The 139,323-nt window shown below is 56.1% G+C and overlaps 5 protein-coding genes across 8 annotated transcripts; all 5 read right to left on the bottom strand.

Annotated features, from left to right (window-relative positions):
* Positions 1-311: 311 nt before the first annotated feature.
* On the bottom strand, positions 312-4,291 carry LOC122173425 (T-cell-interacting, activating receptor on myeloid cells protein 1-like). Its single transcript, XM_065571712.1, has 3 exons — positions 3,931-4,291; positions 2,578-2,699; positions 312-2,479 (listed from the first exon to the last, which is right to left on the bottom strand). Exons 1-2 carry the CDS (start codon positions 4,073-4,075, stop codon positions 2,578-2,580), a joined length of 267 nt encoding a protein of 88 aa, XP_065427784.1. The 5' UTR covers positions 4,076-4,291; the 3' UTR covers positions 312-2,479.
* A 14,367-nt stretch (positions 4,292-18,658) lies between these two features.
* Positions 18,659-20,286, bottom strand: LOC135976377 (T-cell-interacting, activating receptor on myeloid cells protein 1-like). The gene is made up of 3 exons (XM_065571711.1): positions 20,084-20,286; positions 19,945-19,980; positions 18,659-19,093 (listed from the first exon to the last, which is right to left on the bottom strand). The coding sequence occupies exons 1-3, from the start codon at positions 20,109-20,111 to the stop codon at positions 18,684-18,686; spliced, it is 474 nt and encodes a 157-aa protein (XP_065427783.1). The 5' UTR covers positions 20,112-20,286; the 3' UTR covers positions 18,659-18,683.
* Positions 20,287-51,017: 30,731 nt separating this feature from the next.
* On the bottom strand, positions 51,018-90,092 carry LOC103307367 (immunoglobulin superfamily member 1-like). 4 transcript variants are annotated; one of them, XM_065571706.1, is made up of 8 exons: positions 89,867-90,092; positions 89,647-89,682; positions 88,037-88,321; positions 86,665-86,955; positions 85,697-85,981; positions 53,674-53,943; positions 52,331-52,452; positions 51,018-52,233 (listed from the first exon to the last, which is right to left on the bottom strand). In XM_065571706.1, exons 1-7 carry the CDS (start codon positions 89,895-89,897, stop codon positions 52,331-52,333), a joined length of 1,320 nt encoding a protein of 439 aa, XP_065427778.1. In that variant the 5' UTR covers positions 89,898-90,092; the 3' UTR covers positions 51,018-52,233. The 4 variants fall into 4 exon arrangements, with proteins under 4 accessions (XP_065427778.1, XP_065427781.1, XP_065427779.1 ...); XM_065571709.1 differs by lacking the exons at positions 85,697-85,981; positions 86,665-86,955; positions 88,037-88,321; positions 89,647-89,682; positions 89,867-90,092 and adding exons at positions 55,034-55,318; positions 57,244-57,534; positions 60,070-60,105; positions 60,283-61,645; XM_065571707.1 differs by lacking the exons at positions 51,018-52,233; positions 52,331-52,452; positions 53,674-53,943 and adding an exon at positions 83,364-84,601 and having other exon boundaries at positions 89,867-90,086.
* A 13,532-nt stretch (positions 90,093-103,624) lies between these two features.
* LOC135976376 (T-cell-interacting, activating receptor on myeloid cells protein 1-like) lies at positions 103,625-112,406 on the bottom strand. The gene is made up of 6 exons (XM_065571699.1): positions 111,992-112,406; positions 111,805-111,840; positions 107,312-107,596; positions 105,962-106,252; positions 104,669-104,790; positions 103,625-104,571 (listed from the first exon to the last, which is right to left on the bottom strand). The coding sequence occupies exons 1-5, from the start codon at positions 112,047-112,049 to the stop codon at positions 104,669-104,671; spliced, it is 792 nt and encodes a 263-aa protein (XP_065427771.1). The 5' UTR covers positions 112,050-112,406; the 3' UTR covers positions 103,625-104,571.
* A 9,340-nt stretch (positions 112,407-121,746) lies between these two features.
* Positions 121,747-127,069, bottom strand: LOC103307388 (T-cell-interacting, activating receptor on myeloid cells protein 1-like). Its single transcript, XM_065571705.1, has 4 exons — positions 126,194-127,069; positions 124,064-124,354; positions 122,763-122,872; positions 121,747-122,664 (listed from the first exon to the last, which is right to left on the bottom strand). Exons 1-3 carry the CDS (start codon positions 126,378-126,380, stop codon positions 122,763-122,765), a joined length of 588 nt encoding a protein of 195 aa, XP_065427777.1. The 5' UTR covers positions 126,381-127,069; the 3' UTR covers positions 121,747-122,664.
* Positions 127,070-139,323: the final 12,254 nt, after the last annotated feature.

The following is a 139,323-nucleotide window of genomic DNA, read 5'->3' as shown; positions in this document are numbered from 1 at the left end:
ATAGCCTCCTCACCCAGACGCCCAAGAACACAGTGCGGGGGGCCTCCGGCCACCCAGTCACTCCACCCCAGATGATCGCCCAAGCATCAGAAGGCTGGCCTTCAATAAGAGTTAAAGTTTTAAAATGCAGTGTGTCCTTTTCCATCCCTCCTCCCCCACCCATCCCAGGCTACCTTGGCAATTATCCCCCTACTTGTGTGAGGAATTAATAAAGAATGCATGAATGTGAAATAACAATGACTTTATTGCCTCTGCAAGCGGTGCTTGAAGTGGGGACGGAAGGGTGGGGTAGTTGGTTTACAGGGAAGTAGAATGAACCGGGTCGGGGGGGGGGGTTGGAGGGTTCATCAAGGAGAAACAAACAGAAGTTTCACACTGTAGCCTGGCCAGTCACAAAACTCATTTTCAAAGCTTCTCTGATGCGCACCACGCCCTGCTGTGCTCCTCTAACCGCCCTGGTGTCTGGCTGCGCGTAATCAGTGGCCAGGCGAGTTGCCTCAACCTTCCACCCCGCCATAAATGTCTCCCCCTTACTCTCACAGATATTGTGGAGCGCACAGCAAGCAGCAATAACAATGGGGATATTCTTTTTGCTGAGGTCTGAGCGAGTCAGTAAGCTGCGCCAGCGCGCTTTTAAACGTCCAAATGCACATTCCACCACCATTCGGCACTTGCTCAGCCTATAGTTGAACAGGTCCTGACTACTGTCCAGGCTGCCTGTGTACGGCTTCATGAGCCATGGCATTAAGGTGTAGGCTGGGTCCTCAAGGATCACGATAGGCATTTCAACATCCCCAACGGTTACTTTCTGGTCCGGGAAGAAAGTCCCTTCCTCCAGCTTTCGAAACAGACCAGAGTGCCTGAAGACGCGAGCATCATGTACCTTTCCCAGCCATCCCACGTTGATGTTGGTGAAACGTCCCTTGTGATCCACCAGGCTTGCAGCAGCATTGAAAAGTACCCCTTGCGGTTTATGTAATCGGTGGCTTGGTGCTCCGGTGCCAAGATAGGGATATGGGTTCCGTCTATGGCCCCACCACAGTTTGGGAATCCCATTTCAGCAAAACCATCCACTATTGCCTGCACGTTGCCCAGAGTCACTACCCTTGATATCACCAGGTCTTTCATTGCCCTGGCAACTTGGATCACAGCAGCCCCCACAGCAGATTTGCCCACTCCAAATTGATTCCCGACTGACCGGTAGCTGTCTGGCGTTGCAAGCTTCCACAGGGCTATCGCCACTCGCTTCTCAACTGTGAGGGCTGCTCTCATCCTGGTATTCTGGCGCTTCAGGGCAGGGGAAAGCAAGTCACAAAGTTCCATGAAAGTGCCCTTACACATGCGAAAGTTTCGCAGCCACTGGGAATCGTCCCACACCTGCAGCACGATGCGGTCCACCAGTCTGTGCTTGTTTCCCGGGCCCAGAATCGGCATTCCATGCCATGAACCTGCCCCAGTGACACCATGAATTCCACATTGCTGGGGCCTGTGCCTTGTGAGAGGTCTATGTCCATGTCAATTTCCTCATCACTCTCTTACAGTGACATGTGATCATGTCACCTGCACTGGAATCCATCTTAAACCTGGTGCTTTTCCATTGAGAGGGAGGGGTGGGAACCCAGAGAGAGAAAGGATTCCCGCCTTGTGCCAAAGCTATAAAAGGGGTGGAACAGAACAAAGGGGGCTGCCAGTCATGAGGAATCCCCTAGTTACCACCTGAGCTGGAAGTAACAAGGGCTGTACCAGGGAAAGGATTGGGCCCAGACTAGGAAGGAGTCTAGTCTGTGAAAGAAGCTTATTGGAACATCTCTGAGGGTGAGATTTACCTGTATTCAGTTTCTTAATGTATTAGGATTAGACTTGTGTGTTTTATTTTATTTTGCTTGGTAACTTACTTTGTTCTGTCTGTTATTACTTGAAACCACTTAAATCCTACTTTTTATACTTAATAAAATCACTTTTGTTCATTAATTAACCCAGAGTAAGTGATTAATACCTGGGGGAGCAAACAGCTGTGCATATCTCTCTATCAGTGCTATAGACGGCGGACATTTATGAGTTTACCCCGTATAAGCTTTATACATTGTTAAATGGATTTATATGGAGTTTGGATCCCATTGGGAACTGGGTGTCTGGGTGCTGAAGACAGGAGCACTTCTTAAGCTGTTTTCAGTTAAGTCTGCAGCTTTGGGGGCGTGGTTCAGACCCTGGGTCTGTGTTTGCAGCAGGCTAGCTCAACCGGGCAGGGTTCTGGACACCCAAACTGGCCGAGAAAAAGGGCTCGGGTAACAGTCCCAAGAGGAGGTCTCTGTGAACAAACCCGTCACACTGCTGTCAGGTTGGGAGCTGTTTATGGGGGAAATTCTCTGAGGCAGGGGTGTTTGGGAGCAGGGGGGGTTGTGGTGGTGTCTCAGCACCCCATGGGGAAGCCACTTGTCCCCCGGGGAGATTCTCTTCCCTGCATGGCTGGATCCAGGCTCTTGGGGGTGCAGAGAGACGGTGCGTTAGAGGGGCCCATGCTGCTCTGGGCCCAGCCCCTGGGGGGAGCAAGGGGCACAGAAAGGGGGTCCACCTCACCTAGGGTGCCCCCCTTGGGCGGCTGTAATAGGCCTCAGCCAGGATCAGCCCCAGGACGAGCAGGACTGCAGCACCCAGCCCCAGGCGGGCGACGTTGGCGTTGGTGAAATCCAGGGGGTCTACTGTGGGGGGAAGGGAAGAGTCACTTGGTGGCTCGGACGGGGAGATCAGGAGCTGGTGCTGTTCTGGAGTGGAGCCCCCAACCCCCCGTCCGGCAGATCCGGCCCAGCCCCCCTCTGGGGGTCTCCCAGGCATCGCGGCTCTGGGGCCTCCCTGGGGCCGGACCCCCTCAGGGGAGGCTGTGTCCTGCTGCCCCGGGGGGCTAAGGCTCAGCTTCCCCGGTGAAGGGGTCTCCCATGTGGACGAACTGCCCCCAAGAGACACGGCACACCAGGACTGGGCCAGGGGATGGGGACAATCAGAGCCTCAGGGTCTTAGCCCCCCAGAACAGAGAACCCCCCCAGCTCCCTGTCCCCATAGGATCCCTCTGTCCACCCCCACAGGTACCTCTGCCCCAGCCTGTCTGCTGTGCAGTGAGCCCAGCCCCGGGGTATCTCGGCTTCTGCCAACCACAGCCAGGCAGTGCGCGCTGGGGGAGGCTGGTACATCACCTGCTGCCCCCCACAGTCGGGCGTTTCCAGGGCCCTGGGGACCAGGGTGCAGCCAGAGGCAGCAGAACATCTATGTGGGGGAGGGTCAGGGGGTCCCCTGAGACTCCAGTGGGAGGAGGAGAAACAAGAACAAAGGGAATTCTGGGCAATGCTCACTCCTATTGCCAGGGGGATGCCATTTGGCCCAAGAAGGGGGGCGGGGGCGGTTATTGCCCCAGGACTTTGGCACCCAGCTGGGCCCAATTTCACAGCCCATCCTGCCAGATCCTGCCCCTCCCCTGATATCCTCCAGCAAATTCCAGGCAGCGACCTGCAGGGCAGGAGGCATCGGGGGAACTGGGGGTCTGGTGGTGAGTGAGGGGCAGGGGGCTGCCACTCCCCCTTATGGCTGGGCCCCACCCACCCAGAGTAACTGCCCCCATCCCCCACAACCAGCCCCAGCACCTGGGCACCACGACCCGTTCCACAGCTGGTTCAATGGCAGATTCCTCTCCCTACCCCCTCCCGGCCCAGGGGGCAGGAATCCCCCCCCCGTTCATCCCCGAATCTCCAGCTGCTGCTGCTCCCCACAGCTGGGGAACCCCCCAGTGACTCTGTCCCCGCTCCCGCGGCCAGTGTCCCCTCTGCTGGGCCCATGGCTCAGGGCAGAGCCTGGCTCTGAGCATCCCATCAGTGTAGAGACCCCCGGAGGATCCGGCTGGGTGTGGGGCTGGGAGCGGGGACACCGAGCGGGGCCCCTCACCTGCTACCACCAGCTGCACGGGGTCACTGGGCTCTGAGGAGACGAAGGGCTCTGATCGGAGCCGGTAGCTGCAGCTGTAGTTCCCTCCGTGCTGCTGGCCCACGGTGGGGATGTGGAACTCGGCCCCGTCCCCAGCAGGGTCCATGTATCGCGGCGGGTTCGGGTCTCCAGCCTTGTGCAGGAAGAACCTCACGTCCCAGCGCTGCCCCTGACACCGGATGGTGACGTCTGCCCCTGGGGCGGTGACCCCGGTGGGGGTCAGAGAGATGGAGGGTCTGGGTAAGCTGGGATCTGGGCACAGGAGACAGGCTGTGAGAGCCAGACCCGGGCACCCACCCAGACCCGGCCTCCCTGGCCGGTCCCAGCCATGGGCAGATCCAGGGGCCCCCGGGCAGAGATTCACTCCCAGATCCTAGAGTTCCCCCTGTGACAATGCGGTTCTGGCGGAACCCAACTGAGAGTGCCAACTCAGGACAAATTGCTAAAACAGGGCAGTTACAGCCCAAGGCTGGGGTTTTTTCACCTCTAAGGCAAACCAAACCAGCCAGACTAGGAGGACTTCGGTCTCATCCCACTGGCTAACCGCAAGTCTCACAAGCAATCTCCTTAGACACTCCAGTTTCCCAGTATAACCACCAGTACCACTCGTTATGGGGACAAATGGTTATGAAAACCAATACCCCAGTAAAAGAAAAAGGTTCTCCTGATCCCAAAGGACCAAGCCCCAGACCCAGGTCAATATACAAGTCAGATCTTACCCACAAATCACGCTGCTGCCAATCCTTTAGAATCTAAAATCTAAAGGTTTATTCAGAAAAGGAAAAAGATAGAGATGAGAGTTAGAATTGGTTAAATGGAATCAATTACATACAGTAATGGCAAAGTTCTTGGTTCAGGCTTGCAGCAGCGATGGAATAAACTGCAGGTTCAAATCAAGTCTCTGGAATACATCCCCAGCTGGGATGGGTCATTCAGTCCTTTGTTCAGAGCTTCAGTTTGTAGCAAAGTTCCTCCAGAGGTAAGAAGCAGGATTGAAGACAAGATGGAGATGAGGCATTAGCCTTATATAGTCTTTTCCAGGTTTAAGAACATCTCTTTGTTCTTATTGTGGAAAATTACAGCAAAATGGAGTCTGGAGTCACATGGGCCAGTCCCTGCATACTTTGCTGAGTTACAAGGCGTATCTGCCTTCTCTCAATGGGTCCATTGTATAGCTGATGGTCCTTATATAGCTGATGGTCCTTAACGGGAGCCGGTCCGGGGTTGCGGGGCCGGGCCACCGGGGGGTGCGCTGGGCCGCCGGGGGCCGGCAGTGCTGGGCGGGCCGGGGGTGGTCGGCCGGGGGCTGGGGCCGGCACCCCAGGGCCCGAGCCGACCCAGGCTGGAGCCGCCGGGGGGCCAGCCTGGGCCGCGCCTCCTCCCCCTACACCCCCCCTTACCTGCTTCAGGCTTCCTGCGAATTAAATGTTCGCGGGAAGCAGGGGAGGGGGCGGAGACTTTGGGGAGGGGGCGGAGTTGGGGCGGGGGCGGGGCTGGGGGCGGGGCCGGGGCCCCGTGGAGTGTCCTCCTTTCGGAGGCACAAAATATGGTAACCCTAGGGTATCACCCTGATCAGACAGAGTTGTTACACCCTTCTCCAACCACACATGAGCAACAGGCAAAATACAAGCACCAGAATTGTCTCGTCTCTGGGATTTTGCTAAGACACTAACTGGATGCAACCTAGTTACGGTGCCATTTTCCCCAGCAGATGCAAACTTAGGACCATTCCCTTCCTGAGCTTTAGTTGAATTCAGAACCAACTCTGAGACAACTAAATTACTCCTAACCATCACAGGCCGAAAGGCACCTTCTGTCTGCTTCACAGACAAAAAAGAGTTGGCGACGCATTTTCCTTTACTAGACATACAGTTTGGGATTTCATTTCCCTTGTCCCAGCACACCGGGCTGTTCACAGACAACTGCTTGGAGACTGGGGTAGCTTCCTCCATAGGCAAGTCAATACCCCTGACAGACACAGGCACATTTCCTTCATTGTCACTATTCTTCACACAGGAAACAGATAAGGTATAGGGACACTCATCTTCCACTCTCCTTGCCTTCCCAAACTGCTGACTAGATAAAGCCATCAGCTCGCAAGACTGCCTAGGCTCATCCAAAATCTCCTTGTTCTCCTCTCCCTTCGCTTGATCTAATTCCAGATTTACTTCTGAGACATTAGATAGACATTCAGAAACTTCCTTCACAGCCAAACAGCTACTTTCCAAAGACAAACTTTTGGAGAAACCCTCCATAGGCACAACCTTAGGATCAATCCTCTCTTGTGCCTGGTTTGTATTAACTTGATTGACCATAGCTTTAATATCATTTCCAATCATAATATCCTTAGGGATTATGTCTTTTACTCCCTGTGGTGGGGCGATTACCCCACACTTAGAGAGACTGGGCTGCGGCAGGCCTAGGCGCCTGCGTAGACGCGCGGCCAATCAGGAGAGGGCTTACTGGGAGCCAATAAGAAGGCAGATTGGAGCCAGCCAATCACGGCCCGGCTTAGCCATATAAAAGGCTGCCCAGAGCAGGAGCAGTCAGTCTGTCCTAGACCTTCAGAGGGGAAGGTCTATCTCCAGAGCTGGGAGGCCAGCACCACGGACAGCGCAGTGCAGGCCAGCCTGAGAGAGTGGGAGAAGGCCCTACTCCATAGCCTGCTAGGCGGCAGGCCTGGGAGGAGGAGGCCTAGCATAGCGAAGGGCTGTTGGGGAAGCGGTCCAGAGGGATAGTCAGAGGAGGAAGGAGAAGGAAGACAGTGAGACTGTCACCCGAGGGCCTCTGGACCGGGACTCAGAGTAGTGGGCGGGCCTGAGTCCCCCCCCCCTTTTTTCCCCCTTTGTTTGCTGTGCTACCCCACGCACAGCCACAGGCCACAGGGAGCGGCCGGTCAGAACCACACCAGATCCTAGACTGTGAGGATTGGACTTGAAGGTGTGGGGCTGTTGTTTACCCCCCGCCCGGAAGGGGTGTGATTGGACAAAGGGACACTGTCGGAGGGCAGTGCTCCGGAAGAGGACGCCGACGTCGGGAGCAACGCACGTCCGTGCACCCCACAGAGGCGAGACGACAGGCTGGACGCCACCCAAAGAGGACGCTCTACTGGCACAAAACTAATTCCCCGAAGCGGCCAGGAGGAGGCGCCACAGCGGTGAGCTACAGACCCTGTCACACGTGGTGGAGAATGCGGGCATAGCGGTCCGCCCCTGATACGAGGGGCCAGCGCCAAGACTGCGGACTATTGCCCAGAGCAGTGTCTTGCGCAGACAGACGGTCGACCCGGATTGTGGGTGCGGACCCGGACCCACCAAAGGGGTCCAGAGTGAGGGGATTGAACCGGGAGTAACCCGCTGAACCCCAACATGGAGGCTGAGAAGCTATTGAAATGGCTGCTAGAGAAGCAACAAGAGCAGTCGGCCCAGCAGCACCAGCAGCAGATGCAAATGCTGCAGCAGATGACCACTCAGCAGCAGCTGCTGATGACTCAGCACCAAGAGAATCAGCAGCAGCTCCTTCGAGAGTTGGCCACCCAGCAGCGGGTGCAGCAGGAACATTTGGTGCAACAGATGGCCGCACTGTTACGGCCGGCAGGAGGCACCCCTGCCGCCCCCATGGGAACCGGACTGGGGGATACCCCAGGGGCCCTACCGATACGCCTCACCAAGATGGGGCCCGAGGATGACCCAGAGGCCTATCTGGTCACATTTGAGCGGGTGGCGACTGCTGCCCGGTGGCCCTCAGAACATTGGGCCACGTTACTAGCCCCTTATTTGACGGGGCAGGCTCAGGCCGCATATCGGAGCCTCGACCCCCGGGAAGCACTCGAGTACGCCCGAGTCAAGGCGGCCATCCTAGACCATACCAGCATTAGCCCAGAGACCTACCGACAGCGTCTCCGTAAAGAAAAATATCCTCCGGGGGCCCGACCCCGCGCCGTGGCCCAACGCATCCGGGACCACTGCTGGAGATGGTTGGACCCAGAGGGCCTGACGGGACCCCAGGTGGCGGAGCTGGTAGCCTTAGAGCAGTTCACCCAGATCCTACCCCCGGGAGGGAGGGCCTGGGTGCAACGGCATCGACCGGCCACCCTCTCCGCAGCAGTGGCCTTAATGGAGGATTACTTGTCGGCAGAGGGGGCGGAGGCACCACCCCGAGCGGCTGGAAGCCTTGGTCGCAAGGGCGGCGCAGAGAAGGTAAACTCTCGTGGGGCGGGAGCCTCCGAACCACTGGCAGGCCACAGCCATGGGCGTCCGAGGCCTCCCAACCCTGAACCCCGACCCAAGTTACTACCGGGGATGACTCGGAGGGAGCGACAGCCCCCGGAGCGAACAGGCCCCCCCGGAGGAGGCACAAGCATGGCCGAGACCCGAGAGAGGTGCTGGGACTGCGGTCAAGAAGGACATTTCCGGCGAGATTGCCCTTTTATGGACTGCAGCTATGGGCAGGCCTGGATGGCCGGACAACGGGCCCGGAAGAACGGGGTAAGAAAGTTGATTGTCCCGGTCCAGGTTGAAGGGAATCCCACCAATGCCCTCGTAGATTCGGGGTGTAGTCAGACCCTCATACGAGAGGGGCTGGTCCCGAACCTCAATCTTTCGGGGCCCCCGATCTACCTGCAGTGTGTGCATGGAGATATCCGCCAGTATCCCACAGCCTGGGTCAAGATGGGAGTAGGCGGCCGAGAGGAGGGTCTCCGAGTAGGAGTGGCCCCTAGGCTGGCCTACCCGGTGGTGTTGGGACGAGATTGGCCCGGCTTCGGAGAGGTCCTCCTAAGATATCAGCCACCCAAGCCCCGACCAGACAGGGCTATAGCACCGGGAACGGGGCTGCTTGGGAGCAGGCTAAGGGATGACCCCGGTGAGGGGACCTCCTCGGCGGCGGAGACCCCTGCGAATTGTCCAGGAGACAGACCCCGTTCGGTGGAGGACGCCCAGGCAGAGTTAGAGCGTGACGGGGACTTCTTACGGGAGCAACGGGAAGACCCAACCCTAAGCCGAGCCTGGGAACAAGCTAACAACCCTGTCATGGAGGGGGACGGGACGCAACGGATTCCGCAGGGCCCCCGCTTTGAGGTATGGCAGGATCGCCTGTACCGAATAGCGCAAGAACCCCAGACCCGGGAGACGTTCCGTCAGCTGTTAGTCCCCCGGAGACTGCGAGCCGGCCTCCTCCACTTAGCCCACGCGAACCCTTGGGCTGGACACCTGGGACGCGAGAAGACCCTACAGAGGGTGGCCCGCCGGTTTTTCTGGCCAGGCATCCACCGGGAAGTGGCAGACTTTTGCGCCTCGTGCCCAGAATGCCAGCGAGCCGGACCGAAAGGGGTAGCTCCTGCACCCCTGGTACCCATGCCAGTCGTGGGGGTACCCTTTGAACGGATCGGGATGGACCTCGTCGGCCCCCTTGAGCGAAGCAAGACAGGGAACCGCTTTATACTAGTAGTCGTGGACTACGCCACACGCTATCCCGAAGCCGTTCCTCTAAAGACAGCGACGGCACCGACCATTGCGGGCGAACTGGTAAAGATTTTCGCCCGGGTTGGGATACCCGGTGAAATATTGACAGACCAGGGCACCAATGTGTCCTCCAGGTTAATAGCTGAGCTATGTCGCCTCCTCCACATCCGGACCCTCCGGACATCGGTGTACCACCCACAGACCGATGGCTTGGTAGAGCGGTTCAATGGTACACTAAAAGCCATGTTGCGGAAGTTTGTGGAGGAGGACCCCTCACATTGGGATACCTTGTTGCCAGCCCTGCTGTTTGCAATAAGAGAGGTACCACAGGCCTCGACGGGGTTCTCGCCCTTCGAGCTCCTATACGGCAGGCAGCCCAGAGGAATACTGGACCTCCTGAAAGAGGAGTGGGAAGCACAGGAAACACGGGTCCTTGGGACCACACACTATGTACTACAGCTCCGGGAGCGACTCCAAACGTTAGGGGCCTTCGCCCGTGAAAACCTGGAACGGGCCCAGGCAGGTCAGGAGCGCCTCTATAATCGAAGGGCCAGAGGGAGGAAGTTCGCCCCAGGCGATAGGGTGTTGCTGCTGCTGCCCTCGTCCGAGTCGAAGCTCCTGGCCAAATGGCAGGGTCCCTACGAAGTGATCCGACGAGTGGGACCAGTCGATTACGAGGTCAGACTACCTGGTCGACGCAAAGAGACCCGTATTTACCATATTAATCTCCTAAAGGCCTGGAAGGCCCGGGAAGCCATGTTCATCGGCCCGTCCACCCCAGAGTCGGAACTTGGACCCCTAGCAGGAGATCTTCCCGACCCCGGACCGGCTGTGGTGGGGTCAGGCCTCGACCCCAGACCGAGAGGGCAACTGCAACAGATGCTGGAGAAGTTTTCAGATGTCTTATCGGCCCGGGCCGGACGACCCTAATGAGTCATCATATTGCCACAGACCCCGGGAAGAGAGTGACGGACAACCATCGACCGTTACCCAAGAAAATGTGGGACACCGTCCGGCGGGAGGTGGAGACGATGTTGGAGATGGGAGTGGTAGAAGAATCGACGAGCGAGTGGCGAAGCCCTATCGTCTTAGTACCGAAGCCAGATGGGGCGACCCGGTTTTGCATCGACTTCAGAAAGGTCAACGCTATCTCTCGTTTTGATGCCTATCCAATGCCGAGAGTGGATGAACTGTTAGAGCGCCTCGGAGGAGCCAAGTACCTGTCAACTTTAGATCTGACTAAAGGATATTGGCAGATCCCACTGACGCCAAACTCCCGAGCGAAGACGGCCTTCCCTACACCTTTCGGCCTCTTCCAGTTCGTAACCATGCCGTTCGGCTTGCACGGAGCAGCAGCCACATTTCAGCGCCTGATGAACAAGGTCCTCCAGCCCCACGACCAATACGCGGCGGCGTACATAGATGATATCGTGGTTTATAGCCTTGACTGGGAGAGCCATTTACACCACCTGGCAGCAGTACTACAAGCCCTCAGAGCGGCCGGCCTAACAGCTAACCCGGCGAAATGTCATTTAGGCCAAGAAGAAGTGACCTATCTGGGATACACGGTAGGAGGGGGGAAACTAACACCCCTGATTAGCAAGGTACAAGCCCTCAGAGATGTACCCACCCCTACGACGAAGAAGCAAGTGCGTCAGTTTTTGGGATTAGCTGGGTACTATCGTCGTTTTGTACCGGACTTCGCATCTATAGCTGCCCCCCTGTCAGACCTAACGAAGAACTCCCAACCTCGACAGGTACAGTGGACTACGCAATGCGAGCGAGCCTTTAACACACTCAAAGAACGGCTCACTCAAGAACCAGTACTACGACATCCCGACTTCACGAAGGAGTTTATATTACAAACCGACGCTTCGGAAGTCGGCCTAGGCGCAGTACTCTCCCAGGAAGTAGACGGGGAGGAACACCCAGTACTGTATTTAAGTCGGAAGCTGTTCCCCCGAGAAAGACACTTCTCAACAATAGAGAAAGAGGCCCTGGCGGTACGGTGGGCTATCGACGCCCTCCGTTACTATCTGCTAGGGAATAGTTTTAAATTAATCACAGATCACGCCCCTTTGCGATGGATCCACAGCATGAAAGACACGAACGCGAGAATTATGCGGTGGTACCTTGCCCTCCAGCCTTACGACTTCCAGGTGCTCCACCGACCGGGTAAGGCCCATACTAACGCCGATTTCTTCTCCAGGCTAGGGGAGGAGGGTGAAGAATCGGGTCAAGGAGGGAGATCCTTAGCGCAGGGGGTGGTCTGCAAGGGGGCAGTCAAGCTCCCATCCAACTGCCGAGGCCCTAAACAGTTAGCCCTGACGGCAGAGGATTCGCCACGCTTGTACGGGGTGTGTCCCAAATGCACAGAGAGTGCGAGAGGAGGGAGCGTACCCCAGCCTAGACAGACGGCCGTGGGAGGAGAACCCTTGCGGGAAGCCCCGGTGGAGGACCAGCCCACACTCCTGGGACCGCCGAGGACTGCGATTTCTCCAGGTCGAGAGGGAGCCTCACTGTGGGAGGGACCAGCCGAGGCGGTGGACCACGAGACCCGTGGAGAATCAGGAGATCCGTGGGACACTCTGGCAGCGGAACCGATAGGAGGCAGCTTAAGGGAAGAGACGGACTGGTACGTCGGACCCGGTAAGCCTCAGCGTGTTTCGGTGGGACCCCCCCGCTGAGACGGTGGATAAGCCGGGTTACCCGTTGGCAAAGACTAATTTCCGGGACTTTGGGGCCAGTAGGCCATAGGGCCCAGTGACAAGGGCTAAGTTTCTAGACTCTGAGCCGGTAAGCCGAGCCACTGTAGGTCGCTTAGGCCGGTTAGGATACCCCCCCCCGGGAGGGTTCTTAAGGGGGAGGGTGTGTGGTGGGGCGATTACCCCACACTTAGAGAGACTGGGCTGCGGCAGGCCTAGGCGCCTGCGTAGACGCGCGGCCAATCAGGAGAGGGCTTACTGGGAGCCAATAAGAAGGCAGATTGGAGCCAGCCAATCACGGCCCGGCTTAGCCATATAAAAGGCTGCCCAGAGCAGGAGCAGTCAGTCTGTCCCAGACCTTCAGAGGGGAAGGTCTATCTCCAGAGCTGGGAGGCCAGCACCACGGACAGCGCAGTGCAGGCCAGCCTGAGAGAGTGGGAGAAGGCCCTACTCCATAGCCTGCTAGGCGGCAGGCCTGGGAGGAGGAGGCCTAGCATAGCGAAGGGCTGTTGGGGAAGCGGTCCAGAGGGATAGTCAGAGGAGGAAGGAGAAGGAAGACAGTGAGACTGTCACCCGAGGGCCTCTGGACCGGGACTCAGAGTAGTGGGCGGGCCTGAGTGTCCCCCCCCCCCCCCCTTTTTTCCCCCTTTGTTTGCTGTGCTACCCCACGCACAGCCACAGGCCGCAGGGAGCGGCCGGTCAGAACCACACCAGATCCTAGACTGTGAGGATTGGACTTGAAGGTGTGGGGCTGTTGTTTACCCCCCGCCCGGAAGGGGTGTGATTGGACAAAGGGACACTGTCGGAGGGCAGTGCTCCGGAAGAGGATGCCGACGTCGGGAGCAACGCACGTCCGTGCACCCCACAGAGGCGAGACGACAGGCTGGACGCCACCCAAAGAGGACGCTCTACTGGCACAAAACTAATTCCCCGAAGCGGCCAGGAGGAGGCGCCACAGCGGTGAGCTACAGACCCTGTCACACTCCCACAACCATGGTGCCCTCCAATCCCTTCCATTTCAGGTGGATTTTAGCCAAAGGCACCCTGACAAAATACTTAGATAAGGCTACAACAGTTACATCTTCACCTGGCAAATAATCTTCCTTCCTGACAAGACTTGCTTTAACCAGAGTAATATTTGCTGCGGTGTCCCTCCATGCCATACACCTCACTCCATTCACTTCTGCACTGCTAATAAACTCTGCGTTATTTCCCCCATATTTAGCTTTAATGTGAGTTTTAAGGTCAAATTCTTCCGAGACCACAGAAACAGCATTTGCACACAGGGCACCAATGCTGGGCTCTGTGTGGCTTGCCTGTGAGTTTACAACAACAGGGTTAGCATTGGCCGTGGCATTTGGGGTTGCTGGTTTTGGGCTGCCCTTCAGTGTCGGGCAGTCTGGTCTTATGTGGCCCAGGATACCACAGTGATAGCATGTAACCTGTTCCGTCCTGGGATGTGAGTTCCTACCCTCCGGGCCCCCTTGAACTCCTTTAGAAGAGTCAGGTTTATTTTTAAATCCTTCCCTCCTCTTGAACTGGGGAGACTGGTGATCAGTTTTCCCCAGGGTTTTACACCCTTCTCAAGCCCTGTTTTGGGTATGGGCATCCGCAATCTCTGCTGCCCCTAGGACTGACTCAGGGTCCCTGTCACACACAGCTGCTCTCACATGGTCAGGCACAATGTCTAAGAACTGTTCCAAAGTTATTAAATCCAGCAGTTTTTCAAAACTCCCATGCGCCTTGGCACCCATAGCCCACTTTTTGACAAAACCCATCAGCTTATGAGCACATTCTACAAAAGTACAATCCTTAGACATTTTAAACTCTCTAAACTTAACTCTGTAAGATTCAGGAGTAACCTTGAACCGTCTTAACACAGAATCCTTAAACCGCTCATAATCTAAGGCGTCTTGTTCCCCCAAGTCATTGAATACCTCCCTGGCTTTTCCAGTCAGTCTGGTCTGCAGGACAGGCATTCGCTGACCCTCAGGGATCTGGTACAGATTGCAGAGGCGTTCAAAGGTAGACAAAAACTCCTCTATATCCTCAGTATCATTGTAAATGGGACACATCCTTTCCCAGTTTTTCTCATGGCCGGGGGGAAGTGGAGCACCAGGTGGGGATGACTTTCTCCGCTCTTCCATTACTTGGAGCTGAAGTCTGGCCGTCTCCTGTTCCATCTTGCGAGTCTCCTGCTCAGCAGCGAGCAGCTCTAGACGCCCCTTACGAGCTCTCTCTTCTCTCTCATCAGCCTCCTTCTTTCTTTGATCGGCTTCTTTCGCTCTCTCAGCAGCTTCTTTCTCTCTCTCCAACTCTGCTATTTTTTGCTTCTCCAGCAATTGAATATCTGCTAGCTTCTGTTCATGCTCAAATTGCAGTTTACTTGTCACCCTTTGCATCCTAATTTTTTCTGCATCTTCTGCAGCCTCAGGTAAGGGCTGTGCTCTTGCCCCCTGATCACTGGCTATTAACAGATTTCTCAGTTCTTGATTTGTAGCTTTCTTTCTAAAGCTTATCCTCTTTTCTGAACACAAATTTTCCAGGGCTTTTTTGCCAAGTCCCTCATATGCTCTTTGCTCAGCCATTGCAGCAGCTCTTTAACCAACAAAACTCTCAATCCCAAAATTCAAATTTGGATAGCGTGGGGTTCTGACCCAAAGCTTCATTGACCTGGTTCTGTGGATCCAAGCCCAACTACGCCACTGTGACAGTGCGGTTCTGGCGGAACCCAACTGAGAGTGCCAACTCAGGACAAATTGCTAAAACAGGGCAGTTACAGCCCAAGGCTGGGGTTTTTCCACCTCTAAGGCAAACCAAACCAGCCAGACTAGGAGGACTTCGGTCTCATCCCACTGGCTAACCGCAAGTTTCACAAGCAATCTCCTTAGACACTCCAGTTTCCCAGTATTACCACCAGTGCCACACGTTATGGGGACAAATGGTTATAAAAACCAATACCCCAGTAAAAGAAAAAGGTTCTCCTGATCCCAAAGGACCAAGCCCCAGACCCAGGTCAATATACAAGTCAGATCTTACCCACAAATCACGCTGCTGCCAATCCTTTAGAATCTAAAATCTAAAGGTTTATTCAGAAAAGGAAAAAGATAGAGATGAGAGTTAGAATTGGTTAAATGGAATCAATTACATACAGTAATGGCAAAGTTCTTGGTTCAGGCTTGCAGCAGCGATAGAATAAACTGCAGGTTCAAATCAAGTCTCTGGAATACATCCCCCGCTGGGATGGGTCCTCAGTCCTTTGTTCAAAGCTTCAGCTTGTAGCAAAGTTCCTCCAGAGGTAAGAAGCAGGATTGAAGACAAGATGGAGATGAGGCATCAGCCTTATATAGTCTTTTCCAGGTGTAAGAACACCTCTTTGTTCTTACTGTGGAAAATTACAGCAAAACGGAGTCTGGAGTCACATGGGCCAGTCCCTGCATACTTTGCTGAGTTACAAGGCGTATCTGCCTTCTCTTAATGGGTCCATTGTATAGCTGATGGTCCTTAATGGGCCATCAAGCAGGCTAGGCAGAGCTAATCTCAGCTTGTCTGGGATGTCACCCAGAAGCATAGCATAAGTTTGCCATACAGACAGTATAGAGCCAATATTCATAACTTCGACTACAAAACTGATACACACATATAGACAGCATAATCATAACCAGTAAACCATAACCTTATCCTAGACACCCCATTTGACCCCCTTTATACAAGATTTGGGTGCCACTACAGGACCTTGGTTGCAACAATGATCTATACGGTCCCAGTTTATGTCAATAACGTCACACCCCCGACCCAGAATCCCGGCCCTGCGAGCTGGACTCCCAGCCCCACCGACACCGAGCTGCGGCTCCCTAGTGCTTGGGCTCCTCATATGCCCGTGTGTGGCCCCTGCCTCCTTCCCGGGGTCCAGCCTGCCCTGGGGGCACCTGGGCATAGCCAGGCTAACTGCAGCAGCACAGGCTGGCCGGCTGAGGACAAGTCTCCCAGGGCGCTGGGTGCACACGCGAGCGGCTAGTCCTGCCCGGCCACGGCTCCATTGTTATTTTCAGCTTCATCAGAGCTAGCCCAGGTGCCACACGCTGGCCCCCAGCTGCAGGGCAGACACCCGACAACAGCCCACAGCTCTGGGGGGACCCCGGGGTGATGGCTCCCTGCCTCCGTCCCAGCCACAATCAGGGTCAGGCTCGTCTGGGCAGGGGACAGAACTTCCTCTGGGGGCCAGGCCCAGGCTGCAGAACGAGCTCCCCCAGCAGCCAACAGCCCCGCAAACCTCCCGACCCCTTGCTCCAAGGCCTGCGCCCTGCCCCGACCGGCCTGCTCCAGCCTACTCCGTCAGGGCAGCGTGGCCTTTGACCCCCCAAACCGCCCCAGACCAGACCCTCTGCGGTGGGCACAGACCTCCCCCAGGGAGAGGACGAGAGACAACGACCCGACCGTGACAAACGGGGCCACGTCGCTTAATGCTCAACTGGCAGGCGCCCGACACCGCGGTGACCAGGGCAACGTCAGATCATGTGCAGGGTAGAAGGCTGCTCCCCCCTGGCTGGGACCCCCCCAGTGACTCTGTCCCCGCTCCCCGGCCGGGCGTCCCCTCTGTTGGGCCCAGGGCTCAGGGCAGAGCCTGACTCTGAGTGGCCCATCGGTGTGGAGCCCCCGGAGGATCTGGCTGGGTGTGGGGCTGGGAGCGGGGACATCGAGCCAGGACCCTCACCTGCTACTTCCAGCTGCACGGGGTCGCTGGGCTCTGAGGAGACGAAGGGCTCTGATCGGGGCCGGTAGCTGCAGCTGTAGTTCCCTCCGTGCTGCCAGCCCACGGTGGGGATGCGGAACTCGGCCCTGTCCCCAGCAGGGTCCATGTGTCGCTGTGGGTTCAGGTCTCCAGCCTTGTGCAGGAAGAACCTCACGTCCCGGCGCTGCCCCTGACACCGGATGGTGACGTCTGCCCCTGGGGCGGTGACCCCAGTGGGGCTCAGATAGATGGAGGGTCTGGGTAAGCTGGGATCTGCGCACAGGAGACAGGCTGTGAGAGCCAGACCTGGCCGGCCCCAGCCACAGGCAGATCCTGGGGGCGCCAGGCAGATTCTCTCCCAGATCCCAGAGTTCCCCCCACCCAGAAACCTGACCCTGCGAGCTGGGCTCCCAGCCCCACAGACACTGAGCTGCGGCTCCCTAGTGCTTGGGCTCCTCATATGCCCGTGTATGGCCCCTGCCCCATTCATGGGGTCCAGCCTGATCTGGGGACACGTGGGCATAGCCAGGCTAACTGCAGCAGCACAGGCTGGCCGGCTGAGGACAAGTCTCCCAGGGTGCTGGGTGCACACGCGAGCGGCTAGTCCTGCCCGGCCACGGCTCCATTGTTATTTTCAGCTCCATCAGAGCTAGCCCGGGTGCCGCATGCCGGCCCCCAGCTGCAGGGCAGACACCCGACAACAGCCCACAGCTCTGGGGGGACCCCGGGGTGACGGCTCCCTGCCTCCGGCCCGGCCACAATCAGGGTCAGGCTCATCTGGGCAGGGAACAGAACTTCCTCTGGGGCCAGGCCCAGGCTGCAGAACGAGCTCCCCAGCAGCCAACGGCCCCGCAAACCTCCCGACCTCTGGCCCCAAGGCCAGCGCCCTGCCCCGACCGGCCTGCTCCATTATTGACCCAGGGCAACGTGGCCATTGACCCCCCAAACCGCCCCAGACCAGACCCTCTGCGGTGGGCACAGACCTCCCCCAGGGAGAGGAAGAGAGAGAATGACCCGACCGTGACAGACGGGGCCACGTCGCTTAATGCTCGACTGGCAGGCGCCCGACACCGCTGTGACCAGGGCAGCGTCAGACCATGTGCAGGGTAGGAGGCTGCTCCCCCCTGGCTGGGACGCCCCAGTGACTCTGTCCCCGCTCCCCGGCCGGGCATCCCCTCTGTTGGGCCCAGGGCTCAGGGCAGAGCCTGACTCTGAGTGGCCCATCGGTGTGGAGCCCCCACGAGTGTCCAGCTGGGCCTGGGGCTAGAAGCAGAGACACCGAGCCGGGCCCCTCACCTGCTACCACCACCTCCACAGGGTCGCTGGGCTCCGACCAGGTGTGGGGATCCGAGTCGGGGGATAATAGCAGGTGTAGCTGCCTCCATCTGCCCGGCTCAATTTGGGGATGGGAAATTTGACCCCAGCCGAATCCCCGCCCTGCGCTGCTGCATTCCTGCCCCAGCCTTGTACAGAACAAACTCCAAACCCCGGCGCTGACCCCAACACCGGACGGTCGCGGCTCCCCCCAAAGCGACCCCCCCTGCAGGGGCTGAGGGAGATGGAGGGCTTGGGGGAGCTGAGTTCTGTGGTGGGAGGGAGACGGGGGTGAGAGAGACCCAGGCACGGCCACTGCGCCCTGTCCCCAGCGTGGAGTGTCAGCAACGGGTCACAAACAGGGTCAGGGTCTCCCCTGAGATCCAGGGCACCAAGGCACCAGCTCTGCAGTGGGAGGGAGATGGGATGTGAGACAGACCCCGGCACGGCCAGTGCGCCCCATCCCCATCGTGGAGCGTCAGCAACGGGGCACAAACAGGGTCAAGGTCTCCCCTGAGATCCAGGGCACCAAGGCAACAGCCCAAGATCTCCCCCACACACCCAACATTCACTGGCTGGGTGTGGGGCTGGGAGCCGAGGTGCTGGGCTGGGCCCCTCACCTGCTACAATGATCTGCACAGGGTCGCTGTACTCCGAGTAGTTAGCTGGTCCTGTTCTGTCGGCATAACGACAGGTGTAGCTGCCACCGTGTTCCCGTCTGGCGCTGGTGATGGGAAATTCAGCCTCAGAGCCAGCAGGGTCTGTGTAAGTCAGATAGTTCCCATCTCCAGCCTTGTAGAGGAGGAACCTCATGCCCTGGTGCTGATTCCGACACCGGATGGTGACGTTTCCCCCCACAGGGATCACCCCACCGGGGCTGACGGAGATGGAGGGTTTGGGGTAGGACCCCTCTGGATTCACAAACAAACAGGCAGTAAGTGGGGGTGACACATACTGCGTCCGTCTGACTCAATCCTCTGCCCATCTGTCGCTCCAGCGTTTTACCCCCCGCCCGTCCCTGGGGAGACGCAGCAGGGTGGAAAGGAGATTTCCAGTCTCTGTTTCCTTTAATTATGCAGGGTCAATTCCGCCCTGCCCCCGCTGCATTCAGGGGTGACTCCGGATTGACCCCAGGGGCTGAGACCAGAGTCACCCTCTTTCTTTTTTTGAACATTGTAGCCGAGCTGCAGCTCTGCTGGAGTTGGGCTGAACGTGGATTATTCTTTAAAATCTTCTAAAAACCACATTTACCCCAATTGTCCGGCAATGTGCTGTATGCACAGGAGTGCGGGGTGGGGTTCGCGGGACGAATCTGAGTCCTTTGAGCAAGAGGCTCCCAGGAGAGGGCCCCCCAAAAAAACATGTGTTTGCAAAATCCCCCAGTCGTTCTAACGTTTTCCTGCCCACCTCTGGGGCTCAAACTCTGGCTCTGCTCCACCCCAAACCGCTCTCAGCCGCTGGGGATTTAGCTCCGCTCTGCACGGTGCCGGCGGGCACAGTTCAGGGGCACTGCGGGGTGGCTGGTGCCTTCACTCTGTATTTCCTGCGGGTAGAGCTTTGAGTGCAGGTGAATTCAACCTGTGTGGTGCCCATCCCTGTAATGAGTGGGGCAAGGTCTCAGTCCCCACCTCTGGGTGTGGAGGGGAGCAGAGGTCTGACAGGATCATCCCTTTGGGGGATCTGCGCCCCTCACCCCGCACCCACATCCCTCATCCTTAATGTGGAAATTCCCCCAGCTGCCCCATTGCCCACAGATACTCACCTCCAAACACCCCGCTCTGCCCGGCCAGCCAGCAGCCTGGAAAGGAGACGCATTGTTAGAGACCAGATCCCAGAGCAACTGGATTCTACACCGTGGTCTCAGATCCCCCCAGTGGGCCCTGGCTGTCTCTGATACTCACCGAGGAGGACGGTGAGAGCAGACACCATGACGGGGCAGTTGGGCCCCTCAGCGCTGCCACCAACACCCCGGTCTCCAGCTCCACCCAGTCTGAGGCCCGAGTGTGAGCGGAATGAGGAACTGCGCCGGGGGCTGCAGTCCCAGGAAGCCCGTGATGCGCTCGGCCTCTTTCTTCCCCATCAGATGGTTTCTCTGCAATCTCCAGGCCAAATATAACACTGTCAGAGCAAAGACAGTGTTAGATTTAAACATGCCAACACTGGATGCAGATCCCTGCAATGCCCAGCAAACCACATCCCCTCCTGCAGCTGCCTGCTCCCCGCACCCCCGATCACCTCCCAGCCCCACATGGGAGCTGACCAGTCCGGAGACCAGCTGGGAATGGGGGAATCTCAGGAGGTATCCGAGCTGCCCAGGCTGCCCTGACCTTTTCCAACAAACTCACCTAGCATCCCTGGAGCTGCAGCTCAGAGCAGAGGAGGGCTCCCCCCCCCACACACACACACAGTGCTCCCCACAGATCGACCCTGGAGCGGGGCAGAGATTCCTTCCTGACCCAGCTGGGCTTAGCGCCCGCCCTGGAGCATGAGGGTGGAGGGACCTGGCCAACCTCCTTCCCAGGTAGTGTCACTGCAGATGGTGTTCTTAGCCAAGTGGCGTGAGACAGAGACGGGACAGAGGGGTGGGGGGCTGGGGGGTGGTTTCTGGCCCCTGTGAGGTGAGGAGAGGGGAGGGATAAATTTACATCCTAAATTGCTAAAGCAGCAGCCGAAAAATCCATGAGAAGGGGAAGTGTGTCCAGAGCCAGCGCTCGCTTCCTGTTTCTGCTACTGCCAGTGAAACTCAACGTAAACCTGATTCCCTGGCAGTGACCCTGTAATATATCCTGATTCTGCGAGGGGACTGGGGTGTAGTAGTTAGAGCAGGAGGGCCCACTGCCCCCTCCCCCCCAGGAGCAATCCCATCTCCCCCAGGTGTGACACACACTCCCAGCGCAGGGAGAGGGGGGCTGGGAGCTGCCCAGCGGGGCTGGTTTGTAGTTCTGTGTTTATTACAAATCTGGAGATTAACAGGATGTAAAATCACATAAAAGCTGCGTCAATGTGTCCCCTCCTGTGACGAACTGGGACTGTTCTTACTGTGGTCTGTGAATGCTGACAGGGGAGTGTGGCTGGGATAGTCTGCCCGAAGGCGAATACCTGAGCGTGTAACATGAGAACCCAGGAAGGGGTTGGAGGCCAGGTGACACCTTGGCCCGGGAAACTGAACAAAGTCTGTGGGAGGGGTCGCTGAAGGCAGAGTCTGGGAAGCTGGGTGGTGAGATGGTGGGGAGGCAGAGATTGCTCTGACCTCCCAAGGGGGGCTGGGATGCCCTGGGACCCCAAGATGGACCTAACTGAGGGGGTCCCTGTTGTCTGTGCCTGCAAGACCTGTCCTGGACTGTATTCCTGTCATCCAAATAAACCTTCTGCTTTACTGGCTGGCTGAGAGTCATGGTGAATCGCAGGAAGCCGGGGGTGCAGGGCCCTGAGTTCCCCAATACTCCGTGACAACTGGTGGCAGCGGTGGGATCTACTGCACCCCGCGGACGGCGCTTCCTGCAGTAAGTGATTGGGGAGCAGTAAAACGAAGGGGGATTGATGGGGACCAGGCGTGCTGAAGAGTGAGAGAGAGACGGTTATTACCCCTGGGAGTGTGTGACCAGCGAGAAGGACTTTTGCAGTAACAGGGTCCCCCGGGGGGATCGCAGCGAGTGGTCCCAGGGGCGGAGGAGTCTGCAGCTCGACCCTGGCAGAGAGGTGGTGACCTCGAGAAGGGCTGGCACACTAGGGGTCCCCCTGGGAACTGTGGGGAGCTGTGAGCACACAGGCCGGTGAGTGGCCAGCAGGAAGATGTATGCCAAGCGGCTTAAGAGCGACCTGGTGGAGCTGTGCAAGCAGAGGCGGCTGTGCATTGGGAGGCTCACCAAAGAACAGCTCATTGCCCGGCTGGAGGCGGAAGATCGCGCGAATGAACTGATCCCTGTGTCTCAGGGAAGCAGCCTGGCAAATGCAGCGCAGGCACCAGTGTCTGTCTCGGCTGGGAGTGGTCAGCCGGCTGCTGAGGGCTTCCCGAGACCCCTCCTTCCTATGCCTAGGGGAAGGGTGGGGAGGAGCCCAGCAAATACCGAGGGCGCCGTGACCCCCCCGGCCAGCAGGGGATCCTCCCGGCGAAGCTCACCGGCCAGCAGAGGATCCTCCCGGCGACGTTCAGCATCCGTGGAGCGGAATTGACTGGAATGGGAGAAAGAGCTAAAACTGAGAGAGCTGGAGGATCGTAAACAACAGAGACAACATGAAGAGAGACAGCATCAGCATGAAGAGAGACAGCGTCAGCATGAACGGGAGGAGAAAGAGAAACGGAGACAGCATGAAGAGAGACAGAGACAGCATGAAGAGAGACAGCGTCAGCATGAACGGGAGGAGAAAGAGAGACAGAGACAGCATGAACTGGAACTGGCGAGATTGAAGGGCAGCGAACCCCCGGCTGCGGTGAGTGAGGGGGGACCCAGGACTGCACGGAGCTTTGATAAGTGCATCCTGGCCCCACGCAAGGAGGGGGAGGACATGGATGACTTCCTGGAGGCCTTTGAGACGGCCTGCGAGCTGCACCGGGTTGATCCCGCGGACAGACTCCGGGTCCTTACCCCCTTACTGGACCCCAAAGCCGTGGCATTGTACCGCCAACTGGAAGAGGCAGAGAAAGGGGACTACGAGCTATTCAAAAAGGCCCTGCTACGTGAGTTTGGGCTGACTCCTGAGATGTACCGGGAAAGGTTCCGGAGTCAGGATAAAACCCCTGAGATCTCATATCTGCAACTAGCCGTCCGCATGGAAGGATACGCCAGCAAGTGGGCTGGTGGGGCCCAGACGAAGGAGGACCTGGTCAAACTGCTGGTACTGGAGCAACTGTATGAGCGGTGCCCATCCGACCTGAGGCTGTGGTTGGTGGACAGAAAGCCAGAGAACCTGCGACATGCAGGCCGGCTGGCCGATGAGTTTGTAAAGAGCCGGTCAGGAGATAAAAGGGAGGAGTCCCAAAGGAACAGTCCCACCACAACGCAGAGAGAGAGTCACCATGGGACCTCCCCGTGGGAAAATTCAGAAAAACCCCATCAAAGGGGAACATCCGGCGTCAGGACCATCCGACCCACTCAAGGGGACCCATGGGACATGGGCTGCTACCACTGTGGCCAAAAAGGCCACATACGGGCCCAGTGCCCCAGGCTCAGGGACAGGCTGAGCAGACCGAACCCACAGAGGGTTGACAGGGTAGAGACCCAGCCCGGTGAGAGGCAGCATTCCCAGGGAAGTGGGGCTGGCAGAGTACCACCTGCTAAGGGGGGAGGAGAGCTCCAGGCCAGCTCCTCTAGGGGGCTGGATGCTCCAGACTCAGGGTTTTGGGTTTATACGGTAGGCGCGGGGCTGTCCCTCCGGAGAGAATACCTTGTTCCCCTGGAGGTGGATGGGAGGAAGGTCAATGGATACTGGGATACGGGCGCAGAGGTGACGCTGGCCCGGCCCGAGGTGGTGGCCCCAGATCAGGTGGTGCCCAACACCTACCTGACCCTGACGGGGGTGGGCGGAACACCAGTCAAAGTGCCCATGGCAAGGGTACACCTGAAGTGGGGGGCCAAGGAGGGCCCCAAGGATGTGGGGGTACACCCGTATTTGCCCACTGAGGTATTGATGGCGGGGGACCTGGAGAACTGGCCAAGCAACCCCCAGAGGGCACTGGTTGTGACCCGCAGTCAGAGCCAGCGAGGGGCACTGTGCCCTGGCCTTGGGGGGGGTGCCTTGCCTGAGGCGCAGGACCCTAACCTGGTGGGGAGGGAACACCCAGGGACACGGCTCAGGCAGGCTGCAGCTTCAGACCCAGCGGGCGAGAAAGAGCAGGTGGCCATCCCTGTCCCAGCTGCTGAGTTCCGGGCCGAGTTACAGAGAGATCCCTCCTTGCGGAAGATAAGGGACCTGGCCGACCTCAATGCGGTACAGACCATGGGACGAGGTGGCCGGAAAAGGTTCCTGTGGGAGAAGGGGTTCCTGTACCGAGAATGGGCTCCCCCAGGGAAAATGGAGTCAGGGGGGATCAGGAGGCAGCTGGTGGTACCCCAGAAGTATCGCCGCCAGCTGCTGTGCCGGGCCCATGACATTCCCCTCTCAGGGCACCAGGGAACCCGGCGTACCCAGCAGAGGCTGCTACGGAGCTTTTACTGGCCTGGGGTCTTTGTTACTGTCCGACAGTACTGCGGATCCTGTGACCCCTGTCAGAGGGGGAGGAAGGCCTGGAACAAGGGGAAAACAGCTTTAGGACCCTTGCCCAGCATAAAGGATCCTTTCCGGAGGGTGGTCAAGGTTAAAAGGGCAGCTCTAAACCAAGAGAGCCCAAAGCACAGACCTCCAGACTGGAGCGCTGGGAGAAGACCACAACCCAGTTGGAACCCCAGAGGTATGGGGGTGGGAAAAGGGCACAGGCCGCATAAACCTTCCCACATGCGAACTGCGAGTGCCATCGAGCACCCCTGACCTAAGGGGGGGGCGTGAAACTGGAGGGGCCTGGTGTAATTCTCACCAAGGAATGGGAGGGATGCGGGGGCATCCATGGGAACGGGAGTAGGTTCGAACTTCCCCGGGTCACTGGCTAAAGTGACCCTGCTCAGTTCGGTCTCGAAGGGGGGAGATGTGACGAACTGGGACTGTTCTTACTGTGGTCTGTGAATGCTGACAGGGGAGTGTGGCTGGGATAGTCTGCCCGAAGGCGAATACCTGAGCGTGTAACATGAGAACCCAGGAAGGGGTTGGAGGCCAGGTGACACCTTGGCCCGGGAAACTGAACAAAGTCTGTGGGAGGGGTCGCTGAAGGCAGAGTCTGGGAAGCTGGGTGGTGAGATGGTGGGGAGGCAGAGATTGCTCTGACCTCCCAAGGGGGGCTGGGATGCCCTGGGACCCCAAGATGGACCTAACTGAGGGGGTCCCTGTTGTCTGTGCCTGCAAGACCTGTCCTGGACTGTATTCCTGTCATCCAAATAAACCTTCTGCTTTACTGGCTGGCTGAGAGTCATGGTGAATCGCAGGAAGCCGGGGGTGCAGGGCCCTGAGTTCCCCAATACTCCGTGACAACTGGTGGCAGCGGTGGGATCTACTGCACCCCGCGGACGGCGCTTCCTGCAGTAAGTGACTGGGGAGCAGTAAAACGAAGGGGGATTGACGGGGACCAGGCGTGCTGAAGAGTGAGAGAGAGACGGTTATTACCCCTGGGAGTGTGTGACCAGCGAGAAGGACTTTTGCAGTAACAGGGTCCCCCGGGGGGATCGCAGCGAGTGGTCCCAGGGGCGGAGGAGTCTGCAGCTCGACCCTGGCAGAGAGGTGGTGACCTCGAGAAGGGCTGGCACACTAGGGGGCCCCCTGGGAACTGTGGGGAGCTGTGAGCACACAGGCCGGTGAGTGGCCAGCAGGAAGATGTATGCCAAGCGGCTTAAGAGCGACCTGGTGGAGCTGTGCAAGCAGAGGCGGCTGTGCATTGGGAGGCTCACCAAAGAACAGCTCATTGCCCGGCTGGAGGCGGAAGATCGCGCGAATGAACTGATCCCTGTGTCTCAGGGAAGCAGCCTGGCAAATGCAGCGCAGGCACCAGTGTCTGTCTCGGCTGGGAGTGGTCAGCCGGCTGCTGAGGGCTTCCCGAGACCCCTCCTTCCTATGCCTAGGGGAAGGGTGGGGAGGAGCCCAGCAAATACCGAGGGCGCCGTGACCCCCCCGGCCAGCAGGGGATCCTCCCGGCGAAGCTCGCCGGCCAGCAGAGGATCCTCCCGGCGACGTTCAGCATCCGTGGAGCGGAATTGACTGGAATGGGAGAAAGAGCTAAAACTGAGAGAGCTGGAGGATCGTAAACAACAGAGACAACATGAAGAGAGACAGCATCAGCATGAAGAGAGACAGCGTCAGCATGAACGGGAGGAGAAAGAGAAACGGAGACAGCATGAAGAGAGACAGAGACAGCATGAAGAGAGACAGCGTCAGCATGAACGGGAGGAGAAAGAGAGACAGAGACAGCATGAACTGGAACTGGCGAGATTGAAGGGCAGCGAACCCCCGGCTGCGGTGAGTGAGGGGGGACCCAGGACTGCACGGAGCTTTGATAAGTGCATCCTGGCCCCACGCAAGGAGGGGGAGGACATGGATGACTTCCTGGAGGCCTTTGAGACGGCCTGCGAGCTGCACCGGGTTGATCCCGCGGACAGACTCCGGGTCCTTACCCCCTTACTGGACCCCAAAGCCGTGGCATTGTACCGCCAACTGGAAGAGGCAGAGAAAGGGGACTACGAGCTATTCAAAAAGGCCCTGCTACGTGAGTTTGGGCTGACTCCTGAGATGTACCGGGAAAGGTTCCGGAGTCAGGATAAAACCCCTGAGATCTCATATCTGCAACTAGCCGTCCGCATGGAAGGATACGCCAGCAAGTGGGCTGGTGGGGCCCAGACGAAGGAGGACCTGGTCAAACTGCTGGTACTGGAGCAACTGTATGAGCGGTGCCCATCCGACCTGAGGCTGTGGTTGGTGGACAGAAAGCCAGAGAACCTGCGACATGCAGGCCGGCTGGCCGATGAGTTTGTAAAGAGCCGGTCAGGAGATAAAAGGGAGGAGTCCCAAAGGAACAGTCCCACCACAACGCAGAGAGAGAGTCACCATGGGACCTCCCCGTGGGAAAATTCAGAAAAACCCCATCAAAGGGGAACATCCGGCGTCAGGACCATCCGACCCACTCAAGGGGACCCATGGGACATGGGCTGCTACCACTGTGGCCAAAAAGGCCACATACGGGCCCAGTGCCCCAGGCTCAGGGACAGGCTGAGCAGACCGAACCCACAGAGGGTTGACAGGGTAGAGACCCAGCCCGGTGAGAGGCAGCATTCCCAGGGAAGTGGGGCTGGCAGAGTACCACCTGCTAAGGGGGGAGGAGAGCTCCAGGCCAGCTCCTCTAGGGGGCTGGATGCTCCAGACTCAGGGTTTTGGGTTTATACGGTAGGCGCGGGGCTGTCCCTCCGGAGAGAATACCTTGTTCCCCTGGAGGTGGATGGGAGGAAGGTCAATGGATACTGGGATACGGGCGCAGAGGTGACGCTGGCCCGGCCCGAGGTGGTGGCCCCAGATCAGGTGGTGCCCAACACCTACCTGACCCTGACGGGGGTGGGCGGAACACCAGTCAAAGTGCCCATGGCAAGGGTACACCTGAAGTGGGGGGCCAAGGAGGGCCCCAAGGATGTGGGGGTACACCCGTATTTGCCCACTGAGGTATTGATGGCGGGGGACCTGGAGAACTGGCCAAGCAACCCCCAGAGGGCACTGGTTGTGACCCGCAGTCAGAGCCAGCGAGGGGCACTGTGCCCTGGCCTTGGGGGGGGTGCCTTGCCTGAGGCGCAGGACCCTAACCTGGTGGGGAGGGAACGCCCAGGGACACGGCTCAGGCAGGCTGCAGCTTCAGACCCAGCGGGCGAGAAAGAGCAGGTGGCCATCCCTGTCCCAGCTGCTGAGTTCCGGGCCGAGTTACAGAGAGATCCCTCCTTGCGGAAGATAAGGGACCTGGCCGACCTCAATGCGGTACAGACCATGGGACGAGGTGGCCGGAAAAGGTTCCTGTGGGAGAAGGGGTTCCTGTACCGAGAATGGGCTCCCCCAGGGAAAATGGAGTCAGGGGGGATCAGGAGGCAGCTGGTGGTACCCCAGAAGTATCGCCGCCAGCTGCTGTGCCGGGCCCATGACATTCCCCTCTCAGGGCACCAGGGAACCCGGCGTACCCAGCAGAGGCTGCTACGGAGCTTTTACTGGCCTGGGGTCTTTGTTACTGTCCGACAGTACTGCGGATCCTGTGACCCCTGTCAGAGGGGGAGGAAGGCCTGGGACAAGGGGAAAACAGCTTTAGGACCCTTGCCCAGCATAAAGGATCCTTTCCGGAGGGTGGTCAAGGTTAAAAGGGCGGCTCTAAACCAAGAGAGCCCAAAGCACAGACCTCCAGACTGGAGCGCTGGGAGAAGACCACAACCCAGTTGGAACCCCAGAGGTATGGGGGTGGGAAAAGGGCACAGGCCGCATAAACCTTCCCACATGCGAACTGCGAGTGCCATCGAGCACCCCTGACCTAAGGGGGGGGCGTGAAACTGGAGGGGCCTGGTGTAATTCTCACCAAGGAATGGGAGGGATGCGGGGGCATCCATGGGAACGGGAGTAGGTTCGAACTTCCCCGGGTCACTGGCTAAAGTGACCCTGCTCAGTTCGGTCTCGAAGGGGGGAGATGTGACGAACTGGGACTGTTCTTACTGTGGTCTGTGAATGCTGACAGGGGAGTGTGGCTGGGATAGTCTGCCCAAAGGCGAATACCTGAGCGTGTAACATGAGAACCCAGGAAGGGGTTGGAAGCCAGGTGACACCTTGGCCCGGGAAACTGAACAAAGTCTGTGGGAGGGGTCGCTGAAGGCAGAGTCTGGGAAGCTGGGTGGTGAGATGGTGGGGAGGCAGAGATTGCTCTGACCTCCCAAGGGGGGCTGGGATGCCCCGGGACCCCAAGATGGACCTAACTGAGGGGGTCCCTGTTGTCTGTGCCTGCAAGACCTGTCCTGGACTGTATTCCTGTCATCCAAATAAACCTTCTGCTTTACTGGCTGGCTGAGAGTCATGGTGAATCGCAGGAAGCCGGGGGTGCAGGGCCCTGAGTTCCCCAATATTCCGTGACACCTCCCCCTCCCGGTGATGAGCCCCCCGCAACTCCCCAAATGTTGGTGTGGGCGGGGCAGGGGGACAGCAGCTCGATGGGATGGGGCTGCAGCAGGGGCAGGGCAGCGTCCCCTCTAAATCTTCTGTAGAAGCAGAGTTCTCTGGGGCTGGCCCTGCAGGGGGGTGAGTCTGTCACCCCCTGGGGGCCGGTGCCCCGTGGCTGGGGGAGGCTCTCACTGCGGGGCCCCCCGGCTCATGTTGATCATGGCGTACACGCTGGGCTGGGCGGGCTCGGGGGCAGGGCCTGGGCCCCACCACTTGGCCTGCAGCGCCTGGTGGTCCAGCTCGGCGTAGGTGAGTCTGGTGCCGGGCTCCTGAGGGTAGGAGGGGAGAGAGTCACTGATGTGTGTGTGTGTGTGTGTGTGTGTGTGTGTGTGTGTGAATCCACCAACACCCCCCCCCGCCACCACAATCATAGAATCATAGAAGATTAAGGTTAGAAGGGACCTCAGGAGGTTCTAGTCCAACACCCTGCTCAAAGCAGGACCAACCCCAACTACATCATCCCAGCCAGGGCTTTGTCAAGCTGGGCCTTAAAAACCTCTAAGGATGGTGATTCCACCACCTCCCTAGGGAACCCATTCCAGTGCTTCACCACCCTCCTAGTGACATAGTTTTTCCTAATTGCCAACCTAAACCTCCCTCACTGCAACTTGAGACCATTACTCCTTGTTCTGTCATCTGCCACCACTGAGACCAGCCGAGCTCCATCCTCTTTGGAACCCCCTTCAGGTAGTTGAAGGCTGCTATCAAATCCCCCCTCACTCTTCTCTTCTGCCGACTAAACAAGCCCAGTTCCCTCAGCCAATCCTCATACGTCATGTGCCCCAGCCCCCTGATCATTTTCGTTGCCCTTCGCTGGACTCTGCAATCCCAGCTGGCGATCCCATAAGGCAAACTCCCTCCCGGCAGCCCCACCCCAAATCACTGCGTGTGCCAGGTAAAGGGGTGGGGTTTGATGTGAGGGGGCTGCTGGGGCCCATGTGTGTCAGGGTTCGGGGTCAGAGCCTGCGGGCGGACGGGGGACACTTACCAGGGTCTGTGGCTCTTTCCCTTCGCCGATGGAGGCGTCTGCGGAACAGAGACACCCGCTGAGCTGCACCCCCGGCCGGCCCAGAGCAGAACCCCACACCCAGCTCCAACCCCTTTGTCCAGCCAGGGGGTCAGAGCCTGACACAGCCACCCCTCCCCTGACACACAGGGTCATTAGCCCTGTGTTACAGGGAGGGAAGAAAACTGAGGCACAGAGATGGCAGCAGAGTCTGGGGGTTACGGCGGGAGGGGAGTTGGGAGCCAGGACTCCTGGGTTCTGACCCCGGCTCTGGGAGGGGAGGGGAGTCTAGTGGTTAGAGCAGGGGGCTGGGAGCCAGGAGTGGATGGGGATTCCCTGCAGGTCACTGTCTGGGAAGGTCTGATGGAGAACTGAAGGGGGGACACACAAAGCCCCAGGCCTGAGATGGGAGAATGGGGGGCCCCACAGAGGGAGACCCTGAACTAGAGGGGGAGGGAGGCAAGAAGCTCAGCTGACACTGGCTACCTTTGGGACCCTCTCCTTAGTCCCACCCAGCAGCTGTAAATCAGACCCTGCCCCATGTGGGTGGAGCCCCCACAAGCCCCTCCCCTCTCCAGGACTCCTGCCCCACCCTGGTACCCCCTTGGGTGTGTTACTCACAGACAGGGTCTTGCTGAGCTAGGGCCTCCAAAACCCCCAAAGGGCTGGTGCCAAAAGAGAGAAAATCCCCTTGTAAATGTCATATCCCCCCACCCGCAGGGAGATTCCCCAACACACCCAGAGAGTCCCTCATGCTGTACCCTAACCCCTTGCTGTAACCACTAGACCCCACTCCCCTCCCCGAGCTCGGAGAGAACCCAGGAGCCCTGTGACCCAGGCAGGTCGAGCGGGAGGGGGAGGAGCCGGGTTCCTACCTGCTCGGTCTCGGTGCTGCTCCTTTTCCTGCAGAGGGACACAAACCAGAATCCCCCATGAGCCGATCGGGATCCCCCGGTCCCAGCGCCCGGCCACTCACCCCCACAGGCATCAGGGATGGGGGTATTGGGGGGTCCCCTCTACTGCTGGTGCTGAGCCTGGATCCCTGCTGGGGTGGGACGGACCAGCAGGGGGCAGCACAACACCATAGCATGCACCGGTGGGAGGGGCAGATTAACTCAGGGGGGGGGCTTTTCCTATCCCCAATCCTCCCTCGTTAGTGACTCGTTATAACGAACCTCATCCACAGGCCAGTGGCTCCCCTGGCATCTCAGGTACCTGAGATGCACGGTGCCAGCGGTTCGTTATACAGGGACCCCTCGCCCGATACTGAGATGCGGCCACCTCTGGGGCAAGACAGCTGTGTGTACAGGGAATTCTATGGGGAGGGTTTCAGAAGGGCTCCAGGGCATCAAGTGGGGTAAGAGCAAGTAAGATTTGGGGGATTTGTAGCTCTAGGGGGTGCTGGGCTGTATGGTGGGGGGCTCAGTAGGGGGCGCTCTCCCCATCAATCAGGGTTGACCCCACTAGCGCAGCGCTAGGGGGCGCTGTCTGATCCAGCCTGACAGTCATTTCCAGCCCACACACATACACAGCAGTGCCATGGCACCAGCCAGGCCTGGCCACACCGCCTCAGACCAACGGGCCCATCTAGCCCGGTATCCCGCCTCCCATGCTGGCTGCTTCGCGGGGAGGGCACTGCTCCAGGGCACTGCCATGGCCACTGATGGGCCCAGCTGCCCCCAGAGGAAGCCTCCCGCTGCCCCGTTCAAGGTGGATTCGTGTCTGAGCAGGAGGCTTCACTCCCCTCCCAGATCTGTCGCTGGGGGAGATTGGCTGCATTGATCGGCAGGGTCATTTCCAGGGGGCGGGGGATGGATTTTCGTGGCTGGGGATGGTGCCAACTTGGCAGCCCCTAGGCCCCGACTCCTCCGTGTGTCCTCTGAGTGCGGGCAGCCCGGGGGAGCATCCCCCTGGGAAAAGCTCCCTGCTCTGCAACTCCACCCTGGGGGCAGGGATCCCCCCCTCCCTCTGCTCTGAATCTCCAGCGGCTGCTGCTCCCCCTGACTGGGGAACAAACGAACACCCCCAGTGACTCCGTCCCTGCTCCCCGGCTGGGCTTCCCTGTGACAGAGTGGGAATTTTCTGTAAAAACAACAAGGAGGCTGGAGGCACCTTAAAGACTAACATTTATTTGGGCATAAGCTTTCGTGGGTAAAAAACCCACTTCTTCAGATGCATGGAGTGAAAATTACAGATACAGGCATAAATATACTGACACATGAAGAGAAGGGAGTTACCTCACAAGTGGAGAACCAGTGTTGACAAGGCCAATTCAGTCAGGGTGGATGTGGTCCACTCCCAGTAATTGATGAGGAGGTGTCAATACCAAGAGAGTGAAAATTGCTTTTCTAGTGAGCCAGCCACTCCCAGTCCCTATTCAAGCCCAAATTGATGGTGTTAAATTTGCAAATGAATTGTAGCTCTGCAGTTTCTCTTTGAAGTCTGTTTTTGAAGTTTTTTTGTGGCAGGATGGCTATTTTTAAATCTGTAAAAAGCAACAGAGTCCTGTGGCACCGTATAGACCAGGGGTCGGCAACCTTTCAGAAGCGGTGCGCCGAGTCTTCATGTATTCACTCTAATTTAAGGTTTCGCGTGCCAGTCATACATTTTAACATTTGTAGGTCTCTTTCTATAAGCCTATAATATATAACTAAACTATTGTTGTATGTAAAGTAAATAAGGTTTTTAAAATGTTTAAGAAGCTTCATTTAAAATTAAATTAAAATGCAGAGCCCCCCGGACCGGTGGCCAGGACCCGGGCAGTGTGAGTGCCACTGAAAATCAGCTCGCGTGCCGCCTTTGGCACACGTTCCATAGGTTGCCTACTCCTGTTATAGATTAACAGAAGTATTTGTGACCCACCAAAGCTTACGCTCCAATACGTCTGTTAGCCTATAAGGTGCCACAGGACTCTGCCGCTTTTTACAGATCCAGACTAACACGGCTACCCCCTGATACTTTTAAATCTGTGATCGAATGTCCAGGGAGATTGGTTTCAGAGTAGCAGCCGTGTTAGTCTGTATCCGCAAAAAGAACAGGAGGACTTGTGGCACCTTAGAGACTAATACATTTATTAGAGCATAAGCTTTCGTGGGCTACAGCCCACTTCATGGGGTGCATAGAATGGAACATATATAATTAGCCTCTTATTGTTGGTAGGGCAACTCCCACCTTTTCATGTTCTTTGTATGTATATATATCTTCTTACTACTTCTTACACATTGGTAGAGGTGCAGGTGAATGAGCCCCGGATGGCGCGGCTCACGTGGTTGAGTCCTATGATGGTGTCAGGATAGCTCAGTGGTTTGAGCATTGGCCTGCTAAACCCAGGGTTGTGAGTTCAATCCTTGAGGGGGCCATTTAGGGAACTGGGATAAAAATCTGTCTGGGGATCGGTCCTGCTTTGAGCAGGGGGTTGGACTAGATGATCTCCTAAGGTCCCTTCCAACCCTGATGTTCTATGATTCTATGAGACTAGAGTAGATATGGGGACAGAGTAGGCAATGGGGTTTGTTACAGGGATTGTTTCCTGGGTTTGTGTTTCTGTGGTGTGGTGTGTAGTTGCTGCTAGTTGCTGGGACTGGGAGTGGCTGGCTCACTACAAAAGCAATTTTCCGTCTCTTGGTATTGACACCTCCTCATCAATTACTGGGAGTGGACCACATCCACCCTGACTGAATTGGCGTTGTCAACACTGGTTCTCCACTTGTGAGGTAACTCCCTTCTCTTCATGCGTCAGTATATTTATACCTGTATCTGTAATTTTCACTCCATGCATCTGAAGAAGTGGGTTTTTTACCCACGAAAGCTTATGCCCAAATAAATCTCTCAGTCTTTAAGGTGCCACCGGACTCCTCGTTGTTTTTGTGGTTACAAACTAACACGGCTACCCCTTGGAAATTTCTGTAAATATTTTGTACAAATACCATGTTTGCCTCAGTTTCTCCTCTATGTTGCATGGTTAACTAGGTCGTGAACAAAGGCTGTTTACTCCCGGCCAGGCCTCTACAAATGTCTGAACGGTGTCTCGGGTTTGGGGTCTTCAGGGCAAAGCCCATCTCTGGGACATTTGCTACCTGCCACCAACTAACCACCATGGATGGCCCAGCTCCCGCAGGAAGCCAGCCGGGTGTGACCGGCCGGACAGCCAAGGACTGAGGAGGAGCGGGAGGCCGGGGTTCGCCCGGGAAGCTGAACAAAGAGGGAGCCGAGGGACAGTTCAGGGGCTCATGGGGGCACCGCTTGGCAAGGGCTCTGGGGAGCCAGGCTGGACCCGGCTATAATGTTCTTCTCTCTGGGCAAACCCAGGACTTCCTGCACTGGGTGCAGTGGCCCCCTAGCCCCTCCTGTGTGCCCGCACAGCGGGGTGCCCTGCAGAGGCTGGAGTAGGGGCACGTTGCTCCCCAAGATTGTACCCAGCTCCCTCAGGATCTGCCTCAGTGGCACTCTCTGAACATCGCTCGTGACAGGAAGCCGGGGGGCAGCCGGCCCAGGGGTCCAGCCTAAGGAGGCGGGGGAGCCGCGGGGTTTGCCCTGAAGGAAGAGTGAGATCCCCCAGGGGGTCTGGCACATTGACGACGCTCCCAGAGGCTGCTCCAAAGCTGGGACCATAACCCCGATCCGGTGGATCTGTGACAGTTCCCTTTGCTGGGCCCAGGGCTCAGGGCAGAGCCTGGCTCCAAGTGTCCCATCACCGCGGAGCCCCCCTGTGTGGCTGGCTGGGTGTGGGGCTGGGAGCGGAGATGCCAAGCTGGACCCCTTACCTGCTACCACCAGCTGCACGGGGTCACTGGGCTCTGATCAGGTTTCCGGATCCGAGTCAGGGGGATAATAGCAGGTGTAGCTGCCTCCGTCTGCGTTCCTGGCCCCAGCCCTGTACAGAACAAACTCCAGCCCCCGGCGCTGAGCCCGAGACTGGACAGTCACGGCTTCCCCAAGGGCAACCCCCCCGCTGGGGCCCAGGGAGATGGAGGGTTTGGGGGAGCTGAGCTCTGCAGTGGGAGGGAGATGGGATGTGAGACAGACCCCGGCACGGCCAGTGCGCCCCATCCCCATCGTGGAGCGTCAGCAACAGGGCAGAGACAGGGTCAAGGTCTACCCTGCGATCCAGGGCACCAAGGCACCAGCCCAAGATCTCCTCCCTCCTCAGTTCACCTCCAGGGGGCTGAGATGTCTTCCACACCCAACCTTCACTGGCTGGATGTCCCATCTGCTTGGCACCAGGGCTCACGGAGACCCCCTGGGCACTGGCTGGGTGTGGGGCTGGGAGCTGAGGTGCTGGGCTGGGCCCCTCACCTGTTACAATGATCTGCACAGGGTCGCTGGGCTCCGAGTAGGTAGCTGGGTCTGTTCTGTCGCTATAGCGACAGGTGTAGTTTCCACTCTGTTCCCATCTGGCGCTGGTGGTGGGAAATTCAGCCTCAGAGCCAGCAGGGTCCGAAGACCAAGGACAGGGTAGGCCCACTGCTCAGTGAGGAGGGAGAAACAGTAACAGGAAACTGGGAAATGGCAGAGCTGCTCAATGACTTCTTTGTTTCGGTCTTCACCGAGTCGTCTGAAGGAATGCCTAACCTAGTGAATGCTAATGGGAAGGGGGTAGGTTTAGCAGATAAAATAAAACAAGAACAAGTTAAAAATCACTTAGAAAAGTTAGATGCCTGCAAGTCACCCGGGCCTGATGAAATGCATCCTAGAATACTCAAGGAGCTAATAGAGGAGGTATCTGAGCCTCTAGCTATTATCTTTGGAAAATCATGGGGGACGGGAGAGATTCCAGAAGACTGGAAAAGGGCAAATCTAGTGCCCATCTATAAAAAGGGAAATAAAAACAACCCAGGAAACTACAGACCAGTTAGTTTAACTTCTGTGCCAGGGAAGATAATGGAGCAAGTAATTAAGGAAATCATCTGCAAACACTTGGAAGGTGGTAAGGTGATAGGGAATAGCCAGCATGGATTTGTAAAGAACAAATCGTGTCAAACCAATTTGATAGCTTTCTTTGATAGGATAACGAGTCATGTGGATAAGGGAGAAGCGGTCTCTGACTCGCCACATGGGCACACGCCCTGGCTGTCTCTGATACTCACCGAGGAGGAGGGCGGTGAGAGCAGATGCCATGATGGGGCAGTGGGGGCCCCTCAGCGCTGCCACTGTAGAACTGATGAATGAAATTGTTTTTAATTGTTCACTTTATTAATGTAACTTCATCAGTAAAGTTTTATTAATTAAACAATATTCATTCATAAAACCGGTTACCCCAATAACTGGCTAATTAACAGTTAAGATGCTTGTTAAGAGCCATAGCTGTTCAGTCAGCTGCCTTTGTAAGTTTCACTATCAATCCAATTCCTGCTTAAATCACTGAGACTTGCACTGTTTCAGTATTGGAACTTCTGTTCACCATTTATTACACTTGCCTGCAGTGTAACTTCTCTTCACTGTTTGCCATCCATTGTACTTGTCTATACTGTAACTTCTGTTCACTGTTTGCCATATTGTAATGCAAACCCCATTTTACAACGCTTACTCCATTTTGTAAGGGCTTGCTGCAACCTTCATTTTTGCAAACCCTGCTGTAATCTTATTAGTTTAGTTTAGATGTGTGAATGAGGTGTTAGGTAAAAAAGCAAGTCCTCACTCACCTCTCCAGCACCCGAGTTCGTGCGGAGTTGGTATGGGCTCACAATCTGTCAGAGACCAGACACCAATTCGTTGATCAACGGGCTCACACTATCCTTAGCTTGAAAGGCTTCAGAGTAAGTGTGGCAAGTTTATTAGGGGTGAGCATCAATATTTATACACAGAAGTAAACAAAGTGATTAACAGATCATAATGGTCATGCATAATCAAACAAGATTTTACAGGATAAAACAGGTTAAAATGTACATTCAGAAAGAGATAAGGGGAGATGGCTACTTAAGGGGAGGGGGGGTGTCATGAGTAGTTCGCAGGTCAGAGCTTTGATTAAAAGTTCAGACAGAGACATCAAGTCTGGGTTAAGTTTAAGCTCATCAAAAGTTCAGACTCAACATTCCTCCATTTGTAGCTTTGGGATAACTATTTACCAAAAGCTACACCCCATTTTAAGGAGCCAAGGGCCGCTTGGCAATTTCAGCCTGGGCCAACTCGAAGAGAGTAAGGCCCTTGGCTGAAGTAGGAAAAGAATAAACTGACCCACATGAGTCTATGAGGGAGGGGACACACTGAATACAGCAACACAGTATTATAAGGATTACTATGGCCCCAACAATACCCACCAAGAGTTTTTTAACCCACCCAAATCCAGGCAGCCAATTCCATAAGGCTCCCCACCAATCATAAGGTGGCTGGCCAGAAGAGTAGTTCTTAGCTATTTCCCTTAGATGTTTGGTACGTTGAAAAGTGTCAGAGTAGGTGTCATTTACAAAAACACAGCATTCTTCATTTATGAGGGCGCAAGTTCCTCCCTGGGCTGCTAACATTATGTCTAAAGCCATTCGGTTTTGCAAAGCTAACTGGCGCAGCTGGGACATTTCCCCAGCCTGATTCTCAAATAGGGTCGCAGTTTCATTGGTTAAAGATTCTAGTAGTCCCTGTAGACGGATGACACCACCCCTCAAGCTAATGAGACCAGCCCACCGCTGCCACGACAAACCATCACGGATATTAATATCTCTGAAGGTTTCACGGATGTTACGAACGTGGGGAAAATGAGGGGGAGTGAGGGAGATGCGAGAAGGCGGTGTTAGCCATGCCAAATAACATGACCCTGCCCAATCAGGGGAGAGAAAGTAATAAGCTTTGGGCCCGCACACCCAGTATGTTCCATACAATGCGTTTCGGGTATTCCATTTCTCAAAGTAGGAGGTAACCCACCACCCATTAGACCACTGTTCCCCTGGTAATGCAGAGGGGTCGTTGTGCGAACTGCAGAGGCACAATTTGGTAGTGGTGTTTTCAAAGGGCAGTGTAGTACTGCTTGAGCAGTTGTAGAAGGCAATCGTACGTCCCTTAGCAATTAGTTGGACACCCTTGTGATCTGAGCAGGGCTTCTTAAAAGCTGACTCTGAAGGCCTGCCCACCCATGGAAAAGTTGGATTGGGGTGAGGGATCCACATGTGGGATAAGTGAGATGCGCAAGGCTTGAAGCCAAGATTTTTACTAAAGGCGGTGCCATTAAAATACATGTTGCATTTACTTGTTCCCACAAAAGTTGACCCCTTTTCTTTAACAAAACACAGTGATCCTGTCTGATTGGTTACCCTGAGATATCTGTTAATTGGCACTCCTGTTTTGTCCCATGTAAGATTGTGTTGGACTGGATCTTTTACTCTAGCCGGTGGCATCCAAGTCATATTAGCAGTGGTCAGGGGAATGGGTGTGAAGGGGAGTCCCTGTTCTGCATTTACTGGAAATTGAGTACATACCCAGCAATTACTTCTATTTCCTAAAATACGAGTTTTAACCTCGTGGGAATATCTAATAAAAGCATTATCTTCATAAGCAGAAAATAAACTAAAAAGGCATAATAAAAAACATACAGTTGTCAGAATAAAAGGTCCTCTCATTTTTTCCGAGTCAATTTAAGTCTGATGTCTGAAAGAGGTAAGCTGGTCCACTGGTCGGAGGCAGTGTCCTCAGTGGTGGCAAGAGCTGCTGGTCCGTTACTGTGGTCCACTACGGCTGGCTTGACGTGGGAGTGGTGGATCCAGGATTTGCGTCCTTCCAGGAACACTGCAGTCTGGGTTGTTAAAAGAACCTGGTGGGGTCCAGTAAACCTCGGCTGGAGGGTGTCGCCACGAATGAACTTTTTGGCCCAGACGAAGTCCCCTGGTTGGAACGGGTGGATCTGTTCTTCCAGCGGCACGGTCTGGGAAAACTGCGAGGCTTTCCAAAGGGTACGGAGGCGAGCCTGTAGGGAGAGAAACTGGCACGCGGTCATATGATCCCCTCCCAATAGTGAAACATCAGCACGTGGTAGCGCCCCGCCTTTGAAAGGGGGGTGTCCATAGAGCAGTTCAAAGGGGGATAATCCCAATACACGGGTTGGGCGAGTACGAAGGTGAAACAGGACCAAGGGAAGTACCTGAGGCCACTTTAATCCTGTTTCCTGACAGTATTTAGCCAATGTAAACTTAAGCTCCCTATTCATACGCTCAACTTTCCCGCTAGACTGAGGGTGGTAGGGTGTATGAAAGGAGTGTGAAATGCCCAGTCCTTGTTCTAAACGGCCAAGGACATGACCAGTAAAGTGAGGTCCGCGATCTGAGTCAAGCACGAGAGGGATGCCAAAACGGGGTACAATGTCTCTAAGGAGAATCTTCGCCACTGTGGCAGCAGTACAATTAGCAGTAGGAAAAGCTTCGACCCAGGAAGTCAGAGGGCAAACCAAAACAAGGAGGTGCTTTTTCCCAAAAGCCTTTGGCATATCTGCAAAGTCAATTTGAAGATGTTGAAATGGAGCAGCAGGCGGAGGTCTTCCACCCTTAATTTTTTTAAGAGGCGGAGCAGGTCCATTACGCTGACATGTGCTGCATGCTTTCACTATTGACAGGCAGTAGGGTTGAATGCCTGGAGCATACCAAAAGCGAGCAATGGTGTCCACAAGGGCGTGCGTGCCGTAGTGACCCCCCTTATCATGGTGCCAGCGAACTGCCACAGGGTATGTGGAGCGAGGGAGGCAGGCTCGGCCATCCGGCATAAGCCAGGTCCCTTTGACCAGAGTGGCTCCGAGGCTCTCCCACGACTGTAGTTCAGCAGCGGGTACTGGTACGGGGTACGGTGGAGTAAAGGAGGAGGCTGCAATAGCCAACATGGGCATGGCTAAAGGTAAGACGGCAGCCGTCTTGGCGGAGGCGTCAGCCAGGGCATTCCCACGGGTGACGGGGCTATCATCTTTAGTATGGGCCCGGCAGTGAACTACAGCCAGGACCGAGGGTTCCTGGAGGGCATCCAAAAGCTTGTGGATGAGGGGGAGGTGCTGAATGGGTTTACCGGCAGCTGTCTGGAAACCTCGAAACTTCCAGAGGTGGATGTGACAATGCACAACTCCAAAAGCATACTTGCTATCAGTAAAAATGGTAACGGTCTTACCAGCGGCCAACTGGCAAGCTCGGGCCAGGGCATAGAGTTCGGCGGCTTGGGCTCCCCAGTTGCCTGGCAGTGAGGCGGCCTCTTGAATGTCCCATTCAGAGGTGACTGCATAACCGGTGAAACGCTTGCCATCAACATAGAAGGAGCTTCCGTCCGAGAAGAGGATGCAATCAGGGTTGTCCAGTGGCACGTCAAACAGGTTGTCCCTTATCTGTAAGATGCTATAAACTACTTCCACACAGTCGTGCTGATCCTGGAGGACTGGCAGGTCAGGAAGCAAGGTAGCTGGATTAAGGGGCCCACACCTTTCAAAAATTAGGTTAGTGTCTTCCAAGAGTTCGGCCTCTAGCTGTTGCTGGCGATGGGCCGAAAAGACTTGGGTTGTGCCCCTACGCAGAAGGGCTGACAAGGCATGAGAGGTCCAAACTGTGGTAAAATGACCCAGGGTCAGGCTCTTTGCCTTTGTGATCAGCAGGGCAGCTGCTGCCAGAGTCCGGGTGCAGGATGGGGTTCCCTGAGCGACAGGGTCGATCTGCTGAGAGTAAAAAGCAAGCGGGAAATGGTGGGGCCCGCTCAGCTGGGTAAGGACGCCACTAGCAATTCCGCCCCTCTCGTGGACAAAAAGGTGAAAGGGTTTGCTGTAATTGGGGGGGCGGAGAGACATGGAGGAGGCCACACTGTCCTTGAGTAACTGAAAGGCTTGGATTGTGTCCGGGGACCACTGCAAAGGGTCAGGAGCAAGGTTAGCAGTGAGTCGGTGGAGCGGCTTGCTTAACTCCCCGCAGGACGGTAACCAGGGGCGACAGAAGCCAATTCATCCTAAGAAACCTCGAAGTTGTTTCTTGGTGTTTGGCAGAGGGCAGTTTTGGATAGTCTTTATGCGGACTGGGTCCATTTGTCTTCCCTCTGGGGTTAATAGGAAGCCCAGATATCGGACCTTCTGTGAGACCCACTGAATCTTGTTAGGGTCTACCTTGTGGCCTCTGGTGTGTAGGTATAATAAAAGTGCCTTACCATCGATGCGGAGGGCAGCTTCTTCGCGATTACCTAATAGGATGTCATCTACGTATAGGACTAACGTGGATCCCTGCGGACTGGTGAAGCCTTCCAAGTCGTGGCGGAGGCATTGGCTGAAAATCGTGGGGCTGTCTCTGTAGCCTTGAGGAAGTCGTTGCCAGACATAACTTTGTCCCTCCCAGGTGAAACCAAAGAGATACTGAGAGTCTGGGTGCACAGGAATGCTGAAAAAAGCTGATTTTAAGTCAATAACAGTGAACCACTCAGCATCCCAGGGGATTTGACTGATGATAGTAGCTGGATCAGGAACTACTGCATGAAGAGGGACCACATACTGATTAACAACCCGTAGATCCTGTACAAAGCGCCAACGAATAGGGTCTCCGTCCTTTTTAGGAGGCTTTTTGACAGGCAGTATAGGGGTGTTACAGGGAGTGCGCTGAGGGCGGACTAGCTTTTGTGCAATGAATCCCTCGATAATGGGGCGGATGCCCTCCCGGGCTTCCAACGACAGGGGGTATTGAGGGACTGACGGGGGGGTTAAGGAGGGCTTCACTTGAATCCTTACTGGCTCTGCTGAAAGGAGCAGGCCAACATCAGTGTCAGAAATTCCCCAGAGGGTTAAAGGCAAGTCAGTGAGGTCAGGGGAGAGAGAGGGGGGGGGGTTCCCAATTACCCTGAGTTGGGGCCGAATCTCCTAACACTGTCATCAATAATCCTACCCCTTCAGGAGTGCAGGTTAAAGTAGCCTCAAGCTTACAGAGTAAATCCCGGCCCATCAAAGGGATCGGACAAGCTGGGGAAAAAAGAAAACGGTGAGAAAAACATTTATCAGCATAAATAACATTTAGAGGCAAAGTGAGTCCCAGAGACTGTGGGTTGCCCTCCACCCCAGTTGCAGTTTTAACCTCAGAGGATAGCCAGGGAGAGGGGGCATGATTTAAAAGAGAGAAAGTAGCTCCAGTATCAATGAGGAAGGAGACAGGCAGTCCCTGGACTGAAAGGGTTAGACGAGGCTCTTTGCTGGGAGGGGAGAAAGTGAGGAAGGAGCCAGCTAAAGACATTAAGGAAATAAGACCATCACATTGTTTGCCTTCGCCCCCGGGGTACCGTCATTGAGGAGGCTGAGTTTGCTGCAGCTGCTGCTGTTGCCCGTAGTTGATCCAGGCCTGGGGAACGGGCTGAGCTGGTGGTGCAGGGGTGTATTCGTCCCTGGTGTAAGTATCTGCGGATGCAACCAGACCCTCTGGGCGTCCCCAGGGGCATTCACGTTTAAAGTGACCGGGCTGTCCGCACTGAAAACAATTTCCTGGTGGCTGGGGTTGCCAGGACCCTCTTCCCCGAGCACCCTGAAATCCCCTGCCACGGCCACGGCCTCTGCCTCGAACACCGCCGTGAAAAGCTAAAGCCATCAACTTATAGTCTTCCTTTTTCTCTTTCTTTTTACTACTTTCCCTTTCTTTTTCCCATGCAAAATCAGCTACGTCCAACACTGAAGTGACTGACTCACCTCCCCAACCAGGGCAAAACTTTAAGAAATAATCCCTTACAGGGGGCACTGACTGATTCACAAAAAACGAAATAAGAGTAGGGTGGTCTGCTTCTCTTTCAGGATCCATCTGAGTGAACATTCGGGCCCCCTCCAATAGCCTCGACCAGAACTTTCTGGGTGGCTCATCAGATTCCTGCCGAATCTGCATGAACTTAGCCTGATTAGGCGAGCGGCGAGCCATTTCTTTGAGTCTCTCTAACAATCGCTCTCGATCTGTTCGCAGCTGAGTCAGCCTTGGCTGACTCCAGTCTAGGGGATTCCAGCCAGCGGCTTGATCCCGCCTATCCATCCAAGTAATATTAACCACATCGCTATCCCCCCATGTCCTTTCTGCCATCCACAATCTACTACGTTCCTCTCCGGTCAAAACTCTACTTAACAACTGATCTACATCCATATAAGTAGGATTATGACTTGAAAACAATCTTTCTAAAAGTTCTGTGATCTTTCGGGGATTTTCCCCAAAGGACCCTGACAACCGTCCCCACTCTTTCAAGTCCCATTCTAGCCATCCTTTATATTCCACAATATTAGTATGTTGTAACTGGCCATTATTGCCCACAAAAGGTTGGTCGTGCACCTGTAAAGGCAGTACTCTACTTTCACCTTTATCACTCACAAAAGGTTTGGCAGAGGCAGCCTCTGGGCTATCCTCAGAGGAGGGGTATGCAACCTGCTGCATCTGCTTGATCATTTGCCTAGTAATTATTCCTCCCGAGGTGTGCCCTTCCATTTCCCCCTTATCCCTCTGCAGAGATTCCGACCTGGAGTCCTGCAGATTCCCCTCTGCGCCCTGGAGAGAGTCCCCCTGCGGAGGAATAGGGGCAGGGGCAGTGGGGACCAACTGACGAGTCAAAACACGCCGTGGTTTACACCCTTCATCGAAATAACATGGAGGGGGTTCACTCTCGGGAGAATACCTGACTGCCATAATTTTTAAAGATTTCCACAGCTCTGCTGCTGTGTCCCAACAAAACCAGTAACATAACTGTCCCGGATGGTCTTTTTCGATCTGGCTCCTTACTCCTCTTAAGGCAGCCTGTTCGAAAGAGCCATACGAAGGCCACCTCATCTCCGGGTCGGCCAATACTGCGGTATACCCAGTCCAATTCCTTACACACAGTGTGTACAACTTTCTCCTAGACATTCCTGTCTGTACTGGGAGTTTCCCTTCGTTCCATAACTTATTTACAATCCCCAACGGACTCTCAAGAGGCACGCTAGTCCCTTGACCCATGGTGTCTGACAGGAGCCCTCCAACTGGCGTTTACCCTGCTGTCCAGTACACGACCCCTCAATATTGAATTGGCTGGGAGAAATCTCCCGTGGCGCCTGCCAATTCGTATATGAGTGGTCTGACCACTGGACAGAGGCACCGCACCAGAAGGATATCCCGGACGAGCCCCCAAATTGTTAGGTAAAAAAGCAAGTCCTCACTCACCTCTCCAGCACCCGAGTTCGTGCGGAGTTGGTATGGGCTCACAATCTGTCAGAGACCAGACACCAATTCGTTGATCAACGGGCTCACACTATCCTTAGCTTGAAAGGCTTCAGAGTAAGTGTGGCAAGTTTATTAGGGGTGAGCATCAATATTTATACACAGAAGTAAACAAAGTGATTAACAGATCATAATGGTCATGCATAATCAAACAAGATTTTACAGGATAAAACAGGTTAAAATGTACATTCAGAAAGAGATAAGGGGAGATGGCTACTTAAGGGGAGGGGGGGTGTCATGAGTAGTTCGCAGGTCAGAGCTTTGATTAAAAGTTCAGACAGAGACATCAAGTCTGGGTTAAGTTTAAGCTCATCAAAAGTTCAGACTCAACAGAGGTATGTATGGATGATGGAATCAACCTCCAGCCGCCGCCTGTCCTGATGAAATAGCGTTCAAACACCAAGGGCTGAAGATGCAGACAAGAGCCCTAACAAAGTAAGAAGAATCCACCCTAAAAAGAAAAGGTACAATAGAAGGAAGATCAAAGCCCGGTCCGAGGCTGAAAGTCATGTCTGCAATTGACGGGTGATCAATCACCAAACCCAGAGGCAGCGTGACACAGCAAGACCTATAGACTCTGGATTCAAACTAAAGCCTACAAAAAGGATGGGTGAGATGGAAAACTTCGGAGGAGGGTAACATTCTGCTGCCAACATGGAAGGGCATCGGTGCATGCCCAACAGAGACCCAGCTCGTCCTTGTGCCCGGCTTTCCTGGCTAGTTACCGCCACAAGCTACGAACCCAAGCTGCAAACTCAAGCCACAGACTCAAGCAGGACTGGTAACTATGCAGCAGCTGCAGAACATCTGATGGATGTGTGTGTGTGTGTGTTTGTGTGTTAGTGTGTGTGTGGGTATTAGGTATAATGTGTGTGTATAAGGATTAAGATATTAGTTATTGGTCATAAATCAAATTGTTATCAAAATAAATGTGGCATCTTTATCATGTCCCCTTTAATAAGATCCTGCTAGTTTTTATTGGTATAACACCACCAAGGCCCCGGTGCCGAGCTCCTCCCAGCCTGAGGCCTGAGTGCGAGCGGAATGAGGAACTGTGCCGGGGGCTGCAGCCCCAGGAAGCCCGTGATGCACTCGGCCCCTTTCCTCCCCATCAGATGGTTTCTGTGCACTCTCCAGCCCAAATCTACCACAGTCAGAGCAAAGCCAGCTCCCTGCAACACCCAGCAAACTACATCCCCTCCTGCAGCTGCCCAGCCCCCTCCCACACACACATTACTTCCCAGTCCCACATGGGAGCTTTCCAGTCTAACCTCCTTAGAGCAGAAGCTCAGAGCAGAGGAGGGATCTCCCCTCCCACCCGCACAGTGTCCCACACGGAGCGATCCACTCCCATGGAGCAGGGCAGAGATTCCTTCCTGACCTGGCTGTGCCCAGCACCCACCCTGGAGAATGAGGGTGGAGGGACCTGGCCAACCTCCTTCCCAGGTTGTGTCTCTGCAGAATCTATTCTTAGCCAAGTGACATGGTACAGAGATGGGCTGGGGGGCTGGGAGGGGGGTTGTGGTTTCTGGTCCCCACGAGTGGGTGAGAGATGCATAAATTTAGATCCGGAGTTGTTGAAGGAACAGCCGTTAAATCTGTGAAAGGGGAAGTCTGCCCAGAGCCAGGGCTTGCTTCCTGTTTCTGCTACTGCCTGTGAAACTCTGTAAACTTGATGCCCGGCACCTACCCTGTTTATATACCCCAGTTCTGCGAGGGGTGTGGCGAAGTGGGGGATTTTCTTGTCTTTTCCAATGATTTGCATGCAGAGGGGGTGGGACTCAGTTTCCCTGGGTGTTACTGGTTTAACGAGGTGAGGGGAGAGGGAGTTTGTCGTTATAGAAGACCAGAGAGGGAACTTGGAACCCCAGCTAATGGCCTGGAGGATGGAGACCCCAGCAATGGGTGACCTGGTGACCCAGAGGCCCAGCTCAGGAGTCGCAGCCGGTTCTGGCCAGTGGGAGGACAATGGGCTGTGAAGAGAGGACCCCGGTGACCTGACCAGCTGGTTCCAGCCAGAGGGCCCAGAGGACGGAAGAGGGGAGTGGAGGCCCAGGTGACCCTGTTTTCCTGGAGAGAAGACAATGGACAGAGGTGGGACTTGGGGCCGGTGATCTCAGATGCCCAGCTGGGAAGCAGGGGGGCTCGGGGCTGGAGAGAGAGAGCAGGCAGAGCCCACCTGGATGCAGGGGAGACTTGGATATGCTGGGCTGAGGGAGGCCAGGTCTGAGGCCCTGAGAGTTTCCTGTGCTGGGTTCAGACACTCAATAAACCCTCCTGTTTTACGCTAGCTGAGAGACTCCTTGAGGGGGTCAACAGCAAGAGACAGAGGTGCTAAGGCTCAGAGAGGTGCGGCTCCAGGAGGTGGAGGGGCCTGACCCCGAGAGAGAGTGGACCCCTGAGAAAGGCTGTCGCTCTGAAGGGGGGTTTCCCCATGGACCGTACGGGGCCAAGAGTGGGCAGGATCTGTGAGTCCGTGACAACGGGAATGGGGTCTAGTGATTGGGGGGGAGGGACTGGGAACCAGGACTCCTGGGTTCTCTCCTTGGCTCTGGTTGGGGGTGGGGTCTGGTGCTTAGAGAAAAGGACACAGATCACAGCCAGCCCCCTAGAGGGGAAAGGCCCCGTGTCCCTTCCCCAGCCCATCCCCGGGGCAGTGGGTCTGTGCAGCTCAGGGCTCAGGGCAGAGCTCACAGGGGCCGGCGGCTGAGCCGAGCTTCCCTCTCCGACCTCAGGATGCTGCGAAAGGGACATGGGAGGGGGGAGCCGACCAGCCCCCCAGAAAGGGGAGGGGAGAAGATCACAGGGACAGAGCTTGAGAGAAACTGGCCCCCCAGCTCAATTGCCCTTCACCCCCCACCCCCGACGTTCACGCATTGGGCCCCTCAGCCCCCCATTCTGCCCCCAGCCCCTGCCCCCTCACGGCCCCCCACTAGCCATGGCCGCCATCTCCCATTGCTCCCCAAGGGAAGGAAGCCCCTGTTGCCCTCAGTTAACATGGCCGCCCCCTCACCCCCTGCAGTGCTTGCAGGGCAGCCATGCTGCCCCCTGGCTAAGATGGCCGACGCCGCAGCCTGGGGGGTGGACAAGCTTCCCCCCCCCGGACTGTCGGGGTGAGTCGATGGCTACTTTGGAAAGAGCCCACAGCCCCTCCCCTCCACGGTCCTTCCCCCATCAGCCCGTCTCCTCCAAAGCCCCCATCTCCCACCCAGCCTGTCCCCATCAGGGAGGGAGGCTGAGGGGACGTGTGGGTGTGGGGGCCATTATAGGACAGGCAGCGTGTGGGGCAGGGGGAGGAAGGAAAGAAGAATGTGGGGGGAGGGGAAGGGGCTGAGACTGAGGGGACAGGAGCTGAGAGGTGTCTGGGGCAGGACGGTGACAGAGAAGGGGGGATTTGGGGAGCAGAGTGTGGGGAGCAGAGAAGGGGGAGGTCAGGAAAGGGTATTGGGGTGCTGGAAATGTGGGTGGGGCAGGAGTATCTAGGGGTGGGGGGAGGGGAAGGGGAGGTATGGGGGGCCCTTATGGGGCAGGGAATGTGGGGCAGAGGAGGTTGGGGGGGCAGGAGAGCGAGGGGACAGAAAGTGACCCAGGACTGAGGGGGCAGGAGTAGGAGGGGGTCAGTGAGAGGGGAACCTGCTAAGGCATAGAAATTACAACTCCCTCCTGGGGGGCACCATCAGCCCCTCCCCCCCTCAAACAATCGTGCTGCCCGCCTCTGACCTTCTGGGGGGGAGCCTGTCTGATCTCAAACTCCTGTCTCACATCCCAGCCCCTGTCCACTCAGCCCCCCTCCCGACACCCTCAACCTACTTCCCCCAAACTGCCGGCTCCCCACAGCTGGCTCCCCCCAAACATCCGCTGTCATAAATGTAAAGGGAAGGGTAACAACCCTTATGTATGCAGTAACGTCAAATCCCTCCTGGCCAGAGGTACAGAATCACTTACCTGTAAGGGGTTAATCAGTTCAATTAACCTGGTTGGCACCTGACCAGAAGAACCAATGGAAAGAAGATATTATCAAATGGGGGTGTGGGGAAGGTTGTGTTTGTGCTTTTTGTTTTGTTCCCTCTTGGGACAAAGAGAGAGACCAAGCAGGTAACCCAGCTCCTACTGAAATGATACATCTAAAATTACAGAAATTGTAAGTAATAGCAAGGAAATGCATTAGATTATCTTTTGTTTTAGCTTGTGAATTCTCTTGCAGGAACTTAACTACTCTGCCCTCGGGCAGAGAAAAAAAAAACCCAACTGCTCTCAGCTAAAAAAAAAAGAAAAAAGAAAAGAAAAAAAAAGGGTCCTTTAAAAAATTAAACCTCCCTGGTTTTCAAGCCCAAAAGAAAAAAAGTATCCTTTTAATATCCTGCGGTCTGTGCTTCTGGTTCAAAATGATCCCAGCACTGCCACCAGGTCAGGGTTCCCTCCCCACTCTGAACTCTGGGGTACAGATGTGGGGACCCGCATGAAAGACTCCCTAAGTATATATACCACCAGCTTAGGTTAAGCTGTGTCCATTATTCTTTTGCATAGAGACTGTCCGATGTACATGGCAGAGGGGCATTGCTGGCACATGATGGCATGTATCACATTGGTAGATGTGCAGGTATAACGAGCCCCTGATGGAATGGCTGATGTGATTAGGTCCTATCATGGTGTCCCTTGAATAGATATGTGGACAGAGTTGGCACTGGGCTTTGTAGCAGGGTTTGGTTCCTGGGTTGGTGTTTTTGTTGTGTGGTGTGTAGTTGGTGGTGAGTATTTACTTCATGTTGGGGTGGGGGTGTCTGTAAGTGAGGACAGGTCTGTCTCCCAAAGTCTTTGAGAGTGAGGGATCGTCCTTCAGGATAGGTTCTAGATCCTTGATGATGCGCTGGAGAGGTTTTAGTTGGGGGCTGTAGGTGACGGCTAGTGGCGTTCTGTTACTTTCTTTGTTGGGCCTGTCTTGTAGTAGGTGACTTCTCGGTACCCTTCTGGCTCTGTCAATCTGTTTCTTCACTTCACCAGGTGGGTATTGCAGTTTTAAGGATGCTTGATAGAGATTCTGTAGGTGTTTGTCTCTGTCTGAGGGATCGGAGCAAATGCGTTTGTTTCTTAGGGCTTGGCTATAGACAATGGATCATGTGATGTGGTCTGGATGAAAGCTGGAGGCATGTAGGTGAGTACAGCGGTCAGTAGGTTTCTGGTATAGGGTGGTGGTTATGTTACCATCGCTTATTAGCACTGTAGTGTCTATGCAGTGTAGTGTCTGCCATGTGCATTGGCCAAACCGGACAGTCTCTATGCAAAAGAATAAATGGACACAAATTTGACATCAGGAATCATAACATTCAAAAACCAGTAGGAGAACACTTCAATCTCTCTGGTCACTCAACAACAGACCTAAAAGTGACAATTCTTCAACAAAAAAACTTCAAAAACAGACTCCAACGTGAAGCTGCAGAACTGGAATTAATTTGCAAACTGGACACCATCAGATTAGGCCTGAATAAAGACTGGGAGTGGTTGGGTCATTACAAAACCTAAACTTGATTTCCCCAATACTGATTTCTCCCTACTCTTACTCACACCTTCTTCTCAACTGTCTGTAATGGGCCACTCTCTTACCACTTCAAAAGTTATCTTTCCTCCCTTGGTATCCTGCTGTTAATTGATTTGTCTCATTAGACTGACCTCACACTTGGTAAGGCAACCCCCATCCTTTCATGTGTTTATACCTGCTCCTGTATTTTTCACTTCATGCATCTGATGAAGTGGGCTCTAGCCCACGAAAGCTTATGCACAAATAAATGTGTTAGTCTCTAAGGTGTCACAAGGACTCCACATTGTTTTTGCTGATACAGACTAACACAGCTACCCCTCTGAAACCCTTACAGGTAAGTGATTCTGTACCTCTGGCCAGGAGGAATTTGACGTTACTGCATACATAAGGGTTGTTACCCTTCCCTTTATATTTATGACACTCGCCATGGGGGGGCCCAGAAGCGCCGGTGGCTAAATCATTCTGGGCCCTGTTGTGTTCATAGAGACGCAATAAAGGGCCCAAGATGTGAACACACCCCAGCCCCTGCCCCACACTGAACAGGGTTAAACACGGGCTGGGGGTGGGATCCAGAGCCCGCAGCCTGCTCAGCCCCACGGCAAACCCCCCATTGACCCCTGGGACCGGCTGTTACAGACCCAGCAGAGCAGGAACCAGGGGAGCCGTGGCAGGCGCCGTGTGAAACGAGGGGTTTGTTCCAGCCCCGGCCCCAGCCCTGTTCATTGTCCCCACAATGTTTTATCCACCAAGGCTTTGTTTCCGACACCCCAATTTTGGGTCACAGATTTCTGCTCCCCCACTTCTCCCGTGTCCCAGGTGGGCCCCAGCCCGGACCGTGGGTTCTGTCCAGCAGCCGCTCGGGTTGGACTAATCCTGTCTTTCTGTCTCGCCAACTTTCCCCCAGTGTTCATTTGTCCAGGTTCTCTTGACGCTGCCTGAACTTCTCACTCACCTTCGTCGGCTGAACCCCCCACGAGGGGACATTTGGAGGCTCCGGTATCACAGCCGATCCCTGGGGTGGGGAGATTTGGGGAGCATGGGAGAAGGAAGCTCTGGGGGTTTGTACAACAGAAATACAAGGCGGGGGAGGTCTAGGGAGAAAGGGGGAGAGAAAAGGTGCTGGGGGACCCCGCTGCAGAGAGAGGAGGGGGACAGACACCTGGGGGGCAGTAAGTGCCATTATTCTAGTGCTGGGGCCAGACGCAGCGCCCCACACACAGGGGCTGAGGGCTCTGTCTCAGGGCGCTGGGCTGTTTGCGATTCTGCGGGATGGCAGGGGACCGGCTTGGGGCTGGGTGATGAGCCCTGGTGATCCTGGGAGATTTAATGATGCAGCTGCCTGTTGGGAAAGCGCTAGGGCCAAACACACCCTGCCCAGTGTGGCCCTGGATGGACGGGGGACGATGTAACTGGAATATGCTTTATGCAAATGGTCTCTTGTAAGGTGTCATTACAAAGCTTATGATCTACTGAGTGTGTTCATCCCATTTGTTTGCATGTATTATTTCTATGTCTGGAATTAGGCGAGTAAGATATAAACTTGTATTACTAATGTAAACATGTTAAGTGGAAGCCGTTACGGGTGCTTCAGAATCAATGTGAACTGTGAATGGGTTTGTTTACCTGCAAACCTTCCTATGTACCTGTCTTCCAGCTACTAGGCTACGAAGAAGGAGGTGTTACAGTGACATGTGATCATGTCACCTGAACTGGAATCCATCTTAAACCTGGTGCTTTTCCATTGAGAGGGAGGGGTGGGAACCCAGCGAGACAAAGGATTCCCGCCTTGTGCCAAAGATATAAAAGGGGTGGAACAGAACAAAGGGGGCTGCCAGTCATGAGGAATCCCCTAGTTACCACCTGAGCTGGAAGTAACAAGGGCTGTACCAGGGAAAGGATTGGGCCCAGACTAGGAAGGAGTCTAGTCTGTGAAAGAAGCTTATTGGAACATCTCTGAGGGTGGGATTTATCTGTATTCAGTTTCTTAATGTATTAGGCTTAGACTTGCATGTTTTGTTTTATTATGCTTGGTAACTTACTTTGTTCTGTCTGTTATTACTTGAAACCACTTAAATCCTGCTTTTTATACTTAATAAAATCACTTTGTTCATTAATTAACCCAGAGTAAGTGATTAATACCTGGGGGAGCAAACAGCTGTGCATATCTCTCTATCAGTGCTATAGACGGCGGACATTTATGAGTTTACCCCGCATAAGCTTTATACCGAGTTAAATGGATTTATATGGTGGTTGGATCCCATTGGGAACTGGGTGTCTGGGTGCTGAAGACAGGAGCACTTCTTAAGCTGTTTTCAGTTAAGTCTGCAGCTTTCGGGGCGTGGTTCAGACCCTGGGTCTGTGTTTGCAGCAGGCTAGCTCAACAAGGCAGGGTTCTGGACACCCAAACTGGCAGAGAAAAAGGGCTCGGTTAACAGTCCCAAGGGGGGTCTCTGTGAACGAACCCGTCACACTGCTGTCAGGTTGGGAGCTGTTTATGGGGGAAATTCTCTGAGGCAGGGGTGTTTGGGAGCAGGGGGGTTTGTGCCGGTGTCTCAGCACCCCATGGGGAAGCCACTTGTCCCCCGGGGAGATTCTCTTCCCTGCATGGCTGGATCCAGGCTCCTGGGGGTGCAGAGAGACGGTGCGTTAGAGGGGGCCCATGCTGCCTTGGGCCCAGCCCCTGGGGGGAGCAAGGGGCACAGAAGGGGGGCCACCTCACCTAGGGTGCCCCCCTTGGGCGGCTGTAATAGGCCTCAGCCAGGATCAGCCCCAGGACGAGCAGGACCGCAGCACCCAGCCCCAGGCGGGCGACGTTGGCGTTGGTGAAATCCAGGGGGGCTACTGTGGGGGGAAGGGAAGAGTCACTTGGTGGCTCGGACGGGGAGATCAGCAGCTGGTGCTGCTCTGGAGTGGAGCCCCCACCCCCGATCCGGCCTAGCCCCCCTCTGGGGTCTCCCAGATGCTGCGGCTTTAGGCCTCCCTGGGGCCGGACTCCTCAGGGGAGGCTGCATCCTGCTGCCCCGGTGGCTGAACCTCAGCTTCCCCGGTGAAGGGGGGTCCCAGGTGGACAAACTGCCCCCGAGACACCCGGCACCTCAGCACCAGGCCATGTGATGGGGACAATCAGAGCCGCAGGGTCTTAGCCCCCCAGAACAGGGAACCACCCCAGCTCCCTGTCCCCATAGGATCCCTCTGTCCACCCCCACAGGTACCTCTGCCCTGCCCTGTCTGCTGTGCAGTGAGCCCAGCCCCGGGGTATCTCGGCTTCTGCCAACCACAGCCAGGCAGTGCGCAGTGGGGGAGGCTGGTACATCACCTGCTGCCCCCCACAGTCGGGCGTTTCCAGGGCCCTGGGGACCAGGGTGCAGCCAGAGGCAGCAGAACATCTATTTGGGGGAGGGTCAGGGGGTCCCCTGAGACTCCAGTGGGAGGAAGAGAAACAAGAACAAAGCGAATTCTGGGCAATGCTCACTCCTATTGCCAGGGGGATGCCATTTGGCCCAAGAAGGGGGAGGGGGCGGTTATTGCCCCAGGACTTTGGCACCCAGCTGGGCCCAATTTCACAGCCCATCTTGCCCGATCCTGCCCCTCCCCTGACATCCTCCTGCAAATTCCAGGCAGCGACCTGCAGGGCAGGAGGCATTGGGGGAACTGGGGGTCTGGTGGTGAGTGAGGGGCAGGGGGCTGCCACTCCCCCTGATATCTGGGCCCCACCCACCCAGAGTAACTGCCCCCATCCCCCACAACCAGCCCCAGCCCCGGGGCACCACGACCCGTTTCCACAGCTGGTTCAATGGCAGATTCCACTCCCTACCCCCGCCCGGCCCAGGGGCCAGGAATCCCCCCTCCCCCCGTTCATCCCCGAATCTCCAGCTGCTGCTGCTTCCCGCAGCTCGGGAACCCCCCAGTGACTCTGTCCCCGCTCCCCGGCCAGTGTCCCCTCTGCTGGGCCCAGGGCTCAGGGCAGAGCCTGGCTCTGAGCATCCCATCAGTGCAAAGACCCCCGGAGGATCCGGCTGGGTGTGGGGCTGGGCGCCGGGACACCGAGCCAGGACCCCTCACCTGCTACCACCAGCTGCACGGGGTCGCTGGGCTCTGAGGAGACGAAGGGCTCTGATTGGGGCCGGTAGCTGCAGCTGTAGTTCCCTCTGTGCTGCCGGCCCACGGTGGGGATGTGGAACTCGGCCCCGTCCCCAGCAGGGTCCAAGTGTCGCTGTGGGTTCAGGTCTCCAGCCTTGTGCAGGAAGAACCTCACGTCCCGGCGATGCCCCTGACACCGGATGGTGTCCCCAGTGAGGCTCAGCGAGATGGAGGGTCTGGGTAAGCTGGGATCTGCGCACAGGAGACAGGCTGTGAGAGCCAGACCCAGGTACCCACCCAGCCCCGGCCTTCCCGGTCAGTCCCAGCCATGGGCAGATCCAGGGGCCCCCAGGCAGAGATTCACTCCCAGATCCTAGAGTTCCACCCACCCAGAATCCCGGCCCTGCGAGCTGGTCTCCCAGCCCCACAGACACCGAGCCGCAGCTCCCTAGTTCTTGGGTCCTCATCCGCCCGTGTGTGGCCCCTGCCTCGTTCACTGCATCCAGCCCTCCCCGCGCCCGAGCAGAGAGCAACTCACAGGCTGGTCTCTGGCGCCCGGCACCGCAGGAGACGAGCTCTACAAAGGAAGGGAGTCAGCCCCCTGGGAGGCAGAGAGGGGTCTTTATCTCCATTCTACACAGAGGGAAACTGAGGCACAGACAGATTCACTTTCCTGAGTGAGCTCCCAGGGGCCGGGACTGTCTCTTCACTCTGTGTTTATGCAGCGCCTGGCACAATGGGGCCCTGATCATGGCGGGGGCCCTACATGCTCCCACAACGAAAGAGATCCAGCGCTATTGAGGCCAGTGTTTGCAGAGATCTCTGCTAACTGTGGGCGTCTCGGTTTGTGGGCGCTCGGCCTGAGATCCCCCAAGATTGAGGCCTCCCCACAATTAAAGACACTTTTGGCAACTGTGATGTGCACCCATCACACAGAGTCTGTGGCCACACCAGGGGCTGGGCCAGATCTCCTGGGTCCCAGCCCAGCACTGTGTCCACCAAGCCACCGCTTCTCCTGCAGCACCTGCCTCATTCAGCTCCGGCCGGGGCCCTGCCTGGGGCAGAGCCTAGAGAACAGAGGGGAGGGGATCACGGGATTAAATAGCGACTCTCGGTTCGTATGCACAAGGGGCAGCGTTAAAGTAGCCTCCCTGCTCCGAGTCTCCAGGGGCTGCTGCTCCTGGCTGGGGAACCCCCCAGTGATTCTGTCCCCGCTTCCCTGCCGGGTGTCCCCTCTGCTGCGTCAGGGCTCTGGCTCTGAGCATCCCATTGGCACTGAGCCCCCGTGAGGGTCTGGCTGGGGGTGGGGCTGGGAACGGGGACGCCGAGCCGGGCCCCTCACCTCTCAGCACCAGCTCCACGGGGTCGCTGGGGTACGACACGGTGATTGGCTCCGATCTGCTGTGATAGGAGCAGCTGTAGCTCCCACCGTGCTCCCGGCTCACGTTGCTGATGGGAAACACAGCCTCATTGTCGTCCGAATCCACAGGTGGGAAATGGCGTCCCTCTCTATTCAGGACGAACCGCACGCCCCAGCGCTGCCCCCGACACCAGATGCTCACGGCTCCCCCCAGGGAGACCCCCCCGCTGGAGCTCAGGGAGATGCTGGGTTTGGGGTAGCTGGGCTCTGCAGTGGGAAGCAGACAGGCCGTGAGACGCAGGCCCCGTCACTCACTCCTGGGGCCCATCCTCACCACACGGCATCAGTGGTGGGTCAGACCCGGCGGCCCTGGGGACGGGCTCCTGGATGCCTTTCCACAGGGGCCAGAGTTTCCTCTGAGCCCTGGGCTAACATAGGGTTACCATATTTCAGCAAGCAAAAAAGAGGACGGGAGGAGCCCCGCCCTAGCCCCGCCCCTGCCCCTCCCACTTCCCGCCCCCCCAGAACCCCCAACCCTCCCCCCGTTCCTTGTCCCCTGACTGCCCCCTCCTGGGACCCCTGCCCCTAACTGCCCCCCAGGACTCCACTCCCTATCTAAGCCTCCCTGCCTCTTGTCCCCTGACTGCCCCAACCCTTATCCACACCCCCACCCCCAGACAGACCCCTGGGACTCCCACGCCCCATCCAACCACTCCCCACCCCCTGACAGCCCCCCCCAGAACTCCCAACCCATCTAAACCCCTCTGCTCCCTGTCCCCTGACTGCTCCGATCCCTCTCCGCACTCCTGCCCCCTGACAGCCCCCCCCTCCAGAACTCGCAACCCATCTAAACCCCTCTGCTCCCTGTCCCCTGACTGCTCCGATCCCTCTCCCCACTCCTGCCCCCTGACAGCTCCCCCCCAGAACTCCCAACCCATCTAAACCCCTCTGCTCCCTGTCCCCTGACTGCTCCGATCCCTCTCCCCACTCCTGCCCCCTCACAGCTCCCCCCCAGAACTCCCAGCCCCCCACCCCCCGCTCCTTGTCCCCTGACTGCCCCCTCCTGGGACCCCTGCTCCTAACTGCCCTCCAGAACCCCACCCCCTACCTAAGCTTCCCTGTTCCTTGTCCCCTAACTGCCCCCTCCTAAGACCCCCCCAACTGCCCCCCAGGACCCTACCCCCTACCTGTACCCTGACTGCCCAAAACTTTCTCCACTCCCCTCCAAAAGCCCCCCCCCGTTTCTTGACTGCCCCCTCCAGAACCTCCCTGCCCCTTCTCCTGCCCCCTGGCCCCCTTACCCTGCTGCTCAGAACAGGGTGTTGGGCTCTGTGTGAGCCGGACATGTGGCTGCGCTCCCCAGCACAACAAAACCCGGTCCCTGGCCCTGCACAGTGCTGCCGGACCGGGCTGCAGGGGAGAGCTGCCGGCTCAGAATGCAGGGCGGATCCGGCTCCTCTACAGCTGCTCCGGAGTCCAGCCCGGGACTTCCCTGCAGCCCTCCCAGCCGCTCGCTCTGCTCTGCCGGGGGAGGGGGGAAATCCCGGACATTGTGAGTGCTTTACAAATTCCCCCCGGACGCTATTTTTAGAACAAAAAGGAGGACATGTCCGGGTAAATCCGGACGAATGGTAACCCTAGCTAACAGCATGAGACACGGAGCAACCCCAGCCCCTGGGGGCCCAGAGCTCTGCTCACTAGTGGGTGACAGGCCAGTCCAGTCTCCAGGGTCCCTTCACTCCCTGGCTTCTCTGCTGGGAGGGCTGGGAGCCAGGACTCCTGGGTCCTATCCCCGACTCTGAGGGGGGAGCAGGGAGGATTGGGGCCAGGACTCCTGGGTTCTGTGCACAGCACAACCACTGACTTGAAGGGGACTGTGCAAGTCTCTACTATACACTGAGGTTTATAACCTTCAGCTCTTCCCATCGCCTTGGAAAAGCCCCCCTGCTCTGCAGCTCCCCTTTGGGGACGGTTCCCCCCTTCCTCTGCACCAAATCTCCAGTGGCTGCTGCTCCCACCTGGCTTGGGTACCCCTCAGTGACTCCTTCCCCGCTCCCCGTCCGGGCGTCCCCTCTCCTGGGCCCAGGGCTCAGGGCAGAGCCTGGCTCTGAGCAACCCATCGGTGCAGAGACCCCCTGAGTGTCCAGCTGGGTGTGGGGCTGGGAGCCGGGACACTGAGCCAGGCCCCTCACCTGCTACAATGATCTCGATGGGGTCACTGGGATGTGACCAGCGACTCTGATCCGTTATGGAGCGATAGTCGCAGGTGTAGCTCCCTCCATCTTCCCGCCCGACACTGGCGATGGGAAATTCAGCCACGGTCCCATCAGGCACCGACTGCGCCTGCCGGTTCGGGTGTCCAGCTTTACGCAGAAAGAACTCCATGCCCGGGTACCGACCCGCACAGCGGATGGTGACGCTTCCCCCGAGCGCCACCACCCTGCTGGGGCTCACCCAGATGGTGGGTTTGAGAAATTCACGCCCTGCTTTCAACAAGAGACAGGAGTTAAACAGGGGAAACACAGTCCCCGATATGTCCCCTCCCTGCCCCAATTCAGTCCATCCATCATTCGGCCTCTCTGGGAGTCTGTCCCTTACCCGGGTTGGCACTGCTGCCCATGGGGCTTGGGGCAGGGGGTTCACCCAGACGTAGCTCAGGTTCCGGCTGCATGACAGATCACTGGGCCCGCCCTGGCCCCACCTGAGGCCAGCCAAGGAGCCTGACCACTGGCCCCCTGCAGCTCTGCCCCCGACCCTGGGATTGGAAATAGAGTCTGTGACCAGTGGGAGTCGCACAAGACCCACCTTTCCCCAGGCCTTGGGAACGGGGCAGCTGTGAGTGCAGGGGAGGGGACAGTAGGAGGGTGGGTCTGGGAGCAGGGGTGCCTCTGGGGAGTTCTCACCACGGCTGCACTGACCGTGAACGTTTCGGTTCCCTGATGGGAACTAGAGCCCATGGACGGGCCCTGTTAGCATTTGTATGAGCTGAAATAAATCCACGTGCTGCCCCCACCCCCAATCCTCACAGCCTGCTGTAGATCAATCTCTGATAATTTTCATGTATCAGGGGGTAGCCGTGTTAGTCTGTATCTAAAAAAACAACAAAGAGTCTGGTGGCACCTTAAAGACTAACAGATTTAAAGTTAAAGATTCTGGTGGCACCTTAAAGACTAACAGATTTAAAGATGTGAAGTGAGGTTTTTACTCACGAAAGCTTATGCCCAAATAAATCTGTTAGTCTTTAAGGTGCCACCAGACTCTTTGTTGTTTTTGATCATTTTCATATAACTTTACATTGTGCCTCTTCATATAACCTTGTGGTGGGTCTACCCACGTGTGACCTCTGTATCCTGGGACTTTGTATCAAAGCCTCATTTAGAAACTTTGCATTGCCCTTGGTATAATATTATAGCCCCTAAGGATAGAATAAGGTAGAAGAAAAATTTCTTTTTGCTAGCAGTAGAACAAGAGCTCTCCCCCCCCCCACTCTTAATCAATTGCCCTGTTGAATGAATGAGGTGTGGATGAGCAAGGCATGAAAGGCAGCACCTCCAGACAGCCTCAACTGTTGGAGAGGGGCTGGGAGCCAGACCCAAGAAAAATAAAACGTGTCAAGTGGGCTCATTAAAGACAAGCAGACATACTGATGGCCTCGGGGGTTAGAAGCAAGCACCTTCTTTTGGAAACACCATCTTTGCAGCATTGGAACAACACTCAAAAGAAAGCAGCACAAAGGACCAATGGACACAGACACTAGGGTTACCATACGTCCGGATTTTCCCGGACATGTCCGGCTTTTGGGGGCTCAAATCCCCGTCCGGGGGGAAATCCCCAAAAGCCGGGCATGTCCGGGAAAATCGGGAGGCTCGGCCGGGGCCTCTTTGTGCGGGGCCGGGGTCGCGGGGCCGGGGGCATGGTGCGGGGCCGGGAGCCGGGCCGGGCGCGCGGTGCTGGGCCGGGGGCCAGGCCGGGCCAGGGTCGTAGTGCCGGGCCGGTCCCGCGGGGCCGGGGGCGCGGGGCCGGTCCGGGCCCGCGGGGCCGGGGAGCCGGGCCGGGGTCAGGGAGCCGGGCCGGGGTCGGGGAGCCGGGCCGGGGTCGGGGAGCCGGGCTGGGAGCCGGGCCGGGACCGCGGAGCTGGGAGCCGGGCTGGGAGCCGGGCCAGGGTCGGGGAGCCGGGGTCGGGGAGCCGGGCCGGGGTCGCGGGGCTGGGAGCCGGGCCCGCGGGGCTGGGAGCCGGGGGTGGTCGGCCGGGGCCGCGCCTCCTCTCCCCCACACCCCCCTCCCTTACCTGCTTCAGGCTTCCCGCGAATTAAATGTTCGCGGGAAGCAGGGGAGGGGGTGGAGACTTTGGGAGGGGGCGGAGTTGGGGCGGGGGCGGGGCTGGGGGGCGGGGCCGGGGCCCCCGGGAGTGTCCTCCATTAGGAGGCACAAAATATGGTAACCCTAACAGACACAAAGTTTGAATCTGGTATAGATTTGCATAAGAGGAAAGCTGCTATAAAACTGAGGTGTCTTGCAGAGGACCCCGGATCTCGTCTTGTCAACATGGGAGCATCGATCCGGATCGGCAGAAGCCCGGCTCCACCCCCTCCCCCATCTAACTCACCTGGCCAGTGAAGTTAAGGGGAGCAACTAATTGGTAACAACAAGACGGAGTGTGTTTGTGTGTGTGTGTGAGTGTAAGTGTAATATATTATATGCATATAATACAGTGTTAGTGAATACATGTATCACTAATAAATGTGGCGTTTTGTCTTATTCCCCCTGAAAAGATCCTGTGCAGTACTTTAAGTACAACACTGCGGGGGGGCAGGACATTGAACCAGGAGACGGTTCCCATCTGCTTCGTCAGACCCCAGGAGCCAGATTCGACTCCTAGTTACTCTATGGGGTGTGGGGGGGCACAGAAGAATGGGGATGACAGGGGGAGTTTGGGTTGAGTTTTGGGGAAGGTTCAGGGCTCAGTTCCTCTTTTCCCCGCACCATATATCCCCTCCCCCATCATTGATGTTACTCACCTCCCCAGACCCCGCTGTGCCCGGCCAGCCAGCAGCCTGGAAAGGAAACCAGTGTTAGGGGCTAGATCCCAGAGCAAGTGGATCCTACACCCTGGTCCCAGATCCCCCACATGGGCACACGCCCTGGTCTCAGATCCCGTCCCCTCTTGGACACACACTCTGGTCTCAGATCCCCCCCTATGGGCACACGCCCTGGCTATCTCCGATACTCACCGAGGAGGACGGTGAGAGCAGATGACATGACGGGGCAGTGGGGACCCCTCAGTGCTGCCACCAACACCCTGATGTCCAGCTCCGCCGAGCCTGAGGCCCGAGTGCGAGCGGAATGAGGAACTGCGCCGGGGGCTGCAGCCCCAGGAAGCCCATGATGCACTCGGCCCCTTTCTTCCCCAACAGATGGTTTCTCTGCAATCTCCAGGCCAAATCTACTGTGGTCAGAGCAAAGCCAGATCGTTGCAACGCCCAGCAAACCACATCCCCTCCTGCAGTTGCCCAGTCCGCCCTCCCATCACCTCCCAGCCCCGCATGGGAGCTGCCCCATCCGGGAACCAGCTGCGAATGGGGCAATCTCAGGAGGCCTCAAGAGGTGCCCAGGCTCAGACTGCCCTGACATTTTCCAACAGGCCTGTCTAGCCTCCCTGGAGCAGCAGCTCAGAGCAGAGGAGGACTCGGCCCCCCGACCCACACAGTGCCCCACATGGAGTGACCCTTTCCCATGGAGCAGGGCAGAGATTCCTTCCTGACCCGGCTGGGCCCCGCACCCGCCCTGGAGCATGAGGGTGGAGAGACCTGGCCAACCTCCTTCTCAGGTAGTGTCACTGCAGATGCTGTTCTTAGCACAGTGGTGTGAGGCAGAGACAGAGACGGGACATAGGGGCCGTGGTTTCTGGCGCCTGTGAGGTGGGGAGGGAGGGAGGGAGGGATACATTTAGATCCTAAGTTGCTAAATCAGCAGCCAAAAAATCCGTAAACAGGGGAAGTGCGTCCGGAGCTGGTGCTCACTTTCTGTTTCTGTTACGGCCAGTGAAACTCAGCGTAAACCTGACTCCCCGGCAGCGAGCCTGTAATATACCCCAGCTATGGGAGGGGACTGGGGTCTAGTGGTTAGAGCAGGAGGGCCCACTGCCCCCTGCCCCCCAGGAGCAATCCCATCTCCCCCAGGTGTGACACACACTCCCAGCGCAGGGAGAGGGGGGCTGGGAGCTGCCCAGCGGGGCTGGTTTGTAGTTCTGTGTTTATTACAAATCTGGAGATTAACAGGATGCAAAATCACATAAAAGCTACCTCAATGTGTCCCCTCCCCCTCCCGGTGCTGAGCTCCTCCCGGCCCCCCACATGTGGGGCTTGGCGGGGCAGGGGGACAGCAGCTCGATGGGATGGGGCTGCAGTGGGGGGAGGGCAGCATCCCCCCTAAATCTTCCCTAGAAGCAGAGTTCTCTGGGGCTGGCACTGCAGGGGGGTGAGTCTGTTGCCCCCTGGATGCCAGCGCCCCATGGCTGCGGGGGGCTCTCACTGCGGGGCCCCCCGGCTCACGTTGATCACGACGTACACGCTGGGGTGGGTGGGCTCAGGGGCAGGGGATGGCAGGAGCGCTGCCAGCTTTTCTGCTGCCCTACGCGGCGGAAGGTCCCACCCCAAAATGCCGCCCCCCACAGAGGCGGTGGAAGGTCCCGCCCCCGAAATACCGTCGCGGTCACCACCCTGCAAATTGTAGCACCCTGGGTGACCGCCTAGGTCGCCTAATGAGTTGCGCCGGCCCTGGGGAACGGACCCCCCCACTTAGCCTGCAGCATCTGGCACTGGTGTCGGGCTCCTGGGGCTGGGAGGGGAGTCATTGAGGTAGGTGTGTGTGTGTGTGTGTGTGTGTGTGTGTGTGTGTGTGCACCAGGACCCCCCCACCCCAAACACACACTCCCACACAGACAGACACCCTGCAATCCCAGCTGGTGATCCCATAAGCCTAATCCCCTCCCAGCAGCCCCACCCCACATCACTGAGTGTGCCAGGTGAAGAAGGGGTGGGGGTTCGACGTGAGGGGGCTCCCAGGGCCCATGTGGGTCAGGGTTGGGGGTCAGGCCCTATGGGGGAACCGGGGACACTTACCAGGGTCGGCGGTTGTTTCCCTTTGTCGATGGAGGCGTCTACGGAACAGAGACACCCGCTGAGCTGCACCCCCGGCCGGCCCAGAGCAGAACCCCACACCCAGCTCTGACCCCCCCCATCCATCCTGCGGGCTCAGAGACCAGCACAGCCAGTCCCCCCGCTCCACCCCACAGCATGGGCCAGGATCATTAACCCTGAGGGAAGAAAACTGAGGCACAGAGACGGCGGCAGAGTCTAGGGGGTTATGGCGGGGCAGGGGGGCTGGGAGTCAGAATGTCTGGGTTCTTACCCCGGTTCTGGGAGGGGAGTGGGGTCTAATGATTAGAGCAGGGGGCTGGGAGGCAGGAGTGGATGGGGATTCCCCACAGGTCACTGGCTGGGAAGGTCCGATGGAGAAGTGAAGGGGGGACATACAAAGCCCCAGGCCTGTGGCGGAGAATGGGGAATACACAGAGGGAATCCCCGAACTAGAGGGGGAGGGAAGGGTGACCCCCAAGGAGTTGGTGGGGAGGGAGGCAAGAAACTCAGCTGACACCAGCTACCTCTGGGGCCTTCTCCTTAGTCCCGCCCAGCAGCAGCTGTAAATCAGGCTCTGCCCCATGTGGGTGGAGCCCCCACAAGCTCTACCCCTCTCCAGGGCTCCTGCCCCATCCTGGTACCCCCTTGGGTGCATTACTTACAGACAGGGTCTTGCTGAGCTGCGGCCTTCAACACCCCCAAAAAGCTGGTGTCAAAAGAGAGAAAATCCCCTTGTAAATGTCATAGCCCCCCACTCGCAGGGAGATTCTCCATCACACCCAGAGAGCCCCCCCATCCTCCCTCATGCTGTACCCTAAACCCCTGCTCTAACCACTAGACCCCACTGCCCTCCCCAAGCTGGGACAGAACCCAGGAGCCCTGTGACCCAGGCAGTTCCATTGGGAGGGGGAGGAGCCTGGGTTCCTAACTGCTCGGTCTCTGTGCGGCTCCTTTTCCTGCCTCTGCAGGACACTGATGCTCTGTCCCTCGGGGGAACACCCAGCACCTCATGTTCATCTTTATAAAATGATTGTGTGGCATCCAATGCAAAGTTTGGCATGTTGGGTGTCTTCGGAAGGCTCATAATGCACTGAGCATGGTTGTTATAGGGATGTTATAGTAATGGTTACAGTGATGTTATTGTAAGGTATAATTTCATGTATATAGTTATGAGGCTGAAAATGTATCCTCGTGGCTTAAAGCAAGCCCAGGCAAAAACTCTCCCAAAGCAGAGGGGCAGTTCACACCTCATCAGGGCATGTGTGAGCCAAACCCAGCCCAGCCTCACAGGAACAAAGGACGTCGGCCTAGGCAGTAACAAAGAATCTCTTAGATCCTCAAGGGAATCACCCCCCTTCCTTTGGTCAGTTTGAAACTGTGATGAGGTAATACTCACCTGACTCTGAAGCGGGGAGCAAAACCTGGAGGAAAGAAAGCACATGACAAAAGGGAGAAACATTTTGCCATACTCTCTCTCTTCCACCTACATCTACAGACACCACCACCAAGCGACTGAAGCGCTGATCACAGGGGAGAGCCTGGCTGTAGAGCACCCAGCCAGCCTGTGGTGAGAAACATCTACGTTTGTCAGGACGTTGACAGTGTTAAGATCAGCTTAGAAGGCGTTTTGCTTTTATTTCATTTGACTAAATCTGACTTGTTGTGCTTTGACTTATAATCACTTAAATCTACCTTCATAGTTAATAAATCTGTTTGTTTGTTCTACCTGAAGCAGCGCGTTTGGTTTGAAGCGTGTCAGAGACTCCCCTTGGGATAACAAGCCGGGTACCTATCAATTTCTTTGTTAAATTGACGAACTCATATAAACTTGCAGTGTCCAGTGGGCAGAACTGGACACTGGTTGCATCTGGGACTGGAGATATTGGCTAGTGTCATTCGTTTGCAAGTAGCTGGGAGCTTTGTTCCATGCTCAAATGCGGCGACTCCTAACACGATTTTCTTAACCGTCTGTTTTATTCCAGTATGTAGACGACCTATGCTTAGCAGCTCGCACCAAGGAGGAGCGTTTCGCAAAGCTGGACGAGCTCCCGCAAATTCTTAAGGAAGCAGGATTAAAGTGCAACCTTGCCAAGGCGCGATTAATGAAAACCCATTGTCTCTATCTTAGGTCTGACTCTAACAAAATGGGGTCCAACTCCCTCACAGCAAAAGGCGGAGGCAGTCCAAAAGTTGTCGATACCGGAGGACCTAACGGCATTAAGATCCTTTTTAGGCTTAACTGGGTTCCACCGGGATTTCATTCCTAACTTTGCTTCCATTGCAGGTCCTTTGTACCAACGGCTAAAGAAGGGTGTTCAATGGGAATGGACTGAACAACACACGGAAGCAGTGTCCCGGCTGAAACAAGCCCTTGGCAAGGCTCCGGTGTTGATCATTCCAAATCCCGAGATACCTTATCACTGGGAGGTGGCGGTGAGTGTTAATGTATTAGCGGCTGTTGCTTCCCAAGAGAGACATGGGAAATTCAGACCCGTGGCCTATGCCTCACGTTCAATGTCTCCAGTAGAACTTAAATACGACAACGGTGAGAAGTACTTTGTGGCCACTAGTTGGGCCATACAACATTTTGCTTTCCTAATTGGCCTCAGCCCGATCATATGACACTCATCGTACACACCCCTTCAGTTTCTGTTATCTAATCGCATTAAAGATGGGCATGTTTCCAACACCCACATAGCCCATTGGGCTTTATTGTTACAGGGGAAGGATATTGCAGTAAAACCTGTTAGGATGCCATCTTTGCTGCCCACAGCCTTACTATATCAAGGAGAGCCCCATGACGGTCCAGACACAAATGAACAGAGTCCAGAGGGAATGGTAGAAAGAGTCTTCTTCCTACCTCTAATCCAAGAAAAAGGTTCCTTTAAAGGGCACCACTTCTTTGTGGAAGGATCAAGCGATCATGATCCTCAAGGGAATTCATGCACTGGCTTTGGGATTTATGTCATTCCTCCCAAAGGAGAGCCTTGGGGAAAAGCATACTCATGTACCCCTCATTCGGCCAGGGTATTGGTCTGTTTTCAGACTCCATCTGGGTGAGCAGTTCTGTCACTGAGTTACTGCCCTGTTGGGAAACAAACGGGTTCACGTCCTCTGATGGGTCCCCAATCAAGTATGCATCACTGTTAAAGTACATCCGTGACCTGGCATTAGAAATCACTATCTCAGGATGGCCATTCATGGTAAAGAAGGTCAAAGCCCATTCCAAATCAGAACCCTATGCGATCGAAAATGGAAAGGCTGATAAACTAGACAGAGAAGGAACTCAATCAGGGGAACCTTGGAAAGAAAAGAACTTAGAACAGTCCTTCATAACCCTTGGTTCTAAATATTCAGTTGCTGCTGCCAAGATGGTAGAGACTAATATTCCAGAAATGCAAGCATCAGATAAAGATATAGTGGAGATAATTCGAGAACTCTCCAAGACAGAAGGAGAATGGTCATCTCTGTTGAACCCTGTTTATGGGCGGTATAGACAACATCTACAGGTGGTGGATAAAATCCTCATGTATACAGGAGGCCTTTTTCCAGTGTGGGTGGTTCTGACCTCCCTAAGAAGGGAAATGATATACATGGTCCATGATACTCCAACAGGGGGACATCAGGGGGTAGACAAAACAGTTCAACGTCTCTTAACCATGGGTTGGTGGCCTCTTCTTAAATTAGATGTACAGCAGTACTGTGACAACTGTTTGACTTGTGCTCAAGTCAACCCAACTCCTTCTAAGCATAATGCACCATTACAATCTCAAGTGTATGAAGGTTCATGGATGGCTTTGCAGATTGATTTCATAGGCCCTCTACTGCATACCCAAAGAGGCAATCAATACCTCTTGGTGGTTGTCGAACCTTTCTCAAAACGGGTGTAGTCTTTTCCTTTGAAGACCAATACTGCAAAGGCCACAGCCAAGGTTCTGGTAGAACAAGTCTTCTCTCGTTGGGGGATCCCTGTGAAAGTGGAAGCAGACCAGGGATCACATTTCACAGGGCAGTTCTTCAAAGACTGTCTTAAACTAATGGGAGTCCCGCAGAGACTACACATCCCATACAGACCACAGTCATCTGGGATGGTGGAATGTACAAATCGGACCATGAAAATAATGTTGAGGAAACTGGTGGATGCCAATGGACGCAACTGGGATTCCCTCATGCTGCTAATTCTCATGGCATTAAGGGCAACTCCTGCTGCGTCTACCGATAAGACATCCTTTGAAGTAATGAGAGGCCGAAGTATGAGGCTACCAGAACACCTAATTTGGCACACCAGTGGTACTCAATTGGAGGGAATCAAAATGGATACCTACCTGCAACATCTGCAGGAACATTTAAATCAGATCCGCTGGAAAACTGGGGAAATCAAAACGCAAGGCTAAGGCCTACTTCGATAAAACCCAAAGAGAGACTACTTGGGAGGTTGGTGAGCTAGTAATGCTGTTATCCTACAAAGCATCAGAGCATAGACTGTGTAATCGGTGGATCAGACCTTTCCGAATCATCGGTAAACTCAGTTCAGCAGTGTATAAGATTAGAGTAACAGGAGGCAAGTGTACTAAAGATAAAATCTACCCTGCTAATCAGTTAAAGCTGTATCAATCATCCAGGTCCCTGGAACAGTTTGCTTCCCAGAAGCTAGCTGAATTGTCTCCTAAAAACCCACCATAATCGGAGTTCAAAGGATTGCATCATGTAATGGACATTGAGATTTCTGACCTGCTACTCCTTCATCGTTGCCCTGACTCCTGAGGGTAGGACTAGGCCAAAATCAAGACTTTGGGGCTAAACTCCTGTATAAAGTACACCAAGCTGCCCAGCACCACAATACCCAACGACGCCTCCACACTCAGGTGTTTGACCATTTGAAACGTATCGCGCCGCCAACGGAGATTGAACAAACCCTTATCACCAATCAAGGCAATGAACTTACTTTAAAGCTATATGCCAATTTGCTGGCAAATGACTCTACAGACTCATTCCCACATCTTGTAAACATCTTAAGTGTTGATGCGAGGGTGAATATTGTTTGGGGTTGGAAAGAGGAGACTTAGGGCTGGTCTACACTAGGGAGGGGGTGTGACGATGCGGTTCTGGCGGGACCCAACTGAGAGTGCCAATTCTGGACAAACTGCTAAAACAGGGCTTTCACAGCCCAAGGCTGGGGTTTCTCCACCTCTAAGGCAAACCAAACCAGCCAGACAAAGAGGACTTCGGTCTCACCCCACTGGCTAACCACAAGTCTCACAAGCAATTCCCTTAGACACTCCAGTTTCCCAGTATCACCACCAGTGCCACTCGTTATGGAGACAAATGGTTATGAAAAACAATATCCCAATATACACAAAAAAGGTTCTCTTGATCCCAAAGGACCAAGCCCCAGACCCAGGTCAATATACAAATCAGATCTTACCCACAAATCACACTGTTGCCAATCCTTTAGAATCTAAAATCTAAAGGTTTATTCATAAAAGGAAAAAGATAGAGATGAGAGTTAGAATTGGTTAAATGGGATCAATTACATACAGTAATGGCAAAGTTCTTGGTTCAGGCTTGCAGCAGCGATAGAATAAACTGCAGGTTCAAATCAAGTCTCTGGAATACATCCCCAGCTGGGATGGGTCATCAATCCTTTGTTCAAAGCTTCAGCTTGTAGCAAAGTTCTTCCAGAGGTAAGAAGCAGGATTGAAGACCAAATGGAGATGAGGCATCAGCCTTTTTATAGTTTTTTCCAGGTGTAAGAACACCTCTTTGTTCTTACTGTGGAAAATTACAGCAAAATGGAGTCTGGAGTCACATGGGCAAGTTCCTGCATACTTTGCTGAGTTACAAGGCGTCTCTCCATGGGTCAGTTGTATAGCTGATGGCCCATTAAGGACCATCAAGCAGGCTAGGCAGAGCTAACACCCACCTGTCTGGGAGGTTTCCCAGAAGCACAGCATAAGTTTGAAATACAGACAGTACAGAGCCAATATTTATAACTTCAACTACAAAAATGATACACACGTATAGACAGCATAATCATAACCAGCAAACCATAACCTTGTCTTAGACACCTCATTTGACCCCCCTTTATACAAGATTTGGTGCCACTACAGGACTTTGGTTGCAACCATGTTCTATATGGTCCCAGATTATATCAATAACGTCACAGGGGGTCGATGTAAGATACGCAACTTCAGCTACAGGAATAGCGTAGCTGAAGTCGACATATCTTATTTCGACTTACCTCCCGTCCTCACGGCGCAGGATCGACGGCCGCAGCTCCCCCGTCGACTCCGCTACCGCCACTCGCCCTGGTGGAGTTCCGGAGTTGACGGGAGCGCATTCGGGGATCGATATATGGCGTCTAGATGAGACACAATATATCGATCCCCGATAGATCGATCGTTAACCGCTGATCCGGCGGTAATCTGGACGTACCCTAAATCTTCACCTTCACATGATTCAAAGTCAAAAGGATATGAGGTAATCATAAGTTGGCAATTTAAATAAAATCAGGGAAAATTGATCACCGCGATAAAACGGCGGACCAAACTACCCGCCTCGACTAATGATACAATATTAAAATACACAATATACCCACATATATGTCCGGCAGATACAGAGCAGGAATTTGTACAATTCTCCAACCATTACCTAATAATTGCGTTTGGTGGAGCCATACTAAATTAACTGTTCAACCTCCTAACGTAAATAAGTTTCCAGAAATTTTAAATTTGGATCCCCATCCTGAATTCATCAACCATCTAATCCAACATGTTACAGGAATTAGTGGGGAAGAAGTCACCTTTAAGTATCAATTAACAGGTGTGACATCACTGCCATCAAGTGGTTGGAAAAGAATTCAGCCATTAGATGAGGATTCAGAAGAGGGAGGATGTAACACCTATATCTTCACATTAACCAATTCCACATCCCTCGGACATGGAATTCCCCATGGGAATTGGAAACACAAGGCTAATTATGAAAACTCTGACACAAATCTGACATCAGGAATCATAATACTCAAAAACCAGTGGGAGAACCCTTTAACCTGTCTGGTCATTCAATGACAGACCTGCGGGTGACTATTTTACAACAGAAAAGCTTCAAAAACAGACTCCAACGAGAAACGACTGAACTCGAATTGATATGCAAATTAGACACAGTCAATTTAGGTTTGAATAAAGACTGGGAATGGCTGAGCCATTACAAACATTGAATCTATCTCCCCGTGTAAGTACTCTCACGCTTCTTATCAACCTGTCTGTTGATAAGCTTGATTATCACTTCAAAAGTTTTTTCTTTCTTACTTAATTGGCCTCTCAGAGTTGGTAAGACAACTCCCACCTGTTCATGCTCTCTGTATGTGTGTATATATCTCCTCAATATATGTTCCATTCTATGCATCCGAAGAAGTGGGCTGTAGCCCACGAAAGCTTATGCTCAAATAAATTTGTTAGTCTCTAAGGTGCCACAAGTCCTCCTGTTCTTTTTGCAGATACAGACTAACATGGCTGCTTCTCTGAAACCTATGAAAACTTTGTAACCGGAGGAAGTCTAACCTTATACAAAGTAGAACATGAAGATGAAGGGCTATATGAAATCTGTCTCATAGTTACCTTTCAAACTAAATTGGGAGATAAGAAATATATATTGAATATGACTTTTGAACTTAAGGTTCACAGCCCAATAATTGATTATGACTATGACAACACCACTGATGATGTATTGATTTGTCCAGTAACAAACCCCAGGCCAGCCAGTGGTCTCACCACAACACCCATATTTGGTGTATTAATCAATCAAGTTCAATTTATGCATATTCCTGTGGTGTTAAACTTATCCAACTGGCATTTAGGGGGAATTTGAATATTGCAAACATACCAAAGTAGCTTCCTTTTTCTCAGTGGATAAGCTTGTAACCTATCAGCAACAAGTTCGAGATGTATCAATGTTGGGGGTAGATAACAAAACAAAATCATATACCTCCAGGCAAAAATGTAGCTTAAACCCACTGGGAGTTCTGGGGTCCATTTCAGGACTATTTGGTTCAGGGATGTCAATGTGGAATCGTATAGATGTTTGGAAAATTCATAAGCACATAAATTATACGTTACAAGAGGAGGCTGATCAAGTGATGAATCCAATGTTGCAAGGCATAAAAGGGCTATCACAAGAGGAACGTTTTACTATTTATAACATGCATGACATAGCATGACTATTCAATGACACTCTGTGATGCAACAGGGAGCAGGGCAGATTTGACCTGGGAATGTTGCAGGGGAGTTACATTGGGGATGGGGGACTTCCCTTGAAGGAAGATACCTGAGCTGTAACCTGAGCCAGGAGGGGGGGTTGGGAGAAGTGACACCTTCTGGACGGGAGACTGGACAAAGGAGAGGAGGAGCTGGGGGGAGGGGGGAAGAGAGATGCTGGAGGAGTTTTTTGGTTTCAGTTTTGTGCTGGGTGGTGGAATGCAGGGAACCCCAAAGCTGGGGTCTAAGCTCCCTGCCCCCCAGAAGGACTTGACAGAGGGGTCCTGGTTGTACCTACAAGCTCTGTTTTAGACTGCGTTCCTATTGTCCAATAAACCTTCCATTTTACTGGCTGGCTGAGAGTCACGGTGAATCCCAGGAAGAGGAGTGCAGGGCCCTGACTCCCTCACATTCTGTGACACATTCAATCCAAAAATAACCAGCTAATTGCTCAGAATAATGATTCCCCCTCTAGGATTACAATTAAAACAATTGGTATCCTGAAAGGAAACCCACCTTATCCAAATAACAAATGACGTGGATAAGGCTAAACAAGCAATTGTCCAGTTATTAGATGGGGAAGGCCAAGAAGTAGATTCTCCCTGGGAGGAAATTGGATTGAAAGGATGGATTATCATCCAAGGTATTGCAACTGGAATTGTTTTCATCACTTTAGGATGTACACAATGTAAAATCAATAAGTTACAAAAACAAACACCTCTGATACAACCAACTAATTATGCCTCCATAATGCCTACGTTGGAGATATATCAAGAAATAGAGCCTGTTCCCACACCTGAACTACCTGTTCCTTGGTCAGTGTGGTTCTGTAGCAATCACCCCATCAAAGGGGGGATTTGTAGCCCATAGAATTATTTTGCTAGTTATTATATCCTATTAATCCAGCCAGCCGTATTAATTAATATGTTTCTTTTCCTGAAATGAATCCATTTTATTCTTATATTTTATTAGTTTTAATTTCTTGGAATTTAGGATGTGTTGAGCAGGGCCGACGCAACCCATCAGGCGACCTAGGCGGTCGCCTAGGGTGCTACAATTTGGGGGGCAGCGACCGCGGCGGTATTTTGGCAGCGGGACCTTCCACCGCCTCTGGGGGGGCGGCATTTTGGGGCGGGACCTTCCGCCGCCTAGGGCGGCAGAAAAGCTGGCGGCGCTCCTGGTGTTGAGACATGTTTTCAAATAATACGTTTTGCTGAAATGCTGAAATGCAAGAAGCCTACCGGCCTGTAGGATCCGGTAAGAGTTGCTATATAGCAAAAAGTAGAATTCATTATAAATATGTCAGCATAAAAGTTGGCAACCTATGGCTAGATAATAATGGTCCCTGAACTTTGGGGAACCAAGGGGAGGAACTATCCAGATCACATCACAGGTTTATCTGGCTCCTACAACCGGTTGGTAACCGCAGGATACACCACAACTCGAGGTCATCAAGAGAGCCTAGGTTGGCAGTTTTGGAGTGAGATAATTCTTAGGCCTTGGCTACACTTGCAGCTGTACAGCGCAGTGAGGTAAACCTGTCTTCGTACAGCTGAGTAGGGAAAGCGCTGCAGTCTGTCCACACTGACAGCTGCCGGCGCAGTGGTGTGGCCACACTTGTAACATTTGCAGCGGTGTTGGGAGCGGTGCATTATGGGCAGCTATCCCAGCATTCATGTGGCTGCAACGTGCTTTTCAAAACAGTGGGGTGGATTGTGACAGGGAGTGTGGGGGGAGAGAGAGTGCTTTTTGGAGCATGTCAGCTCTCTATTTTGCAAGTTCCGAACTCCCAGCCCCCTGCTCATTCATTTACTCACTCAAAGCAAGCTGTTTGATTTTCTCTGTGGTACGAGCTTTGAAACCGACACTTCCGCATTCCTGCAGCCGGTCACAACAATGGAGAGGATTGGCCACTTGACAAGGTGATTAGTACAGCACTCCAAGCGTTTACACTCACACCTGTGAGTTGTAGCCACTCCGCTGCAGCTGTTATTCCTCTCGGAGATGTGGAGTACCTGCAGCGGTGTACCCCGGGAGATACAGCGCTGCAAGTGCCCTGCCAGTGTGGACGGGGAGTGAGTTACAGCGCTGGGGGAGGCTTTACAGCGCTGTAACTTGCAAGTGTAGCCAAGGCCTTAATATATTTAGAAAGTAAGTGTCATAATCCACTAACCTATATGTGACGAACTGGGACTGTTCTTACTGTGGTCTGTGAATGCTGACAGGGGAGTGTGACTAGGATAGTCTGCATTGGGGGATGGGAGTCTGCCCGAAGGCGAATACCTGAGAGTGTAACATTAGAACCCAGGAAGGGGTTGGAGGCCAGGTGACTCCTTGGCCCGGGAAACTGAACAAAGGCTGTGGGAGGGGTCGCTGAAGGCAGAGTCCTGGAAGCTGGGTGGTGAGATGGTGGGGAGGCAGAGATTGCTCTGACCTCCCAAGGGGGGCTGGGATGCCCCGGGACCCCAAGATGGACCTAACTGAGGGGTTCCCTGTTGTCTGTGCCTGCAAGACCTGTCTTGGACTGTATTCCTGTCATCCAAATAAACCTTCTGCTTTACTGGCTGGCTGAGAGTCATGGTGAATCGCAGGAAGCCGGGGGTGCAGGGCCCTGAGTTCCCCAATACTCCGTGACACTATAGGAGAAGGGGACCCATACATTTCTTAGGGTACGGAAACAAGATTTGGGTATAGTAGGTTGGGCCTGAATTACATAGCTCAGGATGCTATAAAATACCCTGTCAGTCCACAGGACCCTGGGCTGGAACCTGGAGTAGAGGGCGGGCCCGGAGTAGAGGTTCCCCCCAAACCTCCCAATTGACCTGGACTGTGGGTTCTTCCAGAGGGGAAGGTCCCTGGGCTGTTCCCCAACCCACATGGTGAATCTCTGAGGCAAGAAAATCCGCCAATAAGCACAGGACCCACCAAGATAGAGGAGGAACTTTGTCACAGTACTTATAATAGAAATGTTACCACTGGGAGTTTTGGAATTCTTTTACTGTTTTGCAGTTATAAGTTTCATTGCATTCCTTGTTTTTATGTTAATGGCAATAAAGATTTTATCAATTTGGCATTGTCCTCAGTGTATGCGTTCTTGCCAAGCACCTCGAGAGTCCTCTCCCGATATAGAACTCTCTGGGTTCTTAAACTCTGTAGTCTGAATTGGACAAGAACCTATAAATCTCTGGTCGGATGCGATCAGTGGCGAGCCATAAAAATTCACATATCAAATACAGGTCAACAAGAAGGAAAGCAGAATGGTGATTTAATTATGTTACCTGCTGACAGTTTGGAAACTTGTAGCAAGAAGAAAAAGATTCCTAAGCTTGTGTGTGGCACTAACACCTCCTTATCTTTACTGGAAATACCTCTTGACTTTGCTTTGAAAAGATCCAGCGTGGATAGCTCTGAGAAGGCTTCAGATGGAATGAAAATTGTTAGGGAAGTTGAGCAGCCCTATAACCAAGTCGCGGTGCTTAACCAGTTTGTTGGGGGGACAAGGTTGTTGAGAAAGGAATGTCGCCATTCTGATTCTGTAAGCGAACAGTCCGTGCTTCAGGGCAGATTTGGTTACTGGTGTTTCAGAGCAGAACAGTTTTATGGCTGAATGCTTAAGGATGCAGAGGAGAGCAAGCAAACTCTCACTCTCAGACTCTTTGGATTTGTGTGCTATCTCCTTAAGACCGTGTCTAGCGTTGAAATTGGTAGCAGCTGAGAATCTAAAAGCTCGTGCCTGTGTTGATGCAAATTACCTGACTGATTGGGAGAAGAAAGACATTCCAGACCTGAAAAAACTAAGTCTTCTCGGTTTGGCTGGTTTGGTTTGCCTTAGTGTGCAAAGGAACCCCAGTCTTGGGCTGTAACTGCCCTGCTCTGAGCAATTTGTCCTGACTGGTACACTCAGTTGTGTCCCACCAAGGGCAGCATCGTTACAATGGTTAACGAGGTCATGAACAAAGGCTGTTTACTCCCGGCCAGGCCACAACATATATCTGAACGGTGTCTCGGGTTTGGGGGGGGGCCTCATAGGAAGGCCCAACTGTGACGGGTTGGATCACAGAACCCGCCTTGGGAGCTGCCACCTGATGTGCCCATACTACTTCTACCCCTGCCTTCCCTGCCAGCTCGGGACCCCAGCATCCTGTCTTGCTGAGACAGACACTCCCGTCTGCTCCAACAAAGACCCAGAGTCTGAATTACTTGCCCCAAAGCTGCAGGTTTACCTGAAAGCAGCTCACAGAAGTGTTCCTGTCTTTAACACTCAGATGCCCAACTCCCAATGGGGTCTAAACCCAGATAAATCCGTTTTACCCTGTATAAAGCTTATGCAGAGTAAACTCATAAATTGTTTGCCCTCTATAACACCGATGAAGAGATATACACGGCTGTTTGCTCCCCCAGGCATTAATACATACTCTGAGTTAATTAATAAGTAAAAGTGATTTTATTAAATACTGAAAATAGGATTTAAGTGGTTCCAAGTAGAAACAGACAGAACAAAGTAGGTCATCAAGCAAAATAAAATAAAATGCACAAATCTATGTCGAATAAAACTGAATACAGATAATCTCACCCTCAGAGATGCTTCAGTAAGTTTTTTTTTTTCCTCAGACTGGTCACCTTCCAGGCCTGGGCACAATTCTTTCCCCTGGTACAGCTCTTGTTCCAGCTCAGGTGGTAGCTAGGGGATTCTTCATGATGGCTCCTCCCCTTGTTCTGTTCTACCCCTTTATATATCTTTTGCATAAGGCGGGAATCCTTTGTCCCTCTCTGGGTTCCCACTCCCTCCTTCTCACTGGAAAAGCACCAGGTTAAAGATGGATTCCAGTTCAGGTGACATGATCACATGTCACTGCAAGACTTCATTGCCCACCTGCCAGCACACACAGATACAGGAAGACTTAGAGGTAAACACAGCCATCTGAAGACAATGGTCCTGGTTAATGGGAGTTATCAAGATTCCAAACCACCATTAATGGCCCACACTTTGCATAATTACAATAGGCCCTCAGAGTTATATTTCATATTTCTAGTTTCAGATACAAGAGCGATACATTGATACAAATAGGATGATCACACTCAGTAGATTATAAGCTTTGTAATGATACCTTACAAGAGACCTTTTGCATGAAGCATATTCCAGTTAGATTATATTCACTCATCAGCATATTTTTATAAAACCATATAGACATTTGCTACCTGCCGCCAACTAACAACCACGGATGGCCCAGCCCCCCCAGGAAGCCAGCCGGGTGTGACTGGCCGGACAGCCAAGGACTGAGGAGGGGCGGGAGGCCGGGGTTCGCCCGGGAAGCTGAGCAAAGAGGGAGCCGAGGGACAGAGCAGGGGCCCAGGGGGTTACCGCTTGGCTGGACCCGGCTATAACGTTCTTCTCTTCGGGCAAACCCGGAACTTTCTGTGCTGGGTGCAGTGGCCTCCTAGCCCCTTCTGTGTGCCCATGCAGCAGGGTGCCCTGCAGAGGCTGGCAGAGGGGTGCGTTGCTCCCCAAGATTGTACCCGGCTCCCTCAGGGTCTGCCTCAGTGGCACTCTCTGAACATCGCTCGTGACAGGAAGCTGGGGGGCAGCCGGCCCAGGGGTCCAGCCTAAGGAGGCAGGGGAGCCGCGGGGTTTGCCCTGAAGAAAGAGTGAGACCCCCAGGGGGTCTGGCACATTGATGAGGGCTCCCAGAGGCTGCTCCAAAGCTGGGACCATAACCCCGATCCGGTGGATCTGTGACAGTCCCCTTTGCTGGGCCCAGGGCTCAGGGCAGAGCCTGGCTCTGAGTGTCCCATTGGCGTGGAGCCCCCCTGTGGGGCTGGCTGGGTGTGGGGCTGAGAGTGAAGACACTGAGCCGGGCCCCTCACCTGCTCCCACCAGCTCCATGTGGTCGCTGGACTCCGACCAGGTGTTGGGATCCGAGTCGGGGGATAATAGCAGGTGCAGCTGCCTCCATCTGCCCGGCTCACTTTGGGGATGGGAAATTTGACCCCAGTCGAGTCCCCACCCCACACTGCTGCGTTCCCGGCCCCAGCCTTGTACAGAACAAACTCCAGACCCCGGTGCTGACCCCGACAACGGACGGTCGCGGCTCCCCCTAGGCTGAGGGCGATGGAGGCTTTGGGGGAGCTGAGCTCTGCAGTGGGAGGGAGACAGACCCCGGCACAGCCACTGCGCCCCGTCCCCAGCATGGAGTATCAGCAATGGGCAGAGACAAGGTCAGGGTCTCCCTTGGGATCCAGAGCTGAGATATCCCCCCTACTCCCAACCTTCACTGGTTGGGCTGGACATCCCATCTGCTGGGCACCAGGGCACACGGAGAATTCCCGGGGGTCTGGCTGGGGGTGGGGCTGGGAGCCGAGATGCCGGACTGGGCCTCTCACCTGCTACAATGATCTGCACAGGCTCACTGAGGTCTGAGTAGACAGCTTCTCCTGTTCTGTGGCTATAACGACAGGTGTAGTTTCCACTCTGTTCCCGTCTGGCGCTGGTGATGGGAAATTCAGCCTCAGAGCCAGCAGGGTCTGTGTAAGTCAGATAGTTCCCGTCTCCAGCCTTGTAGAGGAGGAACCTCATGCCCAGGCGCTGATGCCGACACCGGATGGTGACGTTTCCCCCCATGGGGATCACCCCACCGGGGCTGACGGAGATGGAGGGTTTGGGGAGGGACCCCTCTGGATTCACAAACAAACAGGCAGTAAGTGGGGGTGACACAAACCGTGTCTGTCTGACTCAATCCTCTGCCCATCTGTCGCTCCAGCATTTTACCCTGGAGTGCAGGCCCCACGGATCACAACCAGGGAGAGACACAGGATGGGGAAAGATTTCCAGTCTGGGATTCTTTCAGTTCTCCAGCGTCAATTCAGCCCTGTCCCCAGGGCCGTCCCTACCCATACGCAAAGTACACAGCTGCATAGCGCACCAGGAAATTTGAGGCACCACATTTCCAGGTGCCCTGCGCAGCTGCGTATTGCTCCAGCCCCTGCTCCGGCTCTTTCCCATGTCCCCCACCACTCTTTGCCCCAGCTCCACCTCTTCCTGCCCCTTCTCCGTCCCAGCCCTGCCCCCACTCCCCTGAGCACTGCAGCTGGGCTGGGCCTGCACTCACCAGCGTTGAAGTGCGGCAGACTGGCCCCAGCCGTGCCACCAGTGAGTGCCGGGAGGTTGCATAGAATACCTAGGGACGGCCCTGCCTGCCCCCACTGTAGTCAAGAGTGACTCCGAATTGACCCCCAGGAGCTGAGATCAGAACCTGTCCCTGCCCCCAATGCACTTAGGGGTGACTCTGTATTGATCCCGGAGGGGCTGAGATCAGAACCCAGCTCTGGCCCCTCTGCAGTCAGGAGTGACTCCGGATTAACCCAGAAGAGCTGAGATCAGAACCCAGCCCTGCCCCCATTTCAGTCAGACAGTGAATTGGGATCTACTCTTTGCGTTTCCTGGTCCAATTTGGGTCATTTGAGAAAGCAGCTCCCAGGACAGGCCCCCAAGAAAACATGTTACAAAATCCCCCAGTCGTTCTAGCAGGTTCCCATCCCTGTAATGAGTGGGGTGAGGTCACAATCCCCACTTCTGGATTTGGGAGGGAGCATGTGTCTGACAGGATCAACCCTGTGGGGGACTGGCACCCCTCACCTCCCACCCACATCCCTTGTCCTTGATGCAGAAATTCCCCCAGCTGCCCCATTCCCTACAGATATTCACATCCCAACACCCCGGCCAGCCAGCAGCCTGGAGAGGAGACATCTTGTTAGAGATCAGATCCCAGAGCGACTGGATCCTATACCCTGGGCTCCGGGTACCCCACCCCCCATTGGCACACACCCTGGTCTCATATCCCCCCTATGGCACGCTCCCTGGCTGTCTCCGGTACTCACCGAGGAGGAGAACGATGAGAGCAGACGCCATGACGGGGCAGTGGGGGCTCCTCAACGCTGCCACCAACATCCTGGTGCCGAGCTCCACCCAGCCTGAGGCCTGAGTGCGAGCGGAATGAGGAACTGTGCCGGGGGCTGCAGCCCCAGGAAGCCCGTGATGCGCTTGGCCCCTTTCTTCCCATCAGATGGTTTCTCTGCAATCTCCAGCCCAGATCTACCATGGTCAGAGCAGAGCCAGATCCCTGCCACGCCCAGCAAACCACTTCCCCTCCTGCAGCTGCCTGGTCCCCTCCACCCCCCTGCCATCACGTCCCAGCCCCACATGGGAGCTGCCCAGTTCAGGGACCAGCTGCGAATGGGGCAATCTCAGGAGGCATCAAGAGGTGCCCAGGCTCAGGCTGCCCTGACCTTTTCCAACAGGCCCATCTAGCCTCCCTGGAGCAGCAGCTCAGAGCAGAGGAGGGCTCCCCACACACACAGTGCCCCCCATGGAGCAGCCCTCTCCCATGGAGCCGGGCAGAGATTCCTTCCTGACAGAGACGGGACAGGGGGGCTGGGAGGGGTTGTGGTTTCCAGCTCCTGTGAGGGGGTGACGTAGGGGTAAATTTAGATCTTGAGTTGTTAAAGGAGCCGTCGATAAATCCGTGAAAGGGGAAAGCTGCCCAGAGCCAGCGCTAGGGTGACCAGACAGCTAGTGTGAAAAATTGGGACAGGGGGTGGGGGGTAATAGGAGCCCATAGAAGAAAAAGACCCCAAAATCGGGACTGTCCCTATAAAATCGGGACATCTGGTCACCCTAGCCGGCACTCGCCTCCTGTTTCTGCTACTGCCAGTGAAACTCTGTGTAAACCTTATGCCCGGCACCTACCCTGTTATATACCCCAGCTATGGGAGGGGAATGGGGTCCAATGATTTGGGGGGAGGGGCTGGAAGCCAGGACTCCTGGATTCTCTCCCTGGCTCTGGTTGGGGGGTGGGGTCAGGTGCTTAGAGAAAAGGACACAGATTAGAGTCAGCTCCCTAGAGGTGAAAGGCCCGGTGTACCTTCCCCAGCCCATCCCCGGTAGGGTGACCAGACGTCCTGATTTTATCAGGACTGTCCCAATATTTGCTTGTTTGTCCCGCATCCTGTTCGGTCAGGACGCGGGACCAACAAGCAATTTTGCCCTCCGCTCCGGCGCACAGGCAGAGGCCGGAGGGGCTCGCGCCCCCCCCACCCCGCCTCCGCCCTCTCCTTCCACCATTGGATCCCTCCCCAAATCCCCACCCTGGCCCTGCCTCTTCCCCAAGCATGCCGCATTCCTCCTCCCTCCCAGGCTTGCGCTGATCAGCTGTATGGCAGCGCAAGAGCTGGAGGGAGGGGGTGACACCTGTATGCGTGGTGCGGCCGTGAAGAAGGTAGGGCCAGGGCGGGGATTTGGGGAGGACAAAATTGCTTGTTTGTCCAGTGTCCCGAGCCGCATGAAGGTGGGAGAGGCTGCAGGGCGCCCGGCCAGGCCACCAGTTCTGCGCCCAGACCCCGCGCCTGAGGAGCAAAGCTGCCGCCCACCAGCCCCCTCCCCTGGGGCAGATGGCGGCCCCCGTTCCTCGAGGGCTCCCGTGTCCCCCGGCCCCTTTGCCCAGCTGTTGCACATGCCGTGCCCTGCCCCGAACCCCCCGGGGCCGCAGCGCAGGGACGGGCCGTGGGCGGGTTGGCAGACTCACCCCACGCGCAGGGCAACTTGGTGAAATGCTGCTGTCTGAGTGGGTGGGATTGCACCAGCTGGGCACCTTCCCCTACGGGGTGGGGGAGGTGGAGACGAGGTGAGCTGGTGCGGGGGGGCCTCCGGCTTTTTTTTTTTGTGCTGCGTGGCCCCCCCGCCCCCCGATATTTCACCTTTGTCATCTGGTCACCCTATCCCCGGGGCAGTGGGTCTGCGCAGCTCAGGGCCCTGGGCAGAGCTTCCCTCTCTGACCCCAGGATGCTGCGAAAGGGACATGGGAGGGGGGAGCCGACCAGCCCCCCAGAAAGGGGGGGGAGAAGATCACAGGGACAGAGCTCGAGAGAAACTGGCCCCCCGGCAGATGCCCCAGCTCTGGCTCCCTAGTTCATTTGCCCTTCACCCCCCACCCCCGATGTTCACGCATTGGGCCCCTCAGCCCCCCGTTCTGCCCCAGCCCCTGCCCCCTCATGGCCCCCCACTAGCCATGGCCGCCATCTCCCATTGCTCCCCAAGGGAAGGAAGCCCCTGTTGCCCTCAGTTAACATGGCCGCCCCCTCACCCCCTGCAGTGCTTGCGGGGGGGCAATGCTGCCCCTGGCTAAGATGGCCGACACCTCAGCCTGGGGGGTGGATAAGCTTCCCCCCTCCCCCATACTGGCGCGGTGGGTTGATGGCTGCATGGGAACGAGCCCTCTGGCTTCTGTGACCCTAACCTGACCCCCAGCCCGTGTCCCCCCAACTCCCTCCCTTGATCCCACCCTGTGGCCATGGGAGGGGTCGTTGCCTCCCCCCACACTTGTCCCCCCGGCAGGAGCTGCCCCATTTCAACAATCCTGCCCCCTCCCTCGCTTTTCTGTGTGTGGGCAGCTACATGGGAAAGACCCCCCCCACCCTGCTCCCCCCCATGCTCCTCCCCCCATCAGCCCGTCTCTTCCAAAGCCCCCATCTCCCGCCCGGCCTGTCCCCATTAGTGAGGGAGGCTGAGGGGACATGGGGGTGTGGGGGCCATTATAGGACATGCAGCATGTGGGGCAGGGGGAGGAAGGGAAGAAGAATGTGGGGGAGGAGAAGGGGGCTGAGACTGAGGGGGCAGGCATTGAGGGGGTCTGGGGAAGGACAGTGACAGAGGAGGGGGGATTTGAGGTCCCCCGTCTGTGTTTCAGATTGAACTTGCCCCATGGCCATGGGGGCGCCCCCAACCCCTCCCCTCACCCCACCCAGCTCCGCAGGGGTTTTGGCAGGAAACAATCCAGCCCCCCATTCCCAGCTCAGACTCACTGCAGGTCGGGGGGCCACATGGCAAAGTGTGGGGAGCAGAGAAGGGGGGTCAGGAAAGGGTAATGGAGTGCTGGAAAGGTGGGTGAGGCAGGATTATCTAGGGGTGATGGGAGGGGAAGGGGTGGTGTGAGGGCTATTATGGGGCAGGGAATGTGGGGCAGAAGGTGCTGTAGGGTGCTGTGAATGGCAGGAGACTGAGAGGAAAGGAAGTGGGTGACCCAGGACTGAGGGAACAGGAATAGGAGGAGGCAGTGAGAGGGGAACCTGCTAAGGCATAGAAATCGCAGCTCCCTCCTGGGGGGCACCATCAGCCCCTCCCCCTCACCTCCCCTGCTCTGACCTTCTGGGGGCAGCCTGTCTGCCCTCAAACTCCTGTACCCCATCCGGCTCCTGTCCCCTCAGCCCCCCACCCAACACCTTCAACGTACTTCTCCCAAACTCCCAGCTCCCCGCAGCCAGCTTCCCCCGAAACACCCACCATAGGGGGGTGGGCAGAAGCACTGGCGGCTAAATCACTCTGTGCCCTGTTGTGTTCATGGAGACGCAATAAAAGGCCCAAGATGTGAACACGCCCCAGCCCCTGCCCCACACTGAACAGGGTTAAACACAGGCCGGGGGTGGGATCCAGAGCCCGCAGCCTGCTCAGCCCCACGGCAAACCCCCCATTGACCCCTGGGACCGGCTGTTACAGACAGAGCAGAGCAGGAACCAGGGGAGCCGTGGCAGGTGCCGTGTGAAACGAGGGGTTTGTTCCAGCCCCGGCCCCGTTCGCTGGAGCGAGTCTCTAGCTGGAAAATCCCCTAGGTTTGGGCATCTCCCCGCTGGCCCCGGAGACGCTAGCGACTGTCCTGGGGAGGGGGGGGGGCAGAGGAGCCAGCGGAGCTGGGCTGGAGCCGGCGTTGCAATGGCTGCTGTTAAAGTCTGACACAGTTTCCTCCCGGGTCGGGGGTTCAGCCGGGGGAGGGGCGATGGCATCAGGGTCCCTCTCTCCGGCCGCTCTGCTCAGGACGTCTCCACAGAGCAGGGTCCGGATGGCCCGGGGGGCCCGGGGGGGGGGGGGGGGGCGGTGGCAGCCGTGATGGTGAAGCAAGTCTCTTTCTTTAAGGCCCCAAAGGGTGGTGGGTGGACAGTCCGTCCCCGCAATATTTTATCTACCAATGAGGCCTTGTTTCCAATACCCCAATTTTAGGTCACGGATTTCTGCTCCCCCACTTCTCCCATGTCCCGGGCAGGCTCCAGCATGGCCCGGGGGTTCTGTCCGGCGGCCACTCGGGTTGGACTAATCCTGTCTTTCTGTTTCACCAACTTTCCCCCAACGTTCATTCATCCAGATTCTCGTGACGCTGCCTGAACTTCTCACTCACCTTCGTCAGCTGAACCCCCCACGAGGGGACATTTGATGGCTCCGGTATCACAGCCGCTCCCTGCGGTGGGGAGATTTGGGGGCAGGGGAGAAGGAAGCTCTGGTGGTTTGTACAATAGAAATACAGGGCCGGGGAGGTCTAGGGAGAAAGGTGGGAGAGAAAAGTGGCTGGAGACCCCACTGCAGAGAGAGGAGGGGGACAGACACCTGGGGGTCAGTATGTGCCAGGGCCAGATGCAGCGCCCCACACACAGGGGCCAAAGGCTGTGTATCGGGGCACTGGGATGTGTGTGAATCTGTGGGATGGGGTGGGGGCCAAACACACCCTGCCCAGTGCGGCCCTGGATGGACGGGGGACGATGTAACTGGAATTTGATGTAAACGTAACTGGAATGTGCTTTATGCAAAAGGTCTCTTGTAAGGTATCATTACAAAGCTTATGATCTACTGAGTGTGTTCATCCCATTTGTTTGCATGTATTATTTCTATGTCTGGAGTTAGGCGAATAAGATATAAACTTGTATTACTAATGTAAACATGTTAAGTGGAAGCCGTTACGGGTGCTTCAGAATCAATGTGAACTGTGAATGGGTTTGTTTACCTGCAGGCCTTCCTATGTACCTGTCTTCAGGCTACTAGGCCAGGGGATGGCAACCTTTCAGAAGCGGTGTGCTGAGTCTTCATTTATTCACTCTAATTTAAGGTTTCACATGCCAGTAATACATTTTAATGTTTTTAGAAGGTCTCTTTCTATAAGTCTATAATACATAACTAAACCATTGTTGTGTGTAAAGTAAATAAGGTTTTTAACAATGTTTAAGAAGCTTCATTTAAAATTAAATTAAAATACAGAGCCCCCCAGACCGGTGGTCAGGACCCAGGCAGTGTGAGTGCCACTGAAAATTAGTTTGTGTGCTGCCTTTGGCACGTGTGCCATAGGTTGCCTACCCCTGTACTAGGCTATGAAGAAGGAGGTCTTACAGTGAGATGTGATCATGTCACCTGAACTGGAGTCCATCTTAAACCTGGTGCTTTTCCATTTAGAGAGAGGAGTGGGAACCCAGAGAGAGACAAAGTATTCCCGACTTGGGCCAAAGCTATAAAAGGGAGTGGAACAGAACAAAGGGGGCCTCCAGTCATAAGGAATCCCCTAGTTACCACCTGAGTTGGAACTAACAAGGACCGTACCAGGGAAAGGATTGAGCCCAGACTAGGAAGGAGTCTAGTCTGTGAAAGAAGCTTTTTGGAACATCTCTGCAGTGAGATTTACCTGTAATCAGTTTCTTAATATATTAGGCTTAGACATGCAAGTTTTATTTTACTTGGTAACTTACTTTATTCTGTCTGTTATTACTTGAAACAACCTAAATCCTACTTTTTATACTTAATAAAATCACTTAATTTTGTTTATTAATTAACCCAGAGTAAGTGATTAATCCCTGGGGGAGCAAACAGCTATGCATATCTCTCTATCAGTGGTATAGACAATTTATGAGTTTACCCTGTATAAGCTTTATACAGAGTAAAACGGATTTATCTGCGGTTTGGATCCCATTGGGAACTGGGTGTCTGGGTGATGAAGACAAGAGCACTTCTTAAGCTGTTTTCAGTTAAGTCTGCAGCTTTGGGGGCGTGGTTCAGACCCTGGGTCTGTGTTGCAGCAGACATAGCGTGTCCGGCTCAACAGGGCAGGTTTCTGGAGGCCCAAACTGGCAGGGAAAATGGGCTCAGAGGTCATCTCAGCACATCAGGTAACAGTCCCAAGGGGGTCTCTGTGACCGAACCCGTCACACCGCTGTCAGGTCGGGAGCTGTTTGGTGGGGGGATTCTCCGAGGCAGGGGTGTTTGGAGGCAGGGGGTTTGTGCCGGCGTCTCACCAACCCACGGAGAATCCACTTGTCCCCCGGGGAGATTTTCTTCCCTGCACGGCCGGATCCAGGCTCTGGGGGCTCAGAGAGACAGCGGGTTAGGGGGGCCCGTGTCACCCTGGGCCCAGCCCCTGGGGGGAGCAAGGGGCACAGAAGGGGGGGTCACTTCATCTAGGGTGCCCCCCTTGGGCGGCTGTAATAGGCCTCAGCCAGGATCAGCCCCAGGACGAGCAGGACCGCGGTACCCAGCCCCAGACGGACGATGTTGGCGTTGGTGAAATCTGGGGGGGCTGCTGTGGGGAGAAGGGAAGAGTCACTCGGCAGCTTGGATGGGGAGATCAGCAGCTGGCAGTGCCCCGGAGCGAAGCCCCCAACCCTCCGGCAGATCTGGCCCAGCCCCACTCTGGGGGTCTCCCAGGCACCACGGCTCTGGGGCCTCCTCGGGGCTGTACCCCCTCAGGGGAGGCTGCGTCCTGCGCCCCTGGGGTCTGAGCCTCAGCTTCCCTGGTGAAGGGGGCTCCCAGGTGGATGAACTGCCCCCGAGACACCCAGCACCCCAGCACCAGGCCAAGGGATGGGGACAATGAAAGTCTCAGGGTCTTAGCCCCCCAGAACAGGGAACCACCCCAGCTCCCTGTCCCCATAGGACCCCTCTGTCCATCCCCGCAGGTACCTCTGCCATGGCCTGTCTGCTGTGCAGTGAGCTCATCCCCGGGGTATCTCGGCTGCTGCCAAACATAGACAGGCAGCGTTCGCTGGGGGAGGCTGGTACGTCATCTGCTGCGCCCGACACTCGGGGCCTTAGGGGACTGCCCCTCCCGCTGATGTCTGGCCCCACCCACCCAGAATCAGTGCCCCCATCCCCCACAGCCAGCCCCAGACCCTGGGAACCACAACCACGGATCATGGGATTAAATAGCGACTCTTGGTTCCTACGCACAAGGGGCAGCGTTAAAGTTGCCTCCCTGCCCCGAGTCACCAGGGGCTGCTGCTCCCCCCTGGCTGGGGAACCCGAATGACTCCATCCCCGCTCCCCGGCCGGGCGTCCCCTCTGTGGGGTCAGGGCTCAGGAAAGAGTCCGGCTCTGAGCGTCCCATTGGCACCGAGCCCCTGTGAGGGTCTGGCTGGGGGTGGGGCTGGGAACGGGGAGGCTGAGTCGGGCCCCTCACCTCTCACCACCAGCTCCATGGGGTCGCTGGGGTACGACACGTTGAACGGCTCCGATCTGCTGTGATAGGAGCAGCTGTAGCTCCCACCATCCTCCCGGCTCACGTTGCTGATGGGAAACACAGCCCCAAACCCGTCCGAATCCACAGGTGGGAAATGGCGTCGCTCTTTATTCAGCATGAACCGCATGCCCCGGTGCTGCCCCTGACACCGGACATTCACAGCTCCCCCCAAGGAGACCCCCCCGCTGGGGCTCAGGGAGATGTTGGGTTTCGGGTAGCTGGGCTCTGCAGTGGGAAGCAGACAGGCCATGAGTCCTGGGGCCCGTCCTCACCACGTGGCCTCAGTGGTGGGTCAGACCCGGCGGCCCTGGGGACGGGCTCCCGGATGCCTTTCCACAGGGGCCAGTTTCCTCTGAGCCCTGGTCTAACAGCATGAGACACGGAGCAACCCCAGCCCCTGGGGGCCCAGAGCTCTGCTCCCTAGCAGGAGACAGGCCAGTCCAGGCTCCATGCACTCCCTGGCTTCTCTGCTGGGAGGGCTGGGAGCCAGGGCTCTTGGATTCTATCCCTGGCTCTGGTGGGGGTGGGGGGAGTGGTGTCTAGTGGTTAGAGTAGGGGGGCTGGGAGCCAGGACTCCTGGGTTCTGTGCACAGCACCACCACTGACTTGTAGGGGACTATGCAAGTCTCTACTATACACTTAGGTTTATAACCTTCAGCTCCACTCATCATCCCATAACTGATGTGTTGTCTGGGAAAGGCCCCCCCGGTCTGCAGCTCCCCCATCCCCCTTCCTCTGCCCCAAATCTCCACTGGCTGCTTCTCCCCACTAGTGGGGAACCTCCCCGGCCGGGCATCCCCTCTGCTGAGCCCAAGCCTGGCTCTGAGTGTCCGATTGGTGCAGAGACCCCCCCGAGGTTCTGGCTGGGTGTGGGGCTGGGAGCGGGGACGCCAAGCCAGGCTCCTCACCTGCTACCACCAGCTTCACAGAGTCGCTGGGCTCTGAGGAGACGAAGGGCTCTGATTGGGGCCGGTAGCTGCAGCTGTACCTCCCTCCATGCTGCCAGCCCACGGTGGGGATGTGGAACTCGGCCCTGTCCCCAGCAGGGTCCACGTGTCGCTGCGGGTTCAGGTCTCCAGCCTTGTGCAGGAAGAACCTCACGTCCCGGCGCTGCCCCTGACACCGGATGGTGACGTTTGCCCCTGGGGCGGTGACCCCAGTGGGGCTCAGAGAGATGGAGGGTCTGGGTAAGCTGGGATCTGGGCACAGGAGACAGGCTGTGAGAGCCAGACCCGGGCACCCACCCAGCCCCGGCCTCCCCAACCAGCCCCAGCCCTGGGTAGATCCACAGACCCCCAGGCAGAGATTCTCTCCCAGATCCCAGAGTTCCCCCCACCCAGAATCCCGGCCCTGCGAGCTGGGCTCCCAGCCCCACAGACACCGAGCTGCAGCTCCCTAGTTCTTGGGTCCTCATCTGCCCGTGTGTGGCCCCGGCCTCATTCCCTGCATCTGCCCCGCCTGAGCACAAAGCGACTTATGGGCTGGTCTCTGGCGCGCAGCACCACAGGGCCCGAGCTCCACACAGGAAGGGAGTCAGCCCCCTGGGAGGCAGAGAGGGGTCTTTATCCCCATTCTACACAGAGGGAAACTGAGGCACAGACAGATTCACTTTCCTTAGTGAGCTCCCAGGGGCAGGGACTGTCTCTTCACTCTGTGTTTATGCAGCACCTGGTACAACAGGGCCCTGATCATGGCGGGGGCCCTTCATGCACCCGCAACACAAGGGATCCAGCGCTATTGAGGCCAGCGTTTGCAGAGTTCTCCACTAACTGTGGGAGTCTCGGTTTGTAGGCGCTCGGCCTGAGATCCCCCAAGATTGAGGCCCCTCACTATGAAGGACACTTTTGAAAACCGCGACGTGCTCCCATCACACACTGTCTGTGGCTGTGCCAGGAGCTGGGCCAGATCTCCTGGGTCCCAGCCCAGCGCCGTGTCCACCAAGCCACCGCTTCTCCTGCAGCCCCTGCCTCATTCATCTCTGCCTGGGGTGGGCGCTGGAGAACAGAGGGGATGGGATCATGGGATTAAATAGTGACTCTCGGTTCCTACGCACAAGGGGCAGCGTTAAAGTTGCCTCCCTGCCCTGAGTCTCCAGGGGCTGCTGCTCCTGGCTGGGGAACCCCCCAGTGACTCTGTCCCCGCTCCCCGGCCGGGCGTCCTCTATGTGGGGTCAGGGCTCATGGCAGAGCCTGGCTCTGAGCGTCCCATTGGCACTGAGCCCCCGTGAGGGTCTGGCTGGGGGTGGGGCTGGGAACGGGGAGGCTGAGCCGGGCCCCTCACCTCTCACCACCAGCTCCACGGGGTCGCTGGGGTACGACACGTTGAACGGCTCCGATCTGCTGTGATAGGAGCAGCTGTAGCTCCCACCATCCTCCCGGCTCACATTGCTGATGGGAAACACAGCCTCAAAGTCGTCCGTATCCACAGGTAGGAAATGGCGTCGCTCTTTATTCAGCACGAACTGCACGCCCCGGTGCTGCCCCCGACACCAGACGCTCACGACGCCCCCCAGGGAGACCGCCCTGCTGGGGCTCAGGTAGATGTTGGGTTTGGGGTAGCTGGGCTCTGCAGTGGGAAGCAGACAGGCCGTGAGACGCAGGCCCCGTCACTCAGTCCTGGGGCCCGTCCTCATCATGCAGCCACAGTAGTGAGTCAGACTCAGGGGCCCTGGGGACAGGCTCCTGGCAGGTGACAGGCCAGTCCAGGGTCCATTCACTGCCTGACTTTTCTGCTGGGAGGGCTGGGAGCCAGGACTCCTGGGTTCTCTCCCTGGCTCTAGGAGGGGAGTGGGATCTAGTGGGGAGAGCAGGGAGGATGGGGGCCAGGACTGCTGGGTTCTGTGCACAGCACCACTCCTGACTTGTAGGGGACTGTGCAAGTCTCTACTATACACTGAGGTTTAAAACCTTCAGCTCCACCCATCACCCCGTAAGTGATGTGTTGCCTGGGATAGCCCCCGCCCCCGCTCTGCAGCTCCCCCTGGGGGCAGGGATCCCCCCTTCCTCTGCCCCAAATCTCCAGTGGCTGCTTCTGCCCCCTGGCTGGGGAACCTCCCAGTGACTCTGTCTCCACTGCCCGGCCAGACGTCCCCTCTGCTGGGCCCAGTCCACACTGCCCAGCCTGGCTCTGAGCATCCCATTAGTGCAGAGACCCCATGGGGATCTGGCTGGGTGTGGGGCTGGGAGCCGGGACACTGGGCCACACCCCTCCCTCACCTGCTACAATGATCTCGCTGGGGTCGCTGGGCGACGACCTACAATTCTGTTCCATTATGGAGATAGTCCTCCCCTCCCCGCCCCAGGCCACACCTAAGGCCAGCCAGGGAGCCTGACCAGTGGGTCCCCGCAGCTCTGCCCCCCACCCTGGGGTTGGAAATAGAGTCTGTGACCGGCAGGAGTTGCACAAGACCTTGGGCATTGGGAACGGGGGGCTGTGAGTGCAGGGGAGGGAGCTTTCAGGGGTGGATCTGGGGGTGGGGGTGGGGGTGGATCTGGCAGCTTCTCCCCCATGGCGGCACTGACAGTGAATGTTTCAGTTACCCTGAGGTGATTTATATCCCATGGATGGGCCCTGTTAGCGTTTGTATGAGCTGAAATAAATCCATGTGCTGTCCCTGCCCCCCATCGATCCTCACAGCCTGGGGGGGGGCAGGACATTGAACCAGGGACGGTTCCCGTCTGCTTCGTCAGACCCCGGGAGCCAGATTCGGCTCCTAGTTACTCCATGGGGTGGGGGGCAGGGCACAGAAGAATGGGGCCGGGTCCGAGCTCACAGAGGAAGTTTGGGTTGAATTTTGGGGACGGTTCAGGACTCAGTTCCTCTTTTCCCCATCCCATGCATCCCCTCCCCCATCCTTGATGTTACCGTCCTCCCCAAAGACTGATACTCACCTCCCCACACCCCGCTGTGCCCGGACAGCCAGGAGCCTGGAGAGGAGACGGCTCATTAGTGACCAGATCCCAGAGCAACTGGATCCTACACCCTCGTCCCAGATCCCCCTCCCCATGGACACATGCCCTGGTCTCACATTCCCCTCCCCCTTGGACACACACCCTGGTCTCACATTCCCCTCCCCAAAGGACACACACTCTAGCTGTCTCCAATACTCACCGAGGAGGAGAACGGTGAGAGCAGACGCCATGATGGGGCAGTGGGGGAACCCTCAGCGCTGCCACCAACACCCCATTGCTGAGCTCCACCAAGTCTGAGGCCCGAGTGCGAGCGGAATGAGGAACTTCCTGGGGCTGCAGCCCCAGGAAGCCCGTGATGCACTCGGCCCCTTTCTTCAGATGGTTTCTCTGCAATCTCCAGGCCAAATCTACCACGGTCAGCGCTAAGCCAGATCCCTGCAACGCTCAGAAAACCACATCCTTTCCTGCAGCTGCCTGGTCCCCCGCCCCCTCCCCAGTCACCTCCCAGCCCCACATGGGAGCTGCCCAGTCCGGAGACCCAGCTGGGAATTGGGGAATCTCAGGAGGCATCAAGAGGTGACAAGGCTGCCTGTCTAGCCTCCCTGGAGCAGCCGCTCAGAGCAGAGGAGGGCTCCCCCGCACACACAGTGCCCCCCACGAAGCGATCCTCTCCCATGGAGCGGGGCAGAGGTTCCTTCCTGACCCAGCTGGGCCCAACGCCCACCCTGGAGTATGAGAGTGGAGGGACCTGGCCAACCTCCTTCCGAGGTAGTTTCACTGCAGATACTGTTCTTAGCGCAGTGGTGTGAGAGAGAGACGAGACAGAGGGGTGGGGGGTGGTTTCTGGCCCCTTTGAGGTGGGGAGGGAGGGCGGGATACATTTAGATCCTAATTTCCTAAAGGAGCAGCCAAACAATCCGTGAAAAGGGGAAGTGTGTCCAGAGCCCGCGTTCGCTTCCTGTTTCTGTTACTGCCAGTGAAGCTCAGCATAAACCTGACTCCCCAGTAGGGTGACCAGACAGCAAGTGTGAAAAATTGGGACAGGGAGTGGGGGGTAATAGGTTTCTATATAAGAAAAAGACCCAAAATCGGGACTGTCCCTATAAAATAGGGACATCTGGTCACCCTACTCCCCGGCAGCAACCCTGTAATATATCCTGGTTCTTGGAGGGGACTGGGGTGTAGTGGTTAGAGCAGGAGGGCCCACTGACCCCCCCCACCCAGAGCAATCCCATCTCCCCTAGGTGTGACACACATTCCCGGAGCAGGGACAGGGGGCCACTGGTTTCTGGTTCTCTGTTTATTACAAATCTGGAGATTAACAGGATGCAAAATCACATAAGAGCTGCCTCAATGTGTCCCCTCCTCCTCCAGTAAAGGTTAAGAACCACTGCTCTAGAGGAAAACTTCCTTCAGCAACAACTGACTCTTTGTGGGTCTTACTTATATAAATCCAGGATCACCTCTGGCTCGTCAGGTGGAATCCTACCCAATCCCCTTTCAGGCAAACTGCTAGATTTCATAGTGAAAAGGTCAGAAGCATTTTCCTTCCCTTTGCCACACAAAGGCGTAGGAACCTTTTTCTTCTTGCTACAAGTTTCCAAACCGTCAGTAGGCAACACAATTAAATCACCATTCTGCTCTCCTTCTGCCCTGGCTAGGGTATCACCCTGATCAGACAGAGTTGCTGCATCCCATTCCAGCCACACATTCGCAACAGGCAAAATACAAGCACCAGAATTGTCTGGTCTCTGGGATTTTGCATAGACACTAACTGGATGCAACCGAGTCACAGAGCCATTCTCCCCAGCAGACACAAACTCAGGACCATTCCTTTCCTGGGTTTTAGTTGAATCCAGAATCAATTCTGAGACAACTGCATTATTTACAACCGTCACAGGCTGAAAGGCACCGTTTGTCTGCTCCACAAAGAAGAGCCGGAGACACATTCTCCTTTACCAGACATACAGCTTGGGATAACCTTTCCCTTGTCCCAGCACACAGGGCCGTTCACAGACAACTGCTTGGAGGCTGGGGTAGCTCCCTCCATAGGCAAGTCAATATCCCTAACGGACACGGGCACATTTCCTTCACTGTCACAATTCTCCACACAGGTAAGGTCTAGGGACACTCATCTTCCACTATCCCGGCCTTCCCAAACTGCTGACTAGACAAAGCCATCAGCTCACAAGGCTGCCTAGACTCCTCCAAACTTTCCTTACCAGGCACATTGCCACTCCCAACAGATAAACTGCTGCTCTGCTCACCACACTGACCTACTTCCAGCAAATCACAGTTACCCTTTTCAGGTTCACTTTTACAAGCTGTACGAGCCAACAATCCATCACCCATCAAAAATGTACCCTGGCCTTTTCTTCCTCCGTTAGGGCTTTATCCCAACCATCCACTTTAATCTGCTCCTGAGAAACATTTTCCTGACCAATGAGATCTTTCTGTGCTTGATCTAATTCCAAATTCACTTCTAAGACATTAGACAGACGTTCAGAAATGTCATTCACAGACAAACAGCTTTTTTGCACATTTGGAGAAACCCTTCCCAGTCAAATCATTGACCACAATAGACCCAGGTTTAAGATCATTCCCTTCCTGTGACTGGTTACCTGGACTGAACAAAGCTTTAATGTTTTCCCCAATCTAAAGATCCTTTGGCAATAACTTCCTTACACCAGCTATAACTTCATGCTAAGTACCATTCCATTCAAGGTGGATTCTGGCTGAAGGCACGCTTACAGTAAACTCATAGAGGACTACAACATTCGCACTTTGATTTGGTAAGTAATCTTCCTCTTTTGACAAGATCTGCTTTAACAAGAGTGATGTTAGAAGCCATAATTTGCCCTAAACAGCATTTACCATTGACTTTTACACTCTCTAGGAATTTTCCATGACCACTCCCATACATAGCCTGGGCACAATATATGGGGTCACCTTCTACTGAACTTACAGTAACAACATTTACATAAAAGGTGGCAGTGTTGGGGTACATTTGGTTACACCCAGACAACTGCTCAGAGTTATACAACAGACCAACATTGTTATCAACTGGACTTTCAAGAGGATGCAGTTTCTGCTGTTCTTCCATTGCTTTATTGACCTGGGCCTTGGCTACACTTGCAGCTGTACAGCGCTGTGAGGTAAGCCTGTCTTCGTGCAGCTGAGTAGGGAAAGCGCTGCAGTCTGTCCACACTGACAGCTGCCAGCGCAGTGGTGTGGCCACACGTGCAACATTTGCAGCTGTGTTGGGAGCGGTGCATTATGGGCAGCTATCCCAGCATTCATGTGGCTGCAACGTGCTTTTCAAAACGGGGGGGTGGGGTGGATTGTGACAGGGAGTGTGGGGGGAGAGAGAGTGCTTTTTGGAGCATGTCAGCTCTCTATTTTGCAAGTTCCGAACTCCCGGCCCCCTGCTCATTCATTTACTCACTCAAAGCAAGTTGCAAACTGTTTGCTTTTCTCTGCGGTACGAACTTTGAAACTGGCACATCCGCCAGGGCCGGCTCCAGGCACCAGGCAACCAAGCACATGCTTGGGGCGGCACCTGGTAAGGGGTGGCCAATCTTGGGGTGGCGGGGGGCAGTGCGGCGTGGCATTCCGCGGGGGGGGGGCGCTCCGGTGGCGCGGTGCTCGGCGGGGTGCGCTCGGTGGGGGGGCGGCGCGGGGCGCGGCGCTCGGGGGGGGGGTTTCCGGTGGCACGGCACTCGGTGGGGGGCGGCGCGGGGCGCGGCGCTCGGGAGCGGGTTCCGGCAGCGCGGCGCTCGGCAGGGGGGGCTTGGTGGGGGGGGGGCTATTTTTTGCTGCTTGGGGCAGCAAAAAAGTTAGAGCCGGCCCTGACTTCCGCATTCCTGCAGCTGGGTCACAACAATGGAGAGGACTGGCCACTTGACAAGGTGATTAGTACAGCGCTGCAAGCGTTTACACTCACACCCGTGAGTCGTAGCCACTCCGCTGCAGCTGTTATTCCTCTCGGAGATGTGGAGTACCTGCAGCGGTGTACCCCGGGAGATACAGCGCTGCAAGTGCCCTGCCAGTGTGGACGGGGAGTGAGTTACAGCGCTGGGGGAGGCTTTACAGCGCTGTAACTTGCAAGTGTAGCCAAGGCCTTGGAGCTGAAGTCTGGCCGTCTCCTGCTGTGCTCAGGGGTGTGAAAACACCCCCCCAAGCACAGCGAGTGCAGCGCTGTAAAGCGCCAGTGTAATCAGAGCCTTCAGCGCTGCACACTCCCTCGCAGCGCTGCGAGCTACTCCCCTCGGAGAGGTGGAGTACTTACAGCGCTGCAAGAGAGCTCTCACAACGCTGGCGGCGCGACTACACTCGCGCTTCACAGAGCTGCCGCAGCAGCGCTGGGAAGTCCCAAGTGTAGCCAAGACCTCTTTCCAATTCAGCCATTCTTTTGCTTTTCCAGCCATCGAATGACTGCTCGTTTCTGCTCATGCTCAAGTTGCAGTTTATTTGCTGCCTTTTGCATTCCAATTGTTTCTGCAGCTTCTGTAGCCTCAGGTAAGGGCTGTGCTCCTGCCTTCTGATCCCTGGCCATTAACAGATCTCTCTGTTCTTGATTTGTAGCTTTCTTTTTAAAGCTTAGCCCTTTTCTGAACACAAATCTTCCAGGGCTTTTCTGTCAAGGCCCTCATATGCTCTTTGCTCACCCATTGCAACTGCTCTTTAACCAACCAAACTCTCACTATCAAAATTCAAATTTGGATAGCGTGGGGCTCTGACCCAAAGCTTCATTGACCTGGTTCTGTGGATCCAAGCCCAACTACGCCACTGTGACGATGATGCCCTTGGTGGGACACAACTGAGAGTATCAGGACAAATTGCTCAGAGCAGGACAGTTACGGCCCAAGGTTGGGGGTCCTTTGCACACCGAGGCAAACCAAACCAGCCAAACAGAGAAGACTTACATTTTACCCCACTGGCTAACCATAAGTCATACAAGCAATTCCCTTAGACACTCACCTTAGACACTCACCTTGCATGATTTAGAGTCGGAGGTTATTCAATCAGAATATCGTTTTTATGACTATATTGAGCCCATACATATTGGAGCTGACCTAGAAGCAATCAAAAGGTTATTACATCATAAACAGCTCACGTATTACATCAGCAATTTAAGGTCAGAAGGTCTTAAGACCCTCCTCACAGTCCAGCATTCTGTAGGTAACATAAAGCGAATCCTTAAGAAGGTAAAGGAGGAAACTACACCACTACACTGGTGGGAAGGTATTTTTAGTACAGATGCAGGTGAGACACATGCTGCTTGGTTCATAATGCTTCACCCAATCATGGTATTTTTAATAATTCAGTTTCTTCTGATCATCTATGTAATTATATTAAATGTTTGTCTGTGTAGGCTCAAGAACGCTAAGAAAATATCTAAATGAACCCCTTTTGATATTTCAGCACTTAGCACTCTGATATAACAGTTTGTCTTAACACATATGCCTATCCTCTCTTGTATTTTATACATAATGTTTTGTGTTAATATGTATAATAAGTGGTGGTTATTGTGATGGTTAATCTCAAACACCACCAAGGAGGGGATATGTTAGCTATAAATAAGTAAGGGATGTTGGTACTGTTTAATGTGTTCAATTAGCTGTTTTAATAATGTATCTATGAGGCAATGTTATGTGAATCACTGGTTTTAATGAAATCCAACATGGAGTATATGAACTGTGACCCTTGGACTCCATCTTTGTAGGCTGACTTGTTTTCAGTTAAGACACCGGATTCCCCTGGCTCAAACCGGACAGAACCGGCTTTTCCCGCCAGAGCCAGCCCCCAACATTCCGTTCCCTCAGAACTCCCCCCCCCCCCCCCCCGGACTATATAAGATCTTGTTCAGCGCCGGCGCGGGGCTGTCCGTTCCAGCGGCAGCACGTGGATGGTCGGGTCTTCCCATGGCTCCAGAGCCAGTGAGAACACCACCCATCCCAGAGCAAGACTGAGGGGAGGGATAGCTCAGTGGTTTGAGCATTCACCTGCTAACCCCTGTGTTGGGAGTTCAATCCTTGATGGGGCCATTTAGGGATTTGGGGCAAAAATCTGTCTGGGGGTTGGACTAGATGACTTCCTCAGGTCCCTTCCAGCCCTGATATTCTATTATCGCCATCCCCACCACAGCAAATCCACCTGACCCATGAAGGGTCCTGCTGTTTTCCTGGTGATCAGCATCCCAGAGGATCTCCCTGCCCATCGTCGGGACTTCCCAGTGGTCCTTCTCGAAGGCACCCAATCAACCGGAGAGTAGATGGTGCTGGGCCTCGGATCCGTATATGGTGCCCACTGCGCTTAGAAATAGCAGGGAAAGGTTTCTGTATTGGGGCATCGTTTGTTGTTTTCTCAAATACCAAGGGAGGTTTGGTGGGTTTGAGCTTCAAGCTCCTAAACCAGTCACGGATTCACTGTTTGTCTATGCTCGTGTTTCTCCCCCTATTTTACCCAGTTTCTGTACCTTTACCCTTAATACATCTACCTTTGTTTGTACCATATTACCTTGAGTTTCCCGGGAGCTACGACCGAAACTGCCCGAGGACCTAAATCCAGAGCATCCTTCTGTACCCATCTATCTACTTAATGGGCCCCCCAGTCTGGAAGCCAGGACACCTGGGTTCTATCCCCGGCTCTGGGAGGGGAGTGGGGTCTAGTGGTTAGATTGGGAGAGGGCTGGGAGTCAGAGGTGCTGGGTGCTGCACAGACACGGGGAGAAAAAGCCCCCGCCCTAAAGCCAAGTCCTGATGATCTAACCAAACACAAGGTGCAGGAGGGATGATTATCCCCCATTCGTAAAAGGGGAAATGGAGGCACAGGCAGGTTAAGTGACACCCCAAGGTCCCCTGGGGACAGGGATCGCCCCCTCATTCCCCAATCTCCAGTGGCTAGGGAACCCTCCAGTGACTCTGTCCCTGATCCTCGGCTGGGTGTCCCCTCTGCTGGGCCCCGGGCTCTGAGCGCCCATCGGCCCAGAGATCCCCTGTGCGTCTGGCAGGCTGTAGAGCTGGGAGTGGGGATGCCAAGCCGGACCTCTCACCTGCTACAACAATCCGGACATAATCACTGGGATCCGACCTGTTGGGCGGCTCTAATCTGGAGCGAGATCGGCAGCTGAAGCTTCCTGAGTCTTCCCATCTGGTGCTGGGGATGGTGAATTCACCCCCATCCCCAGCAGCTTCCACCTCCTGGATTTCGATTCCATCTTTATACAGAAATAATCTCCTGGCCTCGCACCGACACTGACAGCGGATGGTGACGGCTTGTCCCGGGGCGATCAACCCTCTAGGGCTGACGGAGATGGAGGGTCCGGGCGCAGGGAGCTCTGCGGCCGTTCACACACAAACAGGAGTGAGATGGGGAGACACAGACCCCTCCCTGTGTGCCTGTAACCTGCCTTTAGCTCCCAGCCCCAGGGACAGCGCCGGGGCTCACAGACACCTCACTGCATCCACAGTCTGTTACTCCTGGGGCAATACTGCACATCTGCAGGTGCACTAGGGTTGCCAATTTTGGTTGGATTTATTCCTGGAGATTTCATCACATAACATAAACTTTAATTAAAGATTAATCTTTAATTCCTGGAAACTCCAGGCCAATTCTGGAGGGCTGGCAACCCTGGAATGCGCAGAAATCATCTGTCCTGCATAATTCTCCCCCCACCCCCGCAGAAAATACATTCTGCTCAAGAAGTGCTGAAGTTCCACCTTTTGCCCACGAGAGGCCGCTCTGGTGCCAGAGCACCCAGCAGCATGAACACAGCTCTCTGTTCTGGTGCCACAGTGGCCCCTGGTGGGGAAAAGGCGGAACTGCAGCACTTCTGGGGCAGAATGTATTTTCTGTGGGGGGAAAATTCTCTGCCTGCCCCGTGCTGCAGAATTCCCCCAGGAGCAGAAGTTCATCACAGCACCTGCCGCAGAGCCAGGTTAGGGCAGAGTGCGGCACCCACGCTGCTGAGGGGGTCACAGACTGGGGCTCAGGAGCTAGTGAGATGACCGCATTGAGTCAGATGGCCATAGAAAAGTTATGGGAGATAGATATATTAGCCACAGGTTAAACAAATCCCTGGTACCAGGATAAGTAAATGGCAGCTGCTCCAGGTCAATTAAGACACATGGGGCCAATTAAGATCTTTCGAGAAGGCAGTGGAGATTGCTAGGTTGATTGGGACACCTGAAGCCAATCAGGGGCTGGCTGAAACGAGTTAAAAGCCTCCCAGTTAGTCAGGTGGGTGCGCATGTCAGGAGTTGTAGGAGGAAGTTGTGCTGTTGGAGAGACTGAGCCGCGCACACCATATCAGGTACAAGGAAGGAGGCTCTGAGGTAAGGGTGAAGTGGAGCTTGAGAAAGTGGGGGCTGCTGTGGGGATGTAGTCCAGAGAATTGTACGTGTCCTGTTCCTAAAAGGTCAGCTACCATAGCTGATACTATTAGGGTCCCTGGGCTGGAGCCCAGAGTAGAGGGTGGGCCTGGGCTCCCCCCTGACTAATCACTGAGACTGGGAGACAACAGAGACTGTGTGAGAGAGGGTTGCTTCTCCTCACCTCCCTCACTGGCTTATGATGAAAACGGCTCAGTAGACTGTGACCCTTGTCTCTAGAGAGAGAAGGGTTAAGGGGAGGGTCACAGTGAGCCTCTGAGGCTAGCGAAATCTGCCAGGAAACGCAGGACCCACGGAGACAAGTACAGAGCTTTGTCACAGTATGTATATATCTCTCCTCACTATATGTTCCATTCTATGCATCCGATGAAGTGGGCTGTAGCCCACGAAAGCTTATGCTCTAATAAATGTGTTAGTCTCTAAGGTGCCACAAGGACTGCTGTTCTTTTTGCGGATACAGACTAACACGGCTGCTACTCTGAAACCTCCAGAAAACAGTGGATCTTGATCCGCTCTATCATGAGTACTGTATCATGAAAGATATCAACTCCAAGTTGGAGCCTGGAAAATACTCAGTTGGGGAACTCTGGTCTCAAGTGCTGAGAAACAGGACGGTAGCACTGAATTCCTGAACATGACCAAGCCGGTGTCACACATGCTCAGTATACCAGTAAGCAATGCATACACAGAGTGTGTATTTTCAATCATGAAAGGGGCATGGACTGATGTCCGGAATTGAAGCAGCACAGACTTGGTGTGGAGGGAAACCCTTGTCAAAATGAATTTCTGGATGAGTTGCAAGGACTTCTAGAGCTTTCTGATTGCCCAGAAACAAGTCATGACAATGGCAAAGACATCCAAGAAATACTAGACTTCTGGCACGTCTGAGAGGTCTGCAAATTGGGAAGTGGATTTATTGACTGAATAAAAAACCCGGCCCTTTACCCCTGTTGTTTGTTTAGTGTACAAATAAAGCTCCATGTTTAAATATGGATTACAACCAAGTCTATAATTTAGTCAGGGGGGCTGTGACACTCTCTGATTCCAGACCTCTGTGACGTAGTTTGCTTCAGCTGTCAGTGGTGGAAGCTGAGGCTGAAGGCAGGACTATGGGGCTCCCCTCTGCGGCTGGGGTTGGAGCCAGGGCTAGAACTGCGACCCTTCGCTCCCCTGCCCTGCAACTGGGTCTGACTTTGCAACCAGGATCCTGCGCCCCTGGCCCTGTGGCTTCTGCTGGGGGCTAGAGTGGGGGCCATGAGTCCTTGCCCGGTGGCTTGTGGTACGGGCTGCAGCAGGGGCCCTACCTAGGGCTGTGGGCTCCCATGGCTCCAGTTGGGGCTGTGCACCTGTGACTGTCTTCCCCCCCCCCCCCCCCCCGACTCACCCAATGTGTCCTGATATTTCACTCTTGCGATCTACTCAAGTCCCACGAGGGGGGTCGCCCCGCCCCAGCATTCCCGGGCACCCCTGAGTTGGGCTTCCCGGAGTCCCACCTTGAAGAGGTCTGTGGGTGACTCCCCTTATGAGTCCCTGATGTGGGTCTCCCTCCTGCCCCCGATCTGCTGTCCACAAACTCATCTGCCAGTGCCCCTGCACTGCGCAGATCTTTGGGCTTCCGGTCCACTAGCCACATCTTAAGGTCTGGAGGGCAGATGTCATACAGCTGCTCCAACCCCACCAGGTTATACACACCCTCTGCGGTAGGGGCCCCTGTGCCCTTCCCCCACTTGTGGAGATATTCCCCCAGCAGGTTGGCGACCTCCTTGTAAGTGACACCTGGGGTTTTGCGCACACCCAGGAATCGTTTCCTGTACGCCTCGGGGGTCAGTTCAATCTTCAGCAGCAAAGCCTGTACCCACAAACTCCCTCTCCCCTCACCTCGTTAAACCAGTAACACCCAGGGAAACCGAGTCACACCCCCTCTGCATGCAAACCATTGGAAAAACAAGGAAAAAACAAGAAACCCCCCCCAGTTTGTCACAGAGGGGCAGTAGGGGTTGAGGGGACACAGGCTGGGGGAGGCAGAACGGGGGATGGACCCGAGGATAGTGAGGGGACAGGGCCTAGGGGGGCTGAAAATGGGAGGGGCTGTGGGGGGAGGGGACACGGGCTCAGGGGGAGAGGTCAGGGGGGCCAGGTCATGTTGCCGACAGCCCCGTGTCACTAGGGACACCCTGTATTTACACAGAAAGGTGCCTGTCCCGTGGCATATCAGGTTGGGATTCCCGTTCTCCCGGATCTCAGCGCCGGCTGCGACCCGGTCGGTGTCTGCACAGCCCGGCGGGTCGCGGGGAGAACGGGCCATTTGTTTTGTCACCGGCTCCAGCTGAGGGCACGTTGGTTCCCGTGAAGGAAACCCCGGCACGGGAGCTGCGCGCGGGCGGTGCCTGCCAGCGGGAGCCCTGCCAACCTGGGCCTGCAAACAGAAGGGGCTCAGTGCTTAGCAGTTACATGAGGAGTCCTGGATCCCAGTCCCCCTCCTCTAACCGCTAGACCCCACTCCCCTGCCAGAGCCCAGAACAGAATCAAACCTTCTCTGTGCAGCACAAGACAGTACAGTTTGGGGTTTACACTCCAGGGGGGGGTGTGCACTTGAGTGCTGGACAACTCCTGACCTGAAGGCTTCGCACGCCGAGCTGGTTTCAGTGTCTGTCTTTCTGCAGCTGGGTGTGTCCCTACCTGTGTGTGCTGGGGAAGGCTTGAGGGCCTGGCTCAGCAGGACAGTGTAAGGGAGCCCAGGCTGGTGGAACAGGCGGGCTCAGTAGTACCCCAGTACACCATGTGGCAGCCCAAAGGGGGGTGAAGCAATCGGTCACAGACCCACTGGGGGCACAGGATGGAATTTCTCTTTCTCAGATTTTCTTATGAACCTCGTTTATTTAATTGACATGCTAAGAAAAGACCCTTAGAACCAGGCATTACAGGATGAGGCCATCATCACCGCTCAATTACGGTACAAGAAGCAGCAAACCGAGGAGTTCCCCATCGCGCCCGCTCCTCACACGGTGCCACGGCTCCTGTCAAACGTTGGCAGGTTTGCCAGGCTGAGCAGGAAGGCTGCAGAGTCAAACCCTCCAGAACCACAGTTAAGGTTTCCAGAACACCCTTAACTCTGCCCCCTTGTGCACAGGCATTACGATGCCACCACGATGGGGATGGGGGAGGAGGCTGCAGGGACACATGGGGACGGGGTTTGCGGGGACAGGGGCTGATGTGCCTGACTGAATGGGGGAGGCTTGAGGTCACCCAGGGTCTGCATGGGGGAGGCTTCCCAGCCCCCTAACAATTCCCAACTCCAAAAAAACCCAAAAACCTTCTCCCACTCACACCCCCTACCCCTCAGGTTCACTCCCAGGACCCTTCCCTCTCCCTCAGCTCCCCTGTTACCCCTGCAGGGGCTGAGATGGAGCCTTCTCCTCCAGGGTTATGACATGAAGGCGGTCCATGTGAGGGAGTGCTAATGTTATAGCCAATGTTTTATCACGGGGTGGGGGCCCTGAACATCCCAGGTCAATGGCTAAGTGACCCTGCTCTGTTCAGACTCGAAGGGAGGAGAGATGTGACAAAGTGGGGGATTTTCTTGGCTTTTTTTGTTTTTGGTGGGGTTTCAATGGTTTGCATGCGGAGGGGGTGGGACTCAGTTTCCCTGGATGTTAGTGGTTTAAGAAGGGGAGGGGAGGGGGAGTTTGTTGTTACAGAGGACTGGAGAGGGAACTTGGGACCCCAGCCAATGGCCTGCAGAATGGATATCCCAGCGACGGGTGACCCGGAGACCCAGCTCAGGAGTCACAGCTGGTTCTGGCCAATGGGAGAACAATGGGCTGCGAAGAGAGGACCCCAGTGATGTAACCAGCCGGTTCCAGCCAGAGGGGGCCAGAGGACAAAAGAGGGGAGAGGAGGCCCAGGTGATCCTGTTTACCTGGAGAGAAGACAATGGACAGAGGCTTGAGGCCGGTGATATCAGATGCCCCGCTGGGAAGCAGGGGGGCTCTGGGCTGGAGAGGGGGAGCAGGCAGAACCCACCTGGATGCAGGGAGACTGGGATGTGCTGGGCTGAGGGAGGCCAGGTCTGAGGCCCTGAGAGTTTCCTGTGCTGTGTTCAACTCTCAGTAAACCCTCCTGTTTTACGCTGGCTGAGAGTCACTCCGGGCAAGAGAACAGGGCTGCATTATTCCCTCTGGGAGTGGAGGCCCCGGGTTCCAGAGCAAGTGGACTCCCTAAGGGAAGGGCTGTCACCCTGAAGGGGGTTCCCCCCAGGTACTGCATGGAACCAAGAGTGGGTACAACCTGTGAGTCCGTGACACCCTCCCCCATTCTGCCCCCCCAGCACCTCCAGCCTGTCCCACCCTCACTGCCTCACCACTAGCCATGGTGGGGAAGGGGTGAATGTGGGGTGGGGGTCATTATGGGGCAGGGGAGCTGTGACCAGGAGACTGAGGACTCGGAGACAGAAAAGATAATGGGGGATCCTGGGACTGAGGGGGCTGGAGCTGAGGGAGGATGAGGGAGACAGTGAGAGGGGAGGCTGCTGGGGGTAGAAGTGGCAGCCCAGGGGGCACTTGGGGCTCATGGCTACCCCCTCCCTCTGACACCCCAACAATCCTGCCCCCCGGCTCTGACCTTCTGGAAGGAGGCTGTCTGCCCTCAAACTCCTGTACCCCATCCTGGCCTCTCTGCCCTCAACCCCCCTCCCGACACCCCCAACCTACTTCCCTCAAACTTCTGGCTCCCTCCTTCCAGCTCCACACCAATGCCTGCCATGGGGGAGCCCAGATGGGCTGGCGGCTAAATCACTCTGCGCCTTGTTGTGTTTGTGGAGACATAGTCAAGGGCCCAAGATGCGAACACGCCCCAGTCCCTGCCCTACACTGAACAGCATTAAACATGGGCCGGGAGTGGGGTCCAGAGCCTGCAATCTGCTCAGCCCCACGGCAAAGCCCACATTGACCCCTGGAACCGGCTGTTACAGACACAGCAGAGCAGGAACCAGGGGAGCTGTGGCAGGCGCCGTATGAAATGAGGGGTTTGTTCCAGCCCCGGCCCTGTTCACTGGAGCGAGTCTCTAGCCGAAAAATCCCCTGGATTTGGGGGTCTCCCCACTGGCCTCAGAGTCGCTAGCGACTGTCCTGGGGGTTGAGGGGGGGGCAGAGGAGCCAGTGGAACTGAGCTGGAATCGCCACAGCTGCTGTTAAAGTCAGACTGTGACGGGTTCGGTCACAGAGATCCCTTGGGACGCTCCCCTGACGTGCTGAAAGTGCCTCTGAGCCCGTTTTCCCTGCCAGCTTGGGACTCCAGAACCCTGTCTTGTTGAGCCAGACACACTATGTCTGTTGCAACATAGGCCCAGGGTCTGGGCCACGCCCCCCAAACCTGCAGGCTTTAACTGAAAACCACTCAGCACGTTTCCTATCTCTCAATGGGATCCAAACCCCAAATAAACCCGTTTTACTCTGTGTAAAGCTTATACAGGGTAAACTCATAAATTGTTCACCCTCTATAACACTGATAGAGAGATATGCACAGTTGTTTGCTCCCCCAGGTATTAATCACCTACTCTGCTTCAATTAATAAACAAAAGTGATTTTATTAAGTATAAAAAGTAGGATTTAAGTGGGTTCAAGTAATAATAAAACAAAACACACAAGTCTAAGCCTAATACATTTAAGAAACTGAATACAGGTAACTCTCACCCTCAGAGATGTTCCAAAAAGCTTCTTTCACAGACTAGACTCCTTCCTAATCTGGGCCCAATCCTTTCCCTGGTACTGTCCTTCTTAGTTCCAGCTCAGATGGTAACTAGAGGATTCCTCATGACTGGTCGCCTTTGTTCGGTTCCACCCCTTTTATATCTTTGGCACAAGGTGGGAATCCTTTGTCTCTCTGGGTTCCCACCCCTCCCTCTAAATGGAAAAGCACTAGGTTTAAGATGGATTCCAGTATCATGTGACATGGTCACATGTCCCTGTAAGACCTCATTCTTCATTAACCACAGGCTGGCCCCCAGGTCCACAAGAAAGCTTGCAGGTAAATAAACCATCTACAGCCAATTGTCCTAGTCAATGGGTGCCATCAAGATTCTAAGCCACCATTAATGGTCCACACTTTACATAATTACAAGAGAACCTCAGAGTTAACTTCATATTTCTAGTTTTATATACAAGAATGATACATTCATGCAAAGAGATACATGCAAACAAATGGGATGAACACACTCAGTAGATCATAAGATTTGTAATGATACCGTACAAGAGACCTTTTGCATAAAGCATATTCCAGTTACATTATATTTACACAACCATATTTCCATAAACATATGGAGTGCAACATCACACACTGCATCACAGGTTCAATCCTGGGGAGCTGTTGTCAGGTGAGGAGCTGTTGGGGGGCAGGATTCTCTGAGGCAGGGGTGTTTGGGGGCAGGGAGGTTTGTGCCGGGGTCTCAGCACCCCACGGGAAAGCGGCTCGTCCCTTGGGAGATTCTCTTCCCTGCACAGCCAGATCCAGCCTCCTGGGGGTGCAGAGAGACAGTGGGTTAGAGGAGCCCGAGTCACCCTAGGCCCAGTCCCTGGGGGGAGCAAGGGGCACAGAATGGGGGGTCACCTCACCTAGGGGGTCCCCCTTGGGCGGCTGTAATAGGCCTCTGCCAGGATCAGACCCAGGACGAGCAGGACCATGGCAACCAGTCCCAGGCGGACGATGTTGGTGTTGGTGAAATCTAGGGGGGCTGCTGCGGGGGGGAGGGAAGAGTCACTTGGCCGCTTGGACAGGGAAAATCAGCAGCTGGCGCTGCCCTGGGAGCGGAGTCCCCAACCCCCCCCCATCCAGCAGGTCCAGCCCAGCCCCCTCTGGGGGTCTCCCAGGTGCCACGGCTCTGGGGCCTCCCCAGGGCCAGACCCCTAAGGGGAGGCCACATCCTGCTGCCTCAGCTGCCCTGGTGAAGGGGGCTCCCAGGTGGACGAACTGCCCCCAAGACACCCGGCACCCCAGGACTGGGCCAGGGGATGGGGACAATCAGAGCCTCACGGTCTTAGCCCCCCAGAACAGGGAACCACCCCAGCTCCCTGTCCCCATAGGATCCCTCTGTCCACCCCCGCAGGTACCTCTGCCCCGGCCTGTCTGCTGTGCAGTGAGCCGAGCCCTGGGGTATCTCGGCTGCTGCCAAACACAGCCAGGCAGTGCGCATGGGGGAGGCTGGGACGTTAACCGCTCCCCCCACACTCAGGTGATGCCCAGGCCTAGGGAGCAGACAGAGGCAGCAGAACATCTATTGGGGGGAAGGTCAGGGGGTCCCCATAGACCCCAATGGGGGGAGGGGAAGCAATAACCAAGGGAATTCTGGGAAATGCTCACTCATATTGCCAGGGGGATGTCATGTGGCCCAAGAAGGGGGGTTATTGCCCCAGGACTCTGGCACCCAGCTGGGCCCAATTTCACAGTGTAGCCGTCAGATCCTGTCCCTCCCCGGGATACTCCAGCAAATTCCAGGCCGTGACCTGCATAGCAGGAGGTAGTGGGGGGATCTGGGGCTGCCCCACCCACCTCTGGGCACCATGACCTGTTTCCACAGCAATTGCGCCCCCCAGACCCCAACTCCTCTATGGGTCTTAAGAACAGGAGCAACCCAGCGAGCATCCCCCTGGGAAAAGCCCCCTTCTCTGCAGCTCCCTCTGGAGGCAGGGAACCCCCTCTGTCTGCCCCAAACCTCCAGTGGCTGCTGCTCCCCCTGGATGGGGAACCCCGCAGTGACTCTGTCCCTGCTCCACAGCTGGGTGTCCCCTCTGCTGGGCCCAGGGCTCAGGGCAGAGCCTGGCTCTGAGCGTCCCATCATTGCAGAGACCCCGCAAAGGATCTGGCTGGGTGTGGGGATGGGAACAAGGACGCCGAGCTGGGCTCCTCACCTGCTACCACCAGCTGCACGGGGTCGCTGGGCTCTGAGGAGACGAAGGGCTCTGATCGGTTCCGGTAGCTGCAGCTGTAGTTCCCTCCGTGCTGCCGGCCCACGGTGGGGATGTGGAACTCGGCCCTGTCCCCAGCAGGGTCCATCTGTTGCTGCGGGTTCAGGTCTCCGGCCTTGTGCAGGAAGAACGTCACGTTCTGGTGCTGCCCCTGACACTGGATGGTGGCATCTGCCCCTGGGCTGGTGACCCCAGTGGGGCTCAGAGAGATGGAGGGTCTGGGTAAGTTCGGATCTGCGCACAGGAGACAGGCTGTGAGAGCCAGACCCGGCCATCCACCCAGCCCCAGCCTCCCCAGCCGGCTCCCAGGCAGATCCAGGGCCCCCCAGGCAGAGATTCTCTCCCAGATCCCAGAGTCCCCCCCACCCAGAACCCCGGCCCTGTGAGCTGGGCTCCCAGCCCCACAGACCGGGATCCTCATATGCCCGTGTGTAGCCCCAGCCTAATTCACTGTGTTAGGCCTGCCCTGGACATAAAGCAACTCAGAGGCTGGTCTTTGGCACCTGGCAGTGCAGGGCTCCACACTGGAAGTCAGACCCCCAGGAGGCAAGAAGGGGTCATCATTCCCATTCTACACAATGGGAAACTGAGGCACAGACAGATTCACTTTTCTCAGTGAGCTCCCAGGGGCCGGGACTGTCTCTTCAGTCTGTGTTTATGCAGCGCCTGGCACAACAGGGCGCTGCTCATGGCGGGGGCCCTACATGCACCCGCAACACAAGGGATCCAGCGCTATTGAGGCCAGCGTTTGCAGAGGTCTCCACTAACTGTGGGCATCTCGGTTTGTGGGCGCTCAGCCTGAGATCCCCAAGATTGAGGCCCCCCACAAAGAAGGACACTTTTGAAAACCGCGACATGCTCCCATCACACAGAGTCTGTGGCTGTGCCAGGAGCTGGGCCAGATCTCCTGGGTCCCAGCCCAGCGCTGTGTCCACCAAGCCACCGCTTCTCCTGCAGCCCCTGCCTCATTCAGCTCCAGCCAGGGCACTACCTGGGGCTGGGCCTGGAGAACAGAGGGGATGGGATCACGGGATTAAATAGCGACTCAAGGTTCCTATGCACAAGGGGCAGCATTAAAGTAGACTCCCTGCCCCGAGTCTGCAGTCACTGCTGCTCCCCCCTGGCTGGGGAACCCCCCAGTGACTCCAACCCCGCTCCCAAGCTGGAGGTCCCCTCTGCGGGGTCAGGGCTCAGGGCAGAGTCTGGCTCTGAGCGTCCCATTGGCACCGAGCCCCCATGAGGGTCTGGCTGGGGGTGGGGCTGGAAATGGGGATGCTGAGCCGGGCCCCTCACCTCTCACCACCAGCTCCACGGGGTCGCTGGGGTACGACACGGCGAGTGGCTCCGATCTGCTCTGATAGGAGCAGCTGTAGTTCCCGCCGTCCTCCCGGCGCACGTTGCTGATGCGAAACACAGCCTCAAACCCGTTCGAATCCACAGGTGGGAAATGGCGTCCCTCTTTTTTCAGCATGAACCGCACGCCCTGGTGTTCCCCCCAACACCGGACGTCCACGGCTCTCCCCAGGGAGACCCCCCCACTGGGTCTCAGGGAGATGTTGGGTTTGGGGTAGCTGGGCTCTGCAGTGGGAAGCAGACAGGCCGTGAGACGCAGGCCCTGTCACTCAGTCCTGGGGCCCGTCCTCACCACGCGGCATCAGTGGCGGGTTAGACCCGGCGGCCCTGGGGACAGGCTCCTGGATGCCTTTCCACAGGGGCCAGTTTCCTCTGAGCCCTGGGCTAACAGCATAAGACACGGAGCAACCCCAGCCCCTGGGGCCCAGAGCTCTCCTCCCTAGCGGGTGACAGGCCAGTCCAGTCATAGAATATCAGGGTTGGAAGGACCTCAGGAGGTCATCGAGTCGAACCTGTTGTGTATTTGGTTGTTGTGGTGCCCCCAGCTCAGAGCAGGACAAATCCTCAACTAAATCATCCCAGCCAGGGCTTTGTCAAGCCTGACCTTAAAAACCCCTAAGGAAGGTGTCATAGGTTTTACCCCCACTCTAGACTTTAGAGTACAGATATGGGGACCTGCATGTGAACCCCTAAACTGAATTACCAGTTTAGATCTGGTTTTGCAGCCACCACTCCCAAGTTCTAACTCCTTTCCCTGGGTAGCCTTGAGAGACTTCATCAATTTTCTGGTGAACACCGATCCCTACCCTTGGATCTTAACACAAGGAGAATTTAACCATCCCCCCCTTCTTTCCCCCACCAATTCCTGGTGAGTCCAGATCCAATCCCCTTGGATCTTAACAGAAGTAAAAATCAATCAGGTTCTTAAAAATAAGACTTCTAATTAAAGAAAAGAAAGGTAAAAGAAAACCTTCTGGGAGATAGCATACCAGCTGATCTCACAGACAACAGATTCAAAACACAGAGGATGTTTCCCTGGCAAAAACTTAGTTACACAAAAGAATACCCAATTTGATTAACCCCCTAATGCCCAAGACAAGTTACAAAGAAAATAAACATAAACCTATTTATTCCCTTTACTAATACTCACTACTTGATAAGAGGCTGATTTCTGGAGCTTTTCCATTCCGGTCAAAACTGAAAATAAACTCTCTAAACAAAGGAAACTTCCCTCCTTCCTTTTGAACCATCTTATTCCCCCCTTGGTTCCTCTGGTCAGGTGTCAGCTAGGCTAGGTGAACTTCCTAACCCTTTACAGATAAAAGAGGCATTAACCCTTAACTATCAGAAGGAGATTCCACCACCCATTCCAGTGCTTCACCACCTTACTAGTAAAAAAGTTTTTCCTAATATCCAACGTAGACCGCCCCCACTGCAACTTGAGACCATTGCTCCTTGTTCTGTCATCTGCTACCACTGAGAACAGTCTAGATCCATCCTCTTTGGAACCCCCTTTCACGTAGTTGAAAGCAGCTATCAAATCCCCCCTCATTCTTCTCTTCTGCAGACTAAACAATCCCAGTTCCCTCAGCCTCTCCTCATAAGTCATGCGCTCCAGCCCCCTAATCATTTTTGTTGCCCTCTACTGGACTCTTTCCAATTTTTCCACATCCTTCTTGTAGTGTGGGGCCAAAACTGGACACAGTACTCCAGATAAGGCCTCACCAATGCTGAATAGAGGGGAATGATCATGTCCCTCGATCTGCTGGCAATGCTCCTACTTATACAGCCCAAAATGCCGTTAGCCTTCTTGGCAACAAGGGCACACTGTTGATGCATATCCAGCTTCTCGTCCACTGTAACCCCTAGGTCCTTTTGTGTAGCACTGCTGCTTAGCCACTTGGTCCCTAGTCTGTAGCAGTGCATGGGATTCTTCTGTCCTAAATGCAGGACTCTGCACTTGTCCTTGTTGAACCTCAGATTTCTTTTGGCCCAATCCTCTAATTTGTCTAGGTCCCTCTGTATCCTATCCCTACCCTCCAGCACATCTACCACTCCTCCCAGTTTAGTGTCATCTGCAAACTTGCTGAGGGTGTGTCATAAATATAAAGGGAAGGGTAACAACCTTCATAGAATATCTGGGTTGGAAGGGACCTCAGGAGATCATCTAGTCCAATCCCCTGCTCAAAGCAGGACCAATCCCCAGACAGATTTTTGCCCCAAATTCCTAAGTGGCCCCCTCAAGGATTGAGCTCACACCCCTGGGTTTAGCTAGGCCAATGCTCAAACCACTGAGCTATCCCTCCCCCCACCTTCCTGTATACAGTACTATAAAATCCCTCCTGGCCAGAGGCACAAAATCCTTTTACCTGTAAAGGGTTAAGAAGCTCAGGTAACCTAGCTGGCACCTGACCCAAAGGACCAATAAGGGGACAAGATACTTTCAAATCTGGGGAGGGGGGAAAAGGCTTTGTTTTGTCTGTTCTTTGTCTGTCTGTTCTGTGTGCTTGCCAGAAACAGATCAAGAAAGCAAGCAATCCAACTTCATTAGTATTAGTAAGTACTAGCGAAGGAATGCATTAGCTTACTTTTATTTTGGCTTGTGATTTCCTTTGTCTAAGAGGGAGGTTTTTACCTGGTTTTGTAACTTTAAGGTTTTGCCTAGAGGGGAGATCCTTTGTGTTCTTGAGTCTTTCGTTATTCTGTAAAGTACTTACCATCCCGATTTTACAGAGGTGATGCTTTTACCTTTTCTTTAATTAAAATTCTTCTTTGAAAGATCTCATTGATTTTTTCATTGTTTTAAGATCCAACGGTTTGGGCCTGTGTTCACCTGTACCAATTGATGAGGATATTTTCAAGCCTCCCCAGGAAAGGGGGTGTAGGGGCTTGGGGGGATATTTGGGGAAGGTAGGGCTCCAAGCGGCCCTCCCTAAATGTTTGTTTAAATCACTTGGTGGTGGCAGCGTTACTTAATCAAAGGAATAGGGGAGTTTTTAACCTAAGATGGTAGAAATAAGCGTAGGGGGTCTTCATGCGGGTCCCCACATCTGTACCCCAGAGTTCAGAGTGGGGAGGGAACCCTGACAGGGTGCAATCCACACCATCCTCCAGCTCATTAATGAAGATATTGAACAAAACCCATCCCAGGACTGACCCTTGGGGCACTTCGCTTGATACTGGCTGCCAACTAGACATGGAGCCATTGATTACTACAAGTTGAGCTCGAGGATCTAGCCAGCTTTCTATCGACCTTATAGTCCATTCATCCACCCATATTTCTTTAATTTGCTGGCAAGAATACTGGCTCCCAGCCACTCCCTGGCTTCTGTGCTGGGAGCCAGGACTTCTGGGTTCTGTCCCTGGGAGGGAAGTAGGGTCTAGTGGGGAGAGCAGGGAGGATGCGAGCCAGGACTCGTGGGTTCGGTGCACAGCACCACCACTGACTTGTAGGGGGCTGTGCAAGTGTCCACTTCGTCACAGTAAGTCTCTACTATATACTGAGGTTTATAACCTTCAGCTCCACCCATCACTGATGTGTTGCGTGGGAAAGGCCCCCCTGCTCTGCAACTCCCCCTGGGGGCAGGGATCCTCCCTTCCTCCGCCCCAAATCTCCAGTGGCTGCTGGTCCCCCCCTGGCTGGGAACCCCCCAGTGACTCCATCCCTGCTTCCTGGCCAGGCGTCCCCTCTGCTGGAACCAGGACTCAGGGTAAAGCCTGGCTTTGAGCATCCCATCGGGGCAGAGACCCCCTGAGGATCTGGCTGGATGTGAGGCTGGGAGCCAGGACGCTGAGCCGGGCCCATCACCTGCTACAATGATCTCAATGGGGTCATTGGGATACAACCAGCGATTCTATTCCACTATGGAGTGATAGTCCCCCACCACCACCCTGGCCCCACTCGAGGCCAGTCAGGGAGCCTGACCAGTGGTCCCCTGCAGCTCTGCCCCCTGCCCCGGGGTTGCAAATAGAGTCTGTGACCAGCAGGAGTGTGTGGGATGGCTGTAAGTGCAGGGGAGGGAGCTGTTGGGGGTGGATCTGGGGGGTTCTCCCCACGCCTGCACTGACCGTGAATGTTTTGGTTCCCTGAGGGGATCTAGAGCCCATGGACAGGCCCTGTTAGCGTTTGTATGAGCTGAAATAAATCCAAGTGCCACCCCCCACCCTCATAGCCTGTGGGGGGGCACGACCTTGAACCAGGGGACGGCTCCCAGCTGTTTCGCCAGACCCCGGGAGCCAGATTCAGTTCCTAGTTACTCTCGGGGGGAGGGGGAGGGACAGGACACAGAAGAACAGGGCCAGGTCTGAGCTCACAGGGGGAGTTTGGGTTGAGTTTTGAGGAAGGTTCAGGGCTCAGTTCCTCTTTCCCCCCATCCCATGCATCCCCTCCCTCGTCCTTGATGTTATCATCCTCCCCACAGACTGATACTCACCTCCCCACACCCTGCTCTGCCCGGCCAGCCAGCAGCCTGGAGAGGAGATGGCGCATTAGTGACCAGATCCCAGAGCAACTGAATCCTATACCCTGGTCTCATACTCCCCCACCCCCCATGGGCACTCGCCCTGGTCTCAGATCCCCACTCCCCATGGACACACACCCTGGCTGTCTCCAATACTCACCAAGGAGGAGGGCAGTGAGAGCAGACACCATGACGGGGCAGTGGGGACCCCTCAGCATTGCCACCAACACCCCGATGCCCAGCTCCACCCAGCCTGAGGCCCGAGTGCGAGCGGAATGAGGAACTGCGCCGGGGGCTGCAGCCCCAGGAAGCCCGTGATGCACTTGTCCCCTTTCTTCCCTATTAGCAAGTTTCTCTGCAAACTCCAGCTGAATTCTACCACGGTCAGAGCAAAACCAGCTCCCTGCAACACCCAGCAAACCAAATCCCCTCCTGCAGCTGCCCAGCCCCCCCACCCCATCACCTCCCAGCCCTACATGGGAGCTGCCCAGTCTGGGGACCAGATGGGAACGGGACAATCTCAGGAGGCATCGAGAGGTGCCCAGGCTGCCGTGACCTTTTCCAACAGGCCTGTCTAGCCTTAACAATCCTAAACCCTGCGCCCCCAGGTCACCTGTCACTGGGGTCTCCATTCTCCAGGCCATTGGCTGGGGTCCCAAGTTCCGTCGCCAGTCCTCTGTAACTGGAAACTCCCTCTCCCAGCACACTGGGGTGGGGCAGGATCACTAGCTCCATGGTGCAGCAAGGGAAACTGAGTCACCGAGCAGGAGCACACCCAAGAGAGTGCAGAGATGACTCATCCCAAAGCGACACACAGGCTGCACCTCACATCAACATGTCCTCCCCCAACAGGATGTGGCCTGCACCAGGAAGCACCCGCTCCTCCCTTCCCCCTCATATGTGATGTACAGACTGTGGCTGCAGCCTTGGACTCCCTATGGGGCGGGGGGGAGAGAGAGAGAGAGAAACAGAACCCAGGAGTCCTGGCTCCTAGCCCCCTCCCCCACCCCCCCTCCAACCCACTAGACCCCACTGCCCTCCCCAAGCCAGGGAGAGAACCCAGGACAGGGACAGGTAGATCTGGGGTGGGGGAGTGGAGCTGGTGTCTCACCCGCTCTGTCTCGGGGCTGGTCCTTTCCCTGCAGAGACATGAAGCAGAATCGTCCATGAGTCAACCCGGATCGCATGTACCAGCCCTGCCCCTCAGCCCTACAGGGCAGCCGGGACAGGGGGCCCAGGAGAGAGTGTCCCCCCCCCCCCCCCAACTGCTCTGCCCGGGGGAGCCCTGCCCCCTTCAGCTGCTGAGCCTGGCTCCCTGCAGCACAGTTCCCCCTATGGAGCCCCCCACCCCCTGCAGCACAGCACCCCTCGAGCTGCCCTGAGGCATTGGGGCCAGCCCTGATTGTAGGGAGAGCGCCCCCTACAGAGTCCCCTGCCCCACCTCCTGAATTTCCTGGCCTGTCTCCCATCCAAGCCGTGACTCCTTCCCAGCCCGACTTAGCCCTGCCCTCGCTGGGCGGGGAACTCACTTCCTCGGGCTCTTCTGTAGCCGACGAAGGCCAGGAGGAGGAGGGGGAGGAGGCCGGTGTGACGGGTTGGATCACAGAAAACCCCTTGGGAGCTGCCACCTGATGTACCAAGACTACCTCTGCTCCTGTTTTCCCTGCCAGCTCAGGACTCCAGCACCCTGTCTTGCTGAGCCAGACACTCCCGTCTGCTCCAACAAAGACCCAGGGTCTGAATCACTTGTCCCAAAGCTGCAAGTTTACCTGAATACAGCTCACAGAAGTGTGCTTGTCTTTAGCACTCAGATGTCCAACTCCCAATGGGGTCTAAACCCAAATAAATCCATTTTACCCTGTATAAAGCTTATGTAGGGCAAACTCAAATTGTTCACCCTCTATAACACTGATAGAGAGACATGCACAGTTGTTTGCTCCCCCAGGTATTAATACATACTCTGAGTGAATTAATAAGGAAAAAAGTGATGTTATTAAATACAGAAAGTAGGACTTAAGTGGTTCCAAGTAGTAACAGACAGAACAAAGTAAGTCACCAAGCAAAATAAAATAAAATGCGCAAATCTATGTCGAATCAAACTGAATACAGATAATTTCACCCTCAAAGATGCTTCAGTAAACTTTTTTCTCAGGCTGGACACCTTCCAGGCCTGGGCACAATTCTTTCCCCTGGTACAGCTCTTGTTGCAGCTCAGATGATAGCTAGGGGATTCTTCATGATGGCTCCTCTCCCTCTCTCTTCTGTTCCACCCCTTTATATATCTCTTTTGCATAAGGCAGGAACCCTTTGTCCCTCTGGGTTTCCACCCTCCACACTGGAAAAGCACCAGGTTAAAGATGGATTCCAGTTCAGGTGACATGATCACATGTCACTGCAAGACTTCATTGCCCACTTGCCAGCACACACACATACAGGAAGACTAACAGGTAAACACAGCCATCTGCAGACAATGGTCCTTGTTAATGGGAGTCATCAAGATTCCAAACCATCATTAATGGCCCACACTTTGCATAATTACAATAGGCCCTCAGAGTTATATTTTATATTTCTAGTTTCAGATACAAGAGTGGTACATTTATACAAAACGGATGATCATACTCAGTAGATTATAAGCTTTGTAATGATACCTTACAAGAGACCTTTTGCATGAAGCATATTCCAGTTACATAATAAGAAGTGAATATAATGTTTTTATAAAACCATAGAGACTGCACAATGTCACATGGCGGCTGCCGCGCTCACCCCAGCGCTGATGGGGCTGCTCAGAACTCGTGAAATTCCGATCTACCTGGGAAGCAGCACCAGGCCGTGAGCGGCTGGTTTGTTACCTGCTGCCCCAGCCCCTCCTCCTCGAGGAACCAGGGACGCACAGCAGAACATTCCATGGGGCTAGTGGGGGGCAGGAGCAGAGGGGATTCTGGGTAAGAGTGGTCAGGGGGTTCACTCCCAATGGCAGAGGGCTGTACTGGGGTGGGGGAAATGTACCTGAGGTCCCATGCCTCTGAAGCCAGCTGGGTCCAGATCCTGCAGCACACCCTTTCTCTCCCCCTCGCCCCACAACTCAGGTCCTGCCCCTATCCTGCAAATTTCCCAGCAGCTTCAGCTCATTTCTGTGTAGGAATCATGTGGGTGGGGGAATGGCAGTGGCGGGAGGTTTTGAGATCATTGGGAGAACCAGGCCCCACTGAAGGGATCAGCAGCGGAAAACGTAGCAGTCCTGTCACCGCCATCATTAGGTTCCAGGCTCAACAAGGCATCACTCTAAATCAGTGGGTTCAAGTGTTAACATGGTGTCTATCTGGGTTGGTAGGTTCCAGGGTTAACATCCTGCTGGACTGCACCCATGCGAAGAGGGAGCCCTACTTCTGAGCCGTTCCTCTGGGCCCTCTGCAGACACAGGCAGAGACGGGATACATCAGACCGTTATCCCCAGCTCTCCATCCCCAGCACCATTCTCCCAGGGGGATACGCACCGAGCTGTGCTCCACACGGGTGGTTTTATGGTGCTAGTGGGCAGCACGGCTCCCCAGTCTGTGGGGCCCCCGGGGTAGGGCTGTGTGTTTGGGGAAGCTCTCCTGGGCCCTGCCCCTATCAAGCCAATCTGGCATCTGCCCACTGACACCCCCCAGCATATAAAATGAGCCCAGATGGGCATTCGCTGTGGGGATCTGTCCCTGTCCCATGCAGTGAGCCCTCCGTCCCTTCCCCTGGGGGCAGATCCTTGGGCAGCACAAACCTGTTTCTGGTGGGGGTTGATGGAGATTTCCTGCCCCCAGCCCCAGTACCTGGCCCTGCGCTGCCTGGGCGGGTGGGAGCCAGCACCATTCCCGGCTGAGTCTGGTCAGTTCCCCCTGTGGAAATAGAACCAGCATCTGTTGGGAGCCAGGTGGAGGGTGAGAAAGCTGGAGCCCTAGTGTCTGTGGTTAGTTATACCGGGACCCCCCTCCTGATAACCAACTATGGCCGCTCTTACCCAGGCTGAGGGAGAGGACGGGACCCAGGGATTCGGGCCGGCTCAGCGCCCGGGAATCCCAGAATGGGGAGGATCGGCTCAGCGAGACCCTCAGCGCAGATGCAGCCCCTGCCTGGCTCCGACAGCCCAGACTCGTGGTCATTTCAGGTCCAGTTTTCATGTAGACACAGTCTACCATCTTAGTCCATCTTCCTATCCATCACCAGACATGCTCCCATCTCTCCCCCACCCTACATTCTCAAGGACCCACTGACCCGTGACCGTCCATCCCCATGGATCTGTCCATCACCCTCCATATAGAAGAATTGAAGCTATCAGTTCTGTCTGCAAGGACCATCCCCCTCCAAACGGCCCCAACAGAGGGAACCACCTCACCATGGATTATGTGACAAAGTGGGGGATTTTCTTGGTTTTTCTAGTGGGTTGCATGCAGAGGGGATGGGACTCAGTGTCCCTGGGGGTTACTGGTTTAAAGAGGTGAGGGGAGAGGGAGTTTGTTGTTACAGAGGACCAGAGAGGGAACTTGGGACCCCCACCAATGGCCTGGAGAACAGATACCCCAGTGTAGTGATGTGCAACTCACCCCTGTGGCATCTCCTGCTGGTTGTTTCTGGGAATTAGCTCATCCAGCCTCCAGAGCACCCGCTGCAGGCCCGTGTCCCGCTGCCACTTGGCCCCCATATCCCTCCCAGCCCCAGTGCTCTGTTATCTAGGGTGCTGCCTCCTGGCCATACACCCCTCAGTCTCTCCCCTCCCCAGGGAACCCCCACCCACTAGCCCCACCTTGCCTCAGTATAAGGCTACTGCCAGTCATCATCTAGCCCCCATGCCCTGGGGCAGACTGCAGTATCAGCCTACTCATCACCAACAAGGTTGGATTTGGACCTGCTGCCTCTGCAGCCCCCAGTACCCGTTGGCCTTTGGCTAGGCCGCAGCCTGGTACCTTCCAGGCTGGAGCTCCCCAGCCCTGCTCCATTCAGGTCCCTGCAGCCAGGTCCCTCTAGCTCAGCAACTAGAGGGAATCTGACTGTGCCTTGCCCACTGCCCTCTTATATAGGGCCAGCTGAGGCCTGATTGGGGTGTGGCCCAGCTGCGGCTGCTTCCCCAAGCAGCCTAGTAGCTGCTTTCCCCTGCACCAGCCCCCTCCCAGGGCTGTCTTTAAACCCCTCAGGGCAGGAGCGGGTGAACAGCCCACTACACCCACTGACTGGGGACCTGGGGACCATCCCCCAATGCAGACTATCCTAGCCCCACTCCCCTGTCAGCATACAAAGACCACAGTAAGAACAGTCCCAGTTCGTCACACCCCATCAAGGTGCTTGTAGCGAGGATATACCTGAAATGAGGGGCTAAGGAGGGACCCAAAGAGGTCGGGGTGCACGATCACCTGCCTACCGAGGTGCTAATGGGTAATGACTTGGAGAACTGGCCGGATGGCACGCAGAGCACCCTGGTCCTTAACCGGAGCCAGAGCCAGTGGGGGACGCTGAACCACCTGAAGGGGGGACCAAAGCACTGAGGGTAGGGCTTGACAGAGCTGGGCCAGAGCCTCCGTCCCAAGGTGGGGAAACTGAGGAACCGCCAACCAGGGCTGTATCCTCAAACCCAGCAACTGAATTCCAGATGGAGCTGCAGGAGGATCCCTCCTTAGAGAAGCTGAGGGCCCTGGCTGGCCACAGTGGTTCAGGGTCCCAGGGGGAGGACCACCAGGAGAGATTCCTGTGGGAGAAGGGATTCCTGTACCGGGAATGGGCTGGTTTGGGGCAAACTGAAGCTTGGAAAGCCAGGAGGCAGTTGGGGGTTCCCCAGAGGTACCGCTGCAAACTGTTGTACTTGGCCCACGATATCCCCCTTTCGGGGCATCAGGGCATCCGGCGCACCAGGCAGAGGCTGCTGCAGAACTTTTACTGGGCCAGGGTCTTTGACGCTGTCCAACAGTATTGAAGGTCCTGTGACTCCTGCCAGAGGGTGGGGAAGGCCCGGGATAAGTGTAAAGCCCCGCTGAGACCTTTGCCCATCATAGAGGAGCCTTTCCAGAAGGTGGCTGTGGACATAGTTGGGCCCTAAGCAGGGTGACCTGGTCAGGGAAGAAATACATCGTGGTGGTGGTAGATTTTGCTACGCGCTACCACGAGGTGGTGGCCTTGTCCTCTATCGAGGCAGACCCCGTAGCAGACACGCTGCTGGCCATTTTCATCAGAGTGGGGTTCCCCATGGAGATCCTTACAGACTAGGGGTCTAACTTCATGTCAACCCTTCTCCAGTGCTTGTGGGAGAAGTGTGGGGTCCGACACACCTGGGTCTCAGCCTACCACCCTCAGTCCAATGGGCTGGTAGAGCGGTTCAATGGGACCCTAAAGATGATGCTGAAAACCTTTATGGACCTGCACCTGCAGGGGCTGAGATGGAGCCTTCTCCTCCAGGGTTATGACATGGAGGCGGTCCATGTGAGGGAGTGCTAATGTTATAGCCAATGTTTTATCACGGGGTGGGGGCCCTGAACATCCCAGGTCACTGGCTAAGTGACCCTGCTCCGTTTGGACTCGAAGGGAGGAGAGATGTGACAAAGTGGGGGATTTTCTTGTTTTCGGTGGGGTTTCAATGGTTTGCATGCAGAGGGGGTGGGACTCAGTTTCCCTGGATGTTAGTGGTTTAAGAAGGGGAGGGGAGGGGGAGTTTATTGTTACAGAGGACTGGAGAGGGAACTTGGGACCCCAGCCAATGGCCTGCAGAATGGATATCCCAGCGACGGGTGACCCGGAGACCCAGCTCAGGAGTCACAGCTGGTTCTGGCCAATGGGAGAACAATGGGCTGCGAAGACAGGACCCCAGTGATGTAACCAATCAGTTCCAGCCAGAGGGGGCCAGAGGACAGAAGAGGGGAGAGGAGGCCCAGGTGATCCTGTTTACCTGGAGAGAAGACAATGGACAGAGGCTTGAGGCCGGTGATATCAGATGCCCAGCTGGGAAGCAGGGGGGCTCTGGGCTAGAGAGGGGGAGCAGGCAGAGCCCACCTGGATGCAGGAAGACTGGGGTGTGCTGGGCTGAGGGAGGCCAGGCTTGAGGCCCTGAGAGTTTCTTGTGCTGGGTTCAAACTCTCAATAAACCCTCCTGTTTTATGCTGGCTGAGAGTCGCTCCGGGCGAGAGAACAGGGCTGCATTATTCCCTCTGGGAGTGGAGGCCCCGGGGGTCCAGAGTAAGTGGACTCCCTAAGGGAAGGGCTGTCACCCTGAAGGGGGTTCCCCCCAGGTACTGCATGGAACCAAGAGTGGGTACAACCTGTAAGTCTGTGACACCCTCCCCCATTCTGCCCCCCCAGCACCTCCAGCCTGTCCCATCCTCACTGCCCCACCACTAGCCATGGTGGGGAAGGGGTGAATGTGGGGTGGGGGTCATTAAGGGACAGGGGAGCTGTGAGCAGGAGACTGAGGACTCGGAGACAGAAAAGATAATGGGGGATCCTGGGGCGGAGGGGGCTGGAGCTGAGGGAGGATGAGGGGGACAGTAAGAGGGGAGGCTGCTGGGGGTAGAAGTGGCAGCCCAGGGGGCACTCAGGGCTCATGGCTACCCCCTCCCTCTGACCCCCCAACAATCCTGCCCCCCGGCTCTGACCTTCTGGGGGGAGGCTGTCTGCCCTCAAACTCCTGTCCCCCATCCCGGCCTCTCTGCCTTCAACCCCCCTCCTGACACCCCCAACCTACTTCCCTCAAACTTCTGGCTCCCTCCTTCCAGCTCCCCACCAATGCCTGCCATGGGGGAGCCCAGATGCGCCAGCAGCTAAATCACTCTGCGCCTTGTTGTGTTTGTGGAGACATGTAAGCAGAGTCAGGATGAGCTCTACCCTGACATCTGGTGGTGAATTATGGCGAGTGTGGAAAAGAACTCCAGGGGCTGATCTTGTTTGCATAGGCACACCCACCCGCCTGGATGAAACAACAGCAACTCAAAGTGGTTACTTTGGCTGGTGTGGGATCCCCAGCTTCTCTGTTATCGGGGCAGGAAGAATAAAGTTTTGTTACCCTGATTCTGTGAATCAAGGCCAGTGGAACTGTTGTATGACAGAAGGACTGAGTGAGTCATTCACCATTACCTAAGTAGCACTTGCTTGACAGGGGGCATGGGTTACAAAACCCAGTGAATTGAGAGAGGGTGGGGATAGGTATTTATACCTGATGGTATGGGTCCTCTCTGAGGGGTTGAAACACCAATAGCACTATTTGCTCTCTTCATTATTGAATGTCAGAGCTAACTTTGATTACATTAGGAGTCTAGTTACAGGCTGCTGAGCTGAATTCATTTTGGGCCAATGGTGCACTAGCACTGGGGCTCCCCTGAAATTACTAAGAGCTGAAATCACAAAAGAGCTAAAGTTATTAAGAGCTGAGATCACTGAGACTGTGCTAGTGGGGGAGCCTGAAGCTGGTGGAGCAGCTAGTAGAGTGGAGCCCCACGGGACGGTTGGAGCTGAGCGACTCACAGGTCGGTGGGCGGAGCAGCTGGAGAAGCAGTGAGCAGAGCGGAGCCTTGTGGGAGCGGCCCAAGGAATGGCTGAAGTGGAGCAGAGCTGAGCGGCTCACAGGTCGGTGAGCAGAGCGGAGCAGCTGCCAGAGCCGTTCGTGGACGGCGGGAGCGGCTCACGGGACAGCTGGTGGAGTGGAGTGGCTCGTGGAGAAGGCTGCGGCGGAACCCCACGGAGAGGCAGCCGGTCGGCCTCGGATCACGTAAGGTGCCCCTTAACACCCTGTGCCCCCCCCCTTGAACTCTGGGGCTGCACTGCCCAGGGACAGAGACTTTGGGGGGGTTGTTGGACTTTTGGGACTTTGGTGATTCTTGGGTTGCTGGTTTCAAGAACCAAAGGGAAAGGACACAGCCCAATTTGCTGGGGTGAGTTTTTTGCTCATGAAGCCTGTTTGTGGTGTTTTTCCAATTTAATGCTGATGTTGTTTACCTCATGTTATTAAACATTTTCTGTTACACTCAGACTCCGTGCTTGCGAGAGGGGAAGTATTGCCTCTTAGAGGCACCCAGGGGGTGGTATGTAATTGTCCCAGATCACTGGGTGGGGGCTCGAGCCGGTTTTGCACTGTGTTATTGAAACGGAACCCCTAGATACAGAACCCGGCCCTTGTTGCTGCCAACTTAGATGGGCAGAAGGGTTACAGACAAAATAAAGGGCCCAAGATGCGAACACGCTCCAGTCCCTGCCCCACACTGAACAGCGTTAAACATGGGCCGGGAGTGGGGTCCAGAGCCTGCAGTCTGCTCAGCCCCACGGCAAAGCCCACATTGACCCCTGGGACCGGCTGTTACAGACAGGAACAGGAACCAGGGGAGCTGTGGCAGGCGCCGTATGAAATGAGGGGTTTGTTCCAGCCCCAGCCCTGTTCGCTGGAGCGAGTCTCTAGCCGAAAAATCCCCCGGATTTGGGGGTCTCCCCACTGGCCCCAGAGTCGCTAGCGACTGTGCTGGGGGGGGGGGGGGGCAGAGGAGCCAGCGGAACTGAGCTGGAATCGCCACAGCTGCTGTTAAAGTCCGACTGTGACGGGTTTGGTCACAGAGATCCCTTGGGACACTCCCCTGACGTGCTGAAAGTGCCTCTGAGCCCATTTTCCCTGCCAGCTTGGGACTCCAGAACCCTGTCTTGTTGAGCCAGACACGCTATGTCTGTTGCAACACAGACCCAGGGTCTGGGCCACGCCCCCCAAACCTGCAGGCTTTAACTGAAAACCACTCAGCACGTTTCCTATCTCTCAATGGGATCCAAACCCCAAATAAACCCGTTTTACTCTGTGTAAAGCTTATACAGGGTAAACTCATAAATTGTTCTCCCTCTATAACACTGATAAAGAGATATGCACAGTTGTTTGCCCCCCCAGGTATTAATCACTTACTCTGCTTCAATTAATAACCAAAATTGATTTTATTAAGTATAAAAAGTAGGATTTAAGTGGGTTCAAGTAATAATAAAACAAAACACACAAGTCTAAACCTAATACATTTAAGAAACTGAATACAGGTAACTCTCACCCTCAGAGATGGTCCAATAAGCTTCTTTCACAGACTAGACTCCTTCCTAATCTGGGCCCAATCGTTTCCCTGGTACTGTCCTTGTTAGTTCCAGCTCAGGTGGTAACTAGAGGATTCCTCATGACTGGTCGCCTTTGTTCGGTTCCACCCCTTTTATATCTTTGGCACAAGGCGGAAATCCTTTGTCTCTCTGGGTTCCCACCCCTCCCTCTAAATGGAAAAGCACTAGGTTTAAGATGGATTCCAGTATCATGTGACATGGTCACATGTCCCTGGAAGACCTCATTCTTCATTAACCACAGGCTGGCCCCCAGGTCCACAAGAAAGCTTGCAGGTAAATAAACCATCTACAGCCAATTGTCCTAGTCAATGGGTGCCATCAAGATTCTAAGCCACCATTAATGGTCCACATTTTACATAATTACAAGAGAACCTCAGAGTTAACTTCATATTTCTAGTTTTATATACAAGAATGATACATTCATACAAATAGATACATGCAAACAAATGGGATGAACACACTCAGTAGATCATAAGCTTTGTAATGATACCTTACAAAAGACCTTTTGCATCAAACATATTCCACTTACATTATATTTACACTCATAACCATATTTCCATAAACATATGAAGTGCAACGTCACACACGGCATTGGGGGTTCAATCCTGGGGAGCTGTTCTGAGGTCGGGAGCTTTTGGGGGGCAGGATTCTCCAAAGCAGGTATGTTTGAGGGCAGGGGCAGTTTGTGCCGGGGCCTCAGCACCCAACGGGGAAGAAGCTCATCTTCTCCGCATGGCCGGATCCAGGCTCCTGGGGGTGCAGAGAGATGGCGGGTTAGAGATGGCGTGTCTCCCTGGGCCCAGCCCCTGGGGGGAGCAAGGGGCAGAGAAGGGGCGGGGTCACCTCACCTAGGGGGTCCCCCTTGGGCGGCTGTAATAGGCCTCTGCCAGGATCAGCCCCAGGACGAGCAGGACTGCAGCACTCAGCCCCAGGCGGGCGACGTTGATGTTGGTGAAATCTAGGGGGAAAGGGAAGAGTCACTTGGCCACTTGGATAGGGAAATCAGCAGCTGGCATTGCCCTGGGAGCGGAGTCCCCAACCCCACCCCATCCGGCAGGTCCAGCTTAGCCCCCTCTGGAGGTCTCCCAGGTGCCATGGCTCTGGGGCCTCCCCAGGCCAGACCCCTAAGGGGAGGCCACGTCCTGCTGCCTCAGCTGCTCTGGTGAAGGAGGCTCCCAGGTGGATGAACTGCCCCCAAGACACCCGACACCCCAGGACTGGGCCAGGGGATCATGACAATCAGAGCCTCAGGGTCTTAGCCCCCCAGAACAGGGAACCACCCCAGCTCCCTGTCCCCATAGGACCCCTCTGTCCACCCCCACAGGTACCTCTGCTCGGGCCTGTCTGCTGTACAGTGAGCCCAGCCCGGGGGTATCTCAGCTGCTGCCAAACACAGCCAGGCAGTGCGCACTGGGGGAGGCTGGTACGTTACCTGCTGCCCCCCAGACTCAGGTGATGCCCAGGCCTAGGGAGCAGACAGAGGGAGCAGAACATCTATTGGGGGGAAGGTCAGGGGGACCCCTGAGACCCCAATGGGGGGAGGGGAAGCAAGAACCAAGGGAATTCTGGGAAATGCTCATTCATATTGCCAGGGGGATGTCATGTGGCCCAAGAAGGGGGGGGTTATTGCCCCAGGACTCTGGCACCCAGCTGGGCCCAATTTCACAGCCCAGCCGTCAGATCCTGTCCCTCCCCGGGATACTCCAGCAAATTCCAGGCCATGACCTGCATAGCAGGAGGCATTGGGGGATCTGGGGCTGCCCCTTCCCCTGATGTCTGGGCCCCACCCACCCCTGGGCACCATGACCTGTTTCCACAGCAATTGCGCCCCCCAGACCCCAACTCCTCTATAGGTCCTAAGAACGGGAGCAACCCAGTGAGCATCCCCCTGGGAAAAGCCCTCTCCTCTGCCGCTCCCTCTGGGGGCAGGGAACCCCCTCTGTCTGCCCCAAACCTCCAGTGGCTGCTGCTCCCCCTGGATGGGGAACCCCGCAGTGACTCTGTCCCTGCTCCAGAGCTGGGTGTCCCCTCTGCTGGGCCCAGGGCTCAGGGCAGAGCCTGGCTCTGAACATCCCCTCAGTGCAGAGACCCCGCAAGGATCTGGCTGGGTGTGGAGATGGGAACAAGGACGCTGATCCGGGCTCCTCACCTGCTACCACCAGCTGCACGGGGTCACTGGGCTGCGAGGAGACGAAGGGCTCTGATCGGGGCCGGTAGCTGCAGCTGTAGTTCCCTCCGTGCTGCCGGCCCACGGTGGGGATGCGGAACTCGGCCCCATCCCCAGCAGGGTCCATGTGTTGCTGCGGGTTCTGGTCTCCAGCCTTGTGCAGGAAGAACGTCACGTTCTGGTGCTGCCCCTGACACTGGATGGTAACGTCTGCCCCTGGGGCGGTGATCCCAGTGGGGCTCAGAGAGATGGAGGGTCTGGGTAAGTTCGGATCTGCGCACAGGAGACAGGCTGTGAGAGCCAGACCCGGGCACCCACCCAGCCCCGGCCTCCCCGACCGGCCCCAGCCACGGCAGATCCAGGGGCCTAGAGCCAGAGATTCTCTCCCAGAACCCAGAGTTCCCCCCACCCAGAATCCCGGCCCTGCGAGCTGGGCTCCTAGCCCCACAGATAGCGAGCCGCAGCTCCCTGTTCTTGGGATCCTCATATGCCCGTGTGTGGCCCCAGCCTCATTCATTGCGTCAGGCCTGCCCTGGACATAGGGTGACTCACAGGCGGGTCTTTGGCACCTGGCAGTGCAGGGCTCCACACTGGAAGTCAGACCCCCGGGAGGCAAGAAGGGGTCATTATTCCCATTCTACACAGTGGGAAACTGAGGCACAGACAGATTCACTTTCCTCAGTGAGCTCCCAGGGGCCAGGACTGTCTCTTCACTCTGTGTTTATGCAGCGCCTGGCACAGCAGGACCCTGATCATGGCGCGGGCCCTACATGCTCCCCCAACACAAGGGATCCAGCGCTATTGAGGCCAGCGTTTGCAGAGGTCTCCACTAACTATGGGGGTCTTGGTTTGTGGGCACTTTGCCTGAGATCCCCAAGATTGAGGCCCCAACAATGAAGGACACGTTTGAAAACCACAACATGCTCCCATCACACAGAGTCTGTGGCTGCGCCAGGAGCTGGACTAGATCTCCTGGGTCCCAGCCAAGTGCCATGTTGTGACGGAATGGGGGGTTTTCTTGTTTTCGGTGAGGTTTCAATGGTTTGCATGCAGAGGGGGTGGGACTCAGTTTCCCTGAGTGTTACTGGGTTAACGAGGGGAGGGGAGAGGGAGTTTGTTGTTACAGAGGACCGGAGAGGGAACTTGGGACCCCAGCCAATGGCCTGGAGAATGGAGACCCCAGCGACTGGTGACTTGACGATCCGGAGACCCAGCTCAGGAGTTGCAGCCGGTTCTGGCCAGTGGGCGGACAATGGGCTGCAGAGTGAGGACCCAGTGACCTAACCAGCCGGTTCCAGCCAGAGGACAGAAGCGAGGAGAGGAGGCCCCGGGTTACAACCCTGTTTACCTGGGGAGAAGACAATGGACAGAGGCCAGGCTTGGGGCCAGGGACCTCAGATGCCCAGCTGGGAAGCAGGGGGCTCTGGGCTGGAGAGGGGGACCAGGCAGAGCCCACCTGGATGCAGAGAGACTGGGGTGTGCTGGGCTGAGGGAGGCCAGGCCTGAGGCCCTGAGAGTTTCCTGTGCTGTGTTCAACTCTCAATAACCCTCTTGTTTTACTCTCCCTGAGGGGGCCCACGGCAAGAGACAGACGTGCGAAGGCTCTGAGAGGTGCGGCTCCAGGAGGTGGAGGGGCCTGACCCCGAGAGAGAGTGGACCCCCGAGAAGGGCTGTTGCACTGAAAGGGGCACCCCTGCACAGACCGCACGGGGTCACGAGTGGGCATGATCTGTGAGTCCATGACACATGTCCACCAAGCCAAAGCTTCTCCTGCAGCCCCTGCCTCATTCAGCCCGGGCTGGGTCACTGCCTGGGGTGGGCGCTGGAGAACAGAGGGGATGGGATCATGGGATTAAATAGCAACTCACAGTTCCTATGCACAAGGGGCAGCGTTAAAGTCGCCTCCCTGCCCCGAGTCTCCAGGGACTGCTGCTCTCCCCTGGCTGGGGAACCCCCCAGTTACTCCATCCCCACTCTCCGGCCAGGTGTCCCCTCGGCAGGGTCAGGGCTCAGGGCAGAACCTGGCTATGAGCGTCCCATTGGCACCGAGCGCCCGGGAGGGTCTGGCTGGGGGAGGGGTTGGGAACGGGGACGCCAAGCCGGGCACCTCACCTCTCACCACCAGCTCCACGGGGTCGCTGGGGTACGACACATTGAGCCGCTCCGATCGGCTGTGATAGGAGCAGCTGTAGCTACCACCGTCCTCCCGGCGCACGTTGTTGATGGGAAATACAGCCTCATTGTTGTCCGTATCCACAGGTAGGAAATGGCGTCGCTCTTTATTCAGCACGAACCGCATGCCCCAGCGCTGCCCCCGACACCAGACAGTCACATTTCCCCCCAGGGAGACCCCCCCGCTGGGGCTCAGGGTGATGTTGGGTTTGGGGTAGCTGGGCTCTGCAGTGGGAAGCAGACAGGCCGTGAGACGCAGGCCCCGTCACTCAGTCCTGGGGCCCGTCCTCACCACAGGGCCTCAGTGGTGGGTCAGACCCGGCGGCCCTGGGGACGGGCTCCTGGATGCCTTTCCACAGGGGCCAGAGTTTCCTCTGAGCCCTGGGCTAACAGCATGAGACACGGAGCAACCCCAGCCCCTGGGGGCCCAGAGCTCTGCTCCCTAGCGGGTGACAGGCCAGTCCAGTCTCCAGGGTCCATTCACTCCCTGGCTTCTCTGCTGGGAGCCAGGACTCCTGGGTTTTGTCCCTGTCTCTAGGAGAGGAGTGGGATCTAGTGGGGAGAGCAGGGGGGACGGGGGCCAGGACTCCTGGGTTCTGTGCACAGCACCACCACTGACTTGCAGGGGACTGTGCAAGTCTCTACTATACACTCAACCTTAGGGTTACCATACGTCCGTTTTTTCCCCGGACATGTCCGGCTTTTCGGCAATCAAACCCCCGTCTGGGGGGAATTGCCAAGAAGCCGAACATGTCCGGGAAAATGCCGGCTGGGCACTTCCCCTCCCGCTGCGGCTCTGCTCCTCCCCCGACTCTTCGGCTCTGTTTAAGAGCCGAGTGCTACAGGCTTTGGGCAGCCCCCATACCTCCGGACCCTGCGCCGCCAGAGCCCGGGAGGGGAAGTGCCCAGCCGGGGGCGCAGGGTCCGGAGGCATAGGGGCTGCCCGAAGCCCAAGTGCTACCAGCTTCACGGTTTTCCGGGCAGCCTCCAGACCCTGCACCCCCGGCTGGGCGCTTCCCCTCCCGGGCTCCAGCTGTGCTGGGGAAGCGCCGGCTGGGGGAGCAGGGTCTGGGGCCTGCCCGGCAAACCGTGAAGCCGGTAGCGCTCGGGCAGCCCTTTTCACATGGCTGGGAGTGGGAGGGAGGAGGGGCGGAGTTGGGGCGGGGAAGGGGGTGGGAAATGGGCGGGGCCAGGGCCCAGTGGAGGGTCCTCTTTTTTAATTTGTTAAATATGGTAACCCTACTCAACCTTCAGCTCTGCCCATCACCCCGTAACTGATGTGTTGCCTGGTAAAGGCCGCCCCTGCTCTGCATCTCCCCTGGGGGCAGGGATTCCCCCTTCCTTTACCCGAAACCTCCAGTGGCTGCTGATCCCCCTGGATGGGGAACCCCGCAGTGACTCTGTCCCTGCTCCATAGCTGGGTGTCCCCTCTGCTGGGCCCAGGGCTCAGGGCAGAGCCTGGCTCTGAGCGTTCCATTAGTGCAGAGACCCCGCAAAGGATCTGGCTGGGTGTGGGGATGGGAACAAGGACGCTGAGCCGGGCTCCTCACCTGCTACCACCAGCTGCACGGGGTCGCTGGGCTGCGAGGAGACGAAGGGCTCTGATCGGGGCCGGTAGCTGCAGCTGTAGTTCCCTCCGTGCTGCCGGCCCACGGTGGGGATGCGGAACTCGGCCCCATCCCCAGCAGGGTCCATGTGTCGCGGCGGGTTCAGGTCTCCAGCCTTGTGCAGGAAGAACGTCACGTTCTGGCGCTGCCCCTGACACTGGATGGTGACGTCTGCCCCTGGGGCAGTGACCCCAGTGGGGCTCAGAGAGATGGAGGGTCTGGGTAAGCTGGGATCTGTGCACAGGAGACAGGCTGTGAGAGCCAGACCCGGGCACCCACCCAGCCCCGGCCTCCCCGACCGGCCCCAGCCCCGGCAGATCCAGGGGCCTAGAGCCAGAGATTCTCTCCCAGAACCCAGAGTCCCCCCACCCAGAATCCCGGCCCTGCGAGCTGGGCTCCTAGCCCCACAGATAGCAAGCCGCAGCTCCCTGTTCTTGGGATCCTCATATGCCCGTGTGTGGCCCCGGCCTAATTCACTGCTTCAGGCCTGCCCTGGACATAGGGTGACTCACAGGCGGGTCTTTGGCACCTGGCAGTGCAGGGCTCCACACTGGAAGTCAGACCCCCGGGAGGCAAGAAGGGGTCATTATTCCCATTCTACACAGTGGGAAACTGAGGCACAGTTGGATTCACTTTCCTTAGTGAGCTCCCAGGGGCCGGAACTGTCTCTTCACTCTGTGTTTATGCAGCGCCTGGAACAGCAGGGCCCTGATCATGGCGGGGGCCCTACATGCTCCCCAACAAAAGGGATCCAGCGCTATTGAGGCCAGTGTTTGCAGAGGTCTCCGCTAACTGTGGGCGTCTCGGTTTGTGGGCGCTCGACCTGAGATCCCCAAGATTGAGGCCTCCCCACAAGGAAGGACACTTTTGAAAACCACAATGTGTTCCCACCGCACAGAGTCTGTGGCTACACCAGGAGCTGGACCAGATCTCCTGGGTCCCAGCCAAGTGCCATGTTGTGACGGAATGGGGGGTTTTCTTGTTTTCCGTGGGGTTTCAATGGTTCGCATGCGGAGGGGGTGGGACTCAGTTTCCCTGAGTGTTACTGGTGTAACGAGGGGAGGGGAGAGGGAGCTTGTTGTTACAGAGGACCGGAGAGGGAACTTGGGACCCCAGCCAGTGGCCTGGAGGATGGATACCCCAGCGACCGGTGACCTGAGACCCCAACCCAGAGACCCAGCTCAGGAGTTGCAGCCGGTTCTGGCCAGTGGGAGGACAATAGGCTGCAGAGTGAGGACCCAGTGACCTAACCAGCCAGAGGACAGAAGCGAGGAGAGGAGGCCCCGGTTTACAACCCTGTTTACCTGGGGAGAAGACAATGGACAGAGGAAGGGCTTGGGGCCAGGGACCTCAGATGCCCAGCTGGGAAGCAAGGGGGTCAGGGCTGGAGAGGGGGAGCAGGCAGAGCCCACCTGGATGCAGAGAGACTGGGGTGTGCTGGGCTGAGGGAGGCCAAGCCTGAGGCCCTGAGAGTTTCCTGTGCTGTGTTCAACTCTCAATAACCCTCTTGTTTTACCCTCCCTGAGGGGGCCCACGGCAAGAGACAGACGTGCGAAGGCTCTGAGAGGTGCGGCTCCAGGAGGTGGAGGGGCCTGACCCCGAGAGAGAGTGGACCCCCGAGAAGGGCTGTTGCACTGAAAGGGGCACCCCTGCATGGACTGCACGGGGCCACGAGTGGGCATGATCTGTGAGTCCATGACACATGTCCACCAAGCCAAAGCTTCTCCTGCAGCCCCTGCCTCATTCAGCCCGGGCTGGGTCACTGCCTGGGGTGGGCGCTGGAGAACAGAGGGGATGGGATCATGGGATTAAATAGCAACTCACAGTTCCTATGCACAAGGGGCAGCGTTAAAGTCGCCTCCCTGCCCCGAGTCTCCAGGGGCTGCTGCTCCCCCATGGCTGGGGAACCCCCCAGTTACTCCATCCCCACTCCCCGGCCAGGTGTCCCCTCGGCAGGGTCAGGGCTCAGGGCAGAACCTGGCTCTGAGCGTCCCATTGGCACCGAGCGCCCGGGAGGGTCTGGCTGGGGGTGGGGCTGGGAACGGGGACGCCGAGCTGGGCCCCTCACCTCTCACCACCAGCTCCACGGGGTCGCTGGGGTATGACACGTTGAGCGGCTCCGATTGGCTGTGATAGAAGCAGCTGTAGCTCCCACCGTGCTCCCGGCTCACATTGTTGATGTGAAACACAACCTCATTCTCGTCCGAATCCACAGATAGGAAATGGCGTCGCTCTTTATTCAGCACGAACCTCACGCCCCGGTGCTGCTCCCGACACCAGACGCTCACGGCTCCCCCCAGGGAGACTCCCCCTCTGGGGCTCAGGGAGATGCTGGGTTTGGGGTAGCTGGGCTCTGCAGTGGGAAGGAGACAGGCCGTGAGACGCAGGCCCCGTCACTCAGTCCTGGGGCCCGTCCTCACCACAGGGCCTCAGTGGTGGGTCAGACCTGGCAGCCCTGGGGACGGGCTCATGGATGCCTTTCCACAGGGGCCAGAGTTTCCTCTGAGCCCTGGGCTAACAGCATGAGACACGGAGCAACCCCTGGGGGCCCAGAGCTCTGCTCCCTAGTGGGTGACAGGCCAGTCCAGTCTCCAGGGTCCATTCACTCCCTGGCTTCTCTGCTGGGAGCCAGGACTCCTGGGTTTTGTCCCTGTCTCTAGGAGAGGAGTGGGGTCTAGGGGGGAGAGCAGGGGGGACGGGGGCCAGGACTGCTGGGTTCTGTGCACAGCAGCACCACTGACTTGCAGGGGACTGTGCAAGTCTCTACTATACACTCAACCTTAGGGTTACCATACGTCCGTTTTTTCCCCGGACATGTCCGGCTTTTCGGCAATCAAACCCCCGTCTGGGGGGAATTGCCAAGAAGCCGAACATGTCCGGGAAAATGCCGGCTGGGCACTTCCCCTCCCCCTGCGGCTCTGCTCCTCCCCCGACTCTTCGGCTCTGTTTAAGAGCCGAGTGCTACAGGCTTTGGGCAGCCCCCATACCTCCGGACCCTGCACCGCCGGAGCCCGGGAGGGGAAGTGCCCAGCCGGGGGCGCAGGGTCCGGAGGCATAGGGGCTGCCCGAAGCCCAAGTGCTACCAGCTTCACGGTTTTCCGGGCAGCCTCCAGACCCTGCGCCCCCGGCTGGGCGCTTCCCCTCCCGGGCTCCAGCTGTGCTGGGGAAGCGCCGGCTGGGGGAGCAGGGTCTGGGGCCTGCCCGGCAAACCGTGAAGCCGGTATCGCTCGGGCAGCCCTTTTCACGTGGCTGGGAGTGGGAGGGAGGAGGGGCGGAGTTGGGGCGGGGCTAGGGGTGGGAAATGGGCGGGGCCAGGGCCCAGTGTAGGGTCCTCTTTTTTAATTTGTTAAATATGGTAACCCTACTCAACCTTCAGCTCTGCCCATCACCCCGTAACTGATGTGTTGCCTGGTAAAGGCCGCCCTACTCTGCATCTCCCCTGGGGGCAGGGATCCCCCTTCCTTTACCCTAAATCTCCAGTGGCTGCTGGTCCCCCCTGGCTGGGGAACACCACAGTGACTCTGTCCCCTCTCCCCGGCCAGGCGTCCCCTCTGCTGGGCCCAGGGCAGAGCCTGGCTCTGAGCGTCCCATTGGTGCAGAGCCCCCCTGAGGGTCTGGCTGGGTGTGGGGCTGGGAGCCAGGACACTGAGCCGGGCCCTTCACCTGCTACAATGATCTCGATGGGGTCATGCGATTCTGTTCTGTTATGGAGTGAGTCCCCCCCACCCCCCGCTGGCCCCACCTGATGCCAGCCAGGGAGCCTGACCAGTGGGCCCCCTGCCGCTCTGCCCCCTGCCCTGGGGTTGGAAATAGAGTCTGTGACCAGCAGGAGTGTGTGTGGGGGGCTGAGAGTGCAGGGGAGGGAGCTGTTGGGGGTGGATCTGGGGGCAGGGGCGGATCTGGGGGCTTCTCCCCACGGCGGCACTGACCGTGAACGTTTCGGTTCCCCGAGGGGATCCAGAGCCCACAGATGGGCCCTGTTAGCGTTTGTATGAGCTGAAATAAATCCACGTGCTGCCTCCCCGATCCTCACAGCCTGTGGGGGGGCAGGACATTGAACCAGGGACGGTTCCCATCTGCTTCGTCAGACCCCGGGAGCCAGATTCAGCTCCTAGTTACTCTATGAAATGGGGGATGGGAGGGTGGGGGGACACAGAAGAACAGGGCCAGGTCTGAGCTCACAGGGGGAGCTTGGGTTGAGTTTTGGGGAAGGTTCAGGGCTCAGTTCCTCTTTTCTCACCCAACGCATCCCCTCCCCGTCCTTGATGTTACCGTCCTCCCCACAGACTGATACTCACCTCCCCACACTCCGCTGTGCCCGGCCAGCCAGCAGCCTGGAGAGGAGACGGCTCATTAGTGACCAGATTCCAGAGCAACTGGATCCCACACGCCGGTCTCAGACCCCCGCCCTTATGGGCACACGCCCTGGTCTCAGATCCACGCCACCGTGGGCACATGCCTTGGCTGTCTTTGATACTCACCAAGAAGGAGGATGGTGAGAGCAGATGCCATGACGGGGCAGTGGGGACCCCTCAGTGCTGCCACCAACACCCTGGTGCCCAGCTCCACCCAGCCTGAGGCCCGAGTGAGAGGAGAATGAGGAACTGCGCCGGGGGCTGCAGCCCCAGGAAGCCCGTGATGCGCTCAGCCCCTTTCTTCCCATCAGTTGGTTTCTCTGCAATCTCCAGCCCAAATCTACCGCGGTCAGAGCAAAGCCAGATCCCTGCAACACCCAGCAAACCACATCCCCTCCTGCAGCTGCCCAGTCCACCCCCACCCCATCATCACCTCCCAGCCCTACATGGGAGCTGCCCAGTCCGGGGACCAGCTGAGAATGGGGCAATCTCAGGAGGCATCAAGAGATGCCCAGGCTCAGGCTGCCCTGATCTTTTCCAACAGGCCTTTCTAGCCTTAACAATCCTAACAGCCCCGCCCACCTCACCAGGTCACCAGTCGCTGGGGTCTCCATTCTCCAGGCCATTGGCTGGGGTCCCAAGTTCCGTCGCCGGTCCTCTGTACCAACAAATGTCCTCTCCCAGCACACTGGGGTGGGGCAGGATCACTAGCTCCATGGGGCAGCAAGGGAAACTGAGTCACAGAGCAGGAGCACACCCAAAAGAGTGCAGAGATGACTCGTCCCAAAGCGACACACAGGCTGCACCTCACATCAACATGTCCTCCCCCCAACAGGATGTGGCCTGCACCAGGAAGCACCCATCCCTCCCTTCCCCTCCCCTCGCCTGCCCCCTCATATGTGCCATATAGACTGCGGCTGCAGCCTTGGATTCCCTATGGGGAGAGAGAGAGATAGTAACAGAACCCAGGAGTCCTGGCTCCTAGCCCCATCCCCCGCTCCAACCCACTAGACCCCACTGCCCTCCCTGGGCCAGGGAGAGAACCCAGGACAGGGACAGGTAGATCGGGGGTGGGGAGTGGAGCTGGGGTCTCACCCGCTCTGTCTCTGGGCTGATCCTTTCCCTGCAGAGACATGAAGCAGAATCGTCCATGAGTCGACCCAGATCCCATGTACCAGCCCTGCCCCTCAGCCCTACAGGGCAGCCGGGACGGAGGGCCCAGGAAAGAGCATCCCCCTGCCACTGCTCTGTCCAGGGGGAGCCCTGCCCCCTTCAGCTGCTGAGCCTGGCTCCCTGCAGCACGGTTCCCCCTATGGAGCCCCCCACCCCCTGCAGCACAGCACCCCCTCGAGCTGCCCTGAGGCATTGGGGCCAGCCCTGATTGTAGGGAGAGCGCCCCCTACAGAGAACCCTGCCCCACCCCCTGAGTTTCCTGGCCTGTCTCCCATCCAAGCCGTGACTCCTTCCCAGCCCGACTTAGCCCTGCCCTGGCTGGGCGGGGAACTCACTTCCTCGGGTTCTTCTGTAGCAGACGAAGGCCAGGAGGGTGGGGAAGGAGGCCGGCGGCCGCCGCGCTCACCCCAGCGCTGATGGGGCTGCTCAGAACTCATCTGGTTCCGATCCCTCTGGGAAGCAGCACCAGGCCGTGAGTGGCTGGTTTGCTACCTGCTGCCCCAGCCCCTCCCCCTCGAGGAACCAGGGACGCACAGCAGAACATTCCATGGGGCTAGTGGGGTGCAGGAGCAGAGGGGATTCTGGGTAAGAGTGGTCAGGGCGTTCACTCCCAATGGCAGAGGGCTGTACGGGGGTGGGGCCTGGAGGGCGGGGCGGGGGGGAAATGTACCTGAGGTCCCATGCCTCTGAAGCCAGCTGGGCCCAGATCCTGCAGCACACCCTTTCTCCTCCCCCCGCCCCGCCAGACTCAGGTCCTGCCCCTATCCTGCAAATTTCCCAGCAGCTTCAGCTCATTTCTGCATAGGAATCATGTGGGTGGGGGGATGGCAGTGGCGGGAGGTTTTGAGATCATTGGGAGAACCAGGCCCCGCTGAAGGGATCAGCAGCGGAAAACGTAGCAGTCCTGTCACCACAACAGCCATCATTAGTTTCCAGGGGCAACAAGGTGTTACTCTAAATCAGTGGGTTCAAGTGTTAACACCGTGTCTATCTGGGTTGGTAGGTTCCAGGGTTAACATCCTGCTGAACTGCACCCATGCGAAGAGGGAGCCCTGCTTCTGAGCCGTTCCCCTGGGCCCTCTGCAGACACAGGCGGAGACGGGATACATCAGACCGTTATCCCCAGCTCTCCATCCCCAGCACCATTCTCCCAGGGGGATACACACCGAGCTGTGCCCCACACGGGTGGTTTTATGGTGCTAGTGGGCAGCACAGCTCCCCGGTCTGTGGGACCCCCAGGGTGGGGCTGTGTGTTTGGGGAAGCTCTCCCGGGCCCTGCCCCTATCAAGCCAATCTGGCATCTGCCCACTGACACCCCCCAGCATATAAAATGAGCCCAGATGGGCATTCGCTTTGGGGATCTGCCCCTGTCCCACGCAGCGAGCCCTCCGTACCTTCTCCTGGGGGCAGATCCTTGGGCAGCACAAACCTGTTTCTGGGGGGGTTGCTGGAGATTTCCTGCCACCAGCCCCGGTACCTGGCCCTGCGCTGCCTGGGTGGGTGGGAGCCAGCACCATTCCCGGCTGACTCGGGTCAGTTCCCCCTGTGGGAATAGAACCAGCGTCTGTCGGGAGCTGTGTGGAGGGTGAGAAAGCTGGAGCCCTGGTGTCTGTGGTTAGTTATACCGGGACCCCCCTCCTGATAACCCACTATGGCGGCTCTTACCCAGGCTGAGGGAGAGGACGGGACCCAGGGATTCAGGCCGGCTCAGGACCAGGAATCCCAGAATGGGGAGGATCGGCTCAGCGAGACCCTCAGCGCAGATGCAGCCCCTGCCTGGCTCCGACAGCCCAGACTTGCTCTGAAATCACCAATGAGGGTTGGGAACCACACGGGATTGGTCATTTCAGGTCCAGTTTTCATGTAGACACAGTCTACCATCTTAGTCCATCTTCCTATCCATCACCAGACATGCTCCCATCTGTCCACCACCCTATGTTCCCAAGGACCCACTGACCCATGACCGTCCATCCCCATGGATCTGTCCATCACCCTCCATATAGAAGAATTCTGGCCTTCAGTTCTGTCTGCAGGGACCATCCCCCTCCAAACGGCCCCAACAGAGGGAACCACCTCACCATGGATTATGTGACAAAGTGGGGGATTTTCTTGGTTTTTCCAGTGGGTTGCATGCAGAGGGGATGGGACTCAGTGTCCCTGGGGGTTACTGGTTTAACGAGGTGAGGGGAGAGGGAGTTTGTTGTTACAGAGGACCGGAGAGGGAACTTGGGACCCCCACCAATGGCCTGGAGAATGTAGTGTAGTGATGTGCAACTCACCCCTGTGGCACCTCCTGCTGGATGTTTCTGGGAATTAGCTCATCCAGCCTCCAGAGCACCCGCTGCAGGCCGGTGTCCCGCTGCCGCTTGGCTCCCGTGTCCCTCCCAGCCCCAGTGCTCTGTTATCTGGGGTGCTGCCCCCTGGCCATACATCCCTCAGTCTCTCCCCTCTCCACGGAACCCCCACCCACTAGCCCTACCTTGCCTCAGTATAAGGCTACTACCAGTCATCATCTAGCCCCCGTGCCCTGGGGCAGACTGCAGTATCAGCCACTCATCACCAGCAAGGTTGGGTTTGGACCTGCTGCCTCTGCCTACCCCTGGGCTGTCCTCTGCAACCCCCAGTACCCGTTGGCTTTCGGCTAGGCCGCAGCCTGGTGCCTTCCAGGCTGGAGCTCCCCAGCTCCTCCACCTTTCCCCAGCCCTGCTCCACTCAGGTCCCTGCAGCCAGGTCCCTCCCTCTTAGCAGTTAGAGGGTGTCTGACTGTGCCGTGCCCACTGCCCTCTTATATAGGGCCAGATGAGGCCTGATTGGGGCGTGGCCCAGCTGCGGCTGCTTCCCCAAGCAGCCTAGTAGCTGCTTTCCCCTGCACCAGCCCCCTCCCAGGGCTGTCTTTAAACCCCTCAGGGCAGGAGCGGGTGACCAGCCCACTACACCCACTGACTGGGGACCCGGAGGCCCAGCTCAGGAGTCACAGCCGGTTCTGGCCAGTGGGAGGACAATAGGCTGCGAAGAGAGGACCCCAGTGACCTGACCAGCCGGGTCCAGCCAGAGGAGGCCCAGACAACCCAGTTTCCCTGGAGAGAAGACAATGGACAGAGGTGGGACTTGGGGCCGGTGATCTCAGATGCCCAGCTGGGAAGCAGGGGGGCTCGGGGCTGGAGAGGGGCAGCAGGCAAAGCCTGCCTGGATGCAGAGAGACTGGGATGTGCTGTGCTGAGGGAGGCCAGGCCTGAGGGTCAGAGAGTTTCCTGTGCTGTGTTCAACTCTCAATAAACCCTCCTGTTTCATGCTGGCTGAGAGTCGCTCCGGTCTAGAGAACAGGGTTGCATCAACTCCTTCGGGGGAGGAGACCCCGGGGGTCCAGAGCGAGTGGACTCCCTGAGGGGGCCCACGGCAGAGACAGACGTGCTAAGGCTCAGAGAGGTGCGGATCCAGGAGGTGGAGGGGCCTGACCCCCGAGAGAGTGGACCCGCGAGAAGGGCTGTCTCACTAAAAGGGGCACCCCCCCATGGACCGCACGGGGCCAAGAGTGGGCACGATCTGTGAGTCCGTGACAATGTCTGTATATAATATTTCATTGAAAGGTGACAGGGCCAGAAAGAGTTAATTAACTCACCGACTGAACTAACCCATGGGTGAACCTTAAGGACTGGTTAGGAAGATAGGTAAATGGAGAGTTTTGAAATGCAAGTCTGCATTGTTAGAGATCTCAATGGTAGATGTTTGCTCAGGGCTTGTGATGTAAGCAAACAAGTCTTGTCTATTGCTGTAACTTTAATTCGAGGATCAAAAAGGAATATTAACCTTTATGATGATACTTGAGTGAAATAGTATTATTGTCTATGTGTCTCTTTGAAGGTTGTGGTAACCTGTATCTGAAGTTTTTAATGGATAAATTACCCTGTGCTAACTGCCAGGATGTTTGAAAGGAGAATTAAGCCTATTGTTCTCTCAAGCCAAAAGGCTGCTGGGAATGTATAAGAACCCTGGGACATAATCATACTTCATCTCAGATCTTATTTGGGTTTCAAGAGGAGGAAACCTTAAGCCACAAGGATTGAGATCCCCAGTCACTGACTGGAGCCACCCTGAATATGGACATTCGACTATAACCTCTGGACTGTATCTAAAAGGACTTTTGGCAACTACAAGCTCATCTCTGCTGTGAATCTGAACCTCAAGAATTGAATTCAAGTCTGTCTGTATATTGATCTTTTAACCAACTGTCTCTCTTCTTTAAGAAATTTTAGCTTAGTTAATAAGAATTGACTATAGTGTGTATTGTGGGTATAATTGAACCTGGGTGTGTGGCTGATCCTTTGGGGTTGGAAGAACCTTTTCTTTTATATGATCAGATAAAATTTTCAGTAATCATCATCATATCTGACATGTGTCTGGATGGAGGCCTGAGGCTGGGTACTTTAAGGGAACTGCGTTGTTTGAACTTCTAAGTAACCAGTGAGGTATTACAGAAGCTGTTTTGTGCTGGCTTGGTAAAGCCAAGTATTGGAATATCCACCTGCTTTTGGGGTTTGTCTGCCCCATTTGGTTTGCAGTTCACCCTAATTGAGTGACCTCAGCTGGCTCCCATGGGCAGCTCCGTCATACTCCCCCGGGCTGGGGAACCCGCAGTGACTCCATCCCCGCTCCCCTCTGTTGGGCCCAGGGATCGGGGCAGAGCCTGGCTCTGAGCGTCCCATCAGTGCCACAACCCCCTGTGGGCCCAGCAGGCTGTGGGGCTAGGAGCAGGGACACTGAGCCGGACCGCTCACCTACTACCAGCAGCTCCAGAGGGTTGCTGGGCTCTGACCAGACGGGTGGGTCCAATTTGTTGCTATATCGGCAGCTGTAGCTCCCTGCGTCTCCCTGGCTCACGTTGCTGATGGGAAACTCAGCCATGTCCTGAGCAGGCTCCGCGTCCTGCAGCGCGTTCGGGTTCCCATCTTTGTACAGAAGAAACGTCTCGTTCTGGTGCCAACCCCGACAGTGGATGGTCACAGAGCCTACCAGGATGACCCCCCCGGCTGCAGCTCAGGGAGATGGAGGGTTTGGGGTAATAGGTCTCTGCAGTGAGAAGGAGACAGGCCGTGAGACAAACCCCGGCACAGTCACTGCATCCCGTCCTCACCACACGGTCCCAGAGACAGGGCCCCTGGGAGAAAACCCAGCCAAAGGAACCTCTCTGAGATCCCAGAGATTCCTGGGAGCTACGCCCAAATGTGCCTGGGGACCGAAAGCCAGAGCACCCCTCTGTACCCGTCTACCTATTTATTGTGGGGCCCACAGCCTGGGAGCCAGGACTCCTGGGTTCTATCCCTGGCTCTGGGAGGGGAGTGGGGTCTAGTGGTTAGATCAGGAGGGGGCTGGGAGTCAGAGGTGCTGGGTGATGCACAGACAGTGAGAAAAGCCCCTGCCCTAAAGCCAAGTCCTGACGATCTAACCAGACACAAGGTGCAGGGAGGATGATTATCCCCTATTTACACAAGTGACACACCAAGGTCCCCTCAATCTGCAGCGGCTGGGAACCCCCCAGTGACTTCACTCTGGGTGTCTCTTCTGCTGAGCTCAGGGCAGAGCCTGGCTCTGAGTGTCCCACAGGTGCGGAGACCCCCTGTAGCTCTGGCTGGGTGTGGGGCTGGGTCTCACCTGCTACAATGATCCGCACGATGTCACTGGGATCCGACCAGTTGGGTGGCTCCGATCTGGAGCGAGATCGGCACTTCGAGAACCCTCCATCTTCCCATATGGTGCTGGGGATGGTGAATTCATCCCTGTCCCCCGCAGCATCCAGCTCCCGGATTTGGATTCCACCTTTATACAGAAATAACCTCCTGGCCTCGCACCGACACTGACAGCGGATGGTGACAGCTCCCCCCAGGGCAATCACTCTGCTGGGGCTGATGGAGATGGAGGGTCCGGGCACAGGGAGCTC

This window comes from Chrysemys picta, chromosome 17 (assembly GCF_011386835.1).
Source record: "Chrysemys picta bellii isolate R12L10 chromosome 17, ASM1138683v2, whole genome shotgun sequence".
Taxonomy (NCBI): Eukaryota; Metazoa; Chordata; order Testudines; family Emydidae; genus Chrysemys; species Chrysemys picta.
Note: the sequence above shows the minus strand (reverse complement) of the source record. Positions and strands in the feature narration are given on the sequence as shown.

What these genes read in the sequence shown, in the direction of transcription:
- LOC135976376 (XM_065571699.1), bottom strand. Translation starts at nt 112,049, where the DNA reads ATGCTGAGGGGTCCCCACTGCCCCGTCATGGTGTCTGCTCTCACTGCC. An exon ending in CGTGGAGCTGGTGGTGAGAG is followed by an intron (nt 106,253 to 107,311) that starts GTGAGGGGCCCG and finishes TCCTGTGCGCAG; the next exon opens with ATCCGAACTTACCCAGACCC. An exon ending in CGTGCAGCTGGTGGTAGCAG is followed by an intron (nt 104,791 to 105,961) that starts GTGAGGAGCCCA and finishes TCCCCCCCGCAG; the next exon opens with CAGCCCCCCTAGATTTCACC.
- LOC135976377 (XM_065571711.1), bottom strand. Translation starts at nt 20,111, where the DNA reads ATGGTGTCTGCTCTCACCGTCCTCCTCG. An exon ending in TGCTCTCACCGTCCTCCTCG is followed by an intron (nt 19,981 to 20,083) that starts GTGAGTATCAGA and finishes TCTCCTTTCCAG; the next exon opens with GCTGCTGGCTGGCCGGGCAG. An exon ending in GCAGAGCGGGGTGTTTGGAG is followed by an intron (nt 19,094 to 19,944) that starts GTGAGTATCTGT and finishes TTGTGAATCCAG; the next exon opens with AGGGGTCCTACCCCAAACCC.
- LOC103307388 (XM_065571705.1), bottom strand. Translation starts at nt 126,380, where the DNA reads ATGCGGTTCGTGCTGAATAAAGAGCGACGCCATTTCCTACCTGTGGAT. An exon ending in CGTGGAGCTGGTGGTGAGAG is followed by an intron (nt 124,355 to 126,193) that starts GTGAGGTGCCCG and finishes TCCTGTGCGCAG; the next exon opens with ATCCGAACTTACCCAGACCC. An exon ending in CGTGCAGCTGGTGGTAGCAG is followed by an intron (nt 122,873 to 124,063) that starts GTGAGGAGCCCG and finishes CTTTCCCCCTAG; the next exon opens with ATTTCACCAACATCAACGTC.
- LOC122173425 (XM_065571712.1), bottom strand. Translation starts at nt 4,075, where the DNA reads ATGGACCCTGCTGGGGACGGGGCCGAGTTCCACATCCCCACCGTGGGC. An exon ending in CGTGCAGCTGGTGGTAGCAG is followed by an intron (nt 2,700 to 3,930) that starts GTGAGGGGCCCC and finishes TTCCCCCCACAG; the next exon opens with TAGACCCCCTGGATTTCACC.
- LOC103307367 (XM_065571706.1), bottom strand. Translation starts at nt 89,897, where the DNA reads ATGGCGTCTGCTCTCACCGTTCTCCTCCTCG. An exon ending in TCTCACCGTTCTCCTCCTCG is followed by an intron (nt 89,683 to 89,866) that starts GTGAGTATTGGA and finishes TCTCCTCTCCAG; the next exon opens with GCTCCTGGCTGTCCGGGCAC. An exon ending in CGTGGAGCTGGTGGTGAGAG is followed by an intron (nt 86,956 to 88,036) that starts GTGAGGGGCCCG and finishes TCCTGTGCCCAG; the next exon opens with ATCCCAGCTTACCCAGACCC.